This window comes from Limanda limanda, chromosome 1 (genome assembly GCF_963576545.1).
Source record: "Limanda limanda chromosome 1, fLimLim1.1, whole genome shotgun sequence".
Taxonomy (NCBI): Eukaryota; Metazoa; Chordata; class Actinopteri; order Pleuronectiformes; family Pleuronectidae; genus Limanda; species Limanda limanda.
The window spans coordinates 35,750,189-35,894,367 of NC_083636.1; the positions used below are offsets into that span (position 1 = coordinate 35,750,189).

The 144,179-nt window shown below is 41.6% G+C and overlaps 5 protein-coding genes and 1 pseudogene across 6 annotated transcripts; 4 read left to right on the forward strand and 2 right to left on the reverse strand.

The window, feature by feature from the left end:
- Positions 1-22,140: 22,140 nt before the first annotated feature.
- nnt (nicotinamide nucleotide transhydrogenase) lies at positions 22,141-50,575 on the reverse strand. Its single transcript, XM_061070726.1, has 22 exons — positions 50,528-50,575; positions 48,154-48,354; positions 44,798-45,027; positions 44,498-44,715; positions 44,239-44,326; positions 44,039-44,127; positions 43,463-43,650; positions 42,842-42,975; positions 42,547-42,738; positions 41,080-41,233; positions 39,711-39,872; positions 36,969-37,079; positions 34,488-34,633; positions 34,083-34,278; positions 33,222-33,455; positions 32,139-32,299; positions 30,904-31,083; positions 30,386-30,545; positions 27,689-27,770; positions 26,370-26,488; positions 25,645-25,760; positions 22,141-24,686 (listed from the first exon to the last, which is right to left on the reverse strand). Exons 2-22 carry the CDS (start codon positions 48,305-48,307, stop codon positions 24,537-24,539), a joined length of 3,264 nt encoding a protein of 1,087 aa, XP_060926709.1. The 5' UTR covers positions 48,308-48,354; positions 50,528-50,575; the 3' UTR covers positions 22,141-24,536.
- Positions 50,576-53,761: 3,186 nt separating this feature from the next.
- Positions 53,762-58,586, forward strand: ccdc80l2 (coiled-coil domain containing 80 like 2). Its single transcript, XM_061081695.1, has 12 exons — positions 53,762-54,041; positions 54,112-54,200; positions 54,283-54,456; positions 54,547-54,698; positions 55,034-55,360; positions 55,553-55,793; positions 55,892-56,045; positions 56,982-57,118; positions 57,212-57,360; positions 57,572-57,675; positions 57,907-57,987; positions 58,270-58,586. The coding sequence occupies exons 1-12, from the start codon at positions 53,762-53,764 to the stop codon at positions 58,584-58,586; spliced, it is 2,205 nt and encodes a 734-aa protein (XP_060937678.1).
- Positions 58,587-60,072: 1,486 nt separating this feature from the next.
- On the forward strand, positions 60,073-71,654 carry fyb1b (FYN binding protein 1 b). 2 transcript variants are annotated; one of them, XM_061070736.1, is made up of 19 exons: positions 60,073-60,189; positions 62,334-63,303; positions 65,982-66,108; positions 66,205-66,284; positions 66,457-66,479; positions 66,906-66,958; positions 67,426-67,570; positions 67,770-67,929; positions 68,144-68,264; positions 68,594-68,613; positions 68,710-68,782; positions 68,943-69,029; positions 69,411-69,451; positions 70,106-70,172; positions 70,302-70,401; positions 70,595-70,757; positions 70,869-70,902; positions 70,982-71,010; positions 71,094-71,654. In XM_061070736.1, exons 1-19 carry the CDS (start codon positions 60,187-60,189, stop codon positions 71,114-71,116), a joined length of 2,319 nt encoding a protein of 772 aa, XP_060926719.1. In that variant the 5' UTR covers positions 60,073-60,186; the 3' UTR covers positions 71,117-71,654. The 2 variants fall into 2 exon arrangements, with proteins under 2 accessions (XP_060926719.1, XP_060926720.1); XM_061070737.1 differs by lacking the exon at positions 68,943-69,029.
- Positions 71,655-76,379: 4,725 nt separating this feature from the next.
- pde6b (phosphodiesterase 6B, cGMP-specific, rod, beta) lies at positions 76,380-84,174 on the reverse strand. The gene is made up of 23 exons (XM_061075536.1): positions 84,016-84,174; positions 83,546-83,857; positions 82,195-82,347; positions 81,144-81,233; positions 80,911-81,051; positions 80,737-80,811; positions 80,581-80,645; positions 80,267-80,333; positions 80,105-80,152; positions 79,821-79,970; positions 79,546-79,689; positions 79,313-79,378; positions 79,057-79,206; positions 78,823-78,930; positions 78,485-78,594; positions 78,092-78,179; positions 77,873-77,973; positions 77,670-77,777; positions 77,529-77,592; positions 77,327-77,401; positions 77,132-77,215; positions 76,638-76,782; positions 76,380-76,432 (listed from the first exon to the last, which is right to left on the reverse strand). Exons 1-23 carry the CDS (start codon positions 84,172-84,174, stop codon positions 76,380-76,382), a joined length of 2,556 nt encoding a protein of 851 aa, XP_060931519.1.
- Positions 84,175-89,323: 5,149 nt separating this feature from the next.
- On the forward strand, positions 89,324-90,502 carry rbp4l (retinol binding protein 4, like). Its single transcript, XM_061078617.1, has 4 exons — positions 89,324-89,440; positions 89,540-89,676; positions 90,072-90,184; positions 90,279-90,502. The coding sequence occupies exons 1-4, from the start codon at positions 89,324-89,326 to the stop codon at positions 90,500-90,502; spliced, it is 591 nt and encodes a 196-aa protein (XP_060934600.1).
- Positions 90,503-93,531: 3,029 nt separating this feature from the next.
- On the forward strand, positions 93,532-95,702 carry LOC133007261 (uncharacterized; annotated as a pseudogene).
- Positions 95,703-144,179: the final 48,477 nt, after the last annotated feature.

Consider the following 144,179-nt stretch of genomic DNA (forward strand, 5'->3'; position numbering starts at 1 on the left):
CATTTCTCAGAAGCTGGTTCGAGAACAAATATTGCTGAAACAAAATTTGAGATAATAAAAAAAAAAAAAAAATGATCCCAAGGCCAAATTCTGCTCCGACCTCTCTTTGTTAATAGAAGTGCTTGTAATCATTATCACTCAAAAGCAGAAACATTGCTACATCTCTGAAATCAAAACGTATGGGACTCTATTGTTATCCAGGAGAGACTTTCCTACAGGCTTGGTATTAAATTGTTTATTAGATAGCAGCAGTCACCTCCTCCCTGTTGTTCATTTCTCAGAAAAGTAAAGGTAATCTGCCTGTAATCAGTGTTACAGACAGTTTTATCAATATTGATATAATCTTAAACTAAACACCAGTGCTGGGATGGAAAGTTTTCCCCTTGCTGCCTCCTATCCCTCTATTTCTTCCTTTCCGCTCATCAAAACGAAGCTGCAGCATACACTCAGAAATCAGGACATGGGAAAATGAGACAGTAACATCTGAAGAAGTTGTATTTTATATTCAATTTTCCAATGAAGGAGTTATTAAAATTAGTGAATTTCAGATCATGTGATTGCGGCATTCATTTTGGTTATGTTCAGTTTTTTGATACAGGAAAGGGAGGGAACCCCACATGGGTTTCTCCCACCTGCCTTCACCTCTCACCCCATTCCCACCACACAATCTGTCCCCCCCAACTCTCTGTTTCATCACTCCTCCCTCCTTTACAACTCCCACTCCCCTCTCAAAGTCTCTACTCTTTGTCCTTTACCACGTTTCCATCCTTTCCTCCACCACCCTTCCAATAGCCCCCCCATCCTTTTCTTGATCACTCCCACAGTCCCATCAGGGCTTTCTTGAGTCCAGGCTTGCAAATCCATTAGTCAGTGTTATCTTCATGTCAACAGTTCCTCTCAAATATTTACAATAGTCCCTGGTGGGGAGACATCCAGCCAGAGGTGGGATGATTCACCCTTTTTGTTAACAGTCACCCCAAAGTAGCTCTGTGCCACTCACAAACATACATATGAGTAATGGGCCCAAAGTGTCCCAAAACATGTTTGGTACACTGAAGCATTTGACCTTTGAGAAAGGTTTTATAGTGTTATTTAAAGATGGGAAAGAACAAATGACTCATCTACGATTGAACGGTAGCAGAAACAAAATCATGAACCCACAGTCGGACATTTTCCTCATTGTCGTAACGAAATCCTATTACGATAGAAAAAGGATTCTGTACATTTAAAGACCACAACACAAAGAAATATATGGGCCTAGACCAATTAACGCACTGTCGTCAGGAGTCAACTTATTAGGACCACCTAGCTTAAGCTATTGCTAACAGTCATCCAACAAATCCTCCTTTGTGAAGGTTATAACGTGCAGTTCCTGGGAAAACACTGATTATTTAACTGCATAAAATGTAATTTATAATAATTCATACACAAATCAACGAATCAATTCTCAAAAGTTGAATAGTAATCAGTATAGTGCATTACTTTTTAAAATTCCTGGATCTGCCCTCTGATCCGGATAAGCACTCAAGTTTAATGGGTTCTTCCCTGACTCATACTGCATTCTTCCACCGAGTTTCATGGTAATCCATCAAGTAGTTTCTGCGTAACGCTGCTTACAAACAAGCAACTAACAAATGGCCTGGGGAGAAAACATAACCTCCTTGGTGTTGGTAAAGACTCTTGAATCAACACCTTTTAAACGGTTTCATGAACTTAATTCTAACCTTTATGAATCTACAATGTATTTTGCAGGACTGATGTATTAATTGGCTGAACCGAGTTAAACACTGGAAAGTTTTAGAACCACTGTTATCAACGAAAGCTCAGGTCCCTTTTTTTCTAAGGTAAATACATCAGTGTTGGTTTTGTTTCTGTATGATTCAGCAAAATAACATTCATTGTCATTGTAGCTCCCAAGTAGTTCACACGAGGCCAGAGGTCTTTGTTAGAAAACGGGGTTTTATTTCCAGGTCGAACCAACCCCGTTTTCTAACAAAGACCTCTGGCCTCGTGTGAACTACTTGGGAGCTACAGTGAGAACTCGACTGCTCTGCATGAGTAGCCGAGGAAGACGCAACCAGACAGCAGCGGCCATCTCCATGCTGCGTGTTAACCCAAGTAAAATGTCAGAGTTTGAGCTAGCCCCTGAGAGTGACGAAGAACGTGTCAGTGATGATGACATGAAGCAGCACTGCACAGAAGCACAACCACAAACGACCGAAGGCACTGAAGCTGATAACCCCACTACCTCACAAGAGCCACAAAGAGGCCAAAGAGTTCGTAAATTGACGGAGAAGGGCCAAGAACTGCACGATGAGCAAGTAAGAAAGGTTGCACACCGTTTCAGCGTGAGCTACGAGAAGTGGAAGACTATCATTAAGGACGCCAAAGGTACGCTGAGTGGTCAATGCTCAAACAACCTGCTGCATGAACACATTACCAAGGTCAGCAATGCCTCAAATAATCTAAATGATGTTTATGAAGAGCTAAGACACATCAAAATTCCAGACCAAGACACACGTCGCAGAGTAGACACCTGTGAAGCAGTAACAAAGAAGATAATCAAAACTGCAAGAGGTTATCTAAAAACTGAAAGGGGTGAATGTCAAGTGGATGATAAACAAGGTGTTGAAGAAACAGGATCTGTGAGCAAGACTGTAGTCTCAGATAATATAAGCATTAAGTCTCAACACACCAAGTCCTCCAAGTTCTCTGCCAAAAGCTCTCGAAGCAGCTCAAAAATCACATCCAGACGTTCAAGTCAGTCTTCTTCACACAGGCAATACGCCGCTGCCGAAGCTGCTGCCAATGAAGCCGAATTTCAAGTTCTGCTCGAAAAGGAACGACATATCGAAGAACTTGAAAAACTTGAAGCTGAAGAATCAGAGAGGAAGAGGGTTCTTGAAGCCGAAGAATCAGAAAGGAAGAGGGTTCTAGAGACCAAGCGCAGGCAAATAGAGCGAATGGATACATTAAAGAATCTAAAGGCTGCCAAGGCCCGACTGCAAGTATATGAGCAGAATGAAGGCTCAGATGAAGAAGTGGAACCGCTGCTCCATCAACATGTCCCCTTGAAGGAGGAAAGGAAGGAGGTCAAACAGGAACGTAACCTGTCAAAGCATCACCCTCAACCACAAGCTATGCCACTTCTGAACAAAGAAGATACCACTGCAGCCCTCGTGAAAGTGTTTGCAGACTCCATCAGCGCGAGTCGTCTTCCCATACCTGAACCATCAATGTTCAACGGCGATCCACTCAGATTCAACGACTGGAAGGTTTCATTTAAGACACTTATTGACCGGAAAAACATACCAGGTGACGAGAAGATATATTACTTGCGAAGGTATGTGGGTGGAGTTGCAAAAAGGGCCATAGAGAGTAATTTCCTTCTAGGCACAGAGTCCGCCTATTGCGCAGCGTGGACCATCTTAGAAGAGAGATATGGCAATCCATTCCTCATAGCCAAAGCCTTCAGAGACAAGCTTGATTCATGGCCCAAGATAAGCTCCAAAGGAAGCTCAGAACTCCGAGAACTTGCTGACTTCCTCCGTGGCTGTGAAGCCGCCATGTCTCAGATTGAGGGTCTTGAGATACTCAATGACTGCAATGAAAATCAGAAAATGCTTGCTAAACTTCCAGACTGGCTGAGCTCAAGATGGAATAGGAAGGTTATGGAAGAGGAAGAACATAGTCGCAGGTACCCAAGCTTCAGTCAGTTTGTCATGTTCGTTACACGTGAAGCAAAAATCGCTTGCAACCCGATATCATCCCTCCACGCTCTAAAACCAGTTGAATGTGAGAAGAGCAAGGATCCAAGGAACAGAGGTCCTGGAGCAAAGGTATTGGCGACAAATTCAGACGAAAAGGCTGCCGCCACAAGCTGTGTGTTCTGTGAAAGGACAGGGCACAGTCTTCACCAGTGTTATAAATTCAAAGATGAAACCGTCTCTGACCGGGTCAAGTTTGTGCAAGAAAATAAGTTGTGCTTTGGCTGTCTGAAGGACTGCGAAAACAGAATGATCTGCAAAACGTGTGAGAAAAAACACCCGACTTGCCTCCATGATAATCGCACCAAGGAAGGAAGGAGGTCAACAATGCCTGATGCAGCAAGAGACATGTCAAATGGACGCAAAATTGAACGGTCACAGGATAGGGCAACAAGAACCTCACTTGAAGCAACATCCAATAGAGTCCTCCAGCATGTCAAAGGCACTCATACATCCACCATCATCCCAGTGTGGGTGTCGGCCTCAAGTGAGCCTGATCGTGAAGTTCTTGTGTATGCACTTCTTGATACACAGAGTGACACAACCTTTCTCCTGGACGACACTGCAAAGGCTCTACATGCGAAGAACGAACCAGTTCAGCTAAAACTCTCAACAATGGCTTCAAGAAACACTGTTGTGTCCTGTAGGAAACTGACTGGTCTGCAAGTAAGAGGAATGCATTCGGACAAGATAATTCCCCTGCCAGTGACCTATACAAGAGAATTCATACCTGCAAACAGAGATCATATTCCCACACCAGAGACGGCGAAAGCATGGCCACATCTCGAACACATCGCAGATGAGATAGCTCCGCACCAAAGCTGCGACGTAGGCTTGCTAATTGGCTACAACTGTACTCAAGCACTCGTCCCAAGACAAGTGGTTTCTGGGGAAGAAAATCAGCCCTTTGCACTGAGAACTGACTTGGGCTGGAGTGTAGTTGGCTACGGCAACCTATCACTCGACTATGGAGACGCGATTGGAGTGAGTCACCAGGTCATCGTTAAGCAAGTGATACCAGGTAATCCATCCTTTTCAAACCTCACAAGCGAAGTGCACTACGTCTGTAGAACACAAATCCAGGAAGTTGTCTCGCCTTCAGCTGTCATCAAGGTGCTGGAATCTGACTTTGTGGAAAAAGCTTCAGAGGACGGCAACATATCTCAAGAAGACCTCAGATTCCTGTCAAGGATGGAAAAGGGCATCAGGCTCAAGGAGGATGGTCATTACGAAATGCCACTGCCATTCAAGAAAGACAGACCTAACTTACCAGATAACAAGATATGTGCTATCCACCGTCTCAGATGCCTAGAAAGGAAGCTGAAGAGAAACAAGCAGTACTACCAAGACTACAAGACCTTCATGGACGAGACCATAACCCGTGGAGATGCAGAAAAGGTCCCACAAGAAGATATCAGCAAAGCCCCAGCATGGTACATTCCCCACCACGGGGTGTATCATCCGCAAAAGCCTGGGAAAATTCGAGTCGTCTTTGACTGCTCTGCAAGATTTAAAGAGACATGCCTGAATGATCATCTCCTGACAGGCCCAGAGTTGACAAACACCTTGATCGGAGTCCTCTGTCGGTTTCGTCGAGGTCCTGTGGCAATCATGTGCGATATTGAGCGCATGTTTCACCAGTTCCACGTGAATGCAGAAGATCAAGATTACCTACGTTTCCTATGGTGGGAGAATGGAAATCTCGAAGCAGAACCCTCCATCTACCGGATGAAAGTCCACCTGTTTGGTGCAGCCTCCTCACCTGGCTGCGCCAACTTTGGACTCAAACACCTCGCTGCTGAAGGACGTGGACGCTTCAGTGAAGACACCATCCGCTTCATCCAGAATAATTTCTATGTTGATGATGGGTTGGCAAGTGTAACATCTGAAAGGCAAGCGATCCAACTAGTGAAAGAGGCAAGAGAACTATGTAGCACAGGCAAACTCCAGCTGCATAAGTTCATCTCTACCAGCAAGGAAGTCCTAGCCACAATCCCTAAGGAGGAATGTGCTAAAGTTGCCAAGGACTTGGACATGGCACTCGGAGAGCAACACATGGATAGAGCACTCGGTGTTCAGTGGTGCGTGTCTTCTGACCAGTTCCAGTTCAGAGTGCTTGTCAAAGAAAATCCATTTACCCGAAGAGGAGTCTTGTCCACGGTTGCCTCAGTATATGACCCGCTTGGGTTCGTGGCACCCTTCATCCTGGTTGGAAAGCAGATACTGCAGCAGATGTGTCGTGACAAGCTCAGTTGGGATGACCCCTTGCCTGATGACCTTCGACCCTTGTGGGAATATTGGCTCAAAGACCTGAAAAACCTGGCTGGTGTGAAGATCCAGAGATGCTACACTCCACCAAGCTTCAACGTCCAGCACTATGAGCTCCACCATTTTTCGGACGCCAGTGTGTCAGGCTACGGAGAGTGCTTATACCTCAGAGCGGTCAGTACATCAGGTGAAGTCCACTGTACCTTAGTCATGGGAAAGTCAAGAGTCACCCCTTCTAAGGTCACGACCATACCAAGACTAGAGCTGTCAGCAGCAGTGGTAGCTATCCGCATCAGTGACCTGCTCAAGAAAGAGCTCGAAGTAGAATGCCTACAAGAAGTATTTTGGACTGATTCTATGGTTGTACTTGGATACATCAGTAATGAAGCCAGAAGATTTCATGTGTTCGTAGCAAACCGTGTAGAACGCATCAAGCGAAGCACAGAGTCAGCGCAGTGGAGGTATGTGACTACTGAGGAGAACCCAGCAGATCACGCCTCAAGAGGTCTCACGGCAGAACAGCTTGTAGCCTCTAACTGGTTCACAGGCCCAGCCTTTCTGTGGCAGAAAGAGCTACCATGTGGAGATGTAAAGGTGGGAGATATCTCAATTAGTGACCCAGAGCTCAAGAAGGCCCAGGTTCATGATACTCAGGCAAAGGAGGTGAGGTCGCTTTTAGATCGCCTACACAAGTTCTCAGACTGGTTAAGAGTGGTAAAAGCTATTGCCAGGCTCCAGCGCCGTGCAAAGGAGGTCAAAGGTCTCAAGCCGAAGTCCTGTGAAGCCAGCAGTCTAGAGGAAAGAAGAGAAGCAGAGATGACCATAATCAAGATGGTTCAACATGCAACCCTATCTCAAGAAGTCCAGTGCCTCCAGCATCACAAGGAGATAGGTCGCAAGTCCAAGTTGAACAAGCTAAGTCCATTCCTGGATAACAAAGGAATCATCAGCGTGGGAGGCCGCTTAACTCATGCTGCCCTACATCCACATGTTAAGCATCCAGCAGTTCTTACAAAGGACAGTCATGTGTCAGCATTGTTGGTCAAGCACTATCACGAGAGAGTGCACCATCAGGGCCGAGGAATGACTATGAACGAGCTCCGCTCGAATGGCATATGGATCCTTGGATGCAGCAAGACAGTGTCATCCCATATTTACAAGTGCACTAAGTGCAGGAAGTTCAGAAGAGGCACTGAACAACAAAAGATGGCAGACCTCCCGGAAGATAGGATGGACACTACTCCTCCGTTCACTTACTGCGGGATGGACTGCTTTGGACCATTCCACATCAAAGAAGGAAGGAAAGAGCTAAAGCGTTACGGGCTATTACTTACCTGCATGTGTTCTAGAGCAGTACACATAGAGATGCTTGATAGCATGACCACCGATGCCTTCATTAACGCTCTGCGCTCCTTCATCGCTATTCGGGGAATGGTACGGCAGATAAGATGTGATAGAGGGACAAACTTCGCTGGTGCAAGGCGTGAGTTTGATGAGGCATTGAGAGAGATGGATCAAGAGGAGCTCAAGGAACTGGGATGTGAGTTCATCATGAACACCCCAGCTTCAAGTCACATGGGTGGGGTCTGGGAAAGACAAATCCGCACCATCAGGAGTGTTTTGACGTCTATTCTAGAACAGTCAGCCAAACAACTTGACTGTTCCTCTCTACGAACATTCTTATACGAAGTCATGGCGATCGTGAATAGTCGACCTCTGACTACTGATAACCTGAATGATTCATCTAGTCCAGAGCCTTTGACACCGAACCACATACTGACCATGAAGTCTACGATTATATCCCTTCCTCCTGGAAAGTTCGTTAAGGAAGATATTTACATCCGCAAGAGATGGCGTCGGGTTCAACTCCTAGCCAACAACTTCTGGTCACGATGGAAGAAGGAGTACCTCTTAAATCTCCAGCACAGACAGAAGTGGGTCAAAGACTGCAGAAACGCGAAGGTTGATGACATCGTTCTACTAAAGGATGAGCTGACGCCGAGAAACCAGTGGAAGTTAGCTAAGATTATCGAAGTCTATCCCGGGAAAGATGAGAGAGTAAGGAAGCTCAAGCTGCTCATCGGCGACTCAACTCTGGATGTAATGGGAAGGCGCACCTCCAAGCCGGTTCACCTCGAGAGACCCATTCATAAAACAGTCACACTGTTGGAAGCAGACTGAAGACCACAGGGTTTTAAGCCTACTCTGTTTATTAGTGACCAAATTTACTTTATTTGATGTTTTATATGCAGTATATGTCCTTAAGATGTTTAAGTAATCACAGGTGATTGGTGGGAGTGTAACTGCCGCACATTGGCAGTTTGTTTAGTTGGTTAACCTCCCGTTTTTGGTTCCTACTGGTTATAATGGCACTGGGGCGGAACTAATTGCCGCCGTCATATGTTTCTTACACCACACCTTTAAGCGACGTACCTAGCCAAACAGCGTGAAAGAAGCAGCACAATCAATAAGCTATAAATTAAAGTTAAAAGTAAAAGCACATAAGAAGAAGAAGAAAAAACTATAAAGGACAAGCAATAAGATAAGATTCCCTCAAGTAGTAAGCAGTGGACGAGGTATGTTTATCATTTATTTATATCTAAGAAGAATGTGAACGATTTTATTGTGTTGCTTTCAATTGCATGGTTGTGCGTGATAGTGATTTGCATACTATGTAAAGTTGTGAATATGTTTATGTAAGTTAAGTTTGTAAATGTGCAAGTTAATATTGAGCTGCGGGCTGTATGTGAGGTGTGTGTGAAGTGTTTTTTGGTGTAATGTAACACCTGTTGTGCTGCTGTAAAAACGGACATTTGCATATTGTGAATTTGTATTTATTTTCATTTATTTTTCTCTCTAAACCCAGTTCTCACGGGTTGGTTCGACCTGGAAATAAAACCCCGTTTTCTAACAAAGACCTCTGGCCTCGTGTGAACTACTTGGGAGCTACAGTCATTATAAATTGATGTCAACTTAAAGTCATATAAAAGTCTGAGACAAACTGACATTCACAAATTCAGGAAGGGTCATCTTAGTCTCACATCACTGTTCTCTTCAGGCCAGGAGAATACGCACAAGGCATCGGTGATACACTTTTTCTAACCACATGTCTGGCAGTAACAGTAGCTGAAGCAAAAGACAAAACAGAACTAAAACATACAGTTTAAAGTATAGACCGGCAGGGGCAGATAGGCCACTCCAGGTTTACCACAGTTGTGTTTCAAATCTACACATGTAACACATCCATTCTGGGACACCCACTGCCAAACGTACACAGAAGACATGAAAATAACAACATTTAAAATGTACAGACAAATCAAGAGTACAGACAAGCAAACCTTACACACACACATGTATACACACAGATGCACAAACACATACACAGGCACGCAAAAAAAATACATCCAGATTAAGTCTGCAGTAAACTCGTAGATAAACAAGATGTTGGAGGTCAAAGAGTTTATTTAACTCTCCCCTCTTCTATTTGTGGTGTCTAATTGGCCCATGTTTGACCTCCTGCCCTACTTTTTACTTGAAACACTCACTTGTTCATCACACACACATCCACATGCTGAAAGACAGTTAAAAAGGAACCAGGAAATTTAGTTTGATAATGTAAAATACCAGCTAGGATTATTTGTTTCAGAATCAGTCTCTATATCGTCAGACCTCAGATATTAGATCATCAGTTGAGTGGTGTTTCTTGAATATGAATTTAAAGATAACATAAACCAACAAATGATCAAAAGCTTGGAAATATAACATTTAGATATTTTTTAATAACTATAATTATCCTTTGTTATTCAACTCTACCAAGAACATATATTATGTATGTTGGTTTGTCTGCTGGCAGGATTGCGCAAAAACTAGAGAACAGAATTCCACGAAACTTGGTGGACAAATGAGACATGGGCCATGAAAAGGATCCTGACCAAAGGGGCAGATCCAGGGCTTTCTCGACCATGTTTATGTTAAAAAAAACTTTCCAGAGAATAATTCATGGATCTCGATAAAAAGAAAATTAGGACCATTTAGGGGACTGATCTGATTGAACTGAAGGGGACTGATATGCCATCATTCCTCAAATGATCATAAACAACCCCTTGGTTAGCCAAACTTCTGAGGAAAAGAAAAATAAACTATTACCAAACTGTCCATCGGAGGCACAACAAAACAGTTTGTCCATCTCCTGGCAAAACTCCAATCAGACCATAGAGTTTCAAAGCATGTGCTCATGGGGTTGTATAAATAGATGGGTTTGTTTTTTATGTAATCACATCCAGAATTTGGAAGAGGATGCAGAAACAGATGAAGACGACGGAGGGTACAAAGTCAGTCTTTTTGTATTACGGTCATTATGAAGTCATCAGCTCAGTTTTGATGATGATGATGCACCTTCCAGGGTAGTCTTTCAGTAAATGCTGCACTGGTAGTTAACCTTATACCTTCATAGACTACAGAGTAATCAAGGAACACCCACACATCAACGTGCACACACACACACACACACACACATACACAGACAGACAGACACATAATGCACTCGCTCTCCAGGCCTGGTGATGAGCTGGCATGTGGAGCGATCCATGTGCATGCTGGGGTGTGAGGGGTAAAGTTTCAAAACACACGGCCAACTCTGTTGAGACACACACACACACACACACCTGCGTGGAAAGTTTGGGAAAGTTAAAATGAATACCCAGAAGTGATGTGAGCAGATGACAGAAGAAATGATCTGGCAGCAAATAAAAGAGCTTAGCTTTGACTATTGCTTACTCAACTTTATTGATAGTCCTAATATTTACCAACAGCTGAACGCATTTTGTATACAAGAGCACTTTTGGAATTAATAAATCATCCATGTGAGCCAGTTTACAGTATGAAGGGGAACCTGATTAAAAACTGCTTGCTCAAAGACTTGTAGTTTGTACCTTCTCCATTTTTGGCTCAGTCTGCCTTCATACTGTTCATCAATTATCTGATCATATATGGTGCAATGTCGTATTCCTGTTTATTAACGATTTAGAACCATTCTTTTGAAAATTGTGCCAGCAAAATCATGCCTATATTGTTTCTAGACTGCATCACTGAGACGTATAGACTGAACAGTCCAACATCATCGCAATACCAGATTCTATTTGAATTTTCCAATTAAGAGTTACAACATTCTGCTTGAGCCATCTCCAACTGATTACGCAAATGTTATCAAATATGCTGCATCTGCAATTGTTAATACTCATATACTCAATACTGATCATCCGTTTCATAGTATTACTTGCCATTTGCATTGTGGATGGGTTGCATGCAAACTGTTGAATGCAAGCTTGGCCAATGTGTAAGTGTAACTGTAGCTTTGTTCTCAAGAATCATTTTTAGGCCAACATAATTGATTTTGGTCTCTGGGATCAATCTATCACCCAAAGAGACGGGCGTTTCATGATTACATGCATATTTGAATCAGGCACAGAATCAAACACGCATTATGCTGAACAATACATTGCACTCTCTGAAAACATTAATTTAATGAGTTTTCAAGATCCTAAGCTGCCGATTCAGATGCTTGATGTGCCAAGTTTTGGCAGCAATGGAGCAAAAACAGAAGAAAAAGTATTAGACTTCATCCTCTGTGGACAATCAAAGCGAATAAAGTAAAATTAAAAAAACTCTGCACAAACATTGCACACAGCTCTTCTGCTCTATGACCATGATGCTTCGACCGAAAGAACTGGGTAACATCTCATACTGATGCTGGAACACACGTCTGAAAATGGCCACTTAATATTTCCTATTCTGCAGCAGTCTCTTGGCAGACTGAGTTGCAGCAGTGTGTGGCCCCTACTGCATAAAACACATCAGAAATTCACAAAAGCCCTACAAATTAAAATGTATGACCATTTTATGTAGTGAGTCATCAAATGAGGGCTCCCCAAAATCTATTGCACTTTTCTCTTACTGTTTTTGTTTCTGTATTCTGGTGATGTGCTTAAGTAAATGTTTATATAGCAAATACCAATATCAAGCTAAATACTGGACTGGTATACCAAATTTTACCACTGGGTGTCTCACCCAGATGTTCCCTAAAGGGTTGAGTGGTAAGAAATTTCCGACACCATTAAAGCTTCCCCAAAGGTTTACTATGATAAAACCAATGTTACAACAAATTTTTGGCTTTAAGGGACTTGCCAATCGCTGCTATACTGTTTCTCACCACAAGTCAGCAGCAGTGCACTTAACCTGCTGATTTCCGTATAATTTGAATTAACATCAATATGTTTTTGTTCATTTTGTGCAAAGCACTTATGCATGCAATCTCTGTGTTGTGAAACATTTTGAGACACAACTGTGGTTGGTCAGCTACTTTTCTACTGTATTTCCTCAAATACTGACCAGAGCATTTATTTACCTTGGCTACAGAAGGTAACAGAACTCTTTGATTTCATGTTTGTGTTCCCTTGACTCATTTCTGTCGCTACTACTGTCCATTTCCATGCAGCATTCATGCATTCTCCATCTTCATTGTTTCCATACAAGACTTAATCTTACCTCCTTTTGCATTTTCTATTTGCTATCAAGCCAAACCTTTCAAGGAGTGATGCTTTAAATAGATCATTATGCCAAAAGAACATTTCAGTCCGTACGAAGCAGAGCTCATATTGACATTTGCCATCAGCACTTTCTATAATGTCAGTTATCAAAATAAATCCCAGATGCCATTTATGTTTTTTTCTGATTAAAGTATGTTAAACATAAAAGTTTTTCAGGGGGGGGGGGGGGACTCTTTTGTTCATATAATGATGTAAATTTTGTTTGATGTCTTCTGAATCTGTCAGTGATGTCTCGTTTATTCTCTGGATTGCTGAAATTCCAATGTGCACAACAAACAATAGAAACTTTGAAACCTTTACCAATTGGACTCATAAATTGAAGTACTTAACAATATGCTGATCAATGTTTTGTTAAAAATGATTAGGCAATTACCAACTAAACAAATCAGTCCACAAAATGATAATTAAACAAGAATGGAATTGTTTAAGAAAGCAAAAGACGGCCCTGTACCATCTCCTCTTGTTCTGTCTTTTCACCCATCTGCTGGCACGGAATATCCATTGTCCATCCCTCACACGAGGACATGAAACACCCACAACTGCATCTTCTTCTTTTATGTGCTCAAAGAACTCATGATGATGTGGGTATCACAAGTTTCCATCCACACCATGATCAACCATTCACACGATTATATTGAAGACGTCATCAAACCCCGCCCCCAAACTGCATCTTACTGTCATTCCTTTACTGATATAGTGCTGCCCAAATTCAGATCTTTGTATACACGGTGTCTAGCCACTTAATATACATGGTTAAGACTTTAGTGCTGGGCTTGATCAATCTAAACATTACAACCAGTGCATGTATAAACAGTTACAAATGAATAACAGCAACTATTTTGTCAAACCCAAATTGCTGTATGTAACTTATGCATCTCAGCACACATACAGAGAGTAATTCAGTAATGATAGATTTATCGTTTGACTATATTCATGTGGTGCAAAGCTGCAGTCCTATCATTTGTTGGAACAGTTCGGTAGAAAAGGAAAACTCTTGATTTGATGCAACAAATTTCATACGGATGCAAATTAGGCAGAATTGCTGCAAGAATGAGTGTTTAGTGGTGTGAATAAAGATTTTGATTAAAAACACAATCTTGCCTCCCATTATTGTTGTTAAATGATTACTCAATGAGCAATAATCCCAACTAAATGAGGTACTGTCGTCACATTTTAGTGGTTGGCTTATATCCAATGTGAGGCAAAACAAAATATCAGCATCAGTGTCTCCCTGGCAAACAAACAGGTTCCATCAGATACCCATTGAGACTGTGTGATCAAACACTTCATGCACGCCACTGATCACTGAATGGGCCACCATACAGCTGGGGAGCTTTCAAAGACTCTCAGGTAGGTAAGCCAGTGAGGTATGCTGGCTCCTGCCGTTTCCCTCCTTCAAACACCCAAACAAACACGCACATTCAGCTCCACACACGCACACACATTAGCGGCACATTCCTTCTATGACATTAGCGCTGCCGAAATAAGGTGCTCAGGTGTTTTCCCTTTGTAGTTTTACAAACACTAAGAAAGAGACAGAAAGTGAGTGAGGCAGAAAAAGAAAGGGATCTGATGTTTTCCTTTTTCGGCCTCGGCTGTGAAACCTCATCCCCCTTTCATTCCCTCCTTCATTGTGTCAGTCGCTCTTTTGTGTGTGTTCCTATGAGGCCCCCCTCGACACTGAAGAGGTCATCCAGTTGATACCTGAATCCCATTGAAGACACTTTTCTCCAAAACACACACACACTATCCTCTGTCTCTCATTTTCTCCCCTTCTGCTTTGTTATTTCAGTCACCTCTGTGCCACCCTAACACAGATACACAGGTCAAACCACAAAAAGATACCACAGAAAACGTGTCAGAAAACACTTACATCACCATTGAGAGGGCGAGGGAGGAAAGAGGAGTGGGAGTGAGGAAAAAGACATCAATCTGCATCTTTTTTCCCCTTGTTCCTGACTCTTGTTTGCATTAGCCATAATAATAGTACAGCTGTTAGTCATAGTGGCAGTTCTAACAGTGGTAGAAAATATACTCATTAAGAAGCAGCAGAGCAGTTATAGTTGTTCAATGCACAAAGAGTGGTGGTTATGATAGAAGTGTTTGTACAGTAATCAAGGTTTATCTGACTGAAGTTGAACAATCCTTGTTTTAAAGAAGAGTTCCCAAATGTTCCAGCAGGTTTTTATGAAGAACTTTAAAAACAGATCCTCAAGAACCTTTTTATTTGAGGGTGCACTGTCCTAGAATGCCCTGCTGCAAATGTAAAAGCAATCTGTTGCCAAGTCTATACACTAAACATGGAGGATTAGACTTAATCCACAGCCAGCTAAAGATGGCCATAAAAAGGCTTGAATGTAAACATTAAGGGCCCCATTTTACACCAGGCGCAAAGCTGTCTTTATAGTTTCAGACAGTTCATTTTCCCATGCACTGTCCACTTTGTTTAAATAGCAAATGCACTTGCACCCTTAAAAATGGAGGTGTGGTCAGGCACTTCATTGATGCATTGCGATCTTGAGGCAGCAGAAAGTGATAAAACCTGGTCTGAAGTCAGTAGCAGATTATTTATTATATCTTCATCGGCGGGTACACAGCATGTTTACACTGTTCTTGCTACACAGATAGGTAGCGAGTTTTCACTCTGATCCTTTTGCTCTGCAGAGACCCAGACAAATCTATCATTATACAATTAATTTGCCAAGTTGAAAGCATACCTGACTTTTAAAATGCAATGGAGGATAGCTTTCTGGTTTGGTGAAAAATATGTCCTGAACGCACGAATGATTACAAGATTCATGAAAAATGACTCTTTGCTCCACTGTTAAACTGGAAAAGGGGATTATGGGCAGACATGTTTGCTTGAGAACATGTGCTTACACTGTTAAAATAGAGTCCTATGTGTATATCTGAGCTGAAAATAAAGTATCTTACAACCCAAAGTACGGCCCATGTTGTTAGAATGAAGGCAGACACTGGAACATCGATGAGAATATGCGGGTCTGTGTAAACCGGAATAAAACCACAAGTACGCGACAGTGCGTTACTTTTGCGTCACATCGTCAAGGATCAATAAATATTCAAACAGACCAATGAGACGGGTTGTTTAAAACTATCAACAATAAAAGTCACGAGACCATGGCAGCTTTTACTGAACCACCATTTCTACACAAAGTTTAAACACACAAACACACAACCCCTGTGCTGAGACAGAGCTATTCAAACTACCAGCCTATACATGATGCATTTTACAACCTGACAGGCCAAATTACACACAGTGGGGTGGCAAAGTTAGTGAAGGTTTGACCCCAACCTCAGACTAAGCTGTGGCTGTCTGTGTTGCTTTGTGGGTACATCTAAAACCTTTATGCAATAAATATAAAAAGCAGATAAGTTTTCTCACAATAAACATTAAACAAAGGATACTGACCATTACGACCACATTCAGCATGAAACTGTAACAAGTCAAATTGGCCTTGTTACTGTTTTACTTAGTCAGCATATAGGACTCCTTCGGTACCTTTACTTAATACAACAGCTGCTAGTTTGCAACGTTAGACGTTTTCTTTCCCACTAAAGGAACTATCTTTAAAAACAAGGTCAAGGAGATCCCTGTAATTAATGTTAGCTGAGTAGCTAACTTGTTAAATTACTCAGGTGAATGACTTCATGTGCAGCACCACCATGGACAGCCACTGTTGAGTGGTGGCGTGACTACATAAGAGCTGTTCAAATGTCTGGGGATAAAAAACACTGAAGTATAAGTGCAATACATTTAACTTACAAATGTCTCTCATCAGGACATCCGTGTTTGAGCACAACAGCGAGTCTATATTGACTTCAAAAGCGTGCTGTGCAATTCCCCCCCTTAATTTGCCTACATTTGGTTTCCGAACATTTCAGCGTAAATACGTTTTGCATTTATTTTTTGTCCCAACAACTCTCGCCTGGCCACTAGACAATAACAAACTGATGTGAAGTGGTCTGGGAAGATGTTTCAATGGGCTTTGTGATGCCTCTGCTTAAATGACACATATGCTCACTCACTCACACACAGAAAAACCACTCTAAATGATTCCCTTCCTCACTTCAGAGAAATCCTGATCCCCTCTCTTCTTACCGATACATTAACCACCCCCTCACCTCTTTTCCACTTTTTCTCTCATTCATCCCTCCTAACTTCAACAATTTACATCCAGAGTTTGGGAAGCAGCTGGACAATAAAAGCAGCTTAAAAGGACACACTCCCACCATGTTTACGTTGGCCAGCCCTAAGCAGCAATGAAATGGTAAAGAGGCCAGTTGTGTTGCTCGCTGGTCAGGTTAGTGGGTCTACATTTATCTCTGGCTGTCACAGTCAAAACAACTTCAGGACATTCAGGACCAGACATTGTGTGTGTGTCCTCGGGACGATGTATCCAGGACGGCTGGATTTGGGGGTTTAAAGGCTTCTCCAAACAAGCTGTTAAGACGATCAGATTAGACATTAAGGAAGGGAACTTACCCGAGATCAAGGATGAACGATTCCTCTTGTCTAGAGGTCCAAAGTTTTTAACTACAGACTGGTGGCACACCATCTCTCCACCTGTAGATATAGCAAGACCAGTACTGAGGTGATTGATTAGAATAATGGATATAACCTACTATTTCATCCTTAGAACCTGTAAAAAACAGATAATGGTGGATTACAGAAAGTGACACATGTTTTTACTTATATTCTGTCAGAAATAAATAGTATAAAATCTCAACGTTGGATTTTTATATTAAACATGGCTTAGTGGCAGGGATAAGTTTTAATTAACAAGAAATGTAAAAAGGAATCCCTGTGAGACTAAAGTCCGGGCGTCTGACTGTTCTAAATACTATCCACTCCATGCACCACCCATTATCCCTACAGGCACTCAATATACTCCAGCATACAAATTAACCATACAAGTTTTGCATATAGTCTGATATCAAAAGAAAAACATTTTCCCATTAGCAATAGCTTTTATAGATTTCTGGACAGTGGATATTTTCTGCTTCAGTAAGATTTATCAGATTTACAACACTTAAGAGGAAAAAACAAGGCATTTATAGAAGATTCTTACATATAAAATAAATCCCTTTTTCTCTATAGCCCTTCACTAAATCTCTTTTTGCCAATGTTCTTAACTGGCAGAGAGTGAATATTCAAGAATATAGACTCAAAGATTGGAATTATTGGTACAGTAGAAAACAACAACGACAATGTTGTCGAAAAATATTGTAATGACAATGGTGTAAAATGATGCAACAATGTTCACTGTCCAAAGAAAACCCCTGAAATACTGCTCATTTCAACCTGAGGCTAAATCGAGGGGCTGCATAGCAGACACAGCATAAAAAAATACTTTATGTGACCCGTAAATCATGCAAAGCTTCTCTGGTGGAACCACGGAGCTGGAATGAGCACAATAGGTCAACCTTCACAACAGTAAAGCATATTATAGATGCAAGAGAGCTTTAGTTTTTGGCAAATGCAATACGGTACGTCCAAATTAGGCAGGAGAAGTCTACTGTAAGACGGCATCATGACGACACTAAAACATACAGACTAAGCAAAGATGAAGAGTTGCAGTGTACGTGCATTTTAAGACTTCTTGTGCAAGATGAGTCTGAAACAGAAATCGAGTAGAACAAACAAGTTTTACAGTGCTAATAACAAGACGTCACATTTAGCCTATAAATAAACTGCCAACAGGGGACGAGCTGTAATAAACTGAAATTATGGGGGTTAATAACCCTGTGTAATATTTATTATAGTGCCATCAATATGGCATCTTTAAGTTATTGATATAATGTGCTTGGTGTTGTAACATTACAGATGTTATTTTCTTTAAACAACTTTAGCCTGATGCCTTTCAAACTAGGATGTGACCATATTTTCAGTCGAGCATAAATAAATTGAGCAACGGGCTCTAATGAGCCACTGCTGTGAGGGCACGAGAACAGATTTGTCTGATTTGGGACCACGGTTTAAGATGTCTAATAAGACCTCCTGTGGTGAGGTCAGGCTGTTCATCTCCATATTGCATGTGAGCAGAGCAGCAGAGATACAGCACGTAGCTCATGTTTACCCTGACGACTGGTTGGAAGGCATGTTAAGCACATGTTGGTCCTGGTATAAAGATTTGTTGGGGAAGTTTCATCTCGTACTAAAGCCACATTTTCTGGCTTGATTTTGACACACACGCACCCACAGCAAATCTACATCATCTGTGATGGGGGCGCGTCTACAAATCTCTCCAATCACACATGGTTTCATCTGTATGGCTTTCAGCGAGGATTACTTCATGTACACAGGGACATGTGCGCTCGCTTTTTTCAACTGTGGGTTTGTCACAGAGATGGGAAGCGCCCTGCATAATACTCCAGACCAAGAGTTGACTTAAATAGTCCTGGTTGAACCAACAGTGCTGGGAAAACAGCTTGGTTCTTACTGTGGCCAGTGAGGGGAGATGTTGCTGTAGCAGGTCGCGTGTGGTTCCAGGGGGTTTAGCAGCAGGTTGTGTTAAGACAACTCACCAGGAAACATATGTACGTGGATTCAGAAAGGGCAAAGGTTCATATTTGGTGTGTAAACAACAACAACAACATTAGCATGGCAGAGATTAGAAGGTAGAAAGTGTTTCCAGAAATCCACTTGTTATGAAGCATCAGAGCGCAACGCTACACAGACTTGAATTAAAAATGATATATAATTATTTCTCCCAAAATCCTAGGTTAGAAGACTTGAACACTTAACTATTTGAATTGGTGTAATTTGGTGGAAACAGTAGTAAACAGCAGAAGGAGAATAATGAGACGTAGTGAAGTAACAGTTTGACATATTTCGTCAGTGTTCAGCTGAATGTAAAGTGCTCAACATCATAACACAAGTGTCTAAAGACTAAACACAATGTTAACACAACTCACCAGCAGCAGTCCTGATAGTGAGCTGAGTTTAAAGACTAAACACAATGTTAACACAACTGACTAGCAGCAGTACTGACAGTGAGCAGAGTGTAAAGACTAAACCCAATATTAACACAACTGACCAGCAGCAGAATGAGCTAAGTGGAGAAAGTCCTTTAGTCCAATGTTAGCTAAAACATGACAGTGAACACAAGTGATGTGTTTGAGACCCACACCTGATATCACAACTTCCCACTTTAACACAGCAAACACACATAAACACATTTTCTCACCTAAAGACGTCACTGAGTGATAAATCACTTCCTGCTGGACGCTGGACTTCCGGATTAGCTTCGTCACTCGATGCTACACAAGAACAGCTGCGTTAGCATTTTGCTAATTGGCTAATTTAGCACGAACATCAGCATCACCTTCGCACTGAAGGAGTGGGCGGAGCCACAGCTGTTCACTTGAATTAACTTTTTATTTGTTCAAGCCTTTTTGTTTGCATTGAATATAAGAAGTGCTCTTCATGACAGGAAACATGATCTAATATTTAAAATGCAAGTTGACATATGCACAAACTGTATTTACAATGTTCAATGTATTGACTGAGTAACTGTACAAATCCAATTTCAATTTGTGTTATTTTATATACGATAACCTATTTTGGGGGTTTATTTGAATGAATTTAAGTTTATAGAATGTGGTGTGTTATGTAGAATTTTTTTATCTCGACTAACTACATTAAATGGTGCATGTCAATGCTGGTAATGCATTCTTATTATTCAGTAATATAATATAATTACCAACTGGGGAAAGAGAGCAATTCAAGTTAAATTCTCTGTTTATTGTTGTGTTCCTTCTTGATTTTAAAAGCCGATACCACTTGTGTACTTGCAGTGAATTAAAGTTTTAAAAGCAGGATTCACTTTTATGTTGTGATAATTCAACTCTACCTGAAGGAACCTGAATACCAGAACACCAAAACACATTCTTGGTATAAATAATTCAATCACATCAAATTGCATGCAAGGCCGGGCAAAACAAAGTGTGTTTTTCAACTGTCCTTGTACTGAGGAGGGATGGAGGCGTATTGTGTCTGCAGCCTGCTGGTTATCTGGATAAATACCGGGTGTGTGACAATAGAGCAGCTTGAGCTGAGAAGGCTGTCACCTCAGCCCTTATCAGATCATGGATCTTCATGCTCTCACACACCACAGACACACACATGACCTTTGACTTTGTGTTTATTTATCAGAAATAAGAGGAAAATTTGATTAGAAATTACATATTTTCAAGAAGAATTTCAGATGGACGACGATACATACAAAATAAGTCGTGATACACACAACAGACACCAAATCCTTGGTGGTAATTCCTCCATCTGATCTTGTGTTATCACTATCGCTGCATCTCACCCCTGCTGCGGGAGTGACAGTTTCTCTGATCTGCTCCCGGCCCAAGAGAAGATAACAGCCAGTCTGAGTGCTACTTGTTACAGGATGAAGCCGCCCTCATCGCACACACATGCAATCCTCATCCCCATAAATCTATCCACGGTCTAATCTGCTCCATCTCGGTGGGCACCACTCCCCTCCTAAGTGCCTCCAGTTCACTCTCCCCTGCGGATGAATAGCAATCAAGTGCCACTTGTGGGTGAAAATGTCACACAAACTCATATTTACATTTCGCTCATTATCCCAACCCTCATAGTGGACTCATGCGATCTTATTCCGTCGCACGGGGACACTTCAGGGTTATGCAGGTGTCTTTCCACAGCATCTTCTCCTCACCATCCCTCATCAAGGCCGAGATATTGTATTTATACCTTCCTGTTTTGAGAGAGGCTGGGTTCAGGAAGGCAAAGAGCAATTCAGTCAATTTTTACGAGATCATCTTTGAGCAAAAGTGTGAGTATCTTCTTAAAAATCACGTTGTACTTATGGTTATCTTGAATTGTTCTGCATTTGTTAGTTAACAGCATTACACCAAAGCTACTGGACGGATAACCACGCGATCTGCATCAGGGTGTGGATCCAAAAGTTTTTCCACCTTTAACGTCGTGAGATAAGGTGTTTTTGACATTCTCAGGGAGACTGACTGTTTGGCCTTGGCAGCGGTACACGCTCTACCGAGTGCCATGTTAGTTAGTATTTAAAATATTTTCCCTTATTTTTTCTGGCCAATGAACCTGCAGTTTTGGCACCAGTTCCCGCCTGTCAGTAGAAAACTCACCTATCAAAGTACCGACTTTGTTGAGGCTAAAATTCCCCTTGCACAATATGTGTACGTTACTTGGTTTACTCTCTTTTTTCGAGCAGCACTGCGCAGATGAACTGTGTGAGCCAGTGTGGGACTCCTTCCCCTCACGATCCATCATCCAGGTAATTGCAGCAAATATTTGAGGTTTCAGACCCTGCCGTACAAAATTGGGCAGGTAGCATTACCATCAAAGCTGTGGTAGACCTCAGGGGAAAAGCCTGCAGATCAACTTGTTTACCATAAGGAATTTCATTTGCATCTTTAAGAGATTTGTCAGTGAAAAAAAAAAAAATTAAAAAAATAGACTCCTTTAGGCAACATTTAGTGTAAATACAGTTTTATTAGGGGTGAAAATGTTCCATGAAAAAGAAAGGAGGGGTGAAATCACATTCACAGTACATTTCATCTTGTTATCTCCTTTACATGGTGCACTGAAACATCGCACAACTTCAAAAACCCTTTGTTGCTCTGCACAAATAGGAGGCCTCTTTACAAAAATACTCTCCTTCAGGAGAAGAAACAGGATAAGGGCACATGGGGCGTTTAGGGCAAAAGTATCAAGATTTTCTATCCGTCTCAATTTGATCAATCACTCAAAAATGGCGAGAAGCTACAAATATGAAGCCGACTCCTCAGTCGAATAGCCTCTAATGACTGCGGTTGTTTGTGTTACTTGACATGTTAAAGTAATAAACCTACATGAGCACTAATGACATCTGCAGCTCTACACTAGCACAACAAACAGCAAACTGAGGTCTGGTGGTTAAAATGGTGAGCACAAAACAGAAGGCTGTTGGTCAGGTTCAGGACATAAGGTGAGTGGATGGAAGGCGACTGGTCCGTTACACATCCTGTGGATAGATTTAGGAAAAGCTGATTGGTCTGATTGGAAGTTACTGTGTAATGCTATTGGTCGTTTTACGGAGAGGTAGGATAGTTGTCATGGTCAACGTATCGGGTCCCAAGATAACTAACTTCTTACAGTACAGTACTTCTTACATGGGCTATTCTTCCTCAAATCGTGAACCAGGATAAATTCTCACCAATTCATTGAATGCATCGTGACCATTAAAACTCAAAAAAAGGCAAAGACAACAAAAAAGGATGGCAGCAGTTCAAACCGAGCCAGAAATTAAACGCAATGGGTTTTTAGTTCTAGTTGAGCTGTGTCAGGACAGGTGTAGAGTGAGGAGTCTTTCTACTCAAGTGGCTATTCAGCAGCCAAACCTTTTACATTTGTGGCGTAGAATCTCTTTTGAGAGTAAAAGGGGGGAGGATTGGCACAAGTTTATTTGTATGGCAAATGATCGAAAGAGAATGACGAAATGACAACCTAAGTGTAGAAATACTTGCATAATTCATGTTTCGCTTTGAAATAAGGTGCATTGTTGTCGTTTTAGACTTGTTCTAGACTTCACGTGACAGTCATTTTTTTACATCTGGCCCTACTTTACAAACCCTTCAATGCAAAAATATTGGAGTGGTTTAGCCTCATTCACCTTAAAAATAAAAAAAACCCTTCTTTACCACAAAGTCCGACAGAGAGCATCACGTGTACTGTACCATCTCAAATCACACGGGATGAAGAGGACACACAGGATTCCAAAACGTACAGTCCATTCAGCTGTCAGAGCTACGTCAGTATGTGTGTTTGTAGGAATACGTATTATAGACAGTTACCGTCTAAAACGTAGAGCGGTTTGGTTTATTGCGTTTAAAAGTTGGATAGACAAGGTTTGAATGGATTTTGGAAGTTTTGGAACCATGTGACTGTTTAGAGGCAAGGGCCACAAGACACACAAGTGAAAAGGAAAAAAAGCAAATAGCACGACTGTATTTCTACAACTGGCTATGGCTCCTAAAACTTGATCGCATAGACATTTTTCTAGATTTATGATGACTTTAAGTTCCAATACAAAAATCTCCCAATACAGTATAAAACTGGAACCGAAAGAACTTTACAAAAATGTTGCGCTATTCTGCTTTTTTTCTTCCACTTGTCGGGAGAAAGAAGGTGCTGAGAGGAGAACACACCGTGTCGGACATACGCATGTGAGAAAATCGATCTATCGGAGAAATAATTAACTACTTTACTTCAACAAAAACAAACTCAGGGGGAATAGGCGAAGTCGTTTTACAGTGTGGGGTAATGTTAAACGTTAAGTTCTATCATTCCTCTGTCCAGGGTGGTTCACCCTCACGTCTTTCAATTCATCTCAAATTTCCTTCAAAATATCTTAACAGTCAACTGTAACATATCTAACATCCTAATGCATCTACATTTCTGATTGTTGGTTGTGATCGATGTAAGACGACACTCCACCAGGTGTTTGTGAGATTACACATGGACGTAGTTGACCAACCCTTCCTTTGATATCCGGAAATAAAAGAAGCGATAAAGAGAAAGAGATCTGTATTCAAGTACATTACCACAAGGGGAGCTCTAACCAGAAATCTACAGTAGCTGCATTGCCTGGCTCCCTGTGCACATGCGTTATTCTCTTACAATAAACTGTTGTTTTTTTTATTTACAGATCAAAGGAAGGGTGGACCAATCTTATATTTTTCTTAATGATCATCTTTGTCGACCTGATGGAGTCACAGTCAGACAGAGATGATCTTAATGCTGAATAACTTTGCCTCGTTGTCGTATTCCTTCCTCGCTCCATGTGTGCTCTCTGTGGAGGTCTCAGTGGGGGGGGGGGGCGGAGCCACCTCACTGGTCCTTGGTCTCGCGAACCTTGGCTTGCAGGGCGTCGCAAGTCTTCTTGGCGTCGCCTAGCAACATCGCAGTGTTGGGCTTGTAGAAGATGGGGTTGTCGACAGCTGCATATCCCACACCCAGGGAGCGTTTCATCACGACCACCTACAGGAGCAACACAACCACATACATGCCATCAGCAACCAGATGAAAACACACCAGGTTCATCTCTGCCTCCTCCCTCCAGACTCACTCTCATGTTATACGTCTCGTATTAGCATGAACGTGATTTCTTTGGCTAGCGTCTGTCCTATTTCTTTAAATGTGAATTAATATGCTGCTTGAAAAGTTTTAGCTTTTTCTCAAATTCGAGAAAAGCAAATCTTAGGAACCACAATGCAATTCAGCGACGCATGATGTCATCCAATTCAAAGTGAATGAGCAGCATTTCCATTAAAGCCTCCAACACGTAGGCCTGAGTGCTCTGTCACAGCTGCTTTATTACATATTCAAAGTTATTGTCAAGCAGTTTGACATGAAAAGTTTAACTGTTGTGTACGTACAAGTAGTTTATGTCAGTGAGTGTTCTCACGTGACGCATGCGTGCATCACTTGCGAGTGACTATTAAAATGCATTAGTGTGATTACTCGTAAACCCAAGTTGAGTGTGTCTGTGTTTTTTATATCTGTGCACCTGAGCGTGCATCTCTGTGGGCGTTTATACGAGTGTGTGGGGTGAGGCCGAATGTCCTCTTTGATTTCCCCAGAGGAGAGTGTGTGGAAACTAGTGGGAGCGTGCTCTATAAATCCCAGATCTCGGAGTGCTGCCAGTGCGATGTTCTGAATGTCGTCATCCCACAGCGACACAGGCACGGCTAATGGGATCAGGATGGGACTGCACCTGGAACTGCAAGACTCTGTGTCTGTGTGTGTGTGTGAGTATGAATTTCTTTAAGTTTGAGAGCATCTTCAAATGGCGGCCCCCCTCCACGGGTGTGGACGGCACATTCATTTAAAGCAGTAAAACACAGTCCAGTTGTTGTAAAACCTTCAATCCCTCTTTATCGGTTTTTGGGCTTCAGGACAACCTCATTATCACACATGCCTGCCCCAGATGTCTCACCTGCTTAGACTTCCAGACCTCCAGCACAGGCATACCAGCGATGATTGAGTTGGGATCTTCCTGTGCAGCTGAGTTGACTGTATCATTAGCACCAATTACCAGGACCAGGTCAGTGTCTGATTGGACAAACAACAAGTTCATTAAAAACAGACCTCATCTTTATCTGTTTAAATTGTTTCACCATTTTACTCTTCTTTCTTCTGAAATGACAATTTTTTTATTTGATAATATATTTTGTTTGCATTCATTGTTTTAAATCATGTTTGGAGTCAACAACACTTAAATTCACTTGATCTTCAAATCAAATTACTTTGTCACGGTTTTGTAAAAAAACAAAAGAGACATCACAGATCATTACGTCTAACACCTAAAACAATGTTGACAGAAAATTATATGTGATGGTAAAAGTCCAATCTGCCGCATATTGTCACATTAACTTCCAAGAATCATCTGGAAATATGAACTACTGCAAACACTGAAAAAATGTTGGTGGTAATACTTATGTCATTTACATTATATAAACAGTTGGTTAGATTTTAAACTTATCTGAAGCTAGTTCCTCTTATCATACAGACTGAAAGCAGGGGGAATTCCGCTGCAAACTTACAATTGTAAACTGCATTCTTGCATAAAAGTTGCAGAAAAAGCCAACACATTGTGTCAGAGTAATTCTAACTGGCAGATATTGACGGCAGGTACGTAAGCACATAAGAGATCAATCTTACCAGCGAAGTCCTCGTTTATCTCCTCCATTTCCAGAACAATGTCATACGGGACACCAGCTTCAGCCAACAGCACGTTGAGCTGACCAGGCATACGTCCAGCCACCGGGTGAATTCCAAACCTGAGGAGACATCAGCCTCGGTTTTACTCCATGAGCAAAGTGCTTCGCTCTCCAGACCTGTTCTTTTTTTAAACACTGTTAACTTTAACCTCTTAAATCAGATAGAAAGGTGTGAATAAGGGAGAAGAAAGATGTGAGGTGGTTAGAGATCAAAATAAAAAGGTGTCGGGCAGAAGAGGAGACGATAAGATGGAGACTTTTGATAAGTGCAACTGATACACACCCGCACACACAACTCTTCTACCATCTATTATATGCCGAGTGTGTTTGCATGTGTGTGACTGGGTATACATAGCTCTCAAACTCAATTAGCCATGTCATGCAATCAGGGAAGGAAATAAACACCAGCCACTGAATTCTAGTGGCTTGCTCGTTCTTTATCCTTCGAGCCACTCGCCATGTGACAGACCTTTATTTGGAAATGTACTCTCTATTAGTCTGGTGAGTTTAGGCGGACACAGATCGCAGATGGCCTGCTGCTTCTGGGATGTATTAGCTGCTGTAACTGCTGATTGAAAAAGTCAATTTCTGCACTGCTTTTCTGTACAGTCGAGTGTGTGACGGCAGTGGGAGGAGGCAGGAAGTGTGCTGTGGGTCTTTATTCCATACAGTTGATATACTGCAGTGTCCAAGGAGGAGGAATCAATTGGCAGGAAGCAGATCAAGATGGAGGAGAAGAGGTGTAGAAGGAGTTCAGAGGCAGGTATGAAGAGAAGACAAAATTAAGATAGATCGTGGAAATGCTTGAGAGTTGGAATCCAGAAGAGAGAAAGAGCAAGAAAAAGATCTGGGTGAAGGAGGTTTTTTCCTCTTTTTCACTGACCACCCACTTTCCTCTAATCAAGTACAAATGCTCTAAGTAGCAGCAGCTGCTCAGTCGGGATCAAACGACTGAAGACAATTACACAAGCTTCCGCTGTACCTTTCCTCTCCTCTTTTACATTTCCCTTTTTGCTCATGCTTTATTTGCACACAGGTCTGCATCTGCCCTTCCTGTCCCATCGTTTTGTCAACCAGGCCAAAGCTTCATCTCTTCTTTTCTATCCTTCATGTGACAGTAAACATCTTCGGTAGAGTACATGCTTCCATGTACATTTATCAGTACTGCCCATATATATTTGTCAATCAACCACGCTGATTGACCAGGGTCAGCTGTGTCATTCTAGTTTCTTTTGACTGATTAGATGAATTTAAACCTACCTGACATTCTTGCCAGCCTCTTGGAGTTGCTTCACCAACTCAGCGATGGGATACTGGGCCTTCGCAGCACAGAGTCCATAACCTGAAGATATTTAAAAGAAAAACACAACGGTTAAGAATGACCTGACGTCACAACCTAGTGCTGACTACAAAAGTTGTGTCATGATTTGTTTGTACAAGACAAGACGGCATGTTTCGACACCGATGTCACAAGAGCATCTCCCGGTCGAGTGGATCTGAGAAACTTCCTGACCTCCCTGTGAACTGTCTGGGAAGCTTTGACAGTTTTCAACATGTTTGATTTTGCTGTAACCAAAAACACAAAATATTTGGAGCGCCACAGGGAAAAGTCTGAGGCGGGAGATGATAATCCAGTGACAGCTTAGGAAAAGGGAAGAAGGAAGCAATGGATGCCCCTAGTCGCTTCTCATACATTGAAGTTTTTTATTACTGCTTTCATCATTTGCCCAAGCTGCAGGTTAATGTGATTGACAGATAAGGTGGTGCAGGTAGAAATCACAATCAAAAGTTTAAAAAGGTAGATTCACATCCTTTTTCCTCCTTACAGCAAATGGTTCAAGCAGGTAGAATGTGGTTGTTGTGTCATTAATGCTGTGTGTGTGGAGCAAGATGATTATGTGTGTATTTAAATATTAACACATGACCAAGTGATTTAAATCTTAGAAATAACCGATGAAAAATAAACGTCAGAGGATTTCCCTGATCAGGACTCAGTGCTAGGAGATTTTCCAGTCTTGAATTTCTTTCACATTCAATAAAACTGGAGTGTGTGGTTTTTGATTTTTATCATCGTCTCACACACAAACACTGTCACACGGTCCAGTGGTGTTTACAAGCCTTGTCACAACAACCAGTCAAAAATCATGTTGTTACAACCACCACCAATCAAAATGACAGTTTCAAACAGGAAAAAAAACAACTCTACTAGAAACATGGTTGGCCTTTCTGCAGCACAACAACTTAATGTTTTTTTGTGTTTTTCCAATTCTTGCATTCCTTGTGCTTCCAATATTCTCTCTGAAGTTTCTCCTATAAGAAAAACAAGTGGACCCAGACCATGGAGAGATGGGCCAGACGAAGCCAGGAAAACACTTATGTTTATCAGGCAGCGTCTTAACCGTTTCCACAGATGTCAATCAGGCAAAGTGACTGTGACGGCTCCAATTAGGGAGACTGGTCAAAATGGAAACAAGGGGACTGAATGAGAGCCTGTGCTGAGGAACAGTACTAGTCTGACTACTGACTACAACAGCAGAGAAAAGAATTAAGTATTCAGATGGGACCGATTTAGAGAATAATCTTCGTTACACACGCTGGCTGGTGTGATGAATTTACTTTTGTCTCGTTTTTTTATTCGCAGAGAAACTCTTCTTCAGGTTTAGAGGCTTTGTTACACCTTGAAGGAGAATAGAAATAGTAGTGAACACGTCTGACCCACATATTATCCCGCTGCAGCATTCTTCACCTGTGAAAAGCAAACTCCAAAAAATTTCCATATTCAATACTCTGGACACTTCCCCGAGTTCATGTCAGAAAAAAAATCTTGACTGATGTTATTAAAGGTCTTCAAATTAGAAAAATGATCTGTTATGATTTGTTTTTAATTATTCTAATCATCATATTTGCATTGAAATTCCACCTTTTTGTTATGTCTCATCTTGGTGTGGTAATGTCCGTTTTAAATAACGGCACCAAAGAAGGAAAAGAACAATTATTTTTAATTTCCGCTCCTTCGTGTTTCCCACTTTCCAACTCCACAATACTTTGGCCTGTTTTTGGTTTCAGCTGTCAGATGTGTTCCTCTTTTACTAAAAGCAGAGAAAAACTAAATATGGTTTAATCTACATTGGATGTTGCTCTGTGAAGCACTTCTGTCCCGGCTCTCAACCATGTGACCACTTAAATTTAGCAATTTTTGTAAATTGCAGGACAATCCTCTCAATAGTTGTTTTTTGTAAACAGGTACTCAGCGCTGTGACTGGAATCACCAATTAGCAGGCTGGATGCCTTTAGTCTGTGTTTACATGTTCCCACGTGAGTAAAATAACTGTGTGGAACCATGACTGGTTAACAACAGTCTGGTGAGAGGAGAGAACTGTCACTGGGCCACACAGTGATGGTTTTGGGACAGCAGCTCCGGGGACTGCTGTTCCAGTCCCAGTGGGAGGTTCACACGTATTTAGACTCAGATATTGGAAACATGTGAAATGAAGAAAACCCATGTAGCTGGAACAAAGGTTGGACCCCACACTCCAGCCCCAAAAAAGGAAATAGGAGCCAGTTTTGAAAGTAGAACTTGAATTGTCAACAAAAATCAAACATACCCTCATCCCATAGAAGTTTCCCTTGACCTTGGATATATACGCGGCACTGTAGAATGTCTATTTACCATGGACTGACGACCACACAGAAACCTGTGTGTGTGTGTGTGTGTAACCATTCTACCATGACTTGTCAATTAACCTAGCAAAATGGTGATGTAACATGGGTCAAGAAAAGGTTAAATAAACAGAACACACACTTCGCTAATGCTGGAGAAAAAAAAAAAAGTGACTGGCAAAGACAGAGTACCATGTTTTTCCACTCACGTACAAGACCTCTGAAGTGGGGCAGGGGTGTGTGTGTGTGTGTTCTTGTATTTGTGTGCGTGTGTTCTTGTATTTGTGTGCGTATTACCTGGAGTGATGATTATGTTGTGGGCCTCTCTAATCATCTCGACTGTCTGATCCACGTTAACCTCGGTGTGTGTGCCTGTGATCTCCATGGGCTTTCCTGTGCCCGTGGAGGACGTGCCATAGCCCCCAAGGATAACATTAGCCAGGGAACGATTCATGGCCTGAGAGGCAAGAGAAGAGATTTTTGTATTTCCTGGTTCATCATAATCCTTGATAACACTTTCCTGTGTGTTTACAGTGAGTTTTGGCGAGCTGAGAACATTTCAAGGGTTAATTTCCTCGTGAAAACACACACTTGAGACGTGGTATTTTCCTAAAATCCTGGGGATTACACCATCCTGCTATAACATTAAACTTAGAGTCCCTCCTGGTGGACAGGAGAGGAACCACATGAAACAGAGGTCCCATTTACAGTGACTTATCAAATGCAGTACTTTTAAAGGTTCAGTGGTGCTGAGACTCAAATCAGCAACATTTTAGTGCATGATCTTCTTTAATCTGAGACTGTGCTTCACTCACCACACACATGATGTATGACAGGATGGCTCCAGACGACCCGATGAGAGCTCCGACGATGGTCAGCAGGTTGTTGTTGAGCAGGAAGCCCTCAGCACACAGGGCCCAGCCTGAGTAACTGTTCAGCACGGTGATCACCACGGGCATGTCAGCACCTCCGATAGCTGATGTCAAGGTTACACCCTGAAGGGGAGAAGGAGAAACGGCAGGAGAGGAGTTTCATCTATTACTGTTGTAATTAGACTAGTTTAATATAGTGATTATAACAGGTTTTAGTAAAGGGCAGCTAATAAGAGATGATATAATTAGGTATGAACACAATGATGCACATAGCTTAATCTTAATAGGATGGTGTTTTTTTTAATTTATAAAAAGGCACCAGTTTCTCTTTCACAAGAGAAAAATAGCTTCAAGCTTATATATATATATATATATATATATATATATATATATAAAGTAATTTGTCAGCCGTTGTATCATCTGACATTTGTTTTTAGGAACATGACGTAAATTACACATTATATTGTACATTGATGTATAACTATAAAATTATCTAACCCTGGGGTTTGTCAAGTAAATGATTTTCCCAGTCACACGTAAATACGCAATACAGCAGAAATGTTTAAATTGTAACTGTAAATATATATTTGTATATATACACAGGCAGCTACACTTAGCTACTGTAGGAGTAAAATATCATTCTTATCCTGCAAAGCATTTTTTCATAAACATTTTGCTACTCATACAAGACATCTGTCTTCACTGTTGACCGTGGACATCTTTGTCACTAAAAAAAAATGTGTGGCACATTTTCAAGTTAAGCAAGACTTAACACTGGTGAAGCCCGATATAATGAGATGACAAGCAGGAACATGGCAGATTTACAAAGTCAAGCCTGTTTGCCACTCTGCCAGCCAGACTATTAACAGCTTTCAGCTCAACTCTGAATGAATTTCTGGGCAGCTACCGTTTCCTGTGCCACTGCCTTGAGTTTTTTTTCTGTAAAACCCTTCTGTTGTCTCTTTCTCTCACATATTACAGCCAAGTCTGTCTCCAGCATTACATTTTTCTGAATCTTTTATCCCTTTTCCCTTTCCTGATGTTTATGAAAGTCTTTTAACAACATTCTTACATGTTCAGTCTGTCAGCGTGTAAGAAAATTCCAATCCGATTTTCCTCCTCAATGGCCTCAACAAGAGCAAAAACAGACCTCAGAAATACAAAAACACATGGCGTACCATGACAGCTGAGAGAGCAGAGACAGATCCGAGACAGGTGAGGCCTGTGGTGTAGCTGGGATCCATCATGTAGGGAATCATCCCACCGACACAAGCTGCCATAAGACTGGCGTTCAGAGCATGACGACCGGGGAGATGCAGGGGAGAACTGTTCAGCACGCCTGCATGGTGAGAAGAAGAATGACAAGGAAAAGAGAAAATGACCCACAGTGACTCACAGCAAATAAACGTGTATATTTCTATTCAGCACTGAGTTTTTCCTCAGCAGCCTCCACTGGGGGCTTGACATAAACTTAAAGTCATGCTCATGCATAATGTGTCGTTATGAAACCCTTGCAGCAAACATTGGAATTACAGGGTGGCTGCCAGGACTGGTGCCAGGACATGAACCCGATGAACCCAGTTACCCTTTCATTCACAGGTATGAAGCATTAGGTCTTTCCTTGTTTTATATATATATAAAAATCAAGATGAGATTTTTTGATTTAAAACAATTTATAAAACGTTATTATCAAATCAATTTAGGAAACTTAAAAAGAAGTTTAGGCTTTTTCTTTGTCTACTTGTGCCGAATATACATTATATTACCATAACATTGATGCAAGTTCCGTCTGTAAACTCTAAGTGTAAATGCTCATCTATGCTCCAAATGAGATATATATATGGAAACAGAGGGAGCCTTTTGTTTATATTCTGCATTCATATACTGCATTCATATACAATTAATATATAATAAACAGACGAAACAGAGCAATACCACTAGAAATCTAGGGGGAACACGGAAGCCAGTTGGTCCAGTGTGATGGCCATAGGACACACGAAGAAATTTCAACAATGGCTGAAACTAACAGCGTCTATATGACGTCAGCTGCTACTGTCGCCATATTTGATGCTAAAAGAATGCCTCGCCTCTGTGCTGCCCTCTAGTGGATGTATTGCTTAACAGCAAAGCCTGGAATAGGACGCGTGCAAAGAACGTCTGCAGTGATGGTTACATTGTTTGAGGCGGATGCATCTCTTTTCGTAAATAAAAAGGCGTTAAATGAGCCTGAATAGTATATTAACCATACGACTGCTTCTCACCTTGCAATTTCCCGTACGCCACCAAAGAGCCACTGAAAGTGATTCCACCGATGTAGGTGCCGAGGTATGCGACTATCTTGGTGAGGTTGGCTGCAGGATCAGTGGCAAAGTGAGGGTATTCGATCATGTACTCGGCCACACAGGTGAGCACAGCAGCCAGTCCCACCAAGCTGTGGAAAGCAGCCACCAGCTGGGGAAGGTCAGTGATCTGGATCTTCTTAGCGATGGCCAGGCCTACACAGAAAAAGAATAAATAAGGTTCATTGGCCCTGACAAAGCCAGAGACAAATGGTATGCAAAACACAATCACATGCATGCACACACACTCAGAGGACTGCTGGGAAATGGGTCCATCTGAAGGACCAGGTGTTGCTGCTGTTGTTGAAGCCTGTTCGTGGAAATTCCTTGTTTGTGAGTGGTTGAGTGTGTACTTGTGTATACTTGTGTATACTGCAGGAAACCTTGCATCGTTTCGGCATTTGGAAAAGGAGCTTTATTGTCTGTGTGGACAGTTCAGTCTTGTGTTCATCTTTGTTACCGGAACAATTAGCATTGAAATGATTAAACTGTTGTGAACGAGTGAAAGTGAGTAAGACACGGGGATGACCTCTTCGACAAACCTCCTGGGTCTGATGGGAAGTTAGTCACGTTGTGTTTGATTCAAACATCACAGACAGTCTCTGCTCAACACACCTGCTGCTTCATCTGGCCAAGTTTAAAAAACATACTCACATAAACATTCACAAGGCAAAATCCATGTCCACTAATTTACAGACTTTCCAGCGTCTGTGATACATTTCTCTAAATTTTTTGCCTGCAAGTCTCCCTCTGCTACTTGATGTAAAAAGCACACAGACTCACCAGCAGTGCCACCTACAGCCATGGCTCCACTCATTTGTGCCAGGAGTTCGGGACTCGGTTTGAGAAGACCCAGAGTGGCAATGATCCCCCCGGCAACTCCCAGCATACCCAGGGTGTTACCGAGACGGGCGGTCTTCTGGTTGGAAAGGCCAGCCAAAGCACCGACGCAGCACAGACCCGAGCCCAAGTACATCATCTGGCGAGAGAGACAGAACGGAAATAAGGTTACAGACAAGAATGGCGGGACCACACTATTGAGAAATGATTCACTTGGAAGGTCCTGCCCAACATCTGGGCAAACAGAATACATTTGGAGGATGATTAGCTTTTACATGGACATGGATTGTTTTGCATCAATTCCTCTGACACTTTACATGTGGACAAAGCATAAACATCCTCTCACACCTGTTCAATGTTATAACCAGCATTCAGTGCAGCAGCGTAGCCTCCGATGAAGACGCCACCAGGAAGCAGGTAGAGGTATCTGTGCTCTGGAGGATCGGTGGGACGCCTGAACATGTCCAGCATCTTCTTAGTCACCAGGAAACCACCTGGGGTTAGAGACAGAGAGTGAATCCACCTGGACAAAAGCTGGTCTTAAAAGAATACAACTAAAAACATATGCAGATTTAAAAAGAGTAAGTGAGCGCGACGCTGTAATGGCTGAGAGTCAAAGCACCTGCAGTATATGAACATTTCTAATTTTAGACAACAGGTGGTTTAAAGCCAATCGTTGGAAAAAGATGCCAAGCACCATAACCAGTGTCAGGAATTTAATGACTCTACTTTATGTCAGTGTCAATATTCCAAGTAGAAAACATCAAAAGTGTCAGATCGGGACCAGACAGTGTCTCACCGCTTTACAGGAGGAGATCACTTTACCTTGTGCATGTCTCCCTTTTCCCCTCTGGCATGACTGCAGCCACGTGCACACACACACATGCACCCATACGTAGGAGGGTGAATCAGAGGGTAGCACCTGTTTCTTTTCACTTCATGTAATTTTAGTCTAAGTCTGCCCCAGTTAAAACATGTAATAACAATCTGACTATTATTATTGCAGACCAATCTGTGTCAATATATTAATATGGAGGAATGTTCACGTATTGAAAACATGGCAAAGCCAGAATCCACTCATTTCTTTTCATTAGTTTTCCCCCTAGAATGGTTCTGCTGGCACTACATTAAGAACAGTCGCAAGAATAAAAGCAAATCAGTTAACACCATCAAGAGGCTTAATAAAACACATCTGGATCCCAACTAGACATTTATTTTTGCAGTCAAAAATAATGTCAACATTATTTTTAAATTTCCAGTTAATATTATTTTACTATCGAAAGGAACTAAAAAGGTCCTATGGGATATTTAACAAAATGCTACTTTTCTGTAGAGATATCTCACCTGCTAATTATCATTAGCAGTACACATGGTGGAAGTTTGATCGGTCACAGATAAAAAGTATAAAATTAGTATAGCACTGAGTTGACGTGTACCTCTGCTTAGAGGTCGGATATTTTGAATGATTTATTTCTCATAAAAACGTGATGTTTTTTTTCAGGACCCACGGCCCATCCCTCCACCAAATTTGACAGAGATCAGTTTAGTTACCTCCTTGGCACAGGTAATAAAATGATTTGAGTTCCCATAGGCTACAATGCTCTTAATCTATGTAGACATAGAATAATGTCAAATTCCCTTCTGACGAATGAACCAAGAGGAGTGGCAATCATGAAACTCAGAAATACTCAAATATAAATATCACCCTTAAGTGTTAGGGCTCATTTCCTCAAAAGAGAGTGTAGGCCATTTGATTTCACAGCAGATTGTGCACTCTGTGTTGCAGCTGAAATAACACGTAGAAATACATGTGCTTGAGACGGATGAAAGTCACTATTATTAATTTAAACAGAGTTACTGAGAAGATTTAGCTCTGTGACTGAAATGAGCAGCCTGGTGCAATAAAGGAAAACATCGAATCTGATAAAGTCTGGTAGCACAGATTGAGATTCAGATTGTGCAAAACTCAAGATGTTTAGCACAGCCAGGTGTTTTCCATGGATTTCCACATCTTACCACCACCAAAGAGACATGGAGGGAACAAGAACGTACAGCCAGGGACCCAGACACACAAGCCGAAAAAATTCAGGGTCTGTTTTATTGAAGCCAAACTTCACTATTGTGTTTCGGGCCCTTTCCATTGAATTCTTTTTTTTTTCTTTTCCCAGGGGTTCATGGGTAATGTGGTGAACCACTCAGAAATGTGTGTGGAAACAACCCATGGAGGACATCAAAAATGAAATCAAACAATGGGTAAGCAACTAGGTATGTGTATGAAGGCTGTGGTGTTTTTCCTTTTGTTAAGGGATGCCACAGAGCCTGAAGGGCTCGTGACTCGCGGCACGATTCACAGCCTCGTCTTGAACTTCCAACCTTGTGGTGTGCTGCATCTCTCCCAATAAACTCAAACATGTTTTGGTAAAACCTTAACAGACACACATACATAGGGAGAAACTGGTCCATTATGCCAGCTAGTCTCTGCTTGTGTCCAACTGTGTGCCAATAGAAGAGATTCAAACTTAATTCATGGCTGAGCACTGGTGGCACATTCTGTTTCCCAGGACCATTAGAGAGTGATGAGTACGATAATGACTCCTGGAACACTTTTGTCATTATGATGGGAATTATTAAGAGCAATAGCAGAGTGAATGTGTGTGGTCCGAGCAGGTGGGTAGAAAGGGCAGCTGCAAATCTTGGTCGAGGAGTCATGTTATTGTATAATCAATATAAAACTCTTCAATCGTCAGCCTAGGTTGATATTTTATTGGCTGAAAGTTGCTGTAACTGGCTGGGATCACTGCGAGGTGTCTACGTGAGGAAGAGACTCACCAGCGATGTTGACCGAGGAGATGAAGGCAGCGAGCACGGCCAGTGACTGAGCAGAAGTTGTTGGGGTGTAGCCACCACCCATCAGGGACAGACCACCCACAGCCGTCAGACCTGTGGACATTTTAGTATTCATGAACATCCATTTTCACATTACACTAAACAGGATTATGAAAACTTCAGTGAGGATGTTACAAAAACAATATTGATTCAGGCAGTCACTGCATGATTGCATCTTAATAATGGTAAGATTTGAATAACCAGCACATCTATATAATTGTTTTATAGCTTTTCGGATTTAAAATGCTCCGTTTGCTTCTTAAATTGGAAAGATAGACATTTTGAGAAGAAAAGAGGAACATAAAAGAAACTGAGGGTGTATGCGAGTGTGTTTTACCGAAAGCGGGTGAGGAGACCTTGAAACCATCACTCCTGTAATTACTTACAGGCAGCGAGATGCAACAGACAGCAACGCCAGAGCCAGCATTCACACTGACTTGTTTGTGATAAATTTAGGTTGAATAACAGGTAGAGTGTGTGTATGTGTGTGTGTGTGTATGCGTGTGAGTTGGTTTGTGTTTGAAGTCAATCATGTTAGATTAGACATGAAAAAAAAGAATAAATGCAAGTTTGACCTTCCCTCACTTGTCTCCTTTTTTCCTCCGACAAAAATCAGCTTTATAATTATGTGTGTATATCGGCTTCTAAACAAAGCAAGTTTCAAACGCTGCCAAACATCATTTCACCACTGCTACGACAAACACAAACTAGTTTTAAATTTCCATTGATACAAAAGCGGTGACTACAACAGGAAATATGCTATGTTACTGTGATTGGCAAAGGACGGGACAGGAATTCAGGGGAAAACCAATTTGACGGGCATTTGTATGTTTGGTTTCTTGGGGGAAAAAAATCAATAAGTGTGTCAGGCTGCGTCAGTTTTCTGCACATGCTAATGATTAGCATGTTTATGCTGCTGACATAAGTTAATTTCTAATCTTTGACAGCTGACACACGACCTCTTCAACCTCTGTGTGCCTTCAAATACATGATTTTCAAAAGGTATGTAGTTTTCAAAAGCAGATATACATGCACACAAACACATCTTCATTCCATTTGGACAGCCTACCCAAACCCTAATCTTTAGCGGAACCTCAACCTGGAGATACGAAACACGGTGGCGTGCAAAGCTGCTGCTTCTTTTCTGTATGACCTGGTGGTTTGTGTTTGTCGGAATTAAGAAATGAGCACCGTTTTTCAGAAGTACGATGTGCTGTTTTCTCTTGTTCAAAGACTTATAATGCTATTATATTAAAAAATAACATTTTGCTTCATCAGAAACAGGCTTTGGTCCCCATTAGGAATACTGGTCCTGACAAGGTTAGCGTGTTTACCAGAAAAGGCCCCAGTAAGGTTCCAAAAACACACACACCCACTGGGAGGGCTAATGACCTGTAGGTGTGTCACCAGACTACAGGCAGGGGTGAGTCAGAGCTCTCAAGTAGATTAAAGCCTTTCTACCAAACACCAGGTATTAAGATGTTCTTCAATGAGCTACTTGAAATGAAACCAGCATCTGAAGAATTTAAGATGACCCACCAGTCAGAGTCACGACTGATTGTAACACAATAATCTCCCCATGAAGAATGCAACTGTCCCTCACTCAAACCCTAAATTCCAACATGATTCCCTAATGTCTGAGTGATTGTTTGAGAGCGAGCGTGTCTTAACGATAGCTGGCACAACAACACAACTCTGCCGGTCTCACGGTTTCCATAGCCAGGGTCAGTCTGTGACAGAAATAAAAAAATAATACCATTAAAGACCTTGGGTAATATGAAAGGAAAAATACCTGGACAGGGAGGAAAGGCGGAGAAAAAAGGAGGAGAAGAAAGGCTGGCAGAGGAGAGCGAGAGAAAAACCTCCCTAAGAACTTAATGCAAATTAGTTTCTTTCATGTGTGGTCTCAGTTTCTACCGATATTCCATGTCTTCGTGGCTTTTTGACTGATCCTATTATAACGTGTCTAAAATGTGAAAAACAAATAACCCCAGAAAACATTGGATGATTGAAGCTAAGCAATGTGAAATGGTGAAAAGACCCATTTACAGACACAGGGAAACAAGTAGAACGATTCAAAGATGGGAATGTGTCACCAATAAAGTTTTAAAGACAGTGAAAACTGTCTCTTAGCTGCTGCGACACCACGACTGAGCTCTGGTGTCTGGCTGAGAGCACGGGTAAACGAGTGCAGGACTCCCCTGAGCCTCAAAGATCACCGCCACTGTGTTACTTCCTACCCTCAGTGTGGGTCTTCCAGTGATCAAAGCTGTGAGAACACACACATGCTCTCACCTCTCTAACCTCTTAACCCCTCTGTGTTAAGCGACAATAAGGACGCAATCTTTAAAGTTTTTATTTGGACTAAATGACAGAAGCACTGGAAGCAGAGACCTTCTGCACTGATAGGTGACTCGTTTGATCTCTGAGGTGGGGTTTCAATTCCACATGTGAGTTTAAGACGTTTTACCTTTTTCGGGGAAAAACGTTTAGATTTCCTTCTATAAAAATCGTATTTATTTAAATTTAGTGCACGTGTACTTGCACTCCAGTCTGTTATTTGTCATTGTATTTTATGTATATTTTTTATAAATTTGATTAGATTCATTGTTTGGGTGCGATCTCTTGGATTTGTTATCGTGTATACAAATTATATCAGAGGATCAGTGCCTTTGTCCAACTAACCTGAGATGGCGTTGGTGACCGACATGAGTGGAGAGTGCAGAGCAGGAGTGACGCCCCAAACCGTGTGGTATCCCACGATGCCGGCCAGGCCAAAGGTCGTGACAATCTGAGTGAAGGCAGCGTTTGGAGCCGACAGACCCAGACCCAGCAGGGTGGCAAAACCTGGAACAGAGAGAGAGACAAAGTTAAAGGAAATAAAGGAGTTTCTTGTAAAGATCAGGATCAGATTTTAGTTTAAATCTGTATTCAACTGAGCAAAACTAAACTGATTTGTTAAGCTGCGTGCTGATGCGATTAATTTCACCAATTTCATAGTTATACAATAGTAATGTCAAGAGTCTCCCCAAGGAAAGAAAAAACACTTCATTTAAAATACACCTTCATCTGAAGAAAGTTGAACTATGTATTTGCTAAATTTATATTCTCTTGACAGAGTTTTGTTTTTATTCAGATTTTTATTCACATATTTTGACACGGAGATTGGTTTGGGTTATCCAACGTGGATCAAGTTTCCCTCCCAGCAAAGCCAAAGAGTAAATGGCCTGAAGACATGAAACTCGCCAATATTTCACAAATAAAGCAAAGAATACAGGAATGTGGCATAAAAATGTATTTTGGGAAGAATCATTTTTTATTATTGTTATTTTTCCCAGCATGTTTCGACATATCTGTGCTAACAGCAGCACATTGATTGCCTGTAGAATGTGGCAGACATTGTATCACCCATGTTTTCTTAATTTCCTACTAGTTTATCTAACCTGTATAGATTTTTGGTCAAATATTTCTTAAATTTAGTCACTGGTGTGAGGGAACAAACTTTCTTTACCAGACTGTTAATAGTCGAATAGGTTGTCCACATACAATCGATATCAAAATATTAAAATGTCTGCGTTACAGCCCAGGTTAATGAGCAGCAGGTAACCAGCACTTACCAAGTTCTCACTCTTTAAAAAAAGAGCGCTTAAAATCAGTAGCTGTGTGGTGGTGTTAAGTAGGAAACTACTCCAGCACCTAAACAATGTGTGAACCACATTAACTGTGTGTGGTGCACTTACACCCGGCGCTATGTGGCACCACTGGAGCCACCCACTACACAACGACTTCAAACAAACACCCCGCACAACACCGTTTTACAATGCACGCTTCCTGACACTAACAGGGTGTCTGTGTGTGCGCGCTTGTAATCTACCTCTGTCACTTCTCGTCTCCTGCGCACATTCCTGAAGCTGATTATTAACTTATACTTCACCTAATGGCAGACCTTGACCTAATGAGCACTTCACTCAGATTTATTGTCATCCTGATTTTCTCTACTTTGCCAGAAAATGTAATTTTAATGACACACTCAGTTTCAACGACAACCACTGACCTCCAGTGTACATGCCAGCCGTGGTGAGCGTAGCCTTGAAGGGAGTGATCTGTGTGGCCTTCTCTGCAGCCAGCTCCTTGTTGGACTTGGGTTTAGGAGGAGGTGCAACGGGAATGTTGTTGGGAATGGGAGGGGGGAACAGGTTCTTTCCATTCTGGAAGGGATAATAAAAAGAGAATGGTTACAGAAAGTCGTGGTAGTTGGGGCAACCATTCTTTAATTCTATCAACAATATCAAGTGACATTTATAAAGAGGTGATTGGAAGTTGGCTTTTATTTCCTGATCCCGTTACCTGGTTGTCTGAAATGACCTCTGCTGCATTTGTAAGTCTGTGAAACATTACACCAGGCCTCTCCAGATCAAAGTAAGCTAACTAATGATGAGTGGCTACAGTAACTAATATCTGTGTTTCTGTATCATTTATAAAAGATGTGTGACCAGTGCTTTGATCAGTTATGAGTCTATCAGATCAACTGAGACTGATTAGAGTAAGCCATTTCCAAAAAGTAGAATTACAAACCATGACTCAAGTCTGACAAATGCTTGACTCAGATACAGCCCGGGTTATAAGACCAGACATATGCTGGACGTTTACATCAATAATGAAACTCTTATGACAGATTAAGAAATCTGATAACAAACATTACATAGGGATAATATTTTTTTCAGAACTGTGACCAAGAAATACAACTTTGTAACACTGTTTCCTAATTTAACTAAAAAAACAAACTAGTGAACTGGCAGTTACTACTGATTTCAACATGTTTTAACCTTTCCATTAATCGGTCTGTGAAAAGCCAATACACGTTTAAGAGGATAATCGGTTTTTGTAACAGTTCTTTATCATATAAATTCGAAATCTTTAGCATTTAAATATCATATAAGGTGATCATGGAATTTTATTATTGTAATTAAGACTTTGAATATGTCCGTTCATATTGACGAAAACACAAAATCAATTTGATCAAGTATGGACAGAATGAATCCTAATGACAGCATGTTGATTAGCCCCAGTTAGACTGGAAAACATGAATTAATTCACTACAGAAATTAAGGTATAATTATGCCAATAACAATGAAATAAAATTAAGTTTTCAAGAGTAGATTCTGACAGATATAACTGTCATATTTGTATAAGGTAATTGTATTTACTGCAATTAAATAACTTAATTTTCCTCAACATTTGAAGAAACAAATTCTGACTAAATAATTTGACTAAAAAGCTGAATTTAGATGTTATTTTCAGTAAAACAACAAAGATAGAAAAACATGTCTGATAAACTCAAGGGCAAAACGCTCCTGAGGGAGAATTGTAAGTGAGGCGATAATGATGTGTCCAGGGTGACATCTAGTGACTGCAGCAAAGACCTACAAGGCCTTTCCAATGATTTTCAACATGTCTGCGTTAATCCTCAGCTTCTATCAACATGCACGAGTGTTTGGGTTCTGGCTACACACGCAAATACCTGCATGACAACAGAGCCCCTGACAACGTGATCCATGGTCCCATAGTCAAATGCATCCTTGACATCCAGGTTGAAGTTCTCCGTGCCGGGGCTGATGGCTCGCACCAGCTTAGTGATGTTGTTGGAGTACAGCGTGCTGGACTGTGTCGGCAAACGACTGGGGAGGTCTGTGAAGCCGATATGCGTCACTCCCTAAAATAAATTAGCGAAACTAAATTACAAGAGCAGTGACAGATGATACTAGACATCATCGAAAAGCCATTAAAAATTAAAAAAAAACATTATGTGCACTGACCTGGTATACCGACAGCTCTCCGGGTACTGTGGTCTCAATGTTTCCTCCAGCCTCAGCAGCCAAGTCCACCACCACTGACCCGTCCTTCATGCTCTCTACCATTGGTTTGGTGATCAGAACGGGAGCCCGCTTACCTGCAAGGTTAAAATAGACAAAGTGGCATCAAATATTAAATTCATCTATTTTTTTGTCACATTAACTTCAATCAAATGGCTAAAATCAAAAAAGAAATATAGGGGGAATAAAAAGTTATTGTTATTACAGACTTCCGGGCCACATCGTTAAACATGTTCACAACAACTGAGCTTATGGTTGATATGTGGCCGTGTATAAAAATTCACCCTATCGAAACCCACAGAGTAATGGAACAAATGTGAAGCTGCTGGAAAATATGTTGACACATTCCAGTCATTCCATGACATACACCCCACGACTTGTCCCTTGTTTCTGCATTTTCTGACTTCCTGCCCAGAATACACATTATAGGATAATCCAGGACCAGTGGGAAAAGCTGTCTACAAGCCCTTGAGTCTGAGCACAGTTTAGAGGAAATGCATCCTTCACTTTCTACACCTACAATTAGCGTTTTACGAACTGTGCGTCTTCTTGCTTTGTGCATACCAGGGATAAGAGCTGTGCTGATGAGAATGTCCACGTCCCGACACTGTTTGGCAAACAGCTTCATCTCGGCCTCAATGAACTCCTTCGACATTACTTTGGCGTAGCCTCCCTGGCCCTCTCCTGACTCCTTGAAATCCACCTCCAGCGGCTCAGCACCCAGAGATTTAAACTGCTCCAAAGCTTCAGCTCTGGGAGAGAGAGAGAGAGACAGATATTATCCATAGGTCAGCCGGCGGTGAGATAACAGTTAAGTACGTATTGTAAAACTTTCAGTAAAGCAAACGGAGGATGTTTTTCTTTTTGCTATAGAAATCAGATCCACGTGGGAAATTATACCAGTACAGCTTTTTATCTTTAACACTTTCCAGCTTATCAGTTCCTGCACAAGTATTTCATATTAAATATTTGCTTCTGTCAATCAAATATCTAACTTACATTACATTACATTCATTACAAATATCTAACTTAAAGGCAGGGTAGGCAATTCTGGGGAAACCAAGAAAAGTGGAATGCAATCAGTATTCTTTGAATTTGTTATTCACATACATCATATTCACTCTTATATTAGAAACAAACCTGGTATCAAATCCTCTGACGATGGCGCCCATGGCTCTGGCAGTGCCAGCAGCTGACAATCCAGCCACACCACCTCCGATGATCAGCACCTTTTCAAAAACACAAACATGAGATGAAAATACAGTCACATAACCTGTTCAAAGTTAGAACTCAGAAAGACACATACACACTTGTGATTATACAACACTCATATTATTCACCTTTGCAGGCGGCACTTTCCCGGCTGCTGTGATTTGTCCAGTGAAAAAGCGACCGAAGCTGTTAGCTGCCAGCACCACAGACTTGTACCTGAAATGACAGAGCACAACAAACACAGGAAACACAATCAGAATACATCCAAGTATGAACTGTTCCTTCATGAGTTTAAACATGCAAAAATAAGAGGAACAATGCGGTTATACATAAATATAAAAATACGTTGTCACCATATAAACTGTCAACACTATGTACTGTACATACCCTGCAATGTTTGCCATGGAGCTCAGGGCATCAAAACCCTGGGCGATGGTGACTCGGGGAACCTGGTCCATAGCCACGACGGTGGCTTTCTTCTGGGAGAGCATTTCCATCAGCTCAGGGTTCTGAGCCGGGTAGATGAAGCTGATCAACGTAGCTGCTTCCTTCATCATTTCCACCTCATGGATGTCCAAGGCAGGGTTGAAAACAGGAGCACGGACCTGGAAGCAAGAATTGTTGGTCAGAGAACACAAGTGGAAAAGTTGACTGCACCCCCTTCCACCTGCAGCACATTAACGTTACCTTAACTAACACATCCGACGCCAGAACATCTTTAATGTCTTTAATTGTTGCTCCAGCCTGGGTGTACTGTTCGTCACCAAATTTGGAAAAATCTCCGGCTCCGGACTCCACAACCACATTGAAGCCCTGTTTGATCAGCGCCTGGACGCCAGCGGGAGACAGCGCCACACGGCGTTCATCCAGGAAGATCTCTTTGGGGACTCCAACTGTGAGTTGCTTGTATGGAATACCTGGAGAGGCAAAGACACACAACACAGGAGCATGTGAATTAACAGCTCTTATATTAATAATGACTTATTATATAATGAATAATAAAGACTTTGCATATTTTAACAAGGCACTTAAACAATATAAATAAGATAACAATAGCAGAGAGACCAAAATTATTATTTTAATGCAGGTTCCATTGCAGCTTCAAGGAGTTATCACTCCAGTAAATCACAGAGTTTGTACCATAAATACTGTTTGCAGTATGTAGTGTTCCACAGCAACATTACAGCCTGCAGCCATGCTACCCTCACTGAAGCTATATGCACTGGCCCAGTCCAGTGTGTCAGCTTGTCAGATAATCTGTTAAAAAAGAGGCTGACGGAAATGTCAATTTTTCATTCTGTGGAAATTGAAATGTCTGATGCAAATATCACACAGAATGCATCAACGGACAGTCACAGTCAGCAGTTTTAATCTGGGTGCACAAACAGATTGTTGCTGTTCTAAGCACAGCTGTTTCAACATGTGTGAAAACCAGAGATCAGATTAATGTGTGACTGATGATAGTAAAGATAAGAAACAGGGAAACTAATCAGCAGCAAATGCATAAACGGACAAAAACATATTAAAGTGGCTTTAGGATCTTTTTGTTCTCTGTCCACGTCTAGTCTGCAAGCAGCAGGTCACATGTTGTGTTGGCTCTTATGGAAAATTCCACTGCTGTTCCCTACCGCTGTCTCCTCGTCTATATATAAACAGCAGAGGCTCTGACAGGCTGCCTTTCCTCTCACCCTGCAGTGATGACCTGTCCTCTAAATACTGGTATTTTACTAAAAACTCCACAACACAAGGGAACTAAAAACAAACTAGCTGCAAGCTGCACATTTGATTTTGGGAGACTTTCAAGTAACAATCCTCACATGGCACCGTTGTTTAACAATTACTGTCACATTATGAGATGGTCATGCATTGTCCTCAGTGGTAAAACAAGTCATCTTTTAATCTCTGCCACAGTGCGACGCACTGTTTCACCTTATTCCCCTTTGGAAGTGCAAGATGACTGAATTAACAACCATTCTAAGTGCTGTACATCACAAGTCATTTATAAATGCTCACATTGATTATTTACCACTTCGGAAAAAGAGATGGGTTGCCTATCATGTTTGAATCCTGTCCAGAATGAGTAGACACCAGACGATACAACCACTGACCACTGCAACCATAAAAACCTTATCTTGTTAACATATTTGAACTTTAACTGCTGCGGATGATCTAACAATCGAGATAGCATGATAACCTTTTAACCTCAACATCTTGACCAAAGATAACGAAACTTCAGGGTCTATAAATAGACAAATATAAAAAGCTCAATGGGCCACATGTAAAGGTGTCTATGTTGGATTTCATAAAACATTTTCATTTCAAGGGATTCTGCTTGAGGTATCCTGTTGTGGCCACTGAGACGTGCTACTCAGAGAAGAGTGTGTAGGTCCCAAAAAAACCCTGTTATAAAATATATATCTTTCTGAGGCGGATTGTGATTCCTCTCACAAGCACCTAATGCAGCAAATCACCACAGCTTCAGTTTTCAGTTTGAATGAAAGGTAAGGGTTAAGATCTTACAACTATTTCATAATGTGAAAAATAACACAGATGATCATAGATAGCATCTGGAAACAAAAGACCAAAAATGATTGTGTCCCACAAACAAGTGCATCTATGTCGGTCAAGCCCAAAGTGTGTTCATAAAACACAGTGACAGTGTGTGCACATCACAGCTGACCTCACAACAACACACTCCCTCACTCTATAGTGTACTGTACGTCTATAGGTTCCCTAGAGGTGAAAGTATAGTGTGTGTGTGTTCCCCTCCTCTACCCGTCTGTGAGATTGTAACCTGATACTTGTGTGTCCAGAATAGACGAAGCCAGCTATTCTCGAGCCGACTGAACTGCAGGAATCTCAACCTATAGTCACTGTGAACTAGGTCACCAGCACCTTCAACACTCAACTACAGAGAGGGAAAGGGGGAGAGGGACACAGGCACACTCGTGAACCCAGCACATAAAGATATGATGCACCTGCAACCGGCTGGTGCTGGCTTTTACTGCACGCACACACACCCACACACGCACGTACACACACCCACTCTGTCTGGTGAGTGAGAACAGAGTGAGGGCATTGTAAATGGAGAATAATGCTGCATTACCTGAATGTGAACTTGGAGCAAACAAAGTTAGCAACCAAACGTTTATAAACAGACTTCTAAAAACAAACAGGATTGTATGTTTGGTTATATTTCTCTCTATTTTGTCTAAACAACAGATTAACTTCTTCATTACAATGACTTTGTACAGACCTTCAAACGAAAGAAACGAATGAAGGAACAATCCAAGGCCAGCAAAGGACAATAGTATGAATACTCTGCCAAGCTGTCCTCTTTAATTGAGAGGAAATATAACCTGTATTAACACCTGCACCTTATCCACAGGTACATGAGAAAGGTCACAGAATCTACAGGTGGCTCTGCTTCCATGCTACTATCAGTCGTAACACTATGAGTTACAAGTGTTTTTATTTCCAACAGGATGAAAATCAGGCTGGTATCATTGAATAAAACGATCCAATTATGATCCTGTTTCTTTCTAGTATTTTTACTATCAAAAAACATGCGGAGACGTCTTAGTGCATGTAAACTGTCCTGAATTCTTTATATTGGACTATTCCAGCTCTTCCCTGCAAGGCTGAACAGAAAGAAGAATGTAACAACCCTTAAAATATGAGGAAGAGCCATCTAATGTGAATTAGCTTATTCCTAATCTCACAATGTTAAAGCTCATCTCCCAGTGTAGGCTTCCCGTCAATAAATCACATGTCCAAACCCTGTTATGTTTGCTCCATTCTGGCTGAACAGATTGAAATGTTGCTGTGACACTGGGATAGTGTGCGTCACCGTGACAACCTCCATGCTTTCTATCTATAGTGTACATAAAATACACATCAAATCAAACAATACTGAGCTCATTTGTTATGAATAGGTGATCATTTAAATTTAAAGAAAACCCCTGTATTCCATAGCTTTGCACTGCCTATAGCAAATAAATCTTTACTACATGTGTCAATGCCAAAACCTGTGTGCACCTTACCTGGACTGGCACATCGTCCAAGAGCTTGATGGGTCCTGAAAAAGCGAAGGCATGACGATTGGATTGTACGGCCGGCCTGCAGCTTCATGCAAGAAACCCCACTGAACACGGGGGCAGAGCAGTTGGCCGCCACAACACGAAGGAGGCTCGCCATGGTGCACACACACCGGGAGGAGCTCAACAGGACAGGCAGCACTCCTCCTGTGGAACAGATAGGAGAGACAGGTGAGGAATAAGGGCACAGACAGAGTAGCACAGACAGGGGGAGGGGAGGGTTGTGGGAGAAGAGGAATAAAGGTGAAAATAAGAGTCTCAATGCGTTAAAGCCAGCCTTATCAGCTAACTGCACACACTTGAATTTGAAAGGGTTGAGCAGAGATATGTTCCACTCTGTTAACTTGTAGAAAACCACACAGTATGTATGACCTTCTGTTTAAACAAGTCACATTCACTGACATTCCTCCCTGTATTTGCACATCCAACACATATTCAGTCTGCTGGACGAATCCAGTCTATCAGAGGTTAATAATATTACACAAGTTTATATGAAAGAAGAAAAGCGTTATTTTTATATCCACATATTAACAAACGCAAGGTCAACAGTCACTTCTTGAAACTGCAGAGATCTGAAGGACTCTGAGGCAGTAAAACAGCATGAGGGATGGCATGTTGACTTAAAAGAGAGATACTAGAACAAGGATAGACTGGAGCAGCTTAGCTGGTGAAGGAGAGAATGAACCAGAATTAACTGGCAATAAAAACAACTCTCTCGCTCCACGTGTCCTTGTTTGTTAGTTTAAGGTCAAAACACACATTAGGTTGAAAGTCAAATTCATTCTTAGAATAATAACAGCTTTATTCAATAGTGCTGACATAAGAATTAAACTGATGAGTTAGTCGACTGTCCAAAAATGTATTCTTAACCTTTTAAGGTTGATTTATCACTTAAATCCTTTATTTTTGGTCTTTCATGACCTTGACCCTATTATTTAGATTGAACAATGGACTATTTTTATAAATCATCCAAATATAGTATATGATCATACTAATTGTAAATTATACTGCCTTGGGTGATTTTCCACTAATTAGCACAAAAGCACAACATAAAGACAAAAAAAACTCTGTGGCAAATGCATATTTGTCATGACATGTATTTGAATTAAAGGATCATTATTAGGGCTGCAAGTAACAATTGTTTCATGATCAATTTACTGGCCGACAGTTTTCGCAATGAAACAATAAACCTTTTTATTATATAAAAATGTCTGTTATAATTCCCAAAGTGCAGTTTGACACCATATAATGTCTTGATTTGTCCAACCAAGTGTTGTGTTATTTGAAGATTACAATTACTAACAATTAATTTCCTGCTGCAGCTCTGTTCAATTCATCCAAACCAATAAAGCTGCAAAGCACAAACACTTTAACAATCTACAAAACCATTGTTGTGTTCTGTGATCATTTTTAAACTTTGAAAGGAAGATGTCATTAATAGTGATTATATTTTTGATTAAATGACTAATTGTTTGGACGAGAAATGTCCATCAGCATTTATCAAGTCGTGTCCAAGTGGCTTTTTCGTGCAACTAACAGAGCAAAAGCCAAATATAATTTATTATTGATTATAGAAATCAAATCTGTTGATCAATTAACCGATTAATCGTCTTTCAGCTCTACTCAAGGCAGACTATGGTCTTTTAATCAGAGAGGATTAACTCTGGCTTTATGACCGTGTGTGTGTGCGTGTGCATGTGTGTGTGTGCTTGTGCGGGTTGTGTTGTGTTTATGACCTGATATAAAAGAAAGGGGGCCAATAAATGAAAGTAACACGTCACCAGAAAAATGAATGACATCCAGCTAACGGTTTGCTAACATGTTGCTACCGTTAGCAAATTGAATAATATGAAATAAAAATGAAACAACTAAGAAATAATAACCATCAGTGGTTCAACCCGGGTCATAAACATCCGCCTGTGACCCAGTGTGACGACAATAACAACAAATGGTTCCAGACAACAACAGAAGCGAAAGCGTGTGTAAAATGGTGGATTTTGTGTGTTTTCGATGAACCAGAGCAAAGTGTACAAACCGGCACTTGTGTGTTTTGGTCTCCTCTCACTGCGGAGTGAGCAGGAGGTGCAGGAGGCGGTGGAGGAGCAGGAGGAGAAGGAGGTGGGAGTGGAAAGCTAAAAACGAGCTAACGAGTTCGCTAGCCGCCGCTGGCTAACACACACACACACACACAAACACACACAACAACACACACCAATGTCTCCGTTAAGGAAGGAGACGTGCGAGGAGGAACAAAGTGAAACATGTGCAAAGGAGGAGAATCGTTTCGAGGAGCAGAAAGAAGGAGGAGAAGTGGACTGACCTTTGCAGACAGGTCCTGTCTCGCTGCTGCAGCTCAGGAGAACTCTGTGTCCACCCGGAAGATGGACGCTGCGGCACCCGTCGTTCGCTTATTATTGGGTCGTGTGAGGATGATGATGATGATGCACCAGAGTACTTTTCATATTAAATTTTTTTTAAAACATGTTTTATACTTTATACCACAGAGAGTTTCTTGTTCGTGTAAACCTGGTTGGCAATGAAACTCGAGTCTGCTTCTGATTTATCTCATTTGTTTGATCACTTTTTAACTTCAAGAACTTTATTAATTTGCCCGTTTGTTTACTTTTTTCAATGCACACACACACAAACACATTTGTACTGCTTTCATGTGCAATGATACTTGAAGATCTAGACTCATATTTATCAAAACTCATTTGTACATTTTTAATTGTCATTGGTTTGTTTTTTTTAATCTTTGTTTATTGTGAGATTATATTGTTTCTATTCCATTGTATTTATTTGCTTGTATATAAACACAAGAACATTGATTTTTAGTTATATGTTGGATCATATCAGAATTGACGTCCCAAAACCTATGCCCAAAACACAGCACATTTGCCCTACTTCCACTGAGGGGCGCTATTTTACTATTCTTATCAACCAAGGCCTCAGATCTTTTGGATTCACACCTTTTTTAATAGAGTGTATGATTCATACCCGGGGCTTCCTCTATTCGAGGTGACACTGTTCCGCCTCAACATAAAACAGGCCAAGGTTGCACAACACAAGTCTCATATATCTACACTTCTTCATATTTTATCATGAATTAATTGGATCACATTTTGTTTTGAGCTTCATTGCCCCTGAAATTAAGGAACTGATCATTTGATCTGTTGAAGTGGAGAAGATACTAACAGTTGATTCATGAGGGGTGTTTCTAGATGCTGCATTACTTCTCCAGATCATAATTACATGCGATCTAAGACGTGAAGTCTTGTCTTTCAGTGCTGACATACTGGAAGTTTAGATTGTGCTTTTGTGGGTCAACATGTGTTGCTGTGCTGATAGAGACACATGGGAGGTGATTATGGTTTTATCTGTGTTAATAAAACTTCTTCGTCTGTATTATTCAGTAAATCTGTTCAATCTGTTCAATCTACTTTGTTCACTTGTACTGTATGTACTGTATGAAGCAGATCTCTCTCTCTATGTCTCTCACACACACACACACAAACACACACGCACACACAAACATTGTATATGTATCCTATCTTACCTAAACCTAATTCTGACCCGAACCATAAAAGCAAGTCAAACAGCCAATTACAGGTAGGCCAAAAGGCAAGGAGTTCTGACTGGAAATGTCCTGACTGAGTTCTATAGACTCAAAATGACCCCCCCCCCACACACACACACACACACACACACACACACAGGGATCATCTGTTTCTCTTTATCTGGCTCAGATTGTGGAATGCATTGTTACTGCGTCTGCTTCTCATTGTGGCCCTTCACCAAAAAGACAGCTCTTCTAATTGCATTCGCTTTGCGTTGCACTTCTTTGATTTTCTTCGCTTTAAGTCTCTGTCCCTTTTCGTCTTCCTGTGACATTTGAACTGTAAATCTAACCAGCACAGGTGGCATTGTGATTCCAGGAAGCAGGTGGAAGAACATTTCCATGTTTAAATCCCTATTTCAAGTCAGTTTAAAGGAAATCACTCTGTTGTCGACCTTACTGTATTCACGGTTTCACTCTATTCTAGAATCAGTTACCTCTCCTCCTTATCAGAAGTGATAAAGTGATGTGTGTTTTTCCCATGTTGTTGTTTGGAAAGTTAAAGCTTTAGTTTGCAACCACGGGCAAAACTACCAATTACGGGTTCCCAACTTTCATGACACTGAAAAAAAAAGAAAGTATGGATTCAACATGGATTCACTGCCCACTCTTTCAAATCACACTCAAAAACATCTTTAACTTGGATCAGGGTCTTGTTCCAACATTTTATGGCTTGAAAACAGATCTTTGTAGAATTTATGTTGACAGGTCCAGCGAATACACAGCAAAGAGTAAACAAAAGGATGATGAGAACTGGTCTCGCCTCCATATTCCTGATGTTTCGTGTCATGTTACTTTGAGTTTAGTGTAAAAACCAATTCACATCTGTTTTAATTTTCTACTGCACTAACTTCTACTGATTTCAAATGTGAATCAAGACATTTGTAGCTGGGAGTTGTGGGAGGGGAGACGTAGATGTTCCTGTCAGAGAGTGGTCCCAGTGAACTCACCTGTGGGCACGTTTGACTCAGACTTTGAGGTGTGACCTATTTCAGACGGCAGCGTCAGTAAACCTGTCAGCTTTATTTATGGTCACTGCCATTTCTCTTCATTTAAAAGCTCTATAGTTTCAGTTGAACACCAAAGGCTTCGGGCCACTTTCACTTTCGTCCTGCCCCCATTCAGGCCGCAATGTATCTCCTTTCATTTCACTTTACAAACCCACCTCTGAGGGATAGTGACACATGTTAAACTCAAAACAATCTACTATCAGTCTTCACCGTGTGTTTAAAAGTCATTCTGTGGTTTACTGATCCTTGCAGGGATATTGTCTGTTCACTTCCCTGACACGTGTGAGGTCAAAGGTCAAAGCTCAGCCTTGAAGCAGGTTGGGATTCAGCCTCTTGATCAATGACAGAGAAACAGGCAACAATGAATTGTTGATTTTGTGCAGAATTTACTGTACGTGAGGGATATTGACAGTTTTTTCTAAAAGTCAGCTGAGAGAGAGAGAGAGAGAGAGAAAGAGAGAGAGAAAGAGATTTTTGAGCAAGAAAATGCTTTGAAGTCACAGAGAATTCCAGGAGTTTCCTGTTAACAAGCCTCGGGTGTAATGTGAACCAGGAGTGTGTGTGTGTGTGTGTGTCTGTGTGCGAGCTGCGAACAGTCTTCCCAGTCAGTCTCTGGCTGCCGGTGCGAGCTGCTACCATCACTGCATTCTTTTCTATCCTCTTATTCCTTTGTCAGTCTTTCCAGATTGGGTCCACCTGTTTTTTTTAGGACACATAATGTTTCAGTCGTCAGTGGGGTTTTGAATTTGGAATCAAAGTACGTACGTATCTTTTGATTCCTTTTTTTTTTAACTCTTAAGTCACGTTCATACAACTCGTGCAACCATCTCGTGTGTTTCAGAAGCAACGCTGCTGCCCGTGAGGATTTGTGAGATGCTGACCAGTTCCAGCTGATAGACAAATGAACCAACCAACCGTGTCAGTAAGGATGTGTAATTACTACACCTCACATTTGCATCTGCTGTTGTTTGCGGTTTTGTGGAGCCTCAGCTTCCTGAGCCCGCTCTCCGCCTGGCCGGGCACCGGTCGCAGCAAGCCAAAGGATCAGCAGGACCCTAATGTTCGGGACTGGGGGGACTATTCGGACCTCCCTCCGGGGATCGAGCAGGGACAGGTGGATGAAGAAGTAGAACATGCAGACAACAGAGGTGCAGGAGTATCAACATCCAGCCTGGCTCCTGAGCTGGATTTCCTGGCTGAATTTGCAGGTAAGAGAACAGATCAGCTGATGTGTGTCTTTGTGCGTCGACCGTCTCACAACCTCCTTCAACCCTCTAGGTAAAAAGCGGTTGTGGGTGATAACAGCGCCATCGCACAATGACCACTACCTGCATATGATGGAGAAACAGCTGGAAGAGATGGAGCAGGTACTCTACTGATTTATTCCCTAGTCAGAACAAAAACCCTACATGGGAATTTCACTCTCAACTGTTTTCCTCTCACACGCAGAAAGTGCTGAACTGTCGTCTAGCAGAAAGAGACACCTTCATCATCACCATCATTCAGAACGCCATGATGGAAGGTCGGATACAGAAAACAGCTTTCCCGGGAGAAGCCACGGTCGAGAGTCTCGACCCGGACACAGTTACCAGGCTGCTGCACTACCTGGACCTCAACAACCAGGTAAACAGGCTGCCATGAAAACAAAGCGTTTTTCCTTTGTGGTTCACCTGCTCTTGACTTCTTCTTTACACTCAACACCCATCGGTTCAGGAGCAAGGCTTCACCATGCTGGTTCTGAAGAAGAATCTGTTTGTCAGTGAGCGGTTCCCCTATCCGGTCCGAGTGGAGGCGATTCTGGAGCTCATCGATCAGTTCCCAATGAGGAAGCTGGAGAAGATGACCAGAAAAGGAGCCAACATAAGGTCCCATTATACCACTGTGTTATTACTGCACTAACAGAAAACTAAAGAGTGCTTTTATAAGGTCGTTCTGCACAGTTTACTATTAAACAGGGTATTTTGTAGGATGAAAAGAAATATAAAATAAATAAGCAAAACTGCATTTTTCCATCATATTAACGTAATGCACACATTTTCCAAATGTCCGGCAATATGAATGATCAAGATGTAAACATGTATTATCAAAGTGACTCTGCTGTACAATGCAAGTTAATGGTTCTTATATGGTACTTATTATAGAAGTTATTTAGAAGAAAAAAGAAACCCAAAATGCTGATGTTATTTTTTTATTATTTCAGGTGTAGCCCTGTTAAAAAGAAGGTTATGGTGAAAAGGAAAAAGCTAAAGAGGAAGATGGTGCTGGGCTCTCAGAGGCAGGGAAATGGGACTTCTGTGGCGGCTCTACCAAGAAAACCTCTAGACAAAAAAGCCGCCTTGAGGAGTAAGATCCAGGAAATACTAAGTGGACGGTCGAGGTTTGTTATCCGTAAGGTGCATGCTGCAGGGTCCACGAGAGGAAGGGACTCAAACAGCGGTGGTCGAGCCGCTGCCAACGGACTGGAAAAAGAGACAGAGCACAGTTCTCCCTCTGTGTCAAAGAGCAACGAAGAAGTAAAGAAGCCCAGGTGCAGTCTCTTCATATTCCTTGACAGCTTTTCAAACATAAAGGGAGGAGTATGAATATCGTGATATCTCTGAAACCGTGCTTTGGTTTTGTGAACCCATCTGGTTTGTCACGCCTCCCGTTTACACCAGATACGGATTATTTTCTTGGCACTGGATGAACTTCAAAGTAAAGCCTTTGTGTTGCATTGCAGGCCCGAGTCCACTGTGGAAGAAGATAAGAAGACACATGGAGGGAGAAACAACGAGGACAAAAGAGAGCAAAATGTAAAGGAAGATACACAGGAGAAACCCGGCTCAAAGAAGAAGGGAAAAGGAAAGAAAGGAAAGAAAGGTAAAGGGAGAGGCAAGAAGTCCAACAGAGAAGCCAGTGATGAGGATAAAGCGGCCTTGAAGGACTTTTTGGATAGTTTAAAGGGAAACAGAAGGTTGATGGTGAGAACTTTCTCTTTTGAAGTCTGTTACAGCGATATCTTTATTACAAATACATAGGAAACCTTGGACCATTTGGACTAATGTTCAAGTTTCTCTAGCTGATCTCAACGCCCAGCAGAGAAGCGACGCTTTACATCCAGCAGAAAGAGGAGAATGAGAGAAGTCACTGTGGCCTCGGCATCAGGAAGATCAGCGTTGGGACCATTGTTGAAGGCAGTGACGCAACACTCACGCTGCAGCACCACCAGCTCGGTAGGCAGTGTTTACATATGTGTGTAGAACAAATAGAATATTTGGCATCCAAAACATTTCCGTTACCAATAAGCCTCATGTGTACACGTTTAACCAAATGGCTTCCATGGTACTTCAGTACAACAGATTTGGATCTGTAACACGGACCATGCTCTTTTGACTTGGTTGCCAACATTTGTTGTTGTTGTTTAAATGCTGCGGGAACGTCTGACTGCCAAGACATCAGTCAGCAGCGGAGCAGCAGCTGTTAGTGGAAAACAAAGCATCGACAGCCGTGCTCGTGGTTCTGTGAGGTTGTAATCAGCCTCTTAAACTACAAAGGTTTTAGCTCAATGGTAACACAGCTTTGCTAAACTTGTGAGCATACTGACATTTCCTAATTTGCAGGAAACAAAAGCTCTGGCAGAATGCTATTTGTCTCTGCAGGAGGAAAAGTCGGGCACCACCAAAGTCATTAAAGTTCCTTATGGGGGAAAATATTAATGTGGGAACCTAATTTCATGAGAATCAATTCAATAGGCTTGGATGTTTTGCTCAAAACCACAAACATCTCTTGGTGACACATTGGGAGTCATTTCTCAGGAGGCTTCTTAAACAATTCAGTTGTTGTTGAGAAATGTTAGTTTGGACTAAAATGGCAGGCTGACAGCTGACAAATAAAACAATTGAGTTAGACACTCTCACATACAACAACACTGTGCAACCACAGCAATTAGACATTGACACAACATGTTGTGGATCTAAAGGTAAACAACAGTCTGCAGTAACATTTCAGTTCCTCAGAAAAAGGATTTTAGGTCGAAGAGTTCCAGGTACTTTTGGTTAAAATGCAGCAATATAGTATTGTTGTGGTTGTTTTGGGGGCTCATCACACTGTTCCTGTTGTTTTATCTGCACACATTAATTAATATATTCATATGTATGTGTGTGTTTCAGGATCAGAGCCTCCACTCAATGATGTGTCAGAGCAGCTCTTTGGTTCAGGCCTGATCTCCCTGTTGAGAGCTGAGCTCGGCCTGTCATCCGCTGACCTCTTCTCCATGACCGTCACAGACTACGACATGAGGCCTGATGTAAGAACTGCTTTTTGTCTGCTTCTCTCTTGTTTCATAATCTAATATGGACAGAGGAAATATGTGACAAACGCCAAATGTATCTTCCTCCAGAGAGTGTTTGAGGCTCCGCCATCGAGCTCTGTTCTGTTCGAGTACATCGACAACTTCCCCTCAAGGCGCTCAGAGAAAGAAAAAGAGAAGAAGAGCCCCACAGTCTGCACCAAAGACAAAGAGCCTGGAGCGGAGAACTCCCTGCTCAGGTAAATTAACGTCATTCAGTGATCAATATCATCAACTGTCCTCGAGGCAACGTCTGGGTCCCTTTCTTGCTACTAGGAAATCCAAAGTAGCATTGTCAACTGAAAGTAAAGTAATGATTAGCATTAATTTCATGGTAGAGTATGACAATGGCCTTTGATTGTGCATGAGACATTAGACAATAAAACTTGACTCTTCTTTCTGAACGTTTAGGTTCATGTCTAAGAGGAGACTGCTGCTCGTCTCTGCTCCCTCTGAGGACGACTACTCCTTCCAACAGCAGCTCACTGCTCTCAACGGACACAAGTGTCACCTGGGTGAGTCCACCTTACATTTCACAATCAGTGTATAAATGAAAATGTCATAGATGTGCTTAATGTGATGAAAATAAAAGTAATCAACCGCAACTTGACATGTATTTTTTCGGAGGAAGCTTTCATTAAAAATGTACTGCCCACCTATAATATTCAAGTGTGCATTTCTCTAGTAATGTTTGTTAATTTGAACGCATGAGCTGCTGAAAGACATATTCTTGGGTCTCTCCTCAGGTATTCGCCACTTTGCCATGTTAAAGTTGACTGGGACTGGAAGCAAAGCGTCAGGAAGTGTTGAGTTATTTCCATTAAATGGTGAGTCACAGTGATGTGGGGCGGTGAGGTGGATCTGTTTATTCAAATTTGCTCCAAATGGGTCCACTGGAATCTTTCTTGGGTCATGCCCTCCACAAAGTTTCATGGAAATCGGTGTGGTAGTTTGACCTAGTTTGAGTAGTTTCATGTTGACAGCGAAGAAAACATCATCAAACACTTTGGAGGAAGTAAAAATATTATGTGAACATACATAAAGAATTTTAGATTTTAGGTAGATTTTTGCTGTTGTTTGTAAATGTTCCTCTGTCATCCCTCCTCCAGGTCACAGTCAGAGTGAGGTGGAGCCGTTGTCCCGCGACATGGTCAACAACATGAGAGAGCAGCTGAAGATCAGCAAGGACTACTTCAGCATGCTGATCGTGGGGAAGGACGGCGACGTCAAGGCGTGGTTCCCATCCCCCATGTGGTCCCTGGATAGTGTTTACGACCTGGTGGACTCCATGGAGCTTCGCCTCCAGGAGGAAAAGCTGCAGAAGCGACTTGGGATCCACTGCCCTGAGGACAGAGGCAGAGGAGGCAGTGAGGCGGGACACTATCACGGCTATGATGAAGACAGGGCGGAGGAGAGGTACTCATAATAACCGGTCGGAGGAATGATGGGAAAAAGGAAAAAGGAGGAGGCAGCAGCTTGAGGATCTAAACTCTTGAAATGAGATGGACAGTACATGAACACAAGGATTTTATACATGAGAAAAGTTATACAAAAATGGCCTCAAAAACTCGGGACTGAAAGGATTTGATGTATTATATGTTTTTTATGTAATAAAATTGTGGAGAAAACTGAAAATAGTTATAATATAGTTTAAATACCAGAAAGTCTTGATTAAATGAAGCATATGTGCACTCTTCGAAAAACTTGTGTTGTTGACTGCAGCAGCAGAGGAAGAGGAGGGATTTCCATACAAGGCCGAGCAGTTTGCTCATTGGCAACACATCTGTCCAATGTTTTCCAAATATGTTCACTGTGTAACATGAGAACACAATGGAAAGTTTCTGTATTTTGTTGGAACAAATTTTTTTTTAAACATCTGCTTTTAAAGACCTCGGGTCAGTAAAACAATGAGTTACGGATTCTGGACTGTTTTTGCACATTTTCCATGATACCTTCAATCCAAGTTTTCTATGTGTTCTACAGTTGCAACACGCATTAAGACATCTTATCAAATGAAATTCACTTGCTGCACCGGCAGCCAAATTGACTTCCTCTGAGTAATAGCGTGCAAGCATACAGAGAGTTTGGATATTATTCATTAACATTAATCTGACTGGGCATTTAAGCAGTGTGCAGATCTGGCATCGTACACTGATAACAGTGACACTGCTCTATGGAATGTGAAATATGGAAGTAGAATTTCATGAGAAAGACAAAATAACACGTGTCCTTCGAATAGTTTTTTAATGCATGACTCTGCACAACTGTAAACTCAACAGAAAGTGATCGTAAACTTTTTTTTAAAAGCCTCACAGAGCAGAAATGTACAGTCTGGATAATACTGTCTGTAACAACTTGTTAGTTTGCTGCATCATGCCACATCATGTTTTTGCATTTTGTAAATTCTAGCATTTTGAACCTTATACTATTTACCAAATGTTAGCATGTTAACATGGTAAAGGGGTTAGCATGGTAAACATTACGCCCGAGCACGTTAGCATTGTCACAAGCATGTTGGCATGATGTTAGCATACAGCTCAAAGCACCAGTGTTATAGAGTGCACCCTGAGCTGCGGAGACGTAATGCAGAACCCACGGCCACATCCTTTACTGCTGTTTCTCAGCCTTGTCACGTCGTTGTCACATTAAATAAAAAGTGTTGTAAAATATATATATACTTTTTATATATAAATATAATTGACATGTTTAGCTGCTTGAGGATGAACGTACATCGGTTGTTGAGCACCGAGGGAAATTGCAGGGAGAGGCACAGGCAAATCCATGAGATCAAAACTCACTGATAACACAGGCTGTGACGCTCACACACACAGAACACATACCACTGAGAGAGGAAGTAGATGTAGACAGAAAATCCTTCCAGCACAAACACACACTCTCTCATTCAGGGTCAACCAGTATCGCTCTCGCTCGCTTCCCGACAGCAGCAGAAACCCACAGTGACCAACTGATCAAACACTCTCTACCACTTTCTCCTGCAACCATCCCCTGGGATCGCTGTCCTCAATATGGTGAGTAAAACCTAATAATCAACTAAAACAATATAAAATGTTCACCTGAAAGATGTTAGAATTTCATATTTACAGACTTCTTATGAATGGATATTTCTTCATGCTTGCGCACAAGGTTTTGCGAACACGAGATCGGAGATGAAAAGCTGTTATCTTTCATGTGACCTCAACATAGCTTAGAATAAAACTTGTCAATCAATGGCTTGATCAAATCTTAGATCTGCCTCGGATATCGAAGACTTTGACTTTTGACCTTGTTTTGACTCATTTCTTCACAGTTTTTGTGTGAAAACAGTAGTAGTCACAGGTCGTGTTGGTACTTTTTGGTCTTGGGTCAACTAGATTAAGCAAGGCGACTTTTTGCCTGCACTTTTACATCACAGTGGAAAGAGAGATAGTGGTTCCTCTTTGCTTTGAGCAGAAGAGCTCTGTCTCTGCAGCCCATAAGACTGCAAATGTACAGATAACTACAAAGTTCACAGCATTTAATGCTCCAAAAGAATAATGTATTTTTTCTTTGCATGGACTTCCAAATGCTGCCTATGCAAATAATAAAATGAAGAGAGTTGTTGTTTGATACTTGCAATCATGTTGGAATCTAATTGTTGGAAGGGTTTTTACAACATTGCAGCATCTCACGTTTAGAGAAGCAGTAACTGTAACTACAAGATGTGTTGGGTAATTTTTAGTTGAGTGCAGATGAAAAACGAGAAGCACAAGAAGGGAACTTTCCTCCGTTTCTTTTCCTCTGATTGATTTTTTACAATATTCAGTGTTTGAAGTGGACACACTTTGTCAAGCCGCTGCTGAAAGGTGTCGCTGACAACTCTGAAGCCACAACCCAAATTCTAGCAACATTTTTTCTAAGATACAGCTGTTAAAAAAAATACTACTAAACAGCTTTCTTCACGATGATGATGGCAACCCTGTGAAACTCAAACTGAGGCCAGATCACATACCCAGCACAAACAAGCACCTCCTGCGTTTAAGACCACCTCCTCTTAAATGTGGTTACTGTGGTTAGTGTGTTTACACCTGCCCAGACTAGTGTCACCAAGCAGAGTCCGATTTAGCAGCATGTTCACAGCTCTGTGTCCCACTGCTCTTATCTCCACTTCCTGGTCACGTGCTTCTGACTCTAGTCAGACCGGCCTTATTAAAATAGGTGTGGCTTTATAAAACAGCAGAAGTGCTGATATCAAAATGGATGAAACCTACTTTTTAGGTGCCCGCTTAGAATGCAACTTGTGGCTGATCATGCATCTCTCAGTATAATTGCTCATTCTGCACTCTTCTCAGAGGAACCAGATAATGAGATGGATTATTCATTTGTATCACAGCTGAAGCAACACTATAACCATTGTGTTTCAGTATAATTAAATATTTAATATACACCATAAACCAAAATTATTCCACGCCATGTCCAGCCTAATGCAACTATTCACTCCTATGTAAAGACAAACAACCAATCACACGCACAATCACACCAACTAACCTGACACAATCTGTCTTTAGACTGTGGGAGGAAGCCGGAGGACAATAACTACTAACGGACAAATGTACCTTTTGTTTACAACGAGAGATTTGCACATGAAAGATGATCAGCTAATGCGTTCATATGAAAAGACAAACAAGGAAGTCTATAAAAGTTTGATTAGACAATTGATAAAACTATTATGAAGTATAGTCACTAAACGCTCAGTATAGCAAATGCTTTCACTTCTAGTTTAAGCGTATTTTCTGCAGCGTTCTCATACTTTGTAACTGCTAAGATTAATTGATGACTCTAAATTAGAGAATTGTGATTAATGGACGACCTGTAGCTCTTTAGTCAGAGCCGTGTGAGAATTAGTATTTGTGTAAATGAGAAACAACCAGATCAGATATTTAAGTAACTAAAGTGAAAGCTGGAATATCTCTGATTGGGTAAAACATTTGTAAATAAGAGAAGGAAACGTCTTGACGGGAAATAAGGTATTTTTAAAGTGTTGCAACTGTGTTTCTGTGTGAATCTAGTTGTCAATGTGTTTAAGAGTGTTTCTTTTCTTCCTCTTTTGCTTTGACCCACAGTTTCTCTTTAGCACCTTCAGCTTCTTCTTTATTGACAATTAACTCTGCCTCTTATCCGCTTCCATTCATTCCAGGCTAACAAGTCTGATATAAAGGCCATGATGGCTCGCTTCGAAGTGAGTGAGTCAAGCAATGACGACACTTCACCGGCTGGACGTAAACAAGCGCTGGGCCCCACACTCTCCTCCGGGCCGACCACACCCATAAAGAAACCTCTCGGGCGAGAGAGCTTCTCGGGCAGCGCCATTATAATTCCTTCTAAACCAGCTTACCTTAAAAATGCTGTACCCACGAAAAATGACACAGTGGTCAATGAGCCAAACAAAACTAAAGCCCTGACTAGCAGGTTTGCCAACACACAGGTTGACACCAACGCCAGAATCAAACCTTTTGTGGGTAATAAACAGCAAATACCCATGAAGCCAGAACCTTCAATGCCTCCTGAAGTTAAAGTCCCTGTATTCAAGGCTCCTCTCACCAAGCCCCCCCTCAGCTCCACCCTGTCCAACTCCACACCTAAACCAGCTCCAGCACTCACCTCCAAGCCCAGCTGGGTAAAACACAACACTGGTGGTGTGCCCTCCAGAGCCAGCTCCCCACCCAAAATACCACCTTTACAACCAAAACCGAGCAGCAGCATTATAAAACAATGGCAGCAAAGTGAAGAAAAGGCCGGAGCCAACACGGACACCGCCGACAAACCTTCACCTCAAATAAAGCCCCTGTCCAACTTTAGGGCTTCTCAGAATGTGTCCAACAAGGAGAAGGACAACAGCGAGCAGCAGGAAAACGGTGGAACCAGCAAAGCGCCACGCTTTCTCACTAACTCCGGACCTCCTGCCGGACCTCCGGCCTCTAAAAAGCCAAGTTTTAAGCGGCCAATCAAGGACTCCCCTCAGCGCGGCACTGATGACGCCGATGCCATTGGCCCAAAGCGTAACCCTCTACCCAACAATTTAGCTTTGGGTCCTGCTCCTGCTAAACCCAACCGACCCCCCAAAGTCAACCTGGAGAACTTTAAAAGAGGTGTGGCCTCTGAGGATGGTAAGTTACAGCTTGGTTTACTTAATAATGACTTAGTGAACAAAGATGCTGATTATGAACCTGGAGCTCCAATCCGTGCACTAATATTAATATTTAAAGTATTTAATCAATCAGCACTATGGGGCAATACATAATTTTCCTATACGAGGGGCCTAATCACTGTTTTAGTAGTAATAATTACACCTGAGCATGCATTATCTCAAAGATGTGTGTTCACTAAACTTGAACTTAACTCAAGCAGGTAATCTTAATTTTAACTCATCGGAAAGTTCATACTTGTACCCCAGCATGTTCAGAGTCTTGTTGAACATTTCTTATCACTTATTCACCCTCCTAATTTCAATGAGTCCCAATATTGGTTTTGCTCGATGGATTCTGAATTGTTCCAAAACTATCAAATTATACTCAAAACAATTACCTGATAAATTGCTTCCAACGTTTTTGCAATATGGAGAAACAGCATTTAGAACCAAATGCAGGGAGATGAATACATAAAATAAAGACCCAAAACAGAGGAAATGTTACAGTTCATTCCTACAAAATGTTTTGGAGTTGCTCTGCATCAGAAGTGTCAGTATTTCTAAATAAAACATGTTCAGGTCATTGACCTTTCAACTGAGATCGTGTGGACATGTAAAGTGTTTCCGTGTCTCTCTCAAAAAGATCTTGACCTCAATTAGACAGTTGTTTTTTTTAAACAGAGACTCACTAAGTTCGACCAATAATCTGCAGAACAGAAAATACAAATACGGGTATGTAAGTATAAATCGTCATCACGCTTGACTTTTACCATTATGAATGGGAGGAAGTTTAACAATGTGTTGAACAAACCAAAGGGTGCGACGGAGGAGAAGAGTTTCAGGCGACGGAGAAACACACGTGGCACCAAAGGCAGAAGTGCGTCAACTATATCTGGCTGCATTTCCATCTTATATCTGGAAATGGAAAGTCTCCCCAAACTCTGCAAAAGGTGTTGGCATAGTTTCTTCTAAAATACATTTCATCCAGTCACCAGGCTCTGTGGGCGGAGCCATGCAGGGGGGTTACTGTGATGAAGGCCACAAAACGGTCGGCAGGTCTTGTGACCAAAAAGGAAAAAGCAGAAGAGAAGGGGTTTGTCTTGTTTGGCTGTCTCAAGTGCATTTCCTCTCCATCTCTAGCAGGACAGACTTTGTGTAGACATGTCCGAAGTGTGAAGAGGGGTGTTGCTCAAGCCTCTTTGTGGTTTCAGTGGCATTAGTAATGTGCAAGCTGCAGCGGTTGAGGCTACTTTGAGATATTTGTCCAAACAACGCAAATAACCTCCTTGTCCGCAGAACTGCATCGAAGTTATGTTCCTATTTCCATTTCCAGTGTGTTCTTTACATAACTAATTTTGCATTTTGTATATTCCGTGCAAAGTGTGTTAGACAGAAGTAGCTCGACAAATGCTCCGAGTGTAAGATAACAGACCAAAGTGACAGTAACACTCTTAGTTCTGCTATTTCCCCCGCGTCAAGTTCCTCGTCCAGTTTCTCCTTCTCCTCCCCCCTTCACTGTCCACCCCCCCGACAGCTGACTTTCACCACATGAGGAAGTAAGGGAGCGTTTTGAGAGAGAGGCTGTTTTTAGACGCACACCTGATCAGCATTTATTTCCAGTCAGAGGTGAAGGATGAATTCTGATATTCATTAAATCAACTGAAACAATACTGGAGGACAGAAGATCGTGGCTCCACAGGCACGTCCTCAATCGTTTTACCTTTTGTTCCTCATCATGATGTCCTCTGCTATGTTGATGTCTCTCTGAAAGATTAGTGACCATGAACACGAGTCAGGTTTAAAGATTGGATTTCTTATGCATTTTGACTTAGAGCATTTGCTTTTTCCTCTGGCTTGATGGTTAGATTTGCTCCAAGGTGGTGGTGAAATATACATATGTTCAATTTTGAGCTGCTTATACTTGAGAATTTCCAATTTGTGCAGTTTTATATTTGTACAACAACAATTTAGAGGTAAATATTGATACAAACCCTATGATGAGCTGAAATTTGATAAAATATGAAGCAGTGTTATGGATAAACTCTTATAATAATAATAAAACAATTAACAGGAGCCATTCTGCTCCATTTAGGCTACTTTCACTTTTAATACTTTTAGGTACATTTCTGTTTGATTTTGAATGAAAGATCTTTACTATTAATTGAGTATTTTTGCGCTGTCTTATTGGTTCTTGGAGTTTTCTTTCTTATTTTTGTTTGACTTTCATGAGCTCATTTAGTTCGACAAGAACACTTCTGCTTCTGGCTATAGATCTTCAATGATTCAAGATCTCAGGATCGTGTGCACAAGCAAACATCTAGAAAATGTGGAGGATTGTCTGCTTGACTATTCCCAGCCTTTGTAAATGGGACACTGCCATTTCCACATAAATCACAGAAATGATAAATGCTGCGGATGATGGTCCATCTGGCTTCCTGAGACATAGTTCTCTGCGGTTGCAGGAGGACAGTGGACTACAACATGAATGCAAACAGGCGACACCAGAGCTGTTATGGGACACAGAGTTCCACTATTAGTGTCTATTTTTTAGCTTTAGTTTGGGAAACACTGCTTGTCTTGATTCTCCTCATGTCACCACACTGCTCTGCATAAAGAACAGACGTGAGACAGGTTTCACTTCTCTATTTCAACACACAGGTCCCGCCACCTTTAAGAAACCCGTCATCCCTGCTCCTAATCCGAGTAACCTCCGCACCAATGTGATCCCTCCTCCAACAGCTCCGCCTGAACTCCCCAGTCTGCCCCCACGACACCCTGGATCCTTGTGAGTCACACATTCCTGCACACGCACACAAACACACTAAGTAAATGTTGTGAATAAAGCTTCAAACTAAAGATTAACCCCGACTGTGCTTTTCAGGATCCAAGATGAGGAAATCTACGATGATCTTGAAGATTTAAACAGCGCTCCTCAACCTCCACCTCTACCACTACCCTCAGGTTCAGATCTTAATTATTGATCGAATGAAATGCATTCTTATATCCTATATAATGTCTGTCTTATACTTCTTACTTCCCGAGTTTTGTCTCCATTGTACAAAACGTGGCACATAAAGGTTGTTTTAAATCATGCAGTTCCCAACATTTATAATTTATTCTTCCTCCTCGGCAGGTCACCCCAGTCAGAGGGCAAAGGTGAGCCACGGTGTATTTCCTTCATTTACATACACACAGATTTGCATGCAGGTATCAGAGGTGGAAACAAGCACTAGAAGTGAACTTACAGATATGTGACTGATAAACTCTGTGGAAATATTGAAACTGCAGCATTTACATGAGATGAAAAGATAAAGTGTCACAAGTAAATAAGAATAGATAAATAGGGTCAATAAGGATAGATTAAAGTGTATGTATAAAGCAAAAGGGTGATTCCAAGTCCGATGACACCAGAAAACGGAAAATCAGAGGGAAAATGTTAGAAATTAATAATGTGAAATATCAACAGTATGATGGGGATTAATGGAAAATATGTTTTACATGGTTTACAGAGGTATCTCATACAGTATGTGATCAGAATTCTAGGTTTTAGTCGCTGATTCTACTTCTATCTTCTCCAACCAGGAGGAAGTTGATGATGATGACGGAGACATGTATGATGATCTCGAAGACCGATGGTGAGAGAATGTTTAGCTCTTTATTTTGCCACATTGTTAAATTTAAAATATCATAACTTTATTTTGTGTATATTTGTAGGATTAGATTATTTTTTTACTGACACTAGTTTGGGACTTCAAGTGTTTCAGTTGAGCCTGAAACACAATGTGATCTTATCTGGCTTTTGTGTATTTTTACAGATGCATCACTTCAATTTGGTTTCAGTCCCAGTTCAGCTGTGTCATACTTTACTAACACTGCTCTCTGGTGGTTATTTTGCAACACTACAACATAGTATATTAGCAGAATTCATTGGATTAGTTGCCTTAATTACCTTTCTGTATGTATTTGCATGTGGTATGATTTTTTTAATTCTAGTACTCCATAATAAGAAGTTTTCAATGTTGTAATCTCAAAAGCTTCACATCATAGAAGTACATTTGTTTTTCTATCAAACTTAGCACTCCCTCTCTATTTCCCTCTAAAGGGAGGAACAAGAAAAGCAGAAAGAGAAAGAGAAAGAGAAAGAAAAAGAGAAAGAGGCAAAGGAGGCGAAAAAACGACAGGAGGCTGAGAAGAAGGAGCAGAAGGACCGGGAGAAGAAGGAACAAGATGCCAGAAAGAAATTCAAGGTGAGGAGAACAAGAGTGACACGTGTTCCATCCACGTTGTTGCATTTACAGTGTGTGCACATGCAAACACTTGCAGGCCTGAATATTACTTTTCTTAAAACATGACACAATCTACTGTATTTTTTTCAGTGTACCTTTTTAATATGTTTTTTTCTGCCTGTCTGTGTGTGTGTGTGTGTGTGTGTGTGTGTGTGTGTAGTTGGTTGGGCCCCTGGAGGTCATCCAGCAGGGCAAAGCTTGTGTGGACTGCAAAGGCGGTAAATCCGACCTTAGTCTGAAGCTGGGAGACAGTCTGGACATCTTACGTGTCCAAGGAAACCCGGAGGGGAAATGGCTGGGACGGACTCAGGATGGATCCAGTACGTTCACATGTTTAAAACTAATGACTAATTTTCTTCCAGTACAATGTTGTGTGACATTCCTTCTGTCCCACCTGGAAATACAGGACAAAACACATGGCACTTATATGTGTACTGTTATACAACACGCACTCTATTACATCTGTCCATTTATGCAAAGAATCCTAATTAAGGGCAATAATTCAAATTCCATTTTGTTCTTTGTTTCTAATAGTCGGTTACGTAAAAACCATCTCAGTGGAAATTGACTTCAACTCGCTGAAGAATCGTTCACCTCAGCAGGAGGAGGACCAAGAAGTCTACGATGACATTGGTGTGGTCTCTGCTGATAACAGGTACCAGGAATATGAAATGAAATGTTTTACTCCACATTCGACAATTCTCTCTTAGTTTGTAAGAATCTGAAACTGAAATGCAAAGTATATTTTCTCAATGGAAACTATCGATAAGATAACCGAGTGTTATTCAACACAGAAGCAAAGACAGTGGTTGTTAAGATTTCTCCGGTCAAGCTAAAGGACTTATTTAATTTAACTGCACCATTACCAGCAGATTTAAAAGGTTAGGGTAGTAGCACAACTCTTTTGGATCAGTTTTTAATAAATTATGAGAAATGAAAGTTCAATAAATGAAATTGATATAATGTCTTCTTCTCTCTCTACAGTAGCAGTAAGGGACCAGGAGGTACGACTTCAACCTGACAGTGTTACCACTTGTTTCGTTACATATGTCACCAATTAAAACATGTCACCGACTAAAATATGTGTGTTTCTCTTGTAGTTGTCCTTCCGCCGCTGCCGGGAGACGAAGGAGAAATATACGACGACGTTGTTGATCCAAACCTGGAAAGCAGGTAGGAACTGACCCGGCGATTTAGAAGAATTGGGTAGATGGATAAAAAGCAGTTTTAGTCTCTCTTTAAACTTTTCTGAAGAAGAAACGAAGGCTGATAATGTTAAATGGTTAAAAAGGAGGGATTGAAAATTACACATAAATGCTTTATAAATTTCTAGTCCCGTGGACACCAGGGCTTCCGTCGTGAAGTCGCGCAGCTTCCTGCGGATCTTTGAGGGGAAAAATCGTCCTGGCAGCACTAAAATGTAAAATACACTCAGTAGTAAGACTGATCACAGATCTGCTGTTCACTGCTGGTGATCTCTCATGTTTCGTCTCCTCTCAAGTCTCCTTTGAGGGTCGACTTTCCTCACAGCTCTACAACAGATCAACAACCCAATTACGCCGAAGGACTCAAATTTACAAACTGACTATTGCATGAACCAAATCGTTGCGTCTGATTATCTGTGATTTTACTAATAATTACCCCGCTCTTTCTTTTTGCATGAAAATCAATCTGCTCAGACATGTGTTAACAAGTATACTCTTTTAACATTGTGCTGTGATTCATGAATATTACTAAATTGAGCTGCCTCAAATCATATACATCTACTTCAATGTTGTATTTTTTGGTTGTGTCTTGCCAGACTGCCTCCACCCAGCCAGTTCGCTGCTCAGGGGAATTCAGGTAATGCTCACTCTGATCATACTAACATTGTGTGTGGATACCTAATGAGGAAAATACACTTTTCATTATGTTTCTTCCTCGGCTTTAACAAAATAAATCTTTGGTAGCGATGTTATGGTTTGAATCTCCAAGCTACTACATGTAGAGTATGTGAAAGTGCACTTGAGCAAGGTTATAAGACGGACATCCAGACATACACAAAGGGGTTTTACAGCGACGGTTTCATTCGGTTTGGTACGTGTGCTGACACTTGTTCATGTTAGCACAGTTAAATAGAAACTCTTGTTAAGTTTCGCACTTTGCTGACTTCATGACACTTCCTCATTTTAGCCTTTACCATTTAACTGTCGTAACTTGTGGCCACAGTGACTGTTATTCAGAAAACGTCTCACAAACACTCCTTTGACAGCTTGTTTTTTATCTCCAGGAAATATTAGAATTGATCTATATGTTCATACTTTAACTTAAAGTTTCACAAGCCAAATTGTGAATCATCCCCCCACCTCATTGTTAGACCCTTTACAACTCACAATGTGTTTTTGTCTTGTGTAGTGAGATTAAAACATGCTCCCTCTGAATGCATGATGATCTCAGGTGTCAGTTGAGCATTATTTGTCTTTTTCCCTCACTGACTGTTTCCGCACGTCCCCACAGATCTGGCAGAGGATGAAGAAATATACGATGATGTTGACTCTCAAACTCTACCTCCACCTGTGCCCAGGTACAATTACATGTATCTAAAAAAAACCTCTAAGACAAAAGTGTCCATCTAATTACAACCATGACTATATTTCACAAAACTTTTTACTGTTTTGGTTTTGTCCTCTCATTTGTTTTATTTTGTCTCCAGCTTTCCGATCCTAAAAGGGAAAGGCAAGAATGAAGAGATGGACCCGAAGAAGCAGAAGAAGTTTGAGAAAGAGGAGAAGGACTTCAGGAAAAAGTTTAAAGTCTGTTTCTCTTTTTAGCAAAATTATAAATCAAGTCCTAATAATAAATAATAAAAAAGTTAAACTTAATTAATTAAAATTACTTTTGCTATCCAGACATTTAGGTCAAACCTTTTCCATAGAATAAAGTAAAGTTAAAAAGGTTTTGTCAGTCACATACTTAAGAATATTATATCATGTCAATGTCTTTCAGTATGATGGCGAGATCCAGGTGCTGCACCAGGTGACCATCGTCCACACACTGACCAATAAGAGGTGGAGTGGGAAGGAGCTGCCAGTCAAAGCAGGCGAGCAACTTGACGTCATTGTTGAAGCTGTGGACAACAAACTTATCTGTCGGAATGAAGAGGGCAAATGTGAGTGTTTGCTGTGTTTATATATGTTTGTTGTCATCTGATGATACCATAAAAAACTAACTTTTGCTTTTACAATCTTTGCTCTAAATCTCTGTCTGTCTTTTTAAACAGTTGGTCACGTTTCAACGAGCCACATTGTTTCAGAGTAAGTATCAGAAACAATTGCACATTCACACACAGGAAAAGAGAGACATCTGTGCTGATCACTCTGTTTTCCTTCGCAGTGATGCTGATATCTACGATGACATCAACGGTACAGTTTAAATTAATCATTTTTTTCTCATGAATACATTTCGGCAGAGTGACATGATTCTAATTTTCTTATTGTATTTCCAGACTGTATTTATGACAACGACTGAGAAACATCCTGCACTGGGTTGAATGGTTTACACTGATGTTCCTCATGTTATTTATTATGTTTTATTGATGATACACTCTAGAAGTCCACCTGATCATCAAACTGATTTGTCATTTCATTTTCATGCCATTATTTATTATTCGATATTTGGCATATTGGACGAGTGGGCAGAATTTGAAGATTTGAAACCGGCTGGCAGTAAAGTCCTTTTGAACAATTCGATTCCTTTTCATTTGTATTTCTAAAAACCTAAAAAAGCTTGATGTTGATATGTTACTTGCAATGTTTAGGGAAACCTTTGTTGAATCAACAGTATTTCCATATTTCTGTTTTTATATTGTACCTGTTTCCCCCCCCTAATGGATGTGTCAACTGTATTATTCAATAATATCATAAGAATTGCAGCATGTTTAAATGAAAGTTGTAAATATTACTTCCTACTTTGTCTTAAATTGCTGTACATGTTAAATTCTTATAATAACTCTGGTTTCTTTGTGTCGGGTATTAAAATGTAAAATAAAAGAAGTATCCTGAAATTATCTATTTTCTACAGTGAAAATCCTGAAATGATCTATTCCACAGTGAAAATGTTGGACTTTACTTTGAAAAATCTCCAAAACTATATAGTAAAAATCACATCATCACCACAGCACCTGCAGATACAAAGCAACACCTGAATAGCCCCAAGGATTTTATTAATAATAGCTAATTTTAAGTGAGAGCCTTTTAGATTACTATACTTAAATACAATTTCTAAAATTTCTAGGACTGCAAAGCAGCACTGGGCCGGCCCGAGCACATGCATTTTGAAGCGTTGCAAGCTTTCTAATTTTCTGCAAATTTTGGTAAGAATTTGAGCATGTTAAAGCCCTCAAAAAGCCAATTAATTTGCCTGAATAATAATAATAATCCTTACAATTTCAATAGGGCCTCACCTGTCAGTGCCTGTCAGTGCTCGGGCCCTAAATATGTAGTAAAGTAGAAAATACAATGGTTTTCTGTGAAATGTGTATCAAAAGCAGCCTAGAATGACAAAGACACACACACACACACACACACACACACACACACACACACACACACACACACACACACACACACACACACACACACACACACACACACACACACACACACACACACAATAATCTGTCCATCTTCTTGTTGTGCTTAGTTTCTCATCTAAATGAAATGTTTCAGTAATGTTCTAGCATATACAGCTAAAATAAACTTTGTGCTAAGTTACCACTGATGCAGAAAAAGGCAAAGTGGATAAACTAAATCAACTTAACTACCACAAAAATGTAGAACACATTGTTAAATATAATAAAAAGATAACTACGTGGTTATTTTTAAAAAGTCAGATCTTAATAATCTGAACAATGACTGACTGGATATCTAATTACTGAGAGTTGTTGGTATCTGATGATTCACCAACCTTCATCCAATCTGAAATTGTATTTTCAGTTTCCCTGGAATGAAGGAAAAAATATATACAAATAAAACAAAGCAAACAGAAGTCAAATAAAGTTGAAAGAGGACAAGTCGACACGACGTTTAAAGTTTAGATGGAACAGATTTAACTTAGCTGCTGACTGCTGGCTCCACTGTCAAAAGAATGAATAAAACGCACTTCCGCTTTAACCGGAAGTCTCTTCTTCGCGTCACGATGGTTCCTCCAGTCGCAGTTTCTCCGCTCATCAAGGTAAAAACACAGATCCCATGATATCTAAATCTGATTCTTATGTTTCTGTAAGTTTAGAGGAAAGAATTCACAGTAGAGCTGTGGTCTCAGGATGTGTAGCTCGCTGCTAACTAGCCTCCGTTGTCGGTTGTTGTGCTAGCATGCTAGCTAGTGTGTGCTAGCAGTGACATTGACAGGTGAACCTCACTCACGACGCAAGCAGCTGCAGAAACACTGGATCTTACACATCTGTCTGAGGCCAGACTCCTGGTTGTTGCTACTGGTTTGTAGTGTGTTAGTAAACCCGGTGTGTCATGTCAGGTTATAGAGAAACAGCGTTAAATCCGTTTATCAGGAAGGTCAGAGACTGAACTTCGCCCCACACACTCACTGCAGAGCCTGGTGTTCACTGATCTGGAGTCAGTTTGTACAGTGATCAGCCATATTAGCTCTCTGCTGTTTGAAAGAGTCCAGTCACAGAAACATGATAATAAACTTCAGATCACTGACGTGTCCCAGCTGGTTAGTTATAGTGGTTTTACTGGTTAACACTTGTGAATCATGTGTATTTCAGACGGCCAGGTGGTCTGCCCTCCTGCTCGGCGTCTTCTATGGCAAGCAGAGGTTTGGTGAGTTGCTTCTGTTCATGTTCTGAAGATAGATTCAGATTTAATACTTTATTACCACACATCTCAGTTGTTTGGAGTTTGCCTCACTGTGGCCACGACGATGACAATCACAGCACATCATGTAACAAGAGAAGAAACCACACACCCCTCCACATAACATACATCTGTTGATGTGAGATACAGAATAAAATGAAATACATTAAAAGCTAGTGGCACTTGAGTAAGATGTCCGGTGCTTAAAAATACACGAAAGTACAAAAAAACAATACAATTCAGAGGTAGTTATTGCTTTGCAACCTTTCAGATTCAGATTCATATGTACATGGATTGAGTGGCTAACATAGACCTTCTCTAATCCACAGCATATCACATCTATTGATCTTAGTGTATTGGAAATCGTCTTACTGTTACCTGTAGGATGTGCACATGACCCTGGAGTCCCCAGTTGTCAGCAGAATATTTTGCACACTGCATCCAGCTAATGTAACGATCTACCTTGAATCCATAATTAAGTTTCTGTGTCATTCTCCTTTATCAGACTACCTAAAGCCCATTGCTGAGGAGGAGAAGAAGGTTGAGGAGGCGGAGAAAATCGTCAGAGTGGAGCAGGAACGAATCGCCAAAGAGCTGGCAGAAGGTAACAAAGACACACTTCATTTTTGTCTCTCCAACGGCCTATCCCACAAAGATTGTCCATAATGTACGTTATGATAATGAGACGTCACCAAATGCTTTGTTTACATTTCCTCCTCTTGTCTCTTTTCTCCGCAGCAAATTCTGAAACCATCCTCAAGTGATGTATCTCTGGACCTGTGTCCGTGTGTTTCAAACCCAATAAAACTTATTTTTCATGTAATCAACAAAAGTGTTCTTCTGTTACTTTTATGTGGGTTTAAGTTCATACTAAAATAACAATAACATCAACCCAGTTAATATCTTAAAAATAAGAATCAAGTTATTATTCAGGTTGAGTTTGTTAGTTACAGTTAAGCAAAAATGTTGGTGTGTGTACACAACTGTCCTTCAGAAGATGAGCCTTGGGTTGGAGCACGGTTGTAATCCTGGCTGAGTTTAGCAGCAATCCCAGGATTGGGGTCAGGGACCAGTCGTAGAAAGTGCAGTGTGGACAGAAGCGTCCCCTCAATACTCTTGTGTGTTGTGTAATATCTTATCCTTCATTATGAACTCTGCATTGTATTATCGCATTAAATAGTTCTTGCTCGTGCATTATGATAACAGTGATGGCTAGGAGACTACGAGCAGTGTCTGTTTTTAATGATATTTTGAGCAGTAGACACAGTTTTTATCAATTTACAATCATTTAAACTTCTAAGTAAGTTGCACTTTTAATATCACAGACAATTAATTCACTCAGATACCTGATAAAAATACATTTGCTTTATTTGGATCTTCATTGTACACATGGATCACATAAAGAGACAAGCTTGGATATAGTGACCAAAAGGTAAATAGACTATTTAAAAATGTTAAGGTTTTGTCCACAACATATTAATAATTACTGCCTGTATTTCCTAATACAAGTTATCATCTCTGATACACACATTTTTATATTTTGATAATAAATAAGGAGACAACTAAATTACTAGACGACTCATTTACCAGCACCTTTTAATATCACTAACATCCTAATTAAAAAAAATAAGCCTCTATATATCAACTAAAAAAATATTCTTTATGTATTTACAGGGAGGGAAAGATTATGTACAAGTTTTTACAAGAAGTTCAGTTGCTCCCTTGTGCTGTTTCAAACAGCTGCGTTCCCCTGGAGCCTCTGCAGTACCGATACACCTTCGGCCGGTTGTTCAGAACCAATGCCTCAAATTGTTGATGTTTAGAGTTTGCATTTTATCCATATTTGTGTTTCCTTCCCTCTCTCAGGGAAAAAGTCATTGTTGCATCTTATGAAAACAGTGGCTTCAGATCTGGAGTGAGTCCTCAGCTTGTTTACTGTAACTGACTCCTGCTCCATTTCAAGAAAGTTTATTTCACACTATTTGTTTTCTACTTTTTGTAGCCGGTGGAGAAAGGTTGTTGCTCCTGCTGCGGCTCAAAATATTAGACTCATTATTATGTCGTCCATAATAAAATAAATCGTATCTGACCCCAGCAACAAGTCTGGGTTTCAAAATGCTGCAAGACATTCGTATCTATATCCAGAAAATAACAGCTACCCTTTCAGATGTATGTAGAGTAAGAAGGCATCATGAGAAAGCAGCTACAGGCTGGTTTGCTGACGGTAAAGTTAAACTAAACTCTGACATTTTTATGAAGCATTGAAAAGCTGAGCAGCCCTGAGCTCCCCCTCTACCTTTGGCTCTCTGCGATCAAGGTAAACAAACTCTCATTTTGTAAATGATAGGTGACTGGAAGGAATGAACCTCATCATTTTTGGAATATATGTACAGTAGTTTCATAACAGTTCTATCTACCCATGATCTGGACTAAGATTCAGAAAAATCTAAACTCAATTAACATGACATTACTGGACAGTGTGGTGGAAACCAACAGGATAAACAGTCTACAGTGACTTGGACTGGAAGGTTCACTCCTACATAACTTCTACTTTATCCTAAAACATCAGGAAACGTTATGAGAGGAAACCCGAGAATTAAAATCCACCTCAACTCTTGATTCACATTTAAATTTGAAGTGATTTTTTTTTCTGTTTTATTTCTGTGGCTCATTTGCTTACTTTCCCTTCAAAATAAAACACTGCTCTTCCCGGGGAGGATTCTGTCCTTGTTCAGTTTTGTCATTTCCGATCAGAAGCAGTTTTTCTGAATAAATATTATTGGGCTTTTACACTCACTCAAGTCTTGCTGACTCTCTGCATTTGTTTTCCTGGAGCTGAGACTGATAGAAGGTGAAGCTGAAGTCAGTCTGTCCTGAGCTGCCCTTGTGCACAGTTTCTTCCATTTTTATTTGACCTTCTAGCATACGGAGCAGGTCTTGGAGCCTCCACCACCGGGGTTGTTTGCAGTAGCTAAGTGAACAAAAGAAAACATCAGAGAAAAAAGTCAATATATTTGTGAATCAGGTTAAAAATAATTGTTTGTGTTGTGGCTTAAAAAACTGATTTACACACAACTATTTAACTCTACAATTTCAAGCTTCAAAGTCATTTCGCAGGCTGCTACTCCACCAGATGATATACCAGACAATTGCATTATTCCACAGAATCACTGCACCTTTACTGGGTCCAGCCGCAGCCTTCTCTTCCTCCATAACTTTCAGTTTGGCTTCATACTCCTCTTTCCTAGCGTTCCACTCCTTCCTGTTGTTGAGGATGCCGTCCAGCATGGGCTGGATTTGTGGGTGGAAGCGAGAGAACTCCTGAACAGAAGAAAAGGGTCAGCGTCAATACAAATAGTTTAGTTAAGGAGGTTTTTCTTCATGCTTTTTGATGTTACTGTGAACATAATGTTCGGGGTTAGTAGTCACATTCCCCCATTCAAAGAAACTCTGCTTCTAAACAGCTTCACTCGTCTATCGCACATCATTCTCGGAACAGCAGTCCAGGTTGGGCTCTGGGGATCTAACCATTCTGATACATGGACATCCCGCTCTACCACCTGGGCGGTTGTGGCTCAGGAGGTAGTACATGATCTGCTAGCCTCATTTTTTCAGACCCATCTTGTACACAATTTCACGATCAAAAATAAAATGGTCCGGGAATCATTACCTTGTAGACAAACGTGCAGACAAAGTCAATGAAACCACATTGTAGTTTTGGAAGATCGGCTGACTTGTTCCTGTCCATCATAGGCTGTTGGGAGGGACATTGACAAAATAATTAAATTAAAAACAATCAATATAGTTGTATGAGTGCCGCACACAGTTTCAGATTGATGCTCATTGTTTGAATTTGTAAACTCACAATTGGTTGTTGTTCTAGTACCGTCCTCTCCAGGTCACCCTGCTCCCAAAACTCTGCTGCTACAGACAAGGCAACCTGACACACAACACGCACACACACACACACACATACACACACGCAACCACATACACACAGAGTCAAGATTGGAGAAGCAGCAAACACTCAGAGAGTCTCTCTTTTATTGAATGTTTGAGCTTCTCACCTTGCTCTGCACCTCCCAAGGCTTCGTGATGGCGGACAAGTCACATGCGGTCATCATCATGGCCCTGAAACAAAGTGTGTGAATCAGAGAAATGTCAAGTAACAAAAGAGCTGTTTGTGTGTGTGTGTTCGTTCGACTCACATAAGGATCTCTTTCCTTGTGGTTTCTAGAGACATGAAGTCAACCCACTTCTTCTCGTCCTCATACGTGTGGGAAAGGTCCACGATCTTCTGGAACATGGTTCTTTTCCTGGGAATCCAAGGACAGGAAGTATTTCACTGGTATATTCTTTACCATACAGACATTAAGGTACTAGAGAGCAGTAAGTAAGAGTCTGTTCTGACTTGAAATAAAGAGCCAGGTCCGTGGCAATGATGGCGATGTCCATGAGATGAATGACATGGTCCACCTGTCGCCTGTGGAGGTTCTGGTAGATGTTAAGTGACTGCAGGTGAAAGGAAGGGAGGGAGGTGGACACCAGTCATAGTTAGCTGCCGTAGGAGATGTTGAGGTTTCAGTGATGTAAGAGGTAAATTGTTCATTAGTTCACATCTTTTTCTCACGTCATCATTCAAAAGGAACTTTCCAAACTCTAGATGGTGCCGTTCCAGGATGGAGGAGCCATGGAGCTTGGCCATAGGGTTCCCAGATCTGTTGAAATCAGAAATCAATGGGATTAAACATGAGATAAACAACAATCACAATCAACTTTGAGTGTAAAGGCTTCAGTATTGACAATGGGAGAGTGAGAGTATGGCTTCTAATCATCTCTTTTATTCCAGACTGCTGGTTATGGTCCCAACGGAATAAGTTGTACTTGCAAAGTCTTCATGAAAAGTGAACCTCACATACACTGACAAAAAAATGAATTTGAGAAAAAAAACAGATGTTGTGTATCTGTATAATTTTGGGTTTAATTTTGTTTCTACTGAGAAGAAGTTCCCTTCAGCACGTACTTGACTTGGTACAAGTTGTTTGTCCCTCTGTGATCGATATCATGCAGGAAGCCTGCGGTTATCATGGCCATCACCTCCAGGTCAGTGTAGTATCGCTTCAGCTTTCCCGTCTGAACACACACACACACACACCGCACACACACACACACACACACACACACACACACACACACACACACACACACACACACACACACACACACACACACACACACACACACACACACACACACACACACACACACACACACACACACACACACAAAAAACATGGTAAAGTTAAACATTTATATGCAGAAACCTAAAAAGCTCCTACTGTTTATAGAGCATAATAATACCGTTAACAGTGTAAACATGGTCTGTCCAACGTTGAAGCCGTGACGCCAGTTGTGGTAGGTGATTCGTCTGTAGCCTTTACTGACAGAGTACAGGAACCGAACCAGCACCTAAAGTGAAGTGTAGAACCAACACAGGTGAAGCTGGAGCTGGTGAAATCAAGACATAACAAACCTGTCGCACATAATCTGGAGAGGAAGTATCAGTACAGGTGACTATTTGTTGGTCTAGATCACCTCTTGAGGGACCTGGAACTTCTTGACCACCCCGACCTCATAGTACATCTGGATCGCACACTTCACCAGCTCCATCTCTGTGCAGTTAAAATCCGAGAAGTGGAACTGGTAGACCTCGAACTTGTTAATCAACGGAGGTAGATCTTTTTTCTAAGAGTAGAATGAACAGGAAGCAGAGTGGAATAAAAGCACGGGCAGACAACATAAACAAAAGAGATTTCACACTCCCACAAACTTAAACAAGGTTTAGTTTTACCAGAATGGCCAGGAGCTCATCCTCTTCACACGCTGCAGGTTCACAGCTGTAGACCTCTCGGGTGTTCTGGGAGAAACGAGAGGTTGTCATGTGCATTGGTTGAAAAGCATCACACAAAGTGAAACAGTCGTAGTGAACAGAGAGGGTTATTTTTTTCATGAAACACTGTTGACAAGCTCACTATTCCTTTGACAAAGGTATATATAAATATAAATCTAATATGGAGAACTGACCAGGACATTCTGAATCTCATCATCCCGACATTTGACGTGGTACAGCACCATGTCCTGAGCGATTTCTTTCCGGTTCTCCAGCTTGTTCATTTTGTCGTAAGTGTCCGGGTTCAACACCGACCAGCCCAGGAACTGGGTCAAAGCCTGAGAGACAAGGAGGAGGCTCAGCTCGATGAGTACTTTACATTTTATGTATTTATCCACAGCCAAATACAAATAATCAGAAAAAACAGATTTCAATTGTATCACAACATTACAGGAGTGCTTAGTCTTACCTCCATGAGCTGCTCATCCTGATCATCAAAAGGCTTTCCATCTTTTCTGTTGTAAAACGTGGCCACACCCACTATCTCTTCTTTTTTGTTTACAATTGGCAGCGAGAGAACGTTTTTTATGGTCCAGCCACTGCTGTCAAGAGGCTCAGTCTGCAAAATAATAATAACAATTATAATAACAGTAATTATATGAATTTAAATCTAATAAATAATTGTAATAATCTTGTATAAGATCCAAGGAGTGTTCTTCTATAGTGGTTTTTGAACTTTCTTAGGTTTCTTACCTGAAACTGAAACGTCTCATCAGCGGCTGTGTTCATAATGTTACAAATCTACGTAGAAGGAAAAGAAAAAGAGTGATTACAGGGTTAAATATGCAAGTAGTAAAATGTGGTGTTAACAGATTCAACATGTTTTTGTAAAGTGTAAAAACAAAAACAACTCACAAGTCCGGTCTCAGCAACATAGGTTGGCAGCCCGCTACTCAAGGCCCAGTGATCTGCAGGTGGGCTCCTGTGTGACAGACCAGTGAGGAGACAAGTTAAAGGTTTAGGATGGTTGACTGACAATCTGATCCAATCAATTCATAGTCATTGTTTTTTGTCTGTTTTTACAATCAATTAATAAAAAAAAAATTCAATTAGTCCTGGAAATTCAATTACTTAAAAAGGGGTATTGGTATATTGTTGTCACATCAATCCATCATCACATGTGGATTAAATATTCAGCCTGAGGCAAAGGTGACAGCATATTTACTTACGGTATTACTTTGATGTCTTCTTTTCCGTGTAATATATAGTCAATCACTTTGTAGAAAATTACTTCCTGGAGAAAGAACCAAATGCAGAGGTCAGAGGAAGGTCATATTTTAGAGCGCTGATAACAATGTAAGATTAATGAGATGAAACACAAGTACCCTGCCATCTGGAGTTATAGGACCAGAGTACGGTGGCTGCTCGCCCATCAACACAGGCCAGATGTCAAAGAACTCCTGGGAAGAGACACACACAGAAAAGTGCAGAGGAAAGAAGTGACTTCATGGTTTTAAATGCACATAAATACAAAATGTGAGATACTACAGGTCAGCTACCTTTTCCTTTGTCATGTCCAGTAAGCCCACGGAGTAGCGGTCACAGTTGAGGTAGGCTCGGACTGTGTACAAGGCTTTGTGAAACTGTCGCTCAATGTCAGTGAGCTCCTCAAACACCTTGTTGGCCGACCAGAGCAGCAGCTGGGGAAACACAAAACACACGGAGTATGTACGGTCATGTGCACTGTTAAATTCAAGGAGTGCAAATGCAGCAGTATATAAAAAGAGTGTACCTGTCCTTTACGTGTCTCACAGCTGTGCAGGTAACTCAGATGGTAGATCTTCAAGTTCAAAGAGGCAACTTTCAGATACTTTAAGAAAAGCTGAATGGACAAACAAGAGGAAAAAGCAGTTTATAGGCAACATAGGACACAACCAACATTATGACTTATTAATATAAGATGCAGTTATGTTTGATGATATGAAATATGAAAGACTGCACAAAGACAAGGTGTGACTTAAACAACGCACTGCACCATAAATGTGGGTTAGGATCAGTCCGTGATTTAGCTTGTTCCAGAAACAGGATGTGGTCAGAGGAGAGTAAGATGATTCTGTGTATGTTTTATTGAGTTTATTAAATATCATCACAAAACTGAAGCAAATAGAAAGTTTTATTATTATCAATCCATCTTTGAGAACAAACCAGGGTCCTCCTTTATCATTTGGAATGTCTCTGTTCTCATTCTACTTGTTTCTTTCATTACCTGTTGATATTTGACTGTTTTAGTGTATAGGCCCTAAACAGTTAAAGAACATTATAATGTGTTAATTTAATGATGATATTCAGAAAATATAGCCCTGGTAGCTACAATGTATAGATTATAGTTTATTTGTATTCACTTTCATATACCTAATTGAGCATCTACTATTTGGAACAGTTTGATTCATGTCTGTCTATTAATTATTCCATAATCTGCTGTCCAGGTCTCTTACTGACCTGTCTTAACCTCCGGCTTATTTCTATTTTAGTTTATTCCTGATAGGGATCACCATCCATGATGGATTAATGACTCAACCTACGTTAAACACACGCCTCATCGGCTCAAAGGGAATTCCTCTCCAGCTGTGGGGACACCCTTCATCAAAATGTGATAAACTATCGATGCTCAATTTCTTCTGATTGAAGCCAAAAGCAGAATCAATAGTTTATGTTGAAGTGAACTATCCCGACGCCATTGTGAGTGTTCTGTGTGTGTGTTCTGTTTTGTTCTGTGTGTGTGTTCTGTGTGTGTTCTGTGTGTGTGTTCTGTGTAAGTGTTCTGACGTGTAGTCCAGACTCACGTCTTCGTCGTCAGCAGTGAAATGTGGTCCAGTGGTTTTGTTCAGAGCCATGATCACAGCCACCATGTCTTTACCGTTGAGGATGGGTGTGGCCAGAAGGTTCCTGGTCTCGTATTCTGTGAGGTCGTCGACAAACGAGCTGAAGTGCTCATTCTAAAAGAGAGAAAATATTATGAAACACTCTTTTGTGCACAAACACACAATTTATGAATAGTTTCATGAATGTATTTTGTTGTACATTGTTAGTTCTGGGCCTCTGAGCTATGTACATAAATCAAGTTTGACAAATTACTTATGATAATGTGAAGAGGTAATCATTCGATTTATTTCCTGCATGATTTACAAAAGCAAAGTGTCCCACAGTCATTATCAGCTTTCTGCTTCACAAAGCTTATAAAGATGACACAGAATTCATTTAATTCGTGGTAAGATACATTATTAGTGTCTTCTGATAGAAAGGTGCAGTATAACATGGACACACGGTGCAAAGTGAACCAGTTTTGATCTGTTTTAGATTCTTGCTGACCAAATGCCAGGGGCGACTAATCCACAGCTAGAGCAGAGGCTGATGGGATCTGGAAATAAATGGATTATGTCTGAAGGGGGATTTACACTCTCACTTGGTCACAAGTATAGCTACGTGTTACTGATGCTTCTTTCAGTTGTCTACAACCAGGCTCTGCTATGAATGGGTTGAGATTATCATACTTCATGAAACATCTATAGATTATTAAGGACAATGGCTGCTCCCTGTCTGTTTCTTGTTATTGTGTCATTACCTTTTAATACATCCCATAAGAAACAAATGAGTCCTCCTGAGTTTTGTCAGCTGAACTTCATGAAGTTGACCCAAGATATGTAAAGTCTTATTATCACCTAGAAGTGAATTTACTCTCAGATTTAGATTTAACGAAAAGATTCAGATTTCTACCACTTTGCCATGACGCTGTGATTCTTCTTTGTGCTGCAGCCTCTGCTGTGTATATGCTGACATACAAAAACTTTGTGTATTTGCTGATGGATACAAACAAATTGCTCCGAGTCCAATTTTAACTTGTCTCCATGTCACATCTTTAGGAGAACAACTACCGGCAAACTCATTGAAACATGTTTAATCAATGAATTTAGTGAAAAACATTACAATTCTTTCTTGTAGAGAAGTTTTATATAAATGTTAAGAATATCAACACATAGTTTTGTGGTTAAAAAAGTTACTATGTGTAGGATGTAGGAATTGAAAGCTGTGGCACCACCTAGTGTTAATATGATGAATTACACCGTGATAGCATTACAGCTTCATCAGTCCAGGTTTAAGTTTAGCTTTCATTGATGGATTTTCTTCCCCTCTTACCTCTTTGACATTTTTCACGTTAACATTCTTCTTGGTCTGGGCCACGTGGCCGACTATTCCCATGTCCAGCGGGTAGACGATCTCGGAGTCCGGCGGCACCACGCAGTCCTCCAGCTCTGCCGTGGCGTTGACGTTGAAGAGCCTGGTGGCCAGCTCCCCGATGCCGTTCCGCTGCCGGTACATGAACAAACTGCACCGGTCGGCGTGGATGAGCATGCTGATTCTCTTTAGGATCTTGAAGACCACTTTTTCCACGTTGATGTTCTCCTGCATGTCTTTGATCAGTTCGTACATTATTTGGCTTTCCTCGACCTTGGAGAAGAGGAGAAAAAAATAGACACTTTTAGAGTTTGGTCTTAGAACAGAAGACTTAGGCCGACATATTGAATACAGACCTATGTCAGAGGTCATGCTGTATTGACAGGTTCCATTTTTTCTTCAGAAACAAGTAGAGGAACAATTGAATTTACCTGACTGAGCTCCTGGAGTTGGCTGAAGTCGATCTGTTTCTCTGCGAGTCCCGACGCCTTCGAAATGGAGGCTGGGCTCATCTTCTTGGCAAAATACTGCTTCGCAAACGCAGGATTCCCATTGAGGAACTTTTCCACGTCCTCCTTTTGCACACTCATGGCTCCCTCTTCCTCCTCTTCCTCCTCTTCTCCCAAATGCCCCTGTCGTCTCCCTCCTCTTCAGCCCAACGCTGCTTTAGATGAACCACATCCAACGGCTCAGAGTGGAAAATCCAAGCACAACGACGTACGCTGTTTGTCCAGTTTATCCCCTAAAGAGGAGAAGAACAGATTTTAACCATGTGTCACAGATAAAGGGAGGAAGAAGAGGTGGGCTCATTCAAACTGAAGGTTAAAAAAAGATAAAATCACCCGTGTTGGTGGGTTAGCGCAGCGAGAGAGGCAGAGCCCTGAGGAGAAGGCGAAGGGCTGGATCCAAACAATCCCTGTGTCATCAGCAGATAGTGCTGAAGGTTAGCGGGGATCTGCCGATGCTAAACTTGTCAGCTGATCATCTAGTAACGGATATGTGGCCTGATGATCCAGCCCCTCTGTGTGCCTCAGGATATTCACTGTACCTTTTAAACAGCACAAATCAAAGTTTGACACCTCCAAAATACACAGTGTTCACTCAAACACATGTTGGGCTGCACTGAAAATGAAATAGATGCCGTAATGTACTGTATGTAGAAATTATGGCAGCACAGCATCATGTAACTACAGCAACACTGAACTTTCCTTTCTTTTTTGCACACAAGATGCATTATAGGCTTAAAAAGATGACTGATATAGATATTAAATGTATGTATCTGAATGCATCTCTCTCTAAGTTTCTGAAACAAACAAACGTAATAAACTATAATTGCAATGTGGTCACATTATTTCAGCATATTAACCCCTGCTACGATATAAAAATAAAATAAAAGTCTAAGATGCACCAAAACACATCCATGCATGTTTTTGTTCTTTCATTATTTTTCATTTTTCTATCTATCATCTACATTATACTGTGTCATGGATGTTGGCCCATACTGCACAAGCTCTTTAAGTCCTTATTAAACAAGGCCTCTCCTGGCTTAAGCCCTATTTAGTTAGGCCACCGGCTGATTATCTCAGGCCCCAAACTCTCCCACTTTCTCCACATGCAGAGTCTCCACAGAAAGGACCATGACAGTGACTCAGGAGACGAGGAAGTGAATGCCACGGATTTTCTGAGAAGACAGAGAGAGGCTGGATAGCGATGTGACAATAATGAGATTGGACTGTTAGTAATAGTCGGACTGGCCTCCTGGGACAAATGTGTCGGTACCCTCAGTGGCCAGTGTTCCCATGGATGCAGCAGGAAGTCACAGTGTGGACAATGTTCAGTTGTTCTGTGTAGAAATTAATCATCTTGTTCAGAGCAGACCGGACCTGTCTATAATCAGGTTTCATAAACAACTTAAACAAAGGGTCAGATAGATAATCTGCTTCCACCATAGTAGATTAGGTTCTGTGTGTGTGTGTGTGTATGTGTGTGTGTGTGTGTGTGTGTGTGTGTGTGTGTGTGTGTGTGTGTGTGTGTGTGTGTGTGTGTGTGTGTGTGTGTGTGTGTGTGTGTGTATGTGTGTGTGTACGGCGGCCGTGGCGGCTAAAAACAACCACGTTAACAGGAAACACGAATGCAAGAGCCACAAAACTGAAACACAATTATCACAAGTATTTTCATTTGTGCGGTGAAGCCAGTCGCTGCTTAAATTGTGTTGCTTGTAATACGACACGACTCAAACACACACGCATCTTAGTTTAAGCACCGATTCACTTGACCTCACACGTCCATGACTTGACCTCAGTAATAAACTCAGCTGTAACTGATGCAGACTGGTCAGAGTTGAAGTCTGACTCTTCCCTGCAGATCCTTGTTCTCACTCCAGCTGCAGCACCTGTCACCACCTCTGTGACGACGCAGCTCTGCTCTGATTGGCTGACGGCTTCACTGACTCACCTGACGTGTTTTATGTTTTTATTCAAAGAAGTTCATATTTATTTCTCTCCAAAGAGGATGAGATCTCTTACTGATATTTAGTTAAATATTCACTTGGTGTTAATCTGCAGGAGTGAGTTTATTTCAGGAGTTTGTTGGAGTGAAATAAGTAATGATCTTGTAACTTTATCTCTCAGATCTATTTTTCAAAACCCTTTTTTAGTCATACATAAATTAAAACATACTCATTGAGGACCAAACATACGATGCAAAGAAACATGAATGAACATTTGCAACATTACATGCAAATATATTTCCAAATCATTCAGTTTAGATTAAAGACATGTTATTTTAAATGGAGAAAGTGTTGCAATGAAATAAATATTATTATTAAGTTTTATAACTGAGATTACTGTGAGTGATGCCAACTGGTTGTGGGCACTGCATATATACTAGCACCATACTTGTAATGCTGACATGTACCACAGGATGGCAGCAGACTCACATCTTATCCCCTGTACCCATGAAAGTCCTCATACACTCCTGGTTCATGTTGTTACCACATTTGCTTGATTAAATGTGTTCTGAGGAGTAATGAGGGTAATGAGGATCCATGGGCCGACCTTACACCCATAGGCCACCGGGTTGCCCCAATGAAAACACAATTTGACATAATACGCAAACAGTGACTGGAAATGTTTTCCATGACTCAATACAGAAGGAAGCTTCAAGAATTCGGCTAATTGAAAATACACAGTAAAACTTAATCCCACATACCAGGAAATATCTCCACTTTTTGTGAGTGAGCACTGTGCAGTATCGGATTAAGGATTAAGGTTTCCAGTGAATAAAGATATAAACATAATAAACATCACATTCTCATCCTCTCAGCCTGGGTCCAGCCGAGTTATCAGCCAGGTCCTGACTTGACGCTCGGAGGAGGCTCTGGTGATGGAGCCGTGTTTTGACTCAAAGGGTCAAAGGTTAATTTATATAAATGGTCTTAGAGGATCAACAAAATTACTAACCATAAATAATTGCTTTACTGTAAATGGCCTCATCAAGGGTGAAAACATGAGTGTGGGAATCAAGTCTTTGGATGATTGTACTAATTCGTTTTTACTTTATTCAAACGCATTGAAAAATAGAGGAGTGCTTCCTTATAAACCTTGTCCTGGCAATTCTGCAATCCCACTCTGAAAACGAGGAGTGAGACACACATATCTCACAGTGGGTTGTCACACTTTAATGCTCAGAGCACGGTGCACAAAACAAAGGCTGGTTTGTAATCTGCAAACCAACGGGAAGCTGTTCTTCCTCTTTCTACATGTGGCTCCTTCCTCCCCCTCTGGTTGAGTGTCAGGGTTTCTAAGCCAAAGGTCAGGATCTTCTGATGACATCACGGCAACAAGGCCATAGTTTAGGCAATCAGGCCAAGATTCATTAAGTTGTTCAGGATACAGCATGATCAAGGTTACCATGTATAAGATTCAATCATGATCAATCAAAGGGGAAATTAACATGACTACATTGTGGATGATCAAAATGTTCAATTTCCCCAACAACCTCACAAAAGTCATCTCATTATTCTGTAGTATTCTTTGTATTCTTATTATGAAGAAATGTGTAATAGTATTATAAAACTACACTTTACTTAACATGTCATCACCTGATACAGTATGCTGGTGGTAATCTCATGTGGCCACAGTTAATCCAGGAACACACACACACACACACACACACACACACACACACACACACACACACACACACACACACACACACAAACACACACACACATGTCTTAATGAAAGTGTTTACCACCTCTCCATTTGTAATAACATGTAAAGAGTCCATTTCACACACAGAGGTAGATTCAAGATCCTCTACCTGGACATTAAAAACAATATAGAAACAAAATTAAAAGAAAAAAAAATGTACAGCTCCAGCTCAACAAGAGGCACAGTACAGAACGAGATCAGAAGATTGTATTTAGTAAAACGTTATATACTCGTCCCTGTGACCTGTGGTGCAAAGGCTCAAGTGTGGATTCCCTAAATGTGTAAATAGGGCTTTACTGACTGAAAAGCTGTTTGACAACAATCGCTGTGTCAGGAAAACAAATACGTTAACACCAACTTTCATTTCGCAGCGATTAATCGTGTTCTGCTGTTGATCCTACACAGGCTCAGAGTTTTCTAAAGCCCAGTTTCCCAGACGGATCAGTACCATTATGTGCAGCCCTTTCTGAGCCAACTGGCACTGCAAGGCCTGTGGCTCAGCAGGTACAGCGGGTTGTCCACTAACCAACGGGTCGGTGGTTTGATTCCACATGCTGGAGTGTCCTTGAGCAATAAACTGAGCCCAACATTCATACAGTGCACACAGACGCACATAGACATATGAATGAATGTGTATCTGGGTGGGTGAACAGCAAAAAACGGTACCGTAAAGCAATAAGACTGGTCATCAAGACTAGAAAAGCACTATATAAATAATATCTACCTAACAAAACATCACACTTCTAATCTTCTTATCAAATGTAGCTGAGTTATTATTGGTATTGTGGCATCTAATATTTTTTTAATGATCTCTTCATCCTTATAATATTTGTAATGCTTCCTTTTTACCTGAGAACACAAACTGAGGCTCTGTGGTTAAAATGATTAAATAGGAGCTAACTTTCAGCCCTGGCGTACGTGTGTTTGTTTTCTTTGTGCTTCCAGTCAGTTACATAAAGGTCTGAGTGTTTTTAATAGGTCTTGGGCAAGTTTGAACACAGAAGCCAGATTATGGTTAAGGATTTGAACCCAACAGGATTACATCCAGGTTTAAGCACCTTATTTAGCACCAAGCAATGAAACTCAGCCATAAGCTCGTCTGTGGTGTGTGTATAAAAAGGCAGCGTCCACCACACAGGCCTCAAACTCGTGGATCACCACGTACAGAGCTCCAGATTTAACCGCTGTCGATACTTTGATCCAAACAGGTAAGAATCTGAACTTTTTCCATTTTACTTCTTTGTGCCACTCTCTAGTTCTGTGATTTATTTCTAAGATTGTAAGATCACTTTATTTCTGATCAGTCAACAATCATGATGCTTTTTGAAATCGCTGCTTGAATAAAGCTAAATTTCTAAAGTAGAATTTTTTCAAATGACAATTTAACAGATCATTTTATGTTTGATTTATAGTATTTGCAGTTGGTGGACTCAGTTTTGTTATAAATAATTAAACTTTTCTTTAAATCCAACAATTCCATGAGTCCTCTGTTCATCATAGAGCTTTACACTCTGTTTATCACAGAATGGGATCCTCTAAACTGGCCCTGCTCCTGGTCCTGGTGTCCTGCGTTGAGCGCTGCCTGTCGGCCTCCTGCGTCGTTGACAGCTTCTCCACCAAAGAGGACTTTGACCCCAAGAGGGTAGGTTGATCAAAAACACACATACAACATGTACAGGGTGTTTCGAGAAAGTTTAAACACAAGTTCTGACTCTGTTTCTCCGTCTCCTTTCCGTTGCAGTATGCAGGAAAGTGGTACGCGCTGCAGAAGAAAGATCCCGAGGGTTTGTTCCTGCAGGACAACATCTCAGCCGAGTACACCATCGACGATGACGGCTCCATGACCGCCGCCTCCAAGGGACGCGTCACTCTGTTCGGGTAAGAGGGCAGCGCGTCATTTATCAGACATTATCTGCAGATAAAGACATGACAAAATTCACTCTGACCAAAGCAAAACCAGTTGGTCTCCTCTCCTAAACCCCCTCATGTGGGGGTAAAGGATCGGTTTAGACACAAAGACCCTCTTGGTTCTTCAAGATCTGGGGAGGGGACCAACTCAATTATTCAGTTTCCATGGCCAGAAGTTAAGAAGGTGCTCAGGCTCCACATTTCCCTGGATTATGAAGGATTAGGTAGAAAATGCAAATTGGAGGAATGGGATTATACACAGGAATGTGGGCTTGAATGTACTTTCAGCAGGACCTCTGCTGATTTAACTGAAGTAGAAAAACAATCTTCAGTTGTTAACGTGTGTTTGCATCTTTGTGTTGCAGTTTCTGGGTTGTGTGCGCCGACATGGCCGCCCAGTACTCTGTCCCTGACCCTGCCAGCCCCGGCAAGATGTTCATGAACTACCAGGGCCTGGCCAGCTACCTGTCCAGTGGAGGTCAGCTACATGCACACATGACCCCCCTCACATCCTCCTTTCACATCCCCCCCCACTCCTTCTCACTCTGACTTCTCCTTCTTCTCCAAACCAGGTGACAACTACTGGGTGATCGACACCGACTACGACAACTACGCCATCACCTATGCCTGCCGCACCGTGAAGGAAGATGGTAGCTGCGAGGACGGCTATGCCATCATCTTCTCCAGGAACCCCCGCGGCTTCCCCCCCGCCATCCAGCGCACCGTGCGTCAGAAGCAGGAGGACATCTGCATGGTCGGACAGTTTCAACCTGTCCTGCAGTCCGGAGCCTGCTAGAGAGAGAGGAGACACAACTCAGAGAGAGAGGAGAGGAGTGGGGGGGCCGGCTGGCTGCAGTCTAGGTGGCTTGAAAGCAAGAACAGGGAGAATGAGAGAGAGTGCACGAGGAGACATGTTGTGCATGTGAGAGTAGCCGTGTGGAGGGAATGGCCTTCTCTCATTCTTTTTCAAAAGTCAAATCATTCAGAGGAGAGAAAGTGAAGTGAAGATAGTCAAGAAACCTGCACGTGACCAACCACAGCTTGGATTTCCAAAATTTGCATCTGTTTTTTTGTTTTTATCCATTTCCTCTTCTATCTCTCATCTTCATTAGTTGACCGTCGGAAAGAAATGTCACCGTGGCCGTGGTGTTGTGAGTGAATGTGAAAATAAAAATATTTTTTCTAAACATTCATTGGAGTTCTGTTGTTTTTTCAAGCTGCACATACACTGAGCTTTAAGACGTGTGTGTACACAGTAAAGCTGTGGTCAGGAGTTCAGGCTTGTAAACATGTTGCACATGTAATCGACTGTGATCCCTCCTGAGCTCAGGGAAACGCAGCCTAACCAAACACATTGTGCACTGAGCAGGAATGGGCTTATACTGAGGTTTAGAAACTTAGTCCTATTATGCAAACTGGAGTGTGGGCCCCCTCAGCGTGCTCCGTGGGTCAAAGGTCACGTCAGGGGCCTTCAGTCTGAACAGATCTAACAGGCAAAAATCATCACTGTCTTTTAATATATTATTTCATCATTAAAAGTCTTTATACATGTTTGAAATATTGTCTTGTTATTCCGAAAGAAAACAGCTATAAAAAAATAAATGTTATTATCATTTTATTCAGTGGCCACATAGTGCTTGGATTACAAAGATGACTGGCTCTATGGTCACATGTTAATGCATGAAACCGGAACTGATTCGATTTTTTCTGACTGATATACTTTATATACAGCATCATAATATGACTGAGAACTTGCTTTTGCTATAGCAGAATGTGTCCACTAGAGTGCAGTCAAGTCATTTCGAACATTCAACAGTAAGCTTGAAGACGAGTGAGATCACAGACAGTTATAATGTCATTGTTAAGATTATATCTGTCAAGGTGTAGATACACTTAACTGTTGGTAAATATTTACCATTTAACCCTTGTGTTGTCCCAGGGTCTGGTTGACCCAGCATGTGTTTGTGTGCGTGTCTCCCGTCTTCGCGCGTGGTCATGTGTCAATAAAAATTATTTTTAAAAAAATAGTGAACCGTGAGCCACCGCATTTTCTTCTTCTTGCTTCTTCTTCTTCTTCCTATTATTGTTATTATTTTTACTATCACCGAGCAAGAACAGGCTCGAGCACACAACACTGGCAGCCGGGCATGCTCGCGGCGCGTGCCCTCGGGTCACGGGGACCCCGGCCGACATGCGACAGGCCCTACCTCAGCCCGTCTCGGATCTTCGCGCGTGGCGCGCGGCAATACAAATTATTTTTTAAAAATACACGAGCGAAACGTGCGCCGCCGCGTTTTATTCATCATCTTCTTCGCCTTCTTGTTATTATTATTTTTATTACGTCCGAGCACACAACACTGCCTTGTGTGTGATATACAGCAGAAAGAAAGTGTGCATGTGTGTGAGTGGGTGGGAGTGGGTAACCATCGGAGGAGCCTGTAACAGTACGACACAATCCAGCGTCATCTCGCACTATCTGAGCACCGGGCTTCAGATCTGCTGCTGGACAGAAAGCTTCCTTCACGTGTCGAGTCAGAGAAGAGGAGAAAAAATAATTCTCTGGTCGGACAATTGAACACGGATCGTCCGACCGTCGAATGTGGACGGACAATGCACGGTCGGACCATCCGTGTTCAATTATCCGACCATCGTGCAGCTATAAAGCAAGAACAGGCTCGGGCAGCCATTGCCACTCTCAGGGTCTTGGAGTGTGTGACGTGCAGAGATTCAGAAGAAACAAACAACGAGTCAAGTATGGTCATTTCTTTTCTTTTTTTTTAATTATTATTATTATTATTATTATTATTATTATTATTATTACTGAGCAAGAACAGGTTTCAGAACACAACGCGCGGGGAGCCGAGGTCGGCGGCGAGATCCCAAACGACAAGAGACGGGCCGTACGTTACACCGTCTCCAACGTCGCAGGCTCAGGTCACGGAGACCCCCCGATCGACAAGAAACGGGCCCAACGTTACACCGGCGTTTTCGCGTGTGTCGTGCAGCTATAAAAAAAAATAATAATAACTTTGTTCTTGTTCTTGTTCTTGTTCTTGTTCTTGTTCTTGTTCTTGTTCTTGTTCTTGTTCTTCTCCTATTTCCCGAGCAGAAACAGGTTTGTGTACACAACGCGGGGAGCCGGGTCGGTCCAACGTCGCGAGCCTCATGGTCACGGAGACCCTCGATCGACAAGAAACGGGCCCAACATTACACCGTCTCGCGTTTTCACGTGTGACGTGCAGCTATAAAAAAATAATAATAATTTCGTTCTTGTTCTTGTTCTTGTTCTTGTTCTCGTTCTTGTTCTTGTTCTTGTTCTTGTTCTTGTTCTTCTTCTTCTTCTTCTTCTTCTTCTTCTTCTTCTTCTTCTTCTTGTTCTTCTCCTTCTTCCCATCACCGAGCAGGAACAGGTTCGAGTACACAACGCGGGGAGCCGGGTCGGTCCAACGTCGCGAGCCTCATGGTCACGGAGACCCCCGATCGACAAGAGACAGGCCGTACGTTACACCCTGTCCAACCTCGCGATCGGAGAGACGGCCCTCAACTTGAGCGACCGGGCAAGTTCCGAGGCGTCCAACTTGGAGTGTGTGACGTGCAGAGATTTAGAAGAAACAAACAACGAGTCGTGTATGGTCATTTCTTTTCTTTTTTTTTATTATTATTATTATTACTGAGCGAGAACAGGTTTCAGAACACAACGCGCGGAGAGCACGAAGACAGGTCGGTGTCAAAGAGCCTTACTAACAGTGCATCGGGGTACAAGTCGGGGACACCGTCCCAACCCCCGTCGCGTAGCCGTGCCGTTCTCCCTGACGAGGTCAAGCGATGTCACGTCAACAGCTTTTCACCAGAGAACAGGTTCTCCAACAGCTCTGGTCGACGTCCTCTGAACGGAAAGAGGACCGAGACGAAGACGAAGACGAAGACGAAGACGAAGACGACTGCGTCGACGACGAAGACTACGACCCTGTGCGTGACGCAGCCGCTGCTGAAGATTCCTCGTCGTGCACATCCTCGATAGGAGAAGAAGGAGAAGAAGGAGAAGAAGGAGAAGAAGGAGAAGAAGAAGAAGAACAACAACAACGACAACAAGAACAAGAACAAGAACAAGAACAAGAACAAGAACAAGAACAAGAACAAGAACAAGACCAAGAAGAACAAGAAGAACAAGAAGAACAAGATGTAGACTGCTGCCGCGCCAACGCCGCCGCCAACGGACACGTGGAAAGAGAGACCTTTCTGTCAAAAAACGGAGAAATAACATGGTCCTCGACGCCGTACGCCCGAGAGGGGCGATCCGCCTCCGCCTCCGCCTCTTCCTCCTCCTCCTCCTCCTCCTCCTCCTCCTCCTCCTCCTCCTCCTCCTCCTCCTCCTCCTCCTCCTCCTCCTCCTCTCCTTCGTCCTACTCCGCCGCTACGCCCGTCGGGGTCCCTTCCCCGGGCCCCACGACGCACGCGACGTCCGGCGGCGTCACCGACGCGGCCTCGACGTTCGGCCTGTTCGTCACGCCGACGGTAGAGAACATCGTCCTGGAGATGACCAATCTGGAGGGTCGTCGGAAATACGGCGACGCCTGGAAAGGGATGGACGCGACCGACTTGCGCGCCTACGTGGGGCTGCTGATCTTGGCGGGCGTGTACAGGTCCCGGGGTGAGGCCGCCGCCAGCCTGTGGGACGCCGAGAGCGGCCGTGCGATATTCCGCGCCACGATGGCCCTCAACGTCTGACAAATTGGCGGCGGTTCGAGAGGTCTGGGACGCTTGGGCGCCGCGGCTGCCGCTCCTCTACAACCCGGGGCCCGAAGTGACCGTGGACGAGCAACTGGTTGCGTTCAGAGGTAATTATTATTTTTTTTGCAGTTATTATTTTCTTTGTTGTTTCAAATTCACGTTAGACATTCACGTCTTGTCTTTTTCTCCTCTCCCTCCGTCGCACACGCCAGGCCGGTGCCCTTTCCGACAGTACATGCCCAGCAAGCCGGCGAAATACGGAATCAAGTCGTGGGTGGCGTGCGACGCCGTCTCCAGCTACGCATGGAAGATGCAAATCTACACCGGAAAGCCGAGCGGCGGGCTCCCGGAGAGGAACCTGGGGCTGCGGGTCGTGCTCGACGTCACGGAGGGACTGAGCGGTCGCAACGTCACGTGCGACAATTACTTCACCTCCTACGAACTCGCGCGGCAGCTCCTGGACAGGAACGTCACCGTGGTCGGCACGGTTCGTAAGAACAAGCCCGAGCTCCCGCCCCGGCTGCTCGCGATCAAGGGACGAGCGGTGTTCTCCTCCGTGTTCGCCTTCACGCCCGCCGCCACTCTGGTGTCTTACGTCCCGAAGAAGAAAAGCAGGAACGTGGTGCTCCTGAGCACTCGGCACTCGGAGGCCGACGTCAGCGACCGCGCGGACGGCAAACTGGTCATGGTCCTGGACTACAACCGCAACAAAGGAGGCGTGGACAACCTGGACAAGGTGATCGGAACGTACAGCTGCAGGAGGAAGACCACGCGCTGGCCCCTGGTCGTCTTCCACAACATCCTCGACGTCTCTGCCTACAACGCCTTCGTGATATGGCGAGAGGTCAACCCCGACTGGATGCCGGGCAAGCGGAACAAGCGCAGGGTGTTCCTCGAGCAGCTGGGAAAGGCTCTCGTGGCTCCGTACATCGCGCGGAGGGAGCGCGTCCCCCGCACCGAGGCCGCGGTCGTGAAGGCCGTGAAGGCGGCCGCCGCCGCCACCGCCGCCGCCGCCGCACTGACAGACGTTGACCGCGACCCGCCGGCCCTAGCCCTGCAGCCGCATCAACGACAGCAACAACTTCTTCTTCTTCTTCTTCTTCTTCTTCTTCTTCTTCTTCTTCTTCTTCTTCTTCTTCTTCTTCTTCGCATCACTGAGCAGGAACAAGTTCGAGTACACAACGGAGGGAGACGGCTCGGCCCAGCGTCGCGAGTCTCAGGGTCACGGGGCACCCGACCGACAACAGACAAGTCCTACGTCTTAGCATGTGTCGTCTGCAGCTACAAAAAAAAAATTAGAAAAATTAATTTCTTTTTTGTGATCATTACTGCGCAAGAGTCTTCTTCTTCTTCTTCTCCTCCTTCTCCTTCTTCTTCTTCTCCTTCTTCTTCTTCTCCTTCGCATCACTGAGCAAGAATGGGCTCGAGTACACAACGCGGCCCGCCGGGCGGGTCCGACGTCGCGAGTCTCGGGGTCAGGGAGACCCCCCGAACGACAAGAGACGGGCCCTACGTAACAAATACATATGCGAGGGCTGTTCGCTTTTCTATTGCCCTTCGTGCGCGTGCTGATGTGTGGTGGGCTGTGCGTGTGCGCGGGTGCGCGTGCGTCTGTGTGTTTGAAGCAGGGTATCACAGCAAGCGTTAGTTAAATCGCTACCCAAAACGCTCACAGCCAACAGCATGGGGAAGCAGGGACAGCACAAGGGTTAAACGATTTATAGTTGATGTAAAAAGTTGTCATTGTCTTTGAATCGATTGTTTCAGACCTACAGACCGACATGAATATTTTAATGATGTAAATATGTTTAATGTTGTAAATAAATATAACAAGTAAGATAACATCTACCTGTGTATGTCTTTCTGAACGTAGATACAGGATTCATGGCTCTGATCAATTAACACAGTGTTGGAGTTACACACATCAGTGTGAATGGTTTAGTGTGCTACTGTTCACAACAACACAGCAACACAAGACCAACAATGTTTCTTACATTTTTTACAATTGGTTTTATTTATAAAATGAAAGACTTGTAGAATGATATATTTGAGAGTCTGAAATGTGACAAGTGTATTTTGTATATTGAGGTTACAACCCCAAAAGACAGGGCCTATGAACGACTTGGTCAAATTAACACCACAAACAAGCACAAAGCCAATAATCCCAGTGAAGTTTGTTCTAGGGAAGGAACTGGGGACAATGGCTGACATTCCCACTTTCTAACACTGCTCCAATAACCCTGCCACACACGGTAATCCCATCACCACACACACACCAACAGAGAACGTAGACCCCACACACACTCACACATCCAGGACTTTTTAGCTCAGTGCAGTCCCTATAAGCTACATGCTAAGCCCTCTGCCATACAAGCCAGATCCTCTCGACTCGGCGCTGAGTCTTCTTGAAAAGAATCTTAGCACTGGCAGTCAGCCCGTACACTGCACTGCCTTTTCAGACCACAGGGCTCAGTGTGTGAGTGTGAGAGAGAGGACTGCTATCTGCAGAAAGTCCACTTTTCAGGAACAGAAGGGGAAAGGGTTTATTCTCAAAGAAAAAAAATGATTTGTTTTATTAAAAACTTCAAATCTGTCCATCCTCCAGTCGAAGGTAAAGCATCGACTAATCAGCAAACAAAAGTTATCGCCTTCGCCTCGGTAATTGCACGTAGAAAAACTTTCTTTTTGTGGGACTCCCCTCTGCCACTATGATTTAAAGATCTGCTGCATGACACTTTATGTCTCTTGAAATTGGAATAGAAATAAAGTTCCCCTCCGATAAGTTCTATTCCTGATGGGGACTTCTGATCGACTTTGCGGCTCGCCTTCCCCCAAGCGATATGCCGCCATAGCATCTCATCTCGTGGCTCTCTACCCCAGGTCCACGCCTCGCTACCTGTGCACAACACTTACAGCCAGACCCCCACATTTAGACTGTGCATGTGTGGTGTCGCCTGGAGTAAGCATCCCATATGTCAATTTATTTATTTTCCTTTTGTCAAATAGATCTGTGTGTCCGGCATATTCTTGGAGTTCTCACTGTGTCTTTATTTCACAGATAGGACTTATGGTTTCTGAATTATAGTTGTTTGAGTGCTGCACTCAGAGTTTAGATTTGTCTGTTCCCAGTGGGGAGAGAGCAGGTGCATTCAGTTAGTGAGCTTTAAAGAGTCTTAATAATATAATTAAATAGCATTAAATAACATTAGATAATATTTTATTATCAGTCATAACATTATTATTTCAAATGTAAATCAAATATAGTCATCAAAATATCTTAGTAAGAAAAAAAGTATTGTTGTTGTGACAACAGGATGAATCTGATTGGTCTATTTGAAATGGAGCCCTCTGATTGGCTGTTGATTTCTTTAAATACTGTTAAAGTGTAAGACAGTTGCTGTTGCACTCTGACCTTGACTGAGGTAAGTCATGTCTCACTCTCTCTCAGTATTTACCCAGCATGCTAACCAATACAATTCATGCTCATAATTTAAGTTTGAAATGAAACCACTGTATAATATGAAGTTGCTGCTGTTGCCCGCTGCTGTTACATATTGATAATGTGCTGTGTTCTGTTGGTTTTATGACAAATGTGGGAATGTTGTTGCTGGCTTGTTTTGTATTTTGTGCTGCTTATATTAATGAGTGATACGTGATAACGTGATGCTAAGTAGGGTTAGGTCGCCTAGGCCAGGCAGAGTGAGGCATTGTGGAAAAAACACCTGTAGCACCAGGATATTTTCACATTTCACATCTTATTCTACCAAACGATGTGATTTTTGTAACATTGGGAAGATTAACCTTTGTGTTTAACTTTGGTATGTAATACAAAGTAAAAAAAAAAAAAACTGCCATTACTGCCAATCGAATTCACATTCAAATTCAAATCAAAGCATCTGGTTGCCATGGTGATTGATGAGGGATGCTTTCCCAGTCATTTATTTCAAAAAAACGTTTTTTTTACTAGTGATCTCACAAATCTATCTGTGTGTCTGGCATATTCTTGGAGTTCTCAATGTGTCTTTATTTCACAGATAGGACTCATGGTTTCTGAATTATAGTTGTTTGAGTGCTGCACTCAGAGTTTAGATTTGTCTGTTCCCAGTGGGGAGAGAACAGGTGCATTCAGTTAGTGAGCTTTAAATAGTTTTTAAAGCTCTCTCTCTCTCTCTCTCTCTCTCTCTCTCTCTCTCTCTCTCTCTCTCTCTCTCTCTCTCTCTCTCTCTCCTAATTATTTTGTATTGAATGTCTGTCAATACATCAATTTCACCTAAATCTTAAACACTATTTCATTTTGTCACCTGCAGACAATCGTTTTCCAGAGATCCAGATCCAGACGACAGAAGAATATTCTTCCGAGAACAAATCCTCTTCAATACTACTACAACTATTATTCAATAAGAAGTCAATCGTTTTCCAGAGACGACAGCAGAATATTCTTGCAAGAACGAATCCTCTTCAATACTACTTCATCTACTATTCAATAAGAAGTCAACAACCAACAAAACAGACGAAAGGAAACTTTGATTCAACTCTTTGCACTCGAGTTTCTTCCGTGCATAGTTCATGTGTCCGTTGGGAAATATGCAACAACAAGACACTGTGACGAGCCTTAAAGCCGAACTCATCCGAGCCATGGATGAGATAAAGGCTCTCAAAGATGGAACCTCGTCTCTGCAAAAGCAGCTGAGTGAAAAGGATGGTCTGCTGAAAAAAGAGACCAGGAAACGACGTCATCGCTTCCGAGCCTACGTGGACTGCCTGTATGAGCTCACTGCGTGTCAAGCCAAGTGTGAGAGACTCGAGGCAAGTCTGCACCAGGAGCAACCTCAGCCCGAGACGAGCTGGGGCAGACAGATGGAGGTGGAGGAGGAGAACCAGGTTCTAAAGGAGGAGGTCGACCTGCTGAAGGTTGGACAGAGAAGGCTGGAGGATGAGCTGCTACAAAAGAACCAGCTCATCGTGAGTGCCAATGAGAAAAAAAGAGCTCAAACCAGCGCCCATATTGACTGCCTGGCCTTACTCACGGCTAAAGAACTGGAGCTGAAGAAGAGTCAGGCAGAGACACTCCAGTTGAAGCTGCAGCAGACACCTCTTGAGAGACTGAGCTTCAGAGAGGAGGAGGTGGACAACCAGGCTCTGAAGGAGCAGGACAACCTGCCGAAGGTCGGCCCGAGGAGGCAGGAGGTGAAGCTGCAGCAGACATCTCTTGAGAGACTGAGCTTCAGAGAGGAGGAGGTGGACAATCAGAACCAGGCTCTGAAGGAGCAGGACAACCTGCCGAAGGTCGGCCAGAGGAGGAAGGAGGTGAAGCTGCAGCAGACTCGATCTGAAAGACTGAGCTGCAGAAAGGTGGAGGCAGAGACGAGCTTTAAAAAGCTCAGTGAGACAGAGAACGAGCTGAAGTTTGTTGAGAGGATGTGGAGGAGAGAGGAGCAGCAGCTGGGGACAGTGAAGGTCTAGAAGAAAGACAAACTCCTGAACCAGCAGACAAGCATTGTACAAAGAAGAGAGGGATGTGAAGATAATGGTTGAAGGTGTGGCTGAGCTTACCTGTAAAAGATGTGTGGTCCATATGCATTAGTCTTACTATACTTAAGTAACTGTGATACTAAACCGTTTAATTTATGTTCATAGTATTTATTCAAACTCAGACGCTATTATAGATGTATTAGTGACTGCATTGTTATGTAAATGTGCACATTCAGGCCTGCTAACACTGAATATTGTCTTGATTGACTAATCTGCTGAATACTTTCTTAAATTCATAAAAACAGTGAATGATATAAGACAGAGTGAAGCATCAATTTCTCTTATTTTGAATGTTAGAACTGCGATGTTTGAAGTGTTTGTTGGAGAAGAAGGGCTTAAACGATTTATAGTTGATGTAAAAAGTTGTCATTGTCTTTGAATCGATTGTTTCAGACCTACAGACCGACATGAATATTTTAATGATGTAAATATGTTTAATTTTGTAAATAAATATAACAAGTAAGATAACATCTACCTGTGTATGTCTTTCTGAACGTAGATACAGGATTCATGGCTCTGATCAATTAACACAGTGTTGGAGTTACACACATCAGTGTGAATGGTTTAGTGTGCTACTGTTCACAACAACACAGCAACACAAGACCAACAATGTTTCTTACATTTTTTACAATTGGTTTTATTTATAAAATGAAAGACTTGTAGAATGATATATTTGAGAGTCTGAAATGTGACAAGTGTATTTTGTATATTGAGGTTACAACCCCAAAAGACAGGGCCTATGAACGACTTGGTCAAATTAACACCACAAACAAGCACAAAGCCAATAATCCCAGTGAAGTTTGTTCTAGGGAAGGAACTGGGGACAATGGCTGACATTCCCACTTTCTAACACTGCTCCAATAACCCTGCCACACACGGTAATCCCATCACCACACACACACCAACAGAGAACGTAGACCCCACACACACTCACACATCCAGGACTTTTTAGCTCAGTGCAGTCCCTATAAGCTACATGCTAAGCCCTCTGCCATACAAGCCAGATCCTCTCGACTCGGCGCTGAGTCTTCTTGAAAAGAATCTTAGCACTGGCAGTCAGCCCGTACACTGCACTGCCTTTTCAGACCACAGGGCTCAGTGTGTGAGTGTGAGAGAGAGGACTGCTATCTGCAGAAAGTCCACTTTTCAGGAACAGAAGGGGAAAGGGTTTATTCTCAAAGAAAAAAAATGATTTGTTTTATTAAAAACTTCAAATCTGTCCATCCTCCAGTCGAAGGTAAAGCATCGACTAATCAGCAAACAAAAGTTATCGCCTTCGCCTCGGTAATTGCACGTAGAAAAACTTTCTTTTTGTGGGACTCCCCTCTGCCACTATGATTTAAAGATCTGCTGCATGACACTTTATGTCTCTTGAAATTGGAATAGAAATAAAGTTCCCCTCCGATAAGTTCTATTCCTGATGGGGACTGCTGATCGACTTTGCGGCTCGCCTTCCCCCAAGCGATATGCCGCCATAGCATCTCATCTCGTGGCTCTCTACCCCAGGTCCACGCCTCGCTACCTGTGCACAACACTTACAGCCAGACCCCCACATTTAGACTGTGCATGTGTGGTGTCGCCTGGAGTAAGCATCCCATATGTCAATTTATTTATTTTCCTTTTGTCAAATAGATCTGTGTCCGGCATATTCTTGGAGTTCTCACTGTGTCTTTATTTCACAGATAGGACTTATGGTTTCTGAATTATAGTTGTTTGAGTGCTGCACTCAGAGTTTAGATTTGTCTGTTCCCAGTGGGGAGAGAGCAGGTGCATTCAGTTAGTGAGCTTTAAAGAGTCTTAATAATATAATTAAATAGCATTAAATAACATTAGATAATATTTTATTATCAGTCATAACATTATTATTTCAAATGTAAATCAAATATAGTCATCAAAATATCTTAGTAAGAAAAAAAGTATTGTTGTTGTGACAACAGGATGAATCTGATTGGTCTATTTGAAATGGAGCCCTCTGATTGGCTGTTGATTTCTTTAAATACTGTTAAAGTGTAAGACAGTTGCTGTTGCACTCTGACCTTGACTGAGGTAAGTCATGTCTCACTCTCTCTCAGTATGTACCCAGCATGCTAACCAATACAATTCATGCTCATAATTTAAGTTTGAAATGAAACCACTGTATAATATGAAGTTGCTGCTGTTGCCCGCTGCTGTTACATATTGATAATGTGCTGTGTTCTGCTGGTTTTATGACAAATGTGGGAATGTTGTTGCTGGCTTGTTTTGTATTTTGTGCTGCTTATATTAATGAGTGATACGTGATAACGTGATGCTAAGTAGGGTTAGGTCGCCTAGGCCAGGCAGAGTGAGGCATTGTGGAAAAAACACCTGTAGCACCAGGATATTTTCACATTTCACATCTTATTCTACCAAACGATGTGATTTTTGTAACATTGGGAAGATTAACCTTTGTGTTTAACTTTGGTATGTAATACAAAGTAAAAAAAAAAAAAACTGCCATTACTGCCAATCGAATTCACATTCAAATTCAAATCAAAGCATCTGGTTGCCATGGTGATTGATGAGGGATGCTTTCCCAGTCATTTATTTATAAAAAACGTTTTTTTACTAGTGATCTCACAAATCTATCTGTGTGTCTGGCATATTCTTGGAGTTCTCATTGTGTCTTTATTTCACAGATAGGACTCATGGTTTCTGAATTATAGTTGTTTGAGTGATGCACTCAGAGTTTAGATTTGTCTGTTCCCAGTGGGGAGAGAACAGGTGCATTCAGTTAGTGAGCTTTAAATAGTTTTTAAAGCTCTCTCTCTCTCTCTCTCTCTCTCTCTCTCTCTCTCTCTCTCTCTCTCTCTCTCTCTCTCTCTCTCTCTCTCTCCTAATTATTTTGTATTGAATGTCTGTCAATACATCAATTTCACCTAAATCTTAAACACTATTTCATTTTGTCACCTGCAGACAATCGTTTTCCAGAGATCCAGATCCAGACGACAGAAGAATATTCTTCCGAGAACAAATCCTCTTCAATACTACTACAACTATTATTCGATAAGAAGTCAATCGTTTTCCAGAGACGACAGCAGAATATTCTTGCGAGAACAAATCCTCTTCAATACTACTACAACTATTATTCAATACGAAGTCAATCGTTTTCCAGAGACGACAGCAGAATATTCTTGCAAGAACGAATCCTCTTCAATACTACTTCATCTACTATTCAATAAGAAGTCAACAACCAACAAAACAGACGAAAGGAAACTTTGATTCAACTCTTTGCACTCGAGTTTCTTCCGTGCATAGTTCATGTGTCCGTTGGGAAATATGCAACAACAAGACACTGTGACGAGCCTGAAAGCCGAACTCATCCGAGCCATGGATGAGATAAAGGCGCTCAAAGATGGAACCTCGTCTCTGCAGAAGCAGCTGAGTGAAAAGGATGGTCTGCTGAAAAAAGAGACCAGGAAACGACGTCATCGCTTCCGAGCCTACGTGGACTGCCTGTATGAGCTCACTGCGTGTCAAGCCAAGTGTGAGAGACTTGAGGCAAGTCTGCACCAGGAGCAACCTCAGCCCGAGACGAGCTGGGGCAGACAGATGGAGGTGGAGGAGGAGAACCAGGTTCTAAAGGAGGAGGTCGACCTGCTGAAGGTTGGACAGAGAAGGCTGGAGGATGAGCTGCTACAAAAGAACCAGCTCATCGTGAGTGCCAATGAGAAAAAAAGAGCTCAAACCAGCGCCCATATTGACTGCCTGGCCTTACTCACGGCTAAAGAAATGGAGCTGAAGAAGAGTCAGGCAGAGACACTCCAGTTGAAGCTGCAGCAGACACCTCTTGAGAGACTGAGCTTCAGAGAGGAGGAGGTGGACAACCAGGCTCTGAAGGAGCAGGACAACCTGCCGAAGGTCGGCCCGAGGAGGCAGGAGGTGAAGCTGCAGCAGACACCTCTTGAGAGACTGAGCTTCAGAGAGGAGGAGGTGGACAATCAGAACCAGGCTCTGAAGGAGCAGGACAACCTGCCGAAGGTCGGCCAGAGGAGGAAGGAGGTGAAGCTGCAGCAGACTTGATCTGAGAGACTGAACTGCAGAGAGGTGGAGCCAGAGACGAGCTGGAGTAGAGGAGGAGGTGGACAAGGAGAACCAGGCTCCCAAGAAATTGGTCAACCTGCCGAAGGCCGAACTGAGGAGGCAGGAGGTGAAGCTGCAGCAGACTCGATCTGAAAGACTGAGCTGCAGAAAGGTGGAGGCAGAGACGAGCTTTAAAAAGCTCAGTGAGACAGAGAACGAGCTGAAGTTTGTTGAGAGGATGTGGAGGAGAGAGGAGCAGCAGCTGGGGACAGTGAAGGTCTAGAAGAAAGACAAACTCCTGAACCAGCAGACAAGCATTGTACAAAGAAGAGAGGGATGTGAAGATAATGGTTGAAGGTGTGGCTGAGCTTACCTGTAAAAGATGTGTGGTCCATATGCATTAGTCTTACTATACTTAAGTAACTGTGATACTAAACCGTTTAATTTATGTTCATAGTATTTATTCAAACTCAGACGCTATTATAGATGTATTAGTGACTGCATTGTTATGTAAATGTGCACATTCAGGCCTGCTAACACTGAATATTGTCTTGATTGACTAATCTGCTGAATACTTTCTTAAATTCATAAAAACAGTGAATGATATAAGACAGAGTGAAGCATCAATTTCTCTTATTTTGAATGTTAGAACTGCGATGTTTGAAGTTTTTGTTGGAGAAGAAGGGCTTAAACGATTTATAGTTGATGTAAAAAGTTGTCATTGTCTTTGAATCGATTGTTTCAGACCTACAGACCGACATGAATATTTTAATGATGTAAATATGTTTAATTTTGTAAATAAATATAACAAGTAAGATAACATCTACCTGTGTATGTCTTTCTGAACGTAGATACAGGATTCATGGCTCTGATCAATTAACACAGTGTTGGAGTTACACACATCAGTGTGAATGGTTTAGTGTGCTACTGTTCACAACAACACAGCAACACAAGACCAACAATGTTTCTTACATTTTTTACAATTGGTTTTATTTATAAAATGAAAGACTTGTAGAATGATATATTTGAGAGTCTGAAATGTGACAAGTGTATTTTGTATATTGAGGTTACAACCCCAAAAGACAGGGCCTATGAACGACTTGGTCAAATTAACACCACAAACAAGCACAAAGCCAATAATCCCAGTGAAGTTTGTTCTAGGGAAGGAACTGGGGACAATGGCTGACATTCCCACTTTCTAACACTGCTCCAATAACCCTGCCACACACGGTAATCCCATCACCACACACACACCAACAGAGAACGTAGACCCCACACACACTCACACATCCAGGACTTTTTAGCTCAGTGCAGTCCCTATAAGCTACATGCTAAGCCCTCTGCCATACAAGCCAGATCCTCTCGACTCGGCGCTGAGTCTTCTTGAAAAGAATCTTAGCACTGGCAGTCAGCCCGTACACTGCACTGCCTTTTCAGACCACAGGGCTCAGTGTGTGAGTGTGAGAGAGAGGACTGCTATCTGCAGAAAGTCCACTTTTCAGGAACAGAAGGGGAAAGGGTTTATTCTCAAAGAAAAAAAATGATTTGTTTTATTAAAAACTTCAAATCTGTCCATCCTCCAGTCGAAGGTAAAGCATCGACTAATCAGCAAACAAAAGTTATCGCCTTCGCCTCGGTAATTGCACGTAGAAAAACTTTCTTTTTGTGGGACTCCCCTCTGCCACTATGATTTAAAGATCTGCTGCATGACACTTTATGTCTCTTGAAATTGGAATAGAAATAAAGTTCCCCTCCGATAAGTTCTATTCCTGATGGGGACTGCTGATCGACTTTGCGGCTCGCCTTCCCCCAAGCGATATGCCGCCATAGTATCTCATCTCGTGGCTCTCTACCCCAGGTCCACGCCTCGCTACCTGTGCACAACACTTACAGCCAGACCCCCACATTTAGACTGTGCATGTGTGGTGTCGCCTGGAGTAAGCATCCCATATGTCAATTTATTTATTTTCCTTTTGTCAAATAGATCTGTGTCCGGCATATTCTTGGAGTTCTCACTGTGTCTTTATTTCACAGATAGGACTTATGGTTTCTGAATTATAGTTGTTTGAGTGCTGCACTCAGAGTTTAGATTTGTCTGTTCCCAGTGGGTAGAGAGCAGGTGCATTCAGTTAGTGAGCTTTAAAGAGTCTTAATAATATAATTAAATAGCATTAAATAACATTAGATAATATTTTATTATCAGTCATAACATTATTATTTCAAATGTAAATCAAATAGTCATCAAAATATCCTAGTAAGAAAAAAAGTATTGTTGTTGTGACAACAGGATGAATCTGATTGGTCTATTTGAAATGGAGCCCTCTGATTGGCTGTTGATTTCTTTAAATACTGTTAAAGTGTAAGACAGTTGCTGTTGCACTCTGACCTTGACTGAGGTAAGTCATGTCTCACTCTCTCTCAGTATTTACCCAGCATGCTAACCAATACAATTCAGGCTCATAATTTAAGTTTGAAATGAAACCACTGTATAATATGAAGTTGCTGCTGTTGCCCGCTGCTGTTACATATTGATAATGTGCTGTGTTCTGTTGGTTTTATGACAAATGTGGGAATGTTGTTGCTGGCTTGTTTTGTATTTTGTGCTGCTTATATTAATGAGTGATACGTGATAACGTGATGCTAAGTAGGGTTAGGTCCCCTAGGCCAGGCAGAGTGAGGCATTGTGGAAAAAACACCTGTAGCACCAGGATATTTTCACATTTCACATCTTATTCTACCAAACGATGTGATTTTTGTAACATTGGGAAGATTAAGCTTTGTGTTTAACTTTGGTATGTAATACAAAGTAAAAAAAAAAAAAACTGCCATTACTGCCAATCGAATTCACATTCAAATTCAAATCAAAGCATCTGGTTGCCATGGTGATTGATGAGGGATGCTTTCCCAGTCATTTATTTCAAAAAATATTTTTTTTACTAGTGATCTCACAAATCTATCTGTGTGTCCGGCATATTCTTGGAGTTCTCACTGTGTCTTTATTTCAAAGATAGGACTCATGGTTTCTGAATTATAGTTGTTTGAGTGCTGCACTCAGAGTTTAGATTTGTCTGTTCCCAGTGGGGAGAGAACAGGTGCATTCAGTTAGTGAGCTTTAAAGAGTCTTAATAATATAATTAAATAGCATTAAATAACATTAGATAATATTTTGTTATCAGTCATAACATTATTATTTCAAATGTAAATCAAATAGTCATCAAAATATCTTAGTAAGAAAAAAGTATTGTTGTTGTGACAACAGGATGAATCTGATTGGTCTATTTGGAATGGAGCCCTCTGATTGGCTGTTGATTTCTTTAAATACTGTTAAAGTGTAAGACAGTTGCTGTTGCACTCTGACCTTGACTGAGGTAAGTCATGTATCACTCTCTCTCAGTATTTACCCAGCATGCTAACCAATACAATTCAGGCTCATAATTTAAGTTTGAAATGAAACCACTGTATAATATGAAGTTGCTGCTGTTGCCCGCTGCTGTTACATATTGATAATGTGCTGTGTTCTGTTGGTTTTATGACAAATGTGGGAATGTTGTTGCTGGCTTGTTTTGTATTTTGTGCTGCTTATATTAATGAGTGATACGTGATAACGTGATGCTAAGTAGGGTTAGGTCGCCTAGGCCAGGCAGAGTGAGGCATTGTGGAAAAAACACATGTAGCACCAGGATATTTTCACATTTCACATCTTATTCTACCAAACGATGTGATTTTTGTAACATTGGGAAGATTAAGCTTTGTGTTTAACTTTGGTATGTAATACAAAGTAAAAAAAAAAAAAACTGCCATTACTGCCAATCGAATTCACATTCAAATTCAAATCAAAGCATCTGGTTGCCATGGTGATTGATGAGGGATGCTTTCCCAGTCATTTATTTCAAAAAATATTTTTTTTACTAGTGATCTCACAAATCTATCTGTGTGTCCGGCATATTCTTGGAGTTCTCACTGTGTCTTTATTTCAAAGATAGGACTCATGGTTTCTGAATTATAGTTGTTTGAGTGATGCACTCAGAGTTTAGATTTGTCTGTTCCCAGTGGGGAGAGAACAGGTGCATTCAGTTAGTGAGCTTTAAAGAGTCTTAATAATATAATTAAATAGCATTAAATAACATTAGATAATATTTTGTTATCAGTCATAACATTATTATTTCAAATGTAAATCAAATAGTCATCAAAATATCTTAGTAAGAAAAAAGTATTGTTGTTGTGACAACAGGATGAATCTGATTGGTCTATTTGGAATGGAGCCCTCTGATTGGCTGTTGATTTCTTTAAATACTGTTAAAGTGTAAGACAGTTGCTGTTGCACTCTGACCTTGACTGAGGTAAGTCATGTATCACTCTCTCTCAGTATTTACCCAGCATGCTAACCAATACAATTCAGGCTCATAATTTAAGTTTGAAATGAAACCACTGTATAATATGAAGTTGCTGCTGTTGCCCGCTGCTGTTACATATTGATAATGTGCTGTGTTCTGTTGGTTTTATGACAAATGTGGGAATGTTGTTGCTGGCTTGTTTTGTATTTTGTGCTGCTTATATTAATGAGTGATACGTGATAACGTGATGCTAAGTAGGGTTAGGTCGCCTAGGCCAGGCAGAGTGAGGCATTGTGGAAAAAACACCTGTAGCACCAGGATATTTTCACATTTCACATCTTATTCTACCAAACGATGTGATTTTTGTAACATTGGGAAGATTAACCTTTGTGTTTAACTTTGGTATGTAATACAAAGTAAAAAAAAAAAAAACTGCCATTACTGCCAATCGAATTCACATTCAAATTCAAATCAAAGCATCTGGTTGCCATGGTGATTGATGAGGGATGCTTTCCCAGTCATTTATTTCAAAAAAACGTTTTTTTTACTAGTGATCTCACAAATCTATCTGTGTGTCCGGCATATTCTTGGAGTTCTCACTGAGTCTTTATTTCACAGATAGGACTCATGGTTTCTGAATTATAGTTGTTTGAGTGATGCACTCAGAGTTTAGATTTGTCTGTTCCCAGTGGGGAGAGAACAGGTGCATTCAGTTAGTGAGCTTTAAATAGTTTTTAAAGCTCTCTCTCTCTCTCTCTCTCTCTCTCTCTCTCTCTCTCTCTCTCTCTCTCTCTCTCTCTCTCTCTCTCTCTCTCTCTCTCTTAATTATTTTGTATTGAATGTCTGTCAATACATCAATTTCACCTAAATCTTAAACACTATTTCATTTTGTCACCTGCAGACAATCGTTTTCCAGAGATCCAGATCCAGACGACAGCAGAATATTCTTCCGAGAACAAGTCCTCTTCAATACTACTACAACTATTATTCAATAAGAAGTCAATCGTTTTCCAGAGACGACAGCAGAATATTCTTGCGAGAACAAATCCTCTTCAATACTACTACAACTATTATTCGATAAGAAGTCAATCGTTTTCCAGAGACGACAGCAGAATATTCTTGCAAGAACGAATCCTCTTCAATACTACTACAACTATTATTCGATAAGAAGTCAATCGTTCTCCAGAGACGACAGCAGAATATTCTTGCAAGAACGAATCCTCTTCAATACTACTTCATCTACTATTCAATAAGAAGTCAACAACCAACAAAACAGACGAAAGGAAACTTTGATTCAACTCTTTGCACTTGAGTTTCTTTGGCATAGTTCATGTGTCCGTTGAGAAATATGCAACAACAAGACACTGTGACGAGCCTGAAAGCCGAACTCATCCGAGCCATGGATGAGATAAAGGCGCTCAAAGATGGAACCTCGTCTCTGCAGAAGCAGCTGAGTGAAAAGGATGGTCTGCTGAAAAAAGAGACCAGGAAACGACGTCATCGCTTCCGAGCCTACGTGGACTGCCTGTATGAGCTCACTGCGTGTCAAGCCAAGTGTGAGAGACTCGAGGCAAGTCTGCACCAGGAGCAACCTCAGCCCGAGACGAGCTGGGGCAGACAGATGGAGGTGGAGGAGGAGAACCAGGTTCTAAAGGAGGAGGTCGACCTGCTGAAGGTTGGACAGAGAAGGCTGGAGGATGAGCTGCTACAAAAGAACCAGCTCATCGTGAGTGCCAATGAGAAAAAAAGAGCTCAAACCAGCGCTCATATTGACTGCCTGGCCTTACTCACGGCTAAAGAAATGGAGCTGAAGAAGAGTCAGGCAGAGACACTCCAGTTGAAGCTGCAGCAGACACCTCTTGAGAGACTGAGCTTCAGAGAGGAGGAGGTGGACAACCAGGCTCTGAAGGAGCAGGACAACCTGCCGAAGGTCGGCCCGAGGAGGCAGGAGGTGAAGCTGCAGCAGACATCTCTTGAGAGACTGAGCTTCAGAGAGGAGGAGGTGGACAATCAGAACCAGGCTCTGAAGGAGCAGGACAACCTGCCGAAGGTCGGCCAGAGGAGGAAGGAGGTGAAGCTGCAGCAGACTCGATCTGAAAGACTGAGCTGCAGAAAGGTGGAGGCAGAGACGATCTGGAGCAGAGAGGTGGAGGTGGACAAGGAGAACCGGTTTCTCAAGGAGCAGCTCAACCTGCCGAAGGTCAGAAAGAGACGTTTGAGGTGAAGCTTCAGCAGACTTGATCTGAGAGACTGAACTGCAGAGAGGTGGAGGCAGAGACGAGCTGGAGTAGAGGAGGAGGTGGACAAGGAGAACCAGGCTCCCAAGAAATTGGTCAACCTGCCGAAGGCCGAACTGAGGAGGCAGGAGGTGAAGCTGCAGCAGACTCGATCTGAAAGACTGAGCTGCAGAAAGGTGGAGGCAGAGACGAGCTTTAAAAAGCTCAGTGAGACAGAGAACGAGCTGAAGTTTGTTGAGAGGATGTGGAGGAGAGAGGAGCAGCAGCTGGGGACAGTGAAGGTCTAGAAGAAAGACAAACTCCTGAACCAGCAGACAAGCATTGTACAAAGAAGAGAGGGATGTGAAGATAATGGTTGAAGGTGTGGCTGAGCTTACCTGTAAAAGATGTGTGGTCCATATGCATTAGTCTTACTATACTTAAGTAACTGTGATACTAAACCGTTTAATTTATGTTCATAGTATTTATTCAAACTCAGACGCTATTATAGATGTATTAGTGACTGCATTGTTATGTAAATGTGCACATTCAGGCCTGCTAACACTGAATATTGTCTTGATTGACTAATCTGCTGAATACTTTCTTAAATTCATAAAAACAGTGAATGATATAAGACAGAGTGAAGCATCAATTTCTCTTATTTTGAATGTTAGAACTGCGATGTTTGAAGTTTTTGTTGGAGAAGAAGGGCTTAAACGATTTATAGTTGATGTAAAAAGTTGTCATTGTCTTTGAATCGATTGTTTCAGACCTACAGACCGACATGAATATTTTAATGATGTAAATATGTTTAATTTTGTAAATAAATATAACAAGTAAGATAACATCTACCTGTGTATGTCTTTCTGAACGTAGATACAGGATTCATGGCTCTGATCAATTAACACAGTGTTGGAGTTACACACATCAGTGTGAATGGTTTAGTGTGCTACTGTTCACAACAACACAGCAACACAAGACCAACAATGTTTCTTACATTTTTTACAATTGGTTTTATTTATAAAATGAAAGACTTGTAGAATGATATATTTGAGAGTCTGAAATGTGACAAGTGTATTTTGTATATTGAGGTTACAACCCCAAAAGACAGGGCCTATGAACGACTTGGTCAAATTAACACCACAAACAAGCACAAAGCCAATAATCCCAGTGAAGTTTGTTCTAGGGAAGGAACTGGGGACAATGGCTGACATTCCCACTTTCTAACACTGCTCCAATAACCCTGCCACACACGGTAATCCCATCACCACACACACACCAACAGAGAACGTAGACCCCACACACACTCACACATCCAGGACTTTTTAGCTCAGTGCAGTCCCTATAAGCTACATGCTAAGCCCTCTGCCATACAAGCCAGATCCTCTCGACTCGGCGCTGAGTCTTCTTGAAAAGAATCTTAGCACTGGCAGTCAGCCCGTACACTGCACTGCCTTTTCAGACCACAGGGCTCAGTGTGTGAGTGTGAGAGAGAGGACTGCTATCTGCAGAAAGTCCACTTTTCAGGAACAGAAGGGGAAAGGGTTTATTCTCAAAGAAAAAAAATGATTTGTTTTATTAAAAACTTCAAATCTGTCCATCCTCCAGTCGAAGGTAAAGCATCGACTAATCAGCAAACAAAAGTTATCGCCTTCGCCTCGGTAATTGCACGTAGAAAAACTTTCTTTTTGTGGGACTCCCCTCTGCCACTATGATTTAAAGATCTGCTGCATGACACTTTATGTCTCTTGAAATTGGAATAGAAATAAAGTTCCCCTCCGATAAGTTCTATTCCTGATGGGGACTGCTGATCGACTTTGCGGCTCGCCTTCCCCCAAGCGATATGCCGCCATAGCATCTCATCTCGTGGCTCTCTACCCCAGGTCCACGCCTCGCTACCTGTGCACAACACTTACAGCCAGACCCCCACATTTAGACTGTGCATGTGTGGTGTCGCCTGGAGTAAGCATCCCATATGTCAATTTATTTATTTTCCTTTTGTCAAATAGATCTGTGTCCGGCATATTCTTGGAGTTCTCACTGTGTCTTTATTTCACAGATAGGACTTATGGTTTCTGAATTATAGTTGTTTGAGTGCTGCACTCAGAGTTTAGATTTGTCTGTTCCCAGTGGGGAGAGAGCAGGTGCATTCAGTTAGTGAGCTTTAAAGAGTCTTAATAATATAATTAAATAGCATTAAATAACATTAGATAATATTTTATTATCAGTCATAACATTATTATTTCAAATGTAAATCAAATATAGTCATCAAAATATCTTAGTAAGAAAAAAAGTATTGTTGTTGTGACAACAGGATGAATCTGATTGGTCTATTTGAAATGGAGCCCTCTGATTGGCTGTTGAATTCTTTAAATACTGTTAAAGTGTAAGACAGTTGCTGTTGCACTCTGACCTTGACTGAGGTAAGTCATGTCTCACTCTCTCTCAGTATGTACCCAGCATGCTAACCAATACAATTCATGCTCATAATTTAAGTTTGAAATGAAACCACTGTATAATATGAAGTTGCTGCTGTTGCCCGCTGCTGTTACATATTGATAATGTGCTGTGTTCTGTTGGTTTTATGACAAATGTGGGAATGTTGTTGCTGGCTTGTTTTGTATTTTGTGCTGCTTATATTAATGAGTGATACGTGATAACGTGATGCTAAGTAGGGTTAGGTCGCCTAGGCCAGGCAGAGTGAGGCATTGTGGAAAAAACACCTGTAGCACCAGGATATTTTCACATTTCACATCTTATTCTACCAAACGATGTGATTTTTGTAACATTGGGAAGATTAAGCTTTGTGTTTAACTTTGGTATGTAATACAAAGTAAAAAAAAAAAAAACTGCCATTACTGCCAATCGAATTCACATTCAAATTCAAATCAAAGCATCTGGTTGCCATGGTGATTGATGAGGGATGCTTTCCCAGTCATTTATTTCAAAAAAACGTTTTTTTTACTAGTGATCTCACAAATCTATCTGTGTGTCTGGCATATTCTTGGAGTTCTCAATGTGTCTTTATTTCACAGATAGGACTCATGGTTTCTGAATTATAGTTGTTTGAGTGCTGCACTCAGAGTTTAGATTTGTCTGTTCCCAGTGGGGAGAGAACAGGTGCATTCAGTTAGTGAGCTTTAAATAGTTTTTAAAGCTCTCTCTCTCTCTCTCTCTCTCTCTCTCTCTCTCTCTCTCTCTCTCTCTCTCTCTCCTAATTATTTTGTATTGAATGTCTGTCAATACATCAATTTCACCTAAATCTTAAACACTATTTCATTTTGTCACCTGCAGACAATCGTTTTCCAGAGATCCAGATCCAGACGACAGAAGAATATTCTTCCGAGAACAAATCCTCTTCAATACTACTACAAATATTATTCGATAAGAAGTCAATCGTTTTCCAGAGACGACAGCAGAATATTCTTGCGAGAACAAATCCTCTTCAATACTACTACAACTATTATTCAATACGAAGTCAATCGTTTTCCAGAGACGACAGCAGAATATTCTTGCAAGAACGAATCCTCTTCAATACTACTTCATCTACTATTCAATAAGAAGTCAACAACCAACAAAACAGACGAAAGGAAACTTTGATTCAACTCTTTGCACTCGAGTTTCTTCCGTGCATAGTTCATGTGTCCGTTGGGAAATATGCAACAACAAGACACTGTGACGAGCCTGAAAGCCGAACTCATCCGAGCCATGGATGAGATAAAGGCTCTCAAAGATGGAACCTCGTCTCTGCAGAAGCAGCTGAGTGAAAAGGATGGTCTGCTGAAAAAAGAGACCAGGAAACGACGTCATCGCTTCCGAGCCTACGTGGACTGCCAGTATGAGCTCACTGCGTGTCAAGCCAAGTGTGAGAGACTTGAGGCAAGTCTGCACCAGGAGCAACCTCAGCCCGAGACGAGCTGGGGCAGACAGATGGAGGTGGAGGAGGAGAACCAGGTTCTAAAGGAGGAGGTCGACCTGCTGAAGGTTGGACAGAGAAGGCTGGAGGATGAGCTGCTACAAAAGAACCAGCTCATCGTGAGTGCCAATGAGAAAAAAAGAGCTCAAACCAGCGCCCATATTGACTGCCTGGCCTTACTCACGGCTAAAGAAATGGAGCTGAAGAAGAGTCAGGCAGAGACACTCCAGTTGAAGCTGCAGCAGACACCTCTTGAGAGACTGAGCTTCAGAGAGGAGGAGGTGGACAACCAGGCTCTGAAGGAGCAGGACAACCTGCCGAAGGTCGGCCCGAGGAGGCAGGAGGTGAAGCTGCAGCAGACACCTCTTGAGAGACTGAGCTTCAGAGAGGAGGAGGTGGACAATCAGAACCAGGCTCTGAAGGAGCAGGACAACCTGCCGAAGGTCGGCCAGAGGAGGAAGGAGGTGAAGCTGCAGCAGACTCGATCTGAAAGACTGAGCTGCAGAAAGGTGGAGGCAGAGACGATCTGGAGCAGAGAGGTGGAGGTGGACAAGGAGAACCGGTTTCTCAAGGAGCAGCTCAACCTGCCGAAGGTCAGAAAGAGACGTTTGAGGTGAAGCTTCAGCAGACTTGATCTGAGAGACTGAACTGCAGAGAGGTGGAGCCAGAGACGAGCTGGAGTAGAGGAGGAGGTGGACAAGGAGAACCAGGCTCCCAAGAAATTGGTCAACCTGCCGAAGGCCGAACTGAGGAGGCAGGAGGTGAAGCTGCAGCAGACTCGATCTGAAAGACTGAGCTGCAGAAAGGTGGAGGCAGAGACGAGCTTTAAAAAGCTCAGTGAGACAGAGAACGAGCTGAAGTTTGTTGAGAGGATGTGGAGGAGAGAGGAGCAGCAGCTGGGGACAGTGAAGGTCTAGAAGAAAGACAAACTCCTGAACCAGCAGACAAGCATTGTACAAAGAAGAGAGGGATGTGAAGATAATGGTTGAAGGTGTGGCTGAGCTTACCTGTAAAAGATGTGTGGTCCATATGCATTAGTCTTATTTTACTTAAGTAACTGTGATACTAAACCGTTTAATTTATGTTCATAGTATTTATTCAAACTCAGACGCTATTATAGATGTATTAGTGACTGCATTGTTATGTAAATGTGCACATTCAGGCCTGCTAACACTGAATATTGTCTTGATTGACTAATCTGCTGAATACTTTCTTAAATTCATAAAAACAGTGAATGATATAAGACAGAGTGAAGCATCAATTTCTCTTATTTTGAATGTTAGAACTGCGATGTTTGAAGTTTTTGTTGGAGAAGAAGGGCTTAAACGATTTATAGTTGATGTAAAAAGTTGTCATTGTCTTTGAATCGATTGTTTCAGACCTACAGACCGACATGAATATTTTAATGATGTAAATATGTTTAATTTTGTAAATAAATATAACAAGTAAGATAACATCTACCTGTGTATGTCTTTCTGAACGTAGATACAGGATTCATGGCTCTGATCAATTAACACAGTGTTGGAGTTACACACATCAGTGTGAATGGTTTAGTGTGCTACTGTTCACAACAACACAGCAACACAAGACCAACAATGTTTCTTACATTTTTTACAATTGGTTTTATTTATAAAATGAAAGACTTGTAGAATGATATATTTGAGAGTCTGAAATGTGACAAGTGTATTTTGTATATTGAGGTTACAACCCCAAAAGACAGGGCCTATGAACGACTTGGTCAAATTAACACCACAAACAAGCACAAAGCCAATAATCCCAGTGAAGTTTGTTCTAGGGAAGGAACTGGGGACAATGGCTGACATTCCCACTTTCTAACACTGCTCCAATAACCCTGCCACACACGGTAATCCCATCACCACACACACACCAACAGAGAACGTAGACCCCACACACACTCACACATCCAGGACTTTTTAGCTCAGTGCAGTCCCTATAAGCTACATGCTAAGCCCTCTGCCATACAAGCCAGATCCTCTCGACTCGGCGCTGAGTCTTCTTGAAAAGAATCTTAGCACTGGCAGTCAGCCCGTACACTGCACTGCCTTTTCAGACCACAGGGCTCAGTGTGTGAGTGTGAGAGAGAGGACTGCTATCTGCAGAAAGTCCACTTTTCAGGAACAGAAGGGGAAAGGGTTTATTCTCAAAGAAAAAAAATGATTTGTTTTATTAAAAACTTCAAATCTGTCCATCCTCCAGTCGAAGGTAAAGCATCGACTAATCAGCAAACAAAAGTTATCGCCTTCGCCTCGGTAATTGCACGTAGAAAAACTTTCTTTTTGTGGGACTCCCCTCTGCCACTATGATTTAAAGATCTGCTGCATGACACTTTATGTCTCTTGAAATTGGAATAGAAATAAAGTTCCCCTCCGATAAGTTCTATTCCTGATGGGGACTGCTGATCGACTTTGCGGCTCGCCTTCCCCCAAGCGATATGCCGCCATAGCATCTCATCTCGTGGCTCTCTACCCCAGGTCCACGCCTCGCTACCTGTGCACAACACTTACAGCCAGACCCCCACATTTAGACTGTGCATGTGTGGTGTCGCCTGGAGTAAGCATCCCATATGTCAATTTATTTATTTTCCTTTTGTCAAATAGATCTGTGTCCGGCATATTCTTGGAGTTCTCACTGTGTCTTTATTTCACAGATAGGACTTATGGTTTCTGAATTATAGTTGTTTGAGTGCTGCACTCAGAGTTTAGATTTGTCTGTTCCCAGTGGGGAGAGAGCAGGTGCATTCAGTTAGTGAGCTTTAAAGAGTCTTAATAATATAATTAAATAGCATTAAATAACATTAGATAATATTTTATTATCAGTCATAACATTATTATTTCAAATGTAAATCAAATAGTCATCAAAATATCCTAGTAAGAAAAAAAGTATTGTTGTTGTGACAACAGGATGAATCTGATTGGTCTATTTGAAATGGAGCCCTCTGATTGGCTGTTGATTTCTTTAAATACTGTTAAAGTGTAAGACAGTTGCTGTTGCACTCTGACCTTGACTGAGGTAAGTCATGTCTCACTCTCTCTCAGTATTTACCCAGCATGCTAACCAATACAATTCAGGCTCATAATTTAAGTTTGAAATGAAACCACTGTATAATATGAAGTTGCTGCTGTTGCCCGCTGCTGTTACATATTGATAATGTGCTGTGTTCTGTTGGTTTTATGACAAATGTGGGAATGTTGTTGCTGGCTTGTTTTGTATTTTGTGCTGCTTATATTAATGAGTGATACGTGATAACGTGATGCTAAGTAGGGTTAGGTCGCCTAGGCCAGGCAGAGTGAGGCATTGTGGAAAAAACACCTGTAGCACCAGGATATTTTCACATTTCACATCTTATTCTACCAAACGATGTGATTTTTGTAACATTGGGAAGATTAAGCTTTGTGTTTAACTTTGGTATGTAATACAAAGTAAAAAAAAAAAAAACTGCCATTACTGCCAATCGAATTCACATTCAAATTCAAATCAAAGCATCTGGTTGCCATGGTGATTGATGAGGGATGCTTTCCCAGTCATTTATTTCAAAAAATATTTTTTTTACTAGTGATCTCACAAATCTATCTGTGTGTCCGGCATATTCTTGGAGTTCTCACTGTGTCTTTATTTCACAGATAGGACTCATGGTTTCTGAATTATAGTTGTTTGAGTGATGCACTCAGAGTTTAGATTTGTCTGTTCCCAGTGGGGAGAGAACAGGTGCATTCAGTTAGTGAGCTTTAAAGAGTCTTAATAATATAATTAAATAGCATTAAATAACATTAGATAATATTTTGTTATCAGTCATAACATTATTATTTCAAATGTAAATCAAATAGTCATCAAAATATCTTAGTAAGAAAAAAGTATTGTTGTTGTGACAACAGGATGAATCTGATTGGTCTAATTGGAATGGAGCCCTCTGATTGGCTGTTGATTTCTTTAAATACTGTTAAAGTGTAAGACAGTTGCTGTTGCACTCTGACCTTGACTGAGGTAAGTCATGTATCACTCTCTCTCAGTATTTACCCAGCATGCTAACCAATACAATTCAGGCTCATAATTTAAGTTTGAAATGAAACCACTGTATAATATGAAGTTGCTGCTGTTGCCCGCTGCTGTTACATATTGATAATGTGCTGTGTTCTGTTGGTTTTATGACAAATGTGGGAATGTTGTTGCTGGCTTGTTTTGTATTTTGTGCTGCTTATATTAATGAGTGATACGTGATAACGTGATGCTAAGTAGGGTTAGGTCGCCTAGGCCAGGCAGAGTGAGGCATTGTGGAAAAAACACCTGTAGCACCAGGATATTTTCACATTTCACATCTTATTCTACCAAACGATGTGATTTTTGTAACATTGGGAAGATTAAGCTTTGTGTTTAACTTTGGTATGTAATACAAAGTAAAAAAAAAAAAAACTGCCATTACTGCCAATCGAATTCACATTCAAATTCAAATCAAAGCATCTGGTTGCCATGGTGATTGATGAGGGATGCTTTCCCAGTCATTTATTTCAAAAAATATTTTTTTTACTAGTGATCTCACAAATCTATCTGTGTGTCCGGCATATTCTTGGAGTTCTCACTGTGTCTTTATTTCACAGATAGGACTCATGGTTTCTGAATTATAGTTGTTTGAGTGATGCACTCAGAGTTTAGATTTGTCTGTTCCCAGTGGGGAGAGAACAGGTGCATTCAGTTAGTGAGCTTTAAAGAGTCTTAATAATATAATTAAATAGCATTAAATAACATTAGATAATATTTTGTTATCAGTCATAACATTATTATTTCAAATGTAAATCAAATAGTCATCAAAATATCTTAGTAAGAAAAAAGTATTGTTGTTGTGACAACAGGATGAATCTGATTGGTCTATTTGGAATGGAGCCCTCTAATTGGCTGTTGATTTCTTTAAATACTGTTAAAGTGTAAGACAGTTGCTGTTGCACTCTGACCTTGACTGAGGTAAGTCATGTATCACTCTCTCTCAGTATTTACCCAGCATGCTAACCAATACAATTCAGGCTCATAATTTAAGTTTGAAATGAAACCACTGTATAATATGAAGTTGCTGCTGTTGCCCGCTGCTGTTACATATTGATAATGTGCTGTGTTCTGTTGGTTTTATGACAAATGTGGGAATGTTGTTGCTGGCTTGTTTTGTATTTTGTGCTGCTTATATTAATGAGTGATACGTGATAACGTGATGCTAAGTAGGGTTAGGTCGCCTAGGCCAGGCAGAGTGAGGCATTGTGGAAAAAACACCTGTAGCACCAGGATATTTTCACATTTCACATCTTATTCTACCAAACGATGTGATTTTTGTAACATTGGGAAGATTAACCTTTGTGTTTAACTTTGGTATGTAATACAAAGTAAAAAAAAAAAAAACTGCCATTACTGCCAATCGAATTCACATTCAAATTCAAATCAAAGCATCTGGTTGCCATGGTGATTGATGAGGGATGCTTTCCCAGTCATTTATTTCAAAAAAACGTTTTTTTTACTAGTGATCTCACAAATCTATCTGTGTGTCCGGCATATTCTTGGAGTTCTCACTGTGTCTTTATTTCACAGATAGGACTCATGGTTTCTGAATTATAGTTGTTTGAGTGATGCACTCAGAGTTTAGATTTGTCTGTTCCCAGTGGGGAGAGAACAGGTGCATTCAGTTAGTGAGCTTTAAATAGTTTTTAAAGCTCTCTCTCTCTCTCTCTCTCTCTCTCTCTCTCTCTCTCTCTCTCTCTCTTAATTATTTTGTATTGAATGTCTGTCAATACATCAATTTCACCTAAATCTTAAACACTATTTCATTTTGTCACCTGCAGACAATCGTTTTCCAGAGATCCAGATCCAGACGACAGCAGAATATTCTTCCGAGAACAAGTCCTCTTCAATACTACTACAACTATTATTCAATAAGAAGTCAATCGTTTTCCAGAGACGACAGCAGAATATTCTTGCGAGAACAAATCCTCTTCAATACTACTACAACTATTATTCGATAAGAAGTCAATCGTTCTCCAGAGACGACAGCAGAATATTCTTGCAAGAACGAATCCTCTTCAATACTACTTCATCTACTATTCAATAAGAAGTCAACAACCAACAAAACAGACGAAAGGAAACTTTGATTCAACTCTTTGCACTTGAGTTTCTTTGGCATAGTTCATGTGTCCGTTGAGAAATATGCAACAACAAGACACTGTGACGAGCCTGAAAGCCGAACTCATCCGAGCCATGGATGAGATAAAGGCGCTCAAAGATGGAACCTCGTCTCTGCAGAAGCAGCTGAGTGAAAAGGATGGTCTGCTGAAAAAAGAGACCAGGAAACGACGTCATCGCTTCCGAGCCTACGTGGACTGCCTGTATGAGCTCACTGCGTGTCAAGCCAAGTGTGAGAGACTCGAGGCAAGTCTGCACCAGGAGCAACCTCAGCCCGAGACGAGCTGGGGCAGACAGATGGAGGTGGAGGAGGAGAACCAGGTTCTAAAGGAGGAGGTCGACCTGCTGAAGGTTGGACAGAGAAGGCTGGAGGATGAGCTGCTACAAAAGAACCAGCTCATCGTGAGTGCCAATGAGAAAAAAAGAGCTCAAACCAGCGCTCATATTGACTGCCTGGCCTTACTCACGGCTAAAGAAATGGAGCTGAAGAAGAGTCAGGCAGAGACACTCCAGTTGAAGCTGCAGCAGACACCTCTTGAGAGACTGAGCTTCAGAGAGGAGGAGGTGGACAACCAGGCTCTGAAGGAGCAGGACAACCTGCCGAAGGTCGGCCAGAGGAGGCAGGAGGTGAAGCTGCAGCAGACTAAATCTGAGAGACTGAGCTGCAGAATGGTGGAGGCAGAGACGACCTGGAGCAGAGAGGTGGAGGTGGACAAGGAGAACCGGTTTCTCAAGGAGCAGCTCAACCTGCCGAAGGTCAGAAAGAGACGTTCGAGGTGAAGCTTCAGCAGACTTGATCTGAGAGACTGAACTGCAGAGAGGTGGAGCCAGAGACCAGCTGGAGTAGAGGAGGAATTGGACAAGGAGAACTAGGCTCCCAAGAAATTGGTCAACCTGCCGAAGGCCGAACTGAGGAGGCAGGAGGTGAAGCTGCAGCAGACTCGATCTGAAAGACTGAGCTGCAGAAAGGTGGAGGCAGAGACGAGCTTTAAAAAGCTCAGTGAGACAGAGAACGAGCTGAAGTTTGTTGAGAGGATGTGGAGGAGAGAGGAGCAGCAGCTGGGGACAGTGAAGGTCTAGAAGAAAGACAAACTCCTGAACCAGCAGACAAGCATTGTACAAAGAAGAGAGGGATGTGAAGATAATGGTTTGTCCAAAATATTTGAATGACCATTATAGGCTTAGGTTGAAGGTGTGTGATGCTAAACCGTTTAATTTATGTTCATAGTATTTATTCAAACTCAGACGCTATTATAGATGTATTAGTGACTGCATTGTTATGTAAATGTGCACATTCAGGCCTGCTAACACTGAATATTGTCTTGATTGACTAATCTGCTGAATACTTTCTTAAATTCATAAAAACAGTGAATGATATAAGACAGAGTGAAGCATCAATTTCTCTTATTTTGAATGTTAGAACTGCGATGTTTGAAGTGTTTGTTGGAGAAGAAGGGCTTAAACGATTTATAGTTGATGTAAAAAGTTGTCATTGTCTTTGAATCGATTGTTTCAGACCTACAGACCGACATGAATATTTTAATGATGTAAATATGTTTAATTTTGTAAATAAATATAACAAGTAAGATAACATCTACCTGTGTATGTCTTTCTGAACGTAGATACAGGATTCATGGCTCTGATCAATTAACACAGTGTTGGAGTTACACACATCAGTGTGAATGGTTTAGTGTGCTACTGTTCACAACAACACAGCAACACAAGACCAACAATGTTTCTTACATTTTTTACAATTGGTTTTATTTATAAAATGAAAGACTTGTAGAATGATATATTTGAGAGTCTGAAATGTGACAAGTGTATTTTGTATATTGAGGTTACAACCCCAAAAGACAGGGCCTATGAACGACTTGGTCAAATTAACACCACAAACAAGCACAAAGCCAATAATCCCAGTGAAGTTTGTTCTAGGGAAGGAACTGGGGACAATGGCTGACATTCCCACTTTCTAACACTGCTCCAATAACCCTGCCACACACGGTAATCCCATCACCACACACACACCAACAGAGAACGTAGACCCCACACACACTCACACATCCAGGACTTTTTAGCTCAGTGCAGTCCCTATAAGCTACATGCTAAGCCCTCTGCCATACAAGCCAGATCCTCTCGACTCGGCGCTGAGTCTTCTTGAAAAGAATCTTAGCACTGGCAGTCAGCCCGTACACTGCACTGCCTTTTCAGACCACAGGGCTCAGTGTGTGAGTGTGAGAGAGAGGACTGCTATCTGCAGAAAGTCCACTTTTCAGGAACAGAAGGGGAAAGGGTTTATTCTCAAAGAAAAAAAATGATTTGTTTTATTAAAAACTTCAAATCTGTCCATCCTCCAGTCGAAGGTAAAGCATCGACTAATCAGCAAACAAAAGTTATCGCCTTCGCCTCGGTAATTGCACGTAGAAAAACTTTCTTTTTGTGGGACTCCCCTCTGCCACTATGATTTAAAGATCTGCTGCATGACACTTTATGTCTCTTGAAATTGGAATAGAAATAAAGTTCCCCTCCGATAAGTTCTATTACTGATGGGGACTGCTGATCGACTTTGCGGCTCGCCTTCCCCCAAGCGATATGCCGCCATAGCATCTCATCTCGTGGCTCTCTACCCCAGGTCCACGCCTCGCTACCTGTGCACAACACTTACAGCCAGACCCCCACATTTAGACTGTGCATGTGTGGTGTCGCCTGGAGTACGCATCCCATATGTCAATTTATTTATTTTCCTTTTCTCAAATAGATCTCTGTGTCCGGCATATTCTTGGAGTTCTCACTGTGTCTTTATTTCACAGATAGGACTTATGGTTTCTGAATTATAGTTGTTTGAGTGCTGCACTCAGAGTTTAGATTTGTCTGTTCCCAGTGGGTAGAGAGCAGGTGCATTCAGTTAGTGAGCTTTAAAGAGTCTTAATAATATAATTAAATAGCATTAAATAACATTAGATAATATTTTATTATCAGTCATAACATTGTTATTTCAAATGTAAATCAAATATAGTCATCAAAATATCTTAGTAAGAAAAAAAGTATTGTTGTTGTGACAACAGGATGAATCTGATTGGTCTATTTGAAATGGAGCCCTCTGATTGGCTGTTGATTTCTTTAAATACTGTTAAAGTGTAAGACAGTTGCTGTTGCATTCTGACCTTGACTGAGGTAAGTCATGTCTCACTCTCTCTCAGTATTTACCCAGCATGCTAACCAATACAATTCAGGCTCATAATTTAAGTTTGAAATGAAACCACTGTATAATATGAAGTTGCTGCTGTTGCCCGCTGCTGTTACATATTGATAATTTGCTGTGTTCTGTTGGTTTTATGACAAATGTGGGAATGTTGTTGCTGGCTTGTTTTGTATTTTGTGCTGCTTATATTAATGAGTGATACGTGATAACGTGATGCTAAGTAGGGTTAGGTCGCCTAGGCCAGGCAGAGTGAGGCATTGTGGAAAAAACACCTGTAGCACCAGGATATTTTCACATTTCACATCTTATTCTACCAAACGATGTGATTTTTGTAACATTGGGAAGATTAACCTTTGTGTTTAACTTTGGTATGTAATACAAAGTAAAAAAAAAAAAAACTGCCATTACTGCCAATCGAATTCACATTCAAATTCAAATCAAAGCATCTGGTTGCCATGGTGATTGATGAGGGATGCTTTCCCAGTCATTTATTTCAAAAAATATTTTTTTTACTAGTGATCTCACAAATCTATCTGTGTGTCCGGCATATTCTTGGAGTTCTCACTGTGTCTTTATTTCACAGATAGGACTCATGGTTTCTGAATTATAGTTGTTTGAGTGATGCACTCAGAGTTTAGATTTGTCTGTTCCCAGTGGGGAGAGAACAGGTGCATTCAGTTAGTGAGCTTTAAATAGTTTTTAAAGCTCTCTCTCTCTCTCTCTCTCTCTCTCTCTCTCTCTCTCTCTCTCTCTCTCTCTCTCTCTCTTTCACCTAAATCTTAAACACTATTTCATTTTGTCACCTGCAGACAATCGTTTTCCAGAGATCCAGACGACAGCAGAATATTCTTCCGAGAACAAATCCTCTTCAATACTACTACAACTATTATTCGATAAGAAGTCAATCGTTTTCCAGAGACGACAGCAGAATATTCTTGCGAGAACAAATCCTCTTCAATACTACTACAACTATTATTCAATAAGAAGTCAATCGTTTTCCAGAGACGACAGCAGAATATTCTTGCAAGAACGAATCCTCTTCAATACTACTTCATCTACTATTCAATAAGAAGTCAACAACCAACAAAACAGACGAAAGGAAACTTTGATTCAACTCTTTGCACTCGAGTTTCTTCCGTGCATAGTTCATGTGTCCGTTGGGAAATATGCAACAACAAGACACTGTGACGAGCCTGAAAGCCGAACTCATCCGAGCCATGGATGAGATAAAGGCTCTCAAAGATGGAACCTCGTCTCTGCAGAAGCAGCTGAGTGAAAAGGATGGTCTGCTGAAAAAAGAGACCAGGAAACGACGTCATCGCTTCCGAGCCTACGTGGACTGCCTGTATGAGCTCACTGCGTGTCAAGCCAAGTGTGAGAGACTTGAGGCAAGTCTGCACCAGGAGCAACCTCAGCCCGAGACGAGCTGGGGCAGACAGATGGAGGTGGAGGAGGAGAACCAGGTTCTAAAGGAGGAGGTCGACCTGCTGAAGGTTGGACAGAGAAGGCTGGAGGATGAGCTGCTACAAAAGAACCAGCTCATCGTGAGTGCCAATGAGAAAAAAAGAGCTCAAACCAGCGCCCATATTGACTGCCTGGCCTTACTCACGGCTAAAGAAATGGAGCTGAAGAAGAGTCAGGCAGAGACACTCCAGTTGAAGCTGCAGCAGACACCTCTTGAGAGACTGAGCTTCAGAGAGGAGGAGGTGGACAACCAGGCTCTGAAGGAGCAGGACAACCTGCCGAAGGTCGGCCCGAGGAGGCAGGAGGTGAAGCTGCAGCAGACATCTCTTGAGAGACTGAGCTTCAGAGAGGAGGAGGTGGACAATCAGAACCAGGCTCTGAAGGAGCAGGACAACCTGCCGAAGGTCGGCCAGAGGAGGCAGGAGGTGAAGCTGCAGCAGACTCGATCTGAGAGACTGAGCTGCAGAATGGTGGAGGCAGAGACGATCTGGAGCAGAGAGGTGGAGGTGGACAAGGAGAACAGGTTTCTCAAGGAGCAGCTCAACCTGCCGAAGGTCAGAAAGAGACGTTCGAGGTGAAGCTTCAGCAGACTTGATCTGAGAGACTGAACTCGGAGAGGTGGAGCCAGAGACCAGCTGGAGTAGAGGAGGAGGTGGACAAGGAGAACTAGGCTCCCAAGAAATTGGTCAACCTGCCGAAGGCCGAACTGAGGAGGCAGGAGGTGAAGCTGCAGCAGACTCGATCTGAAAGACTGAGCTGCAGAAAGGTGGAGGCAGAGACGAGCTTTAAAAAGCTCAGTGAGACAGAGAACGAGCTGAAGTTTGTTGAGAGGATGTGGAGGAGAGAGGAGCAGCAGCTGGGGACAGTGAAGGTCTAGAAGAAAGACAAACTCCTGAACCAGCAGACAAGCATTGTACAAAGAAGAGAGGGATGTGAAGATAATGGTTGAAGGTGTGGCTGAGCTTACCTGTAAAAGATGTGTGGTCCATATGCATTAGTCTTACTATACTTAAGTAACTGTGATACTAAACCGTTTAATTTATGTTCATAGTATTTATTCAAACTCAGACGCTATTATAGATGTATTAGTGACTGCATTGTTATGTAAATGTGCACATTCAGGCCTGCTAACACTGAATATTGTCTTGATTGACTAATCTGCTGAATACTTTCTTAAATTCATAAAAACAGTGAATGATATAAGACAGAGTGAAGCATCAATTTCTCTTATTTTGAATGTTAGAACTGCGATGTTTGAAGTTTTTGTTGGAGAAGGGCTTAAACGATTTATAGTTGATGTAAAAAGTTGTCATTGTCTTTGAATCGATTGTTTCAGACCTACAGACCGACATGAATATTTTAATGATGTAAATATGTTTAATTTTGTAAATAAATATAACAAGTAAGATAACATCTACCTGTGTATGTCTTTCTGAACGTAGATACAGGATTCATGGCTCTGATCAATTAACACAGTGTTGGAGTTACACACATCAGTGTGAATGGTTTAGTGTGCTACTGTTCACAACAACACAGCAACACAAGACCAACAATGTTTCTTACATTTTTTACAATTGGTTTTATTTATAAAATGAAAGACTTGTAGAATGATATATTTGAGAGTCTGAAATGTGACAAGTGTATTTTGTATATTGAGGTTACAACCCCAAAAGACAGGGCCTATGAACGACTTGGTCAAATTAACACCACAAACAAGCACAAAGCCAATAATCCCAGTGAAGTTTGTTCTAGGGAAGGAACTGGGGACAATGGCTGACATTCCCACTTTCTAACACTGCTCCAATAACCCTGCCACACACGGTAATCCCATCACCACACACACACCAACAGAGAACGTAGACCCCACACACACTCACACATCCAGGACTTTTTAGCTCAGTGCAGTCCCTATAAGCTACATGCTAAGCCCTCTGCCATACAAGCCAGATCCTCTCGACTCGGCGCTGAGTCTTCTTGAAAAGAATCTTAGCACTGGCAGTCAGCCCGTACACTGCACTGCCTTTTCAGACCACAGGGCTCAGTGTGTGAGTGTGAGAGAGAGGACTGCTATCTGCAGAAAGTCCACTTTTCAGGAACAGAAGGGGAAAGGGTTTATTCTCAAAGAAAAAAAATGATTTGTTTTATTAAAAACTTCAAATCTGTCCATCCTCCAGTCGAAGGTAAAGCATCGACTAATCAGCAAACAAAAGTTATCGCCTTCGCCTCGGTAATTGCACGTAGAAAAACTTTCTTTTTGTGGGACTCCCCTCTGCCACTATGATTTAAAGATCTGCTGCATGACACTTTATGTCTCTTGAAATTGGAATAGAAATAAAGTTCCCCTCCGATAAGTTCTATTCCTGATGGGGACTTCTGATCGACTTTGCGGCTCGCCTTCCCCCAAGCGATATGCCGCCATAGCATCTCATCTCGTGGCTCTCTACCCCAGGTCCACGCCTCGCTACCTGTGCACAACACTTACAGCCAGACCCCCACATTTAGACTGTGCATGTGTGGTGTCGCCTGGAGTAAGCATCCCATATGTCGATTTATTTATTTTCCTTTTCTCAAATAGATCTGTGTGTCCGGCATATTCTTGGAGTTCTCACTGTGTCTTTATTTCACAGATAGGACTTATGGTTTCTGAATTATAGTTGTTTGAGTGCTGCACTCAGAGTTTAGATTTGTCTGTTCCCAGTGGGGAGAGAGCAGGTGCATTCAGTTAGTGAGCTTTAAAGAGTCTTAATAATATAATTAAATAGCATTAAATAACATTAGATAATATTTTATTATCAGTCATAACATTATTATTCCAAATGTAAATCAAATATAGTCATCAAAATATCTTAGTAAGAAAAAAAGTATTGTTGTTGTGACAAAAGGATGAATCTGATTGGTCTATTTGGAATGGAGCCCTCTGATTGGCTGTTGATTTCTTTAAATATTGTTAAAGTGTAAGACAGTTGCTGTTGCACTCTGACCTTGACTGAGGTAAGTCATGTCTCACTCTCTCTCAGTATTTACTCAGCATGCTAACCAATACAATTCAGGCTCATAATTTAAGTTTGAAATGAAACCACTGTATAATATGAAGTTGCTGCTGTTGCCCGCTGCTGTTACATATTGATAATGTGCTGTGTTCTGTTGGTTTTATGACAAATGTGGGAATGTTGTTGGCCGCTTGTTTTGTATTGTGTGCTGCTTATATTAATGAGTGATACGTGATAACGTGATGCTAAGTAGGGTTAGGTCCCCTAGGCCAGGCAGAGTGAGGCATTGTGGAAAAAACACCTGTAGCACCAGGATATTTTCACATTTCACATCTTATTCTACCAAACGATGTGATTTTTGTAACATTGGGAAGATTAACCTTTGTGTTTAACTTTGGTATGTAATACAAAGTAAAAAAAACTGCCATTACTGCCAATCGAATTCACATTCAAATTCAAATCAAAGCATCTGGTTGCCATGGTGATTGATGAGGGATGCTTTCCGAGTCATTTATTTCAAAAAATGCTTTTTTTACTAGTGATCTCACAAATCTATCTGTGTGTCCGGCATATTCGTGGAGTTCTCACTGTGTCTTTATTTCACAGATAGGACTCATGGTTTCTGAATTATAGTTGTTTGAGTGATGCACTCAGAGTTTAGATTTGTCTGTTCCCAGTGGGGAGAGAACAGGTGCATTCAGTTAGTGAGCTTTAAATAGTTTTTAAAGCTCTCTCTCTCTCTCTCTCTCTCTCTCTCTCTCTCTCTCTCTCTCTCTCTCTCTCTCTCTCTCTCTCTCTCTCTCTCTCTCTCTCTTTCACCTAAATCTTAAACACTATTTCATTTTGTCACCTGCAGACAATCGTTTTCCAGAGATCCAGACGACAGCAGAATATTCTTCCGAGAACAAATCCTCTTCAATACTACTACAACTATTTTTCGATAAGAAGTCAATCGTTTTCCAGAGACGACAGCAGAATATTCTTGCAAGAACGAATCCTCTTCAATACTACTTCATCTACTATTCAATAAGAAGTCAACAACCAACAAAACAGACGAAAGGAAACTTTGATTCAACTCTTTGCACTCGAGTTTCTTCCGTGCATAGTTCATGTGTCCGTTGGGAAATATGCAACAACAAGACACTGTGACGAGCCTGAAAGCCGAACTCATCCGAGCCATGGATGAGATAAAGGCTCTCAAAGATGGAACCTCGTCTCTGCAGAAGCAGCTGAGTGAAAAGGATGGTCTGCTGAAAAAAGAGACCAGGAAACGACGTCATCGCTTCCGAGCCTACGTGGACTGCCTGTATGAGCTCACTGCGTGTCAAGCCAAGTGTGAGAGACTCGAGGCAAGTCTGCACCAGGAGCAACCTCAGCCCGAGACGAGCTGGGGCAGACAGATGGAGGTGGAGGAGGAGAACCAGGTTCTAAAGGAGGAGGTCGACCTGCTGAAGGTTGGACAGAGAAGGCTGGAGGATGAGCTGCTACAAAAGAACCAGCTCATCGTGAGTGCCAATGAGAAAAAAAGAGCTCAAACCAGCGCTCATATTGACTGCCTGGCCTTACTCACGGCTAAAGAAATGGAGCTGAAGAAGAGTCAGGCAGAGACACTCCAGTTGAAGCTGCAGCAGACACCTCTTGAGAGACTGAGCTTCAGAGAGGAGGAGGTGGACAATCAGAACCAGGCTCTGAAGGAGCAGGACAACCTGCCGAAGGTCGGCCAGAGGAGGCAGGAGGTGAAGCTGCAGCAGACTAGATCTGAGAGACTGAGCTGCAGAATGGTGGAGGCAGAGACGATCTGGAGCAGAGAGGTGGAGGTAGACAAGGAGAACCGGTTTCTCAAGGAGCAGCTCAACCTGCCGAAGGTCAGAAAGAGACGTTTGAGGTGAAGCTTCAGCAGACTTGATCTGAGAGACTGAACTGCAGAGAGGTGGAGCCAGAGACGAGCTGGAGTAGAGGAGGAGGTGGACAAGGAGAACCAGGCTCCCAAGAAATTGGTCAACCTGCCGAAGGCCGAACTGAGGAGGCAGGAGGTGAAGCTGCAGCAGACTCGATCTGAAAGACTGAGCTGCAGAAAGGTGGAGGCAGAGACGAGCTTTAAAAAGCTCAGTGAGACAGAGAACGAGCTGAAGTTTGTTGAGAGGATGTGGAGGAGAGAGGAGCAGCAGCTGGGGACAGTGAAGGTCTAGAAGAAAGACAAACTCCTGAACCAGCAGACAAGCATTGTACAAAGAAGAGAGGGATGTGAAGATAATGGTTTTTCCAAAATATTTTAATGACCATTATAGGTTTAGGTTGAAGGTGTGGCTGAGCTTACCTGTAAAAGATGTGTGGTCCATATGCATTAGTCTTATTTTACTTAAGTAACTGTGATACTAAACCGTTTAATTTATGTTCATAGTATTTATTCAAACTCAGACGCTATTATAGATGTATTAGTGACTGCATTGTTATGTAAATGTGCACATTCAGGCCTGCTAACACTGAATATTGTCTTGATTGACTAATCTGCTGAATACTTTCTTAAATTCATAAAAACTGTGAATGATATAAGACAGAGTGAAGCATCAATTTCTCTTATTTTGAATGTTAGAACTGCGATGTTTGAAGTGTTTGTTGGAGAAGAAGGGCTTAAACGATTTATAGTTGATGTAAAAAGTTGTCATTGTCTTTGAATCGATTGTTTCAGACCTACAGACCGACATGAATATTTTAATGATGTAAATATGTTTAATTTTGTAAATAAATATAACAAGTAAGATAACATCTACCTGTGTATGTCTTTCTGAACGTAGATACAGGATTCATGGCTCTGATCAATTAACACAGTGTTGGAGTTACACACATCAGTGTGAATGGTTTAGTGTGCTACTGTTCACAACAACACAGCAACACAAGACCAACAATGTTTCTTACATTTTTTACAATTGGTTTTATTTATAAAATGAAAGACTTGTAGAATGATATATTTGAGAGTCTGAAATGTGACAAGTGTATTTTGTATATTGAGGTTACAACCCCAAAAGACAGGGCCTATGAACGACTTGGTCAAATTAACACCACAAACAAGCACAAAGCCAATAATCCCAGTGAAGTTTGTTCTAGGGAAGGAACTGGGGACAATGGCTGACATTCCCACTTTCTAACACTGCTCCAATAACCCTGCCACACACGGTAATCCCATCACCACACACACACCAACAGAGAACGTAGACCCCACACACACTCACACATCCAGGACTTTTTAGCTCAGTGCAGTCCCTATAAGCTACATGCTAAGCCCTCTGCCATACAAGCCAGATCCTCTCGACTCGGCGCTGAGTCTTCTTGAAAAGAATCTTAGCACTGGCAGTCAGCCCGTACACTGCACTGCCTTTTCAGACCACAGGGCTCAGTGTGTGAGTGTGAGAGAGAGGACTGCTATCTGCAGAAAGTCCACTTTTCAGGAACAGAAGGGGAAAGGGTTTATTCTCAAAGAAAAAAAATGATTTGTTTTATTAAAAACTTCAAATCTGTCCATCCTCCAGTCGAAGGTAAAGCATCGACTAATCAGCAAACAAAAGTTATCGCCTTCGCCTCGGTAATTGCACGTAGAAAAACTTTCTTTTTGTGGGACTCCCCTCTGCCACTATGATTTAAAGATCTGCTGCATGACACTTTATGTCTCTTGAAATTGGAATAGAAATAAAGTTCCCCTCCGATAAGTTCTATTCCTGATGGGGACTTCTGATCGACTTTGCGGCTCGCCTTCCCCCAAGCGATATGCCGCCATAGCATCTCATCTCGTGGCTCTCTACCCCAGGTCCACGCCTCGCTACCTGTGCACAACACTTACAGCCAGACCCCCACATTTAGACTGTGCATGTGTGGTGTCGCCTGGAGTAAGCATCCCATATGTCGATTTATTTATTTTCCTTTTCTCAAATAGATCTGTGTGTCCGGCATATTCTTGGAGTTCTCACTGTGTCTTTATTTCACAGATAGGACTTATGGTTTCTGAATTATAGTTGTTTGAGTGCTGCACTCAGAGTTTAGATTTGTCTGTTCCCAGTGGGGAGAGAGCAGGTGCATTCAGTTAGTGAGCTTTAAAGAGTCTTAATAATATAATTAAATAGCATTAAATAACATTAGATAATATTTTATTATCAGTCATAACATTATTATTCCAAATGTAAATCAAATATAGTCATCAAAATATCCTAGTAAGAAAAAAAGTATTGTTGTTGTGACAAAAGGATGAATCTGATTGGTCTATTTGGAATGGAGCCCTCTGATTGGCTGTTGATTTCTTTAAATATTGTTAAAGTGTAAGACAGTTGCTGTTGCACTCTGACCTTGACTGAGGTAAGTCATGTATCACTCTCTCTCAGTATTTACCCAGCATGCTAACCAATACAATTCAGGCTCATAATTTAAGTTTGAAATGAAACCACTGTATAATATGAAGTTGCTGCTGTTGCCCGCTGCTGTTACATATTGATAATGTGCTGTGTTCTGTTGGTTTTATGACAAATGTGGGAATGTTGTTGCTGGCTTGTTTTGTATTGTGTGCTGCTTATATTAATGAGTGATACGTGATAACGTGATGCTAAGTAGGGTTAGGTCGCCTAGGCCAGGCAGAGTGAGGCATTGTGGAAAAAACACCTGTAGCACCAGGATATTTTCACATTTCACATCTTATTCTACCAAACGATGTGATTTTTGTAACATTGGGAAGATTAAGCTTTGTGTTTAACTTTGGTATGTAATACAAAGTAAAAAAAAAAAAAACTGCCATTACTGCCAATCGAATTCACATTCAAATTCAAATCAAAGCATCTGGTTGCCATGGTGATTGATGAGGGATGCTTTCCCAGTCATTTATTTCAAAAAATATTTTTTTTACTAGTGATCTCACAAATCTATCTGTGTGTCCGGCATATTCTTGGAGTTCTCACTGTGTCTTTATTTCACAGATAGGACTCATGGTTTCTGAATTATAGTTGTTTGAGTGATGCACTCAGAGTTTAGATTTGTCTGTTCCCAGTGGGGAGAGAACAGGTGCATTCAGTTAGTGAGCTTTAAAGAGTCTTAATAATATAATTAAATAGCATTAAATAACATTAGATAATATTTTGTTATCAGTCATAACATTATTATTTCAAATGTAAATCAAATAGTCATCAAAATATCTTAGTAAGAAAAAAGTATTGTTGTTGTGACAACAGGATGAATCTGATTGGTCTATTTGGAATGGAGCCCTCTGATTGGCTGTTGATTTCTTTAAATACTGTTAAAGTGTAAGACAGTTGCTGTTGCACTCTGACCTTGACTGAGGTAAGTCATGTATCACTCTCTCTCAGTATTTACCCAGCATGCTAACCAATACAATTCAGGCTCATAATTTAAGTTTGAAATGAAACCACTGTATAATATGAAGTTGCTGCTGTTGCCCGCTGCTGTTACATATTGATAATGTGCTGTGTTCTGTTGGTTTTATGACAAATGTGGGAATGTTGTTGCTGGCTTGTTTTGTATTTTGTGCTGCTTATATTAATGAGTGATACGTGATAACGTGATGCTAAGTAGGGTTAGGTCGCCTAGGCCAGGCAGAGTGAGGCATTGTGGAAAAAACACCTGTAGCACCAGGATATTTTCACATTTCACATCTTATTCTACCAAACGATGTGATTTTTGTAACATTGGGAAGATTAACCTTTGTGTTTAACTTTGGTATGTAATACAAAGTAAAAAAAAAAAAAACTGCCATTACTGCCAATCGAATTCACATTCAAATTCAAATCAAAGCATCTGGTTGCCATGGTGATTGATGAGGGATGCTTTCCCAGTCATTTATTTCAAAAAAACGTTTTTTTTACTAGTGATCTCACAAATCTATCTGTGTGTCCGGCATATTCTTGGAGTTCTCACTGTGTCTTTATTTCACAGATAGGACTCATGGTTTCTGAATTATAGTTGTTTGAGTGATGCACTCAGAGTTTAGATTTGTCTGTTCCCAGTGGGGAGAGAGCAGGTGCATTCAGTTAGTGAGCTTTAAAGAGTCTTAATAATATAATTAAATAGCATTAAATAACATTAGATAATATTTTATTATCAGTCATAACATTATTATTTCAAATGTAAATCAAATAGTCATCAAAATATCCTAGTAAGAAAAAAAGTATTGTTGTTGTGACAACAGGATGAATCTGATTGGTCTATTTGGAATGGAGCCCTCTGATTGGCTGTTGATTTCTTTAAATACTGTTAAAGTGTAAGACAGTTGCTGTTGCACTCTGACCTTGACTGAGGTAAGTCATGTATCACTCTCTCTCAGTATTTACCCAGCATGCTAACCAATACAATTCAGGCTCATAATTTAAGTTTGAAATGAAACCACTGTATAATATGAAGTTGCTGCTGTTGCCCGCTGCTGTTACATATTGATAATGTGCTGTGTTCTGTTGGTTTTATGACAAATGTGGGAATGTTGTTGCTGGCTTGTTTTGTATTTTGTGCTGCTTATATTAATGAGTGATACGTGATAACGTGATGCTAAGTAGGGTTAGGTCGCCTAGGCCAGGCAGAGTGAGGCATTGTGGAAAAAACACCTGTAGCACCAGGATATTTTCACATTTCACATCTTATTCTACCAAACGATGTGATTTTTGTAACATTGGGAAGATTAACCTTTGTGTTTAACTTTGGTATGTAATACAAAGTAAAAAAAACTGCCATTACTGCCAATCGAATTCACATTCAAATTCAAATCAAAGCATCTGGTTGCCATGGTGATTGATGAGGGATGCTTTCCGAGTCATTTATTTCAAAAAATGCTTTTTTTACTAGTGATCTCACAAATCTATCTGTGTGTCCGGCATATTCGTGGAGTTCTCACTGTGTCTTTATTTCACAGATAGGACTCATGGTTTCTGAATTATAGTTGTTTGAGTGCTGCACTCAGAGTTTAGATTTGTCTGTTCCCAGTGGGGAGAGAACAGGTGCATTCAGTTAGTGAGCTTTAAATAGTTTTTAAAGCTCTCTCTCTCTCTCTCTCTCTCTCTCTCTCTCTCTCTCTCTCTCTCTCTCTCTCTCTCTCTCTCTCTCTCTCTCTCTCTCTCTTTCACCTAAATCTTAAACACTATTTCATTTTGTCACCTGCAGACAATCGTTTTCCAGAGATCCAGACGACAGCAGAATATTCTTCCGAGAACAAATCCTCTTCAATACTACTACAACTATTTTTCGATAAGAAGTCAATCGTTTTCCAGAGACGACAGCAGAATATTCTTGCAAGAACGAATCCTCTTCAATACTACTTCATCTACTATTCAATAAGAAGTCAACAACCAACAAAACAGACGAAAGGAAACTTTGATTCAACTCTTTGCACTCGAGTTTCTTCCGTGCATAGTTCATGTGTCCGTTGGGAAATATGCAACAACAAGACACTGTGACGAGCCTGAAAGCCGAACTCATCCGAGCCATGGATGAGATAAAGGCTCTCAAAGATGGAACCTCGTCTCTGCAGAAGCAGCTGAGTGAAAAGGATGGTCTGCTGAAAAAAGAGACCAGGAAACGACGTCATCGCTTCCGAGCCTACGTGGACTGCCAGTATGAGCTCACTGCGTGTCAAGCCAAGTGTGAGAGACTCGAGGCAAGTCTGCACCAGGAGCAACCTCAGCCCGAGACGAGCTGGGGCAGACAGATGGAGGTGGAGGAGGAGAACCAGGTTCTAAAGGAGGAGGTCGACCTGCTGAAGGTTGGACAGAGAAGGCTGGAGGATGAGCTGCTACAAAAGAACCAGCTCATCGTGAGTGCCAATGAGAAAAAAAGAGCTCAAACCAGCGCTCATATTGACTGCCTGGCCTTACTCACGGCTAAAGAAATGGAGCTGAAGAAGAGTCAGGCAGAGACACTCCAGTTGAAGCTGCAGCAGACACCTCTTGAGAGACTGAGCTTCAGAGAGGAGGAGGTGGACAATCAGAACCAGGCTCTGAAGGAGCAGGACAACCTGCCGAAGGTCGGCCAGAGGAGGCAGGAGGTGAAGCTGCAGCAGACTAGATCTGAGAGACTGAGCTGCAGAATGGTGGAGGCAGAGACGATCTGGAGCAGAGAGGTGGAGGTAGACAAGGAGAACCGGTTTCTCAAGGAGCAGCTCAACCTGCCGAAGGTCAGAAAGAGACGTTTGAGGTGAAGCTTCAGCAGACTTGATCTGAGAGACTGAACTGCAGAGAGGTGGAGCCAGAGACGAGCTGGAGTAGAGGAGGAGGTGGACAAGGAGAACCAGGCTCCCAAGAAATTGGTCAACCTGCCGAAGGCCGAACTGAGGAGGCAGGAGGTGAAGCTGCAGCAGACTCGATCTGAAAGACTGAGCTGCAGAAAGGTGGAGGCAGAGACGAGCTTTAAAAAGCTCAGTGAGACAGAGAACGAGCTGAAGTTTGTTGAGAGGATGTGGAGGAGAGAGGAGCAGCAGCTGGGGACAGTGAAGGTCTAGAAGAAAGACAAACTCCTGAACCAGCAGACAAGCATTGTACAAAGAAGAGAGGGATGTGAAGATAATGGTTTTTCCAAAATATTTTAATGACCATTATAGGTTTAGGTTGAAGGTGTGGCTGAGCTTACCTGTAAAAGATGTGTGGTCCATATGCATTAGTCTTATTTTACTTAAGTAACTGTGATACTAAACCGTTTAATTTATGTTCATAGTATTTATTCAAACTCAGACGCTATTATAGATGTATTAGTGACTGCATTGTTATGTAAATGTGCACATTCAGGCCTGCTAACACTGAATATTGTCTTGATTGACTAATCTGCTGAATACTTTCTTAAATTCATAAAAACTGTGAATGATATAAGACAGAGTGAAGCATCAATTTCTCTTATTTTGAATGTTAGAACTGCGATGTTTGAAGTGTTTGTTGGAGAAGAAGGGCTTAAACGATTTATAGTTGATGTAAAAAGTTGTCATTGTCTTTGAATCGATTGTTTCAGACCTACAGACCGACATGAATATTTTAATGATGTAAATATGTTTAATTTTGTAAATAAATATAACAAGTAAGATAACATCTACCTGTGTATGTCTTTCTGAACGTAGATACAGGATTCATGGCTCTGATCAATTAACACAGTGTTGGAGTTACACACATCAGTGTGAATGGTTTAATGTGCTACTGTTCACAACAACACAGCAACACAAGACCAACAATGTTTCTTACATTTTTTACAATTGGTTTTATTTATATATTAAAGACTTGTAGAATGATATATTTGAGAGTCTGAAATGTGACAAGTGTATTTTGTATATTGAGGTTACAACCCCAAAAGACAGGGCCTATGAACGACTTGGTCAAATTAACACCACAAACAAGCACAAAGCCAATAATCCCAGTGAAGTTTGTTCTAGGGAAGGAACTGGGGACAATGGCTGACATTCCCACTTTCTAACACTGCTCCAATAACCCTGCCACACACGGTAATCCCATCACCACACACACACCAACAGAGAACGTAGACCCCACACACACTCACACATCCAGGACTTTTTAGCTCAGTGCAGTCCCTATAAGCTACATGCTAAGCCCTCTGCCATACAAGCCAGATCCTCTCGACTCGGCGCTGAGTCTTCTTGAAAAGAATCTTTGCACTGGCAGTCAGCCCGTACACTGCACTGCCTTTTCAGACCACAGGGCTCAGTGTGTGAGTGTGAGAGAGAGGTCTGCTATCTGCAGAAAGTCCACTTTTCTGGAACAGAAGGGGAAAGGGTTTATTCTCAAAGAAAAAAAATGATTTGTTTTATTAAAAACTTCAAATCTGTCCATCCTCCAGTCGAAGGTAAAGCATCGACTAATCAGCAAACAAAAGTTATCGCCTTCGCCTCGGTAATTGCACGTAGAAAAACTTTCTTTTTGTGGGACTCCCCTCTGCCACTATGATTTAAAGATCTGCTGCATGACACTTTATGTCTCTTGAAATTGGAATAGAAATAAAGTTCCCCTCCGATAAGTTCTATTCCTGATGGGGACTTCTGATCGACTTTGCGGCTCGCCTTCCCCCAAGCGATATGCCGCCATAGCATCTCATCTCGTGGCTCTCTACCCCAGGTCCACGCCTCGCTACCTGTGCACAACACTTACAGCCAGACCCCCACATTTAGACTGTGCATGTGTGGTGTCGCCTGGAGTAAGCATCCCATATGTCAATTTATTTATTTTCCTTTTCTCAAATAGATCTCTGTGTCCGGCATATTCTTGGAGTTCTCACTGTGTCTTTATTTCACAGATAGGACTTATGGTTTCTGAATTATAGTTGTTTGAGTGCTGCACTCAGAGTTTAGATTTGTCTGTTCCCAGTGGGGAGAGAGCAGGTGCATTCAGTTAGTGAGCTTTAAAGAGTCTTAATAATATAATTAAATAGCATTAAATAACATTAGATAATATTTTGTTATCAGTCATAACATTATTATTTCAAATGTAAATCAAATATAGTCATCAAAATATCTTAGTAAGAAAAAAAGTATTGTTGTTGTGACAACAGGATGAATCTGATTGGTCTATTTGGAATGGAGCCCTCTGATTGGCTGTTGATTTCTTTAAATACGGTTAAAGTGTAAGACAGTTGCTGTTGCACTCTGACCTTGACTGAGGTAAGTCATGTCTCACTCTCTCTCAGTATTTACCCAGCATGCTAACCAATACAATTCAGGCTCATAATTTAAGTTTGAAATGAAACCACTGTATAATATGAAGTTGCTGCTGTTGCCCGCTGCTGTTACATATTGATAATGTGCTGTGTTCTGTTGGTTTTATGACAAATGTGGGAATGTTGTTGCTGGCTTGTTTTGTATTTTGTGCTGCTTATATTAATGAGTGATACGTGATAACGTGATGCTAAGTAGGGTTAGGTCCCCTAGGCCAGGCAGAGTGAGGCATTGTGGAAAAAACACCTGTAGCACCAGGATATTTTCACATTTCACATCTTATTCTACCAAACAATGTGATTTTTGTAACATTGGGAAGATTAACCTTTGTGTTTAACTTTGGTATGTAAGACAAAGTAAAAAAAAAAACAACTGCCATTATTGCCAATCAAATTCACATTCAAATTCAAATCAAAGCATCTGGTTGCCATGGTGATTGATGAGGGATGCTTTCCCAGTCATTTATTTCAAAAAATGCTTTTTTTACTAGTGATCTCACAAATCTATCTGTGTGTCTGGCATATTCTTGGAGTTCTCACTGTGTCTTTATTTCACAGATAGGACTCATGGTTTCTGAATTATAGTTGTTTGAGTGCTGCACTCAGAGTTTAGATTTGTCTGTTCCCAGTGGGGAGAGAACAGGTGCATTCAGTTAGTGAGCTTTAAAGAGTCTTAATAATATAATTAAATAGCATTAAATAACATTAGATAATATTTTGTTATCAGTCATAACATTATTATTTCAAATGTAAATCAAATAGTCATCAAAATATCTTAGTAAGAAAAAAAGTATTGTTGTTGTGACAACAGGATGAATCTGATTGGTCTATTTGGAATGGAGCCCTCTGATTGGCTGTTGATTTCTTTAAATACTGTTAAAGTGTAAGACAGTTGCTGTTGCATTCTGACCTTGACTGAGGTAAGTCATGTCTCACTCTCTCTCAGTATTTACCCAGCATGCTAACCAATACAATTCAGGCTCATATTTTAAGTTTGAAATGAAACCACTGTATAATATGAAGTTGCTGCTGTTGCCCGCTGCTGTTACATATTGATAATGTGCTGTGTTCTGTTGGTTTTATGACAAATGTGGGAATGTTGTTGCTGGCTTGTTTTGTATTTTGTGCTGCTTATATTAATGAGTGATACGTGATAACGTGATGCTAAGTAGGGTTAGGTCGCCTAGGCCAGGCAGAGTGAGGCATTGTGGAAAATACACCTGTAGCACCAGGATATTTTCACATTTCACATCTTATTCTACCAAACGATGTGATTTTTGTAACATTGGGAAGATTAAGCTTTGTGTTTAACTTTGGTAAGTAAGACAAAGTAAAAAAAAAAAAAAACTGCCATTATTGCCAATCAAATTCACATTCAAATTCAAATCAAAGCATCTGGTTGCCATGGTGATTGATGAGGGAGATTTCCCATTCATTTATTTCAAAAAATGCTTTTTTTACTAGTGATCTCACAAATCTATCGGTGTGTCCGGCATATTCTTGGAGTTCTCACTGTGTCTTTATTTCACAGATAGGACTCATGGTTTCTGAATTATAGTTGTTTGAGTGCTGCACTCAGAGTTTAGATTTGTCTGTTCCCAGTGGGGAGAGAACAGGTGCATTCAGTTAGTGAGCTTTAAAGAGTTTTTAAAGCTCTCTCTCTCTCTCTCTCTCTCTCTGTCTCTCTCTCTCTCTCTCTCTCTCTCTCTCTCTCTCTCTCTCTCTCTCTCTCTCTCTCTTAATTATTTTGTATTGAATGTCTGTCAATACATCAATTTCACCTAAATCTTAAACACTATTTCATTTTGTCACCTGCAGACAATCGTTTTCCAGAGATCCAGATCCAGACGACAGCAGAATATTCTTCCGAGAACAAATCCTCTTCAATACTACTACAACTATTATTCAATAAGAAGTCAATCGTTTTCCAGAGACGACAGCAGAATATTCTTGCGAGAACAAATCCTCTTCAATATTACTACAACTATTATTCAATAAGAAGTCAATCGTTTTCCAGAGACGACAGCAGAATATTCTTGCAAGAACGAATCGTCTTCAATACTACTTCATCTACTATTCAATAAGAAGTCAACAACCAACAAAACAGACGAAAGGAAACTTTGATTCAACTCTTTGCACTCGAGTTTCTTCCGTGCATAGTTCATGTGTCCGTTGGGAAATATGCAACAACAAGACACTGTGACGAGCCTGAAAGCCGAACTCATCCGAGCCATGGATGAGATAAAGGCGCTCAAAGATGGAACCTCGTCTCTGCAGAAGCAGCTGAGTGAAAAGGATGGTCTGCTGAAAAAAGAGACCAGGAAACGACGTCATCGCTTCCGAGCCTACGTGGACTGCCTGTATGAGCTCACTGCGTGTCAAGCCAAGTGTGAGAGACTTGAGGCAAGTCTGCACCAGGAGCAACCTCAGCCCGAGACGAGCTGGGGCAGACAGATGGAGGTGGAGGAGGAGAACCAGGTTCTAAAGGAGGAGGTCGACCTGCTGAAGGTTGGACAGAGAAGGCTGGAGGATGAGCTGCTACAAAAGAACCAGCTCATCGTGAGTGCCAATGAGAAAAAAAGAGCTCAAACCAGCGCTCATATTGACTGCCTGGCCTTACTCACGGCTAAAGAAATGGAGCTGAAGAAGAGTCAGGCAGAGACACTCCAGTTGAAGCTGCAGCAGACACCTCTTGAGAGACTGAGCTTCAGAGAGGAGGAGGTGGACAATCAGAACCAGGCTCTGAAGGAGCAGGACAACCTGCCGAAGGTCGGCCCGAGGAGGCAGGAGGTGAAGCTGCAGCAGACACCTCTTGAGAGACTCAGCTTCAGAGAGGAGGAGGTGGACAATCAGAACCAGGCTCTGAAGGAGCAGGACAACCTGCCGAAGGTCGGCCAGAGGAGGCAGGAGGTGAAGCTGCAGCAGACTAGATCTGAGAGACTGAGCTGCAGAATGGTGGAGGCAGAGACGATCTGGAGCAGAGAGGTGGAGGTGGACAAGGAGAACCGGTTTCTCAAGGAGCAGCTCAACCTGCCGAAGGTCAGAAAGAGACGTTTGAGGTGAAGCTTCAGCAGACTTGATCTGAGAGACTGAACTGCAGAGAGGTGGAGGCAGAGACGAGCTGGAGTAGAGGAGGAGGTGGACAAGGAGAACCAGGCTCCCAAGAAATTGGTCAACCTGCCGAAGGCCGAACTGAGGAGGCAGGAGGTGAAGCTGCAGCAGACTCGATCTGAAAGACTGAGCTGCAGAAAGGTGGAGGCAGAGACGAGCTTTAAAAAGCTCAGTGAGACAGAGAACGAGCTGAAGTTTGTTGAGAGGATGTGGAGGAGAGAGGAGCAGCAGCTGGGGACAGTGAAGGTCTAGAAGAAAGACAAACTCCTGAACCAGCAGACAAGCATTGTACAAAGAAGAGAGGGATGTGAAGATAATGGTTTTTCCAAAATATTTTAATGACCATTATAGGTTTAGGTTGAAGGTGTGGCTGAGCTTACCTGTAAAAGATGTGTGGTCCATATGCATTAGTCTTATTTTACTTAAGTAACTGTGATACTAAACCGTTTAATTTATGTTCATAGTATTTATTCAAACTCAGACGCTATTATAGATGTATTAGTGACTGCATTGTTATGTAAATGTGCACATTCAGGCCTGCTAACACTGAATATTGTCTTGATTGACTAATCTGCTGAATACTTTCTTAAATTCATAAAAACTGTGAATGATATAAGACAGAGTGAAGCATCAATTTCTCTTATTTTGAATGTTAGAACTGCGATGTTTGAAGTGTTTGTTGGAGAAGAAGGGCTTAAACGATTTATAGTTGATGTAAAAAGTTGTCATTGTCTTTGAATCGATTGTTTCAGACCTACAGACCGACATGAATATTTTAATGATGTAAATATGTTTAATTTTGTAAATAAATATAACAAGTAAGATAACATCTACCTGTGTATGTCTTTCTGAACGTAGATACAGGATTCATGGCTCTGATCAATTAACACAGTGTTGGAGTTACACACATCAGTGTGAATGGTTTAGAGTGCTACTGTTCACAACAACACAGCAACACAAGACCAACAATGTTTCTTACATTTTTTACAATTGGTTTTATTTATATATTAAAGACTTGTAGAATGATATATTTGAGAGTCTGAAATGTGACAAGTGTATTTTGTATATTGAGGTTACAACCCCAAAAGACAGGGCCTATGAACGACTTGGTCAAATTAACACCACAAACAAGCACAAAGCCAATAATCCCAGTGAAGTTTGTTCTAGGGAAGGAACTGGGGACAATGGCTGACATTCCCACTTTCTAACACTGCTCCAATAACCCTGCCACACACGGTAATCCCATCACCACACACACACCAACAGAGAACGTAGACCCCACACACACTCACACATCCAGGACTTTTTAGCTCAGTGCAGTCCCTATAAGCTACATGCTAAGCCCTCTGCCATACAAGCCAGATCCTCTCGACTCGGCGCTGAGTCTTCTTGAAAAGAATCTTAGCACTGGCAGTCAGCCCGTACACTGCACTGCCTTTTCAGACCACAGGGCTCAGTGTGTGAGTGTGAGAGAGAGGACTGCTATCTGCAGAAAGTCCACTTTTCAGGAACAGAAGGGGAAAGGGTTTATTCTCAAAGAAAAAAAATGATTTGTTTTATTAAAAACTTCAAATCTGTCCATCCTCCAGTCGAAGGTAAAGCATCGACTAATCAGCAAACAAAAGTTATCGCCTTCGCCTCGGTAATTGCACGTAGAAAAACTTTCTTTTTGTGGGACTCCCCTCTGCCACTATGATTTAAAGATCTGCTGCATGACACTTTATGTCTCTTGAAATTGGAATAGAAATAAAGTTCCCCTCCGATAAGTTCTATTCCTGATGGGGACTGCTGATCGACTTTGCGGCTCGCCTTCCCCCAAGCGATATGTCGCCATAGCATCTCATCTCGTGGCTCTCTACCCCAGGTCCACGCCTCGCTACCTGTGCACAACACTTACAGCCAGACCCCCACATTTAGACTGTGCATGTGTGGTGTCGCCTGGAGTAAGCATCCCATATGTCAATTTATTTATTTTCCTTTGCTCAAATAGATCTCTGTGTCCGGCATATTCTTGGAGTTCTCACTGTGTCTTTATTTCACAGATAGGACTTATGGTTTCTGAATTATAGTTGTTTGAGTGCT

Coding starts and splice junctions, on each gene's coding strand:
- nnt (XM_061070726.1), bottom strand. CDS start 48,307: ATGGCGAGCCTCCTTCGTGTTGTGGCGGCCAACTGCTCTGCCCCCGTG. Junction 41,234..42,546: donor GGGGCTCTGTTGTCATGCAG/GTATTTGCGTGT, acceptor TATCCCTTCCAG/AATGGAAAGAACCTGTTCCC. Junction 27,771..30,385: donor CAACATAATCATCACTCCAG/GTAATACGCACA, acceptor AAATATCTTCAG/GTTATGGACTCTGTGCTGCG.
- ccdc80l2 (XM_061081695.1), top strand. CDS start 53,762: ATGTGTAATTACTACACCTCACATTTGCATCTGCTGTTGTTTGCGGTT. Junction 54,042..54,111: donor TTTCCTGGCTGAATTTGCAG/GTAAGAGAACAG, acceptor TCAACCCTCTAG/GTAAAAAGCGGTTGTGGGTG. Junction 56,046..56,981: donor GCTGCAGCACCACCAGCTCG/GTAGGCAGTGTT, acceptor TGTGTGTTTCAG/GATCAGAGCCTCCACTCAAT.
- fyb1b (XM_061070736.1), top strand. Junction 66,959..67,425: donor GATGATCTCGAAGACCGATG/GTGAGAGAATGT, acceptor TTCCCTCTAAAG/GGAGGAACAAGAAAAGCAGA. Junction 67,571..67,769: donor ATGCCAGAAAGAAATTCAAG/GTGAGGAGAACA, acceptor GTGTGTGTGTAG/TTGGTTGGGCCCCTGGAGGT.
- pde6b (XM_061075536.1), bottom strand. CDS start 84,174: ATGAGTGTGCAAAAGGAGGACGTGGAAAAGTTCCTCAATGGGAATCCT. Junction 81,234..82,194: donor TCACTGCTGACGACGAAGAC/GTGAGTCTGGAC, acceptor TTGTCCATTCAG/CTTTTCTTAAAGTATCTGAA. Junction 78,595..78,822: donor CCATGTTTACACTGTTAACG/GTATTATTATGC, acceptor GTGTGTGTTCAG/ACGGGAAAGCTGAAGCGATA.
- rbp4l (XM_061078617.1), top strand. CDS start 89,324: ATGGGATCCTCTAAACTGGCCCTGCTCCTGGTCCTGGTGTCCTGCGTT. Junction 89,441..89,539: donor AGGACTTTGACCCCAAGAGG/GTAGGTTGATCA, acceptor TTTCCGTTGCAG/TATGCAGGAAAGTGGTACGC. Junction 89,677..90,071: donor GGACGCGTCACTCTGTTCGG/GTAAGAGGGCAG, acceptor TTTGTGTTGCAG/TTTCTGGGTTGTGTGCGCCG.